The following is a 144,179-nucleotide window of genomic DNA, read 5'->3' on the forward strand; positions in this document are numbered from 1 at the left end:
TTTCCAATAAAATTAAATAGATCTTGGGTTTTTCAAAAGACTTCTTACCCTCTGTGTATTTGGGTATTCCTTTCTTCATGATTTCAAATAAATCTTTGTATTGTCTTCAATTATTTAGTGTATTCAGAGTCGAATTGCTTCTTGGAAAGTTAGATGGTTGTCACTAGTGGGAAGAATTTTGTTGATCAAATCAGTTTTAGCTGTAATCCCTAACTACTTTATTGTTGTCCTTAAGATCCCACCCAAAGTATTAGCTATAATTCATAAATTGATCAAAGGTTTCCTATGGTCGAGTGATATGGATGAGTCCCAAAAGATTCCACTCATCTCTTTGCAAGATATGTCACACACTCCTAATGTCGGAGGGGCAAGAGTCCATGATCTTTCCTATAGAAATTAAACATTTGATGGGAAATTGATTTGGCACATGTTTTCTAAGTCTCAATCCACATGGTGCAAAATTATGTAGCAAAAATATCTAGATAACAATGATCCTTCTAGAATCTTAACGATTTCTAATCCTCCAAAAAGCTCGATTAATTGGGACTTCATGATAGCTTCACGCAAAATCATAGTTGAGTATATTTCATGGAAAGTCAATAATGGACTAAGTATTAATTTTTGGAATGATTCCTAGAATGGTCAAATTCCCCTATCTAAGAGTGGGATTTCTTTGAACATTATTCAAGTTGTTGAAACCCTTTGGGGGACCCAGTTGAATCAAATACGTGGAATATGTTTCTAAATTTTCAAAGAAAATAGTTTGGAAAGATTCAAATATTCTACCTCTTTCATCCTAGGAAATTAATCAATTTCAAAATTTATTCAGTTCAAGGCAAGTCTACTTCTCTGAAATCCAAGATTAGATTTTTTGGGCTCCAGCTAAGGATGGTAATTATTCAGTGAAAGAGGGGTACAAAATTTTGCAACAAAACGGTTTGAATAAATCTACTTCCAGAGCTTTTTCATGTTGTTGGAATCTGGTAGTTCTTCCTAAAGCAGGTTGTTTCTCATGGCTGGCGCTAAAACACAGGATTTTAACTAGTTTTAGATTGAATAGACTACAACTTGCTTCGACATTTAAATGTGTTCTTTGTGGGGAACAGGATGAAACTGTGGATCATTTGTTTGTTACATGTTCATTTTCTTACCAATGCTAGTGCTTTATTTTGAGTAAGCTTAAGTATTGTACTCCCTTGCCAAATAATCTCTGGGATCTCTTTCAAGCCTGGTCAGTTCTCTACCAAAAATCATTGTTTGTAAACCTCTGGAAATGTATCCCAGCCTTGTTAGTTTGGGCTATTTGGTGGGGAAAAAAAAGTGCATTTTCAGAAAGGAATTCCTTCCATTAGAATTTTTTTTGAATGGTATTGAAAGATCTATCTCGGAAGTGACTAATTCTAGCTTGAAAATGATTAAATTTAATCCAATTGTAACCCATTGGGATTCTCAAATTGTCCAAGAATGGAAATTACTATTTATTCCTAATGGGTGGAAAATAATTCCTTCACTAGCACTTATCTTACCCCGGAAGAATATTTGGAGAACCCCATCATTTGGTCTTTGGAAACTGAATTTTGATGGAGCCTTTAGAGGAAATCCAGGTCCTTCGGGTTTAGGGGCATGTACTAGAAATTCTTCTAGAGAGGTTGTAGCAATCATAGTATCCACTTTGCCTATTGACACAAATAACATTGTTGAGGCTCACACCTTGTTGGTTGGGCTTTATTAGCTAAGGCAGGCTGTTTCAATAGGCTATATATAAAAAGGGACTCATCAGTTATTATTGATGCTTATATACATAGGCACATCATTTCTTGGAAACTCAAATATGTATTGAATCAAATTTGGAGACTCCTTGATGATTGTTCGGATGTTTTCATTTCACATATTTATCGAGAAGGGAATAAAGTTGCAGATTTTTTATCAAATTTGGGTTATGATGGGGTTACTGTTTCTACTTTTCATTCTCTACCTTTTATTGAGCAACATAAGGCTTTAAAAAAATTTATTCATGATGACATGGAAGCCTCTACTAGTAGTAATGTTTAAAGTGTCGAGCTTAGCAGGTAAAATTTGAATGTTGAGGTAAATTCCAAGTGCCGAGTTGAGCCAGTTTATTAAGATGCCGAGAAAAATTGCTTTGGTGCCAAGCTATTTAGGGACCAGGTACTGAGTTCTTCAGGTGCCAAGTGTTTCAGAAATGTCGAGTTAATAGGAGATTTTTAGGTGTCGAGTAGGCATAAAGGTAATAGGTGCTGAGTCACTCTACTTAGTTCTGAGTGCCGAGTAACTAAGCCTTAAATCAAATGTCAAACTCATCAGTTATTATTGATGTTGAGGTAAATTCCAAGTGCCGAGTTGAGCCAATTTATTAAGATGCCAAACAAAATTGCTTTGGTGCTGAGTTATTCAGGCAACAGGTACCGAGTTCTTCAAGTGCTGAGTGTTTCAGAATTGCCAAGTTAATAGGAGATTTTCAGGTGCCGAGTAGGCATAAAGGTAATCGGTGCTGAGTTACTCTACTTAGTACTAAGTGCCAAGTAACTAAGTCTTAAATTAGATGTCAAGTTATTTAAGGTGCCAAATTTATTAGGTGTCAAATTGTGTAGTAGAAAGGAGTGCCCAGGTTAGTAAGGTTGGTCAAGTGCCAAGTTGAATAAGTTATTCTCTGGTGCCAAGTAAAGCAAAGGAGGTTTTCAAGTGCCGAGTTATCCTATCATCTTAAAGTGAATTTATAATGACACGACTTTGAAAGTACAATCTGTATGCTCCAAATCTTTTATTCCCTAACGATATTCAATTTTGAAGTCTTATCTTTTGATTGCCTCATGTGAATAAATCTAAGTCATTAAGGAGTATCATCTTTAGTACCATTTCCAAGCATGATAAGGAAAAAATTGGTGATAGTCTACATGGAAAATGACAAGTTGCACTATAATTATTTATTGAAGTTGCCTATATGTATCTTTCATTGCACACTTTCACAAACATCCTGCAAATGCTTAATTAGGAAAATTTATTTTGTGAGCTAAGATTGTGCTTCATGATGAATTGCGGGTGGGATATTGCTTTGGCTTGCGAAATGTGTCATAAACAACATCGTACCTTCATGCCAAAAAAAATTCGTATTTGGTTGCTGCTAGCATTAGAGGAAACTATGTTACCTAGTCATGTTACGAATGAGGTGATGAACCAAATGCTCATAATGCATTCACAAACGATCACAACAACTATCTGGCATATCATTGGTGAAGAGCTTCTCTGTCCATCGGTACATGTGTTTTTCTATCCTTCTTAGGTCATATCTATATTTCTATCCAATGCCATGGATTTTTTGCAATCTTCGGATAGGCTTCAAGCCTTGGCCCGAAAGGTAATCCTGCCACATTTTCTAGTGGATAATAAATTGACTATGGCTATGCAAAAGTATGATTTGTGGAATGGTATGGATTTAGTTGGTGGTCTTTTTTCACATTCTCAACTTCTGCAAAAACATGAATTTTATGTTGTTGTTGAGGCTATGAAGAAATATATAGATACTTGCAATTTCATTTATCTAAAACATACTCTTCCATCTAATCCAAGATTGATGGGTGTGCAATTGGTGGAAAGAATTAAGTTAGTGGGTCTAGCCATGATTGAATTGCAAAAGGATTCTAATGTTTCAAAATCCATACAGCCGAATGCACCATCAGTAAATCTACAACCAATTGAATAGATTTTTTGGGATTCAATTGGTGCAATTAATTCTAATTGGCTTGTAGATAGTTTAGAATTTTGATTTGGCTTGGGAATTCTTTTTGATGGACTTGGATTTTCTAGTCGTGGTCTAGTATCTATTTTGGCAAGATTGAAAGGCAGTGTTTCTAAAGGTCCCTTTCAAGATATGTCATCATCAACTGGTGTTATCTTTTGTATGTTGTAGCTCTATGTCTAAGTACTTCATGCCAAAGCTATTGTATCTAAATTTTGTAGAAGTTTAGATTTGGTTATCTTCAGGGGTATACTGTTGGGTGATAACCCTTTGTAATTGCTTGCTCATAATATCTAAATATATGTAAACATTAGGGATGATGCTAGGTTTTCTTCATTGATTCTTTCCCAGTTGACCTCGTTGAATCAAATTAATAAATATTATAGTGGCTAGCCACTTTGCCTAAAAAAAAAAACAAAAAATAATGGGGGCCACATAAAGTGGTACTATTTATTCCAAAAAATATAACACAGTATAAAGTGTGGCCCCCCTAAAATTTTAACTTTTTTTTGGAAATTCTTTAATCACTTTGGTCAAAAGTTACCTAACACTATGTAGTTTATACCAAATTTTATGGGTAATTTTATAATGTGTATTTTTTTTTATGAATTTTTTAATTAGACACATCCCAAAAATGTGAAATATCTATGTGCTTCCCCTAGAAAAGATTGAAAACTAATCTAAAATCAAAACTTCTTTTTTTTCAAAGTGTGTAGAATGGAGTCTAGTTTCTAAAAAACTAAGTTGTTGCAAAATTCAATGAACAAGCTAAAATCTACAACCCAATTAGTACATGTTAGTTTTTGACAAAAATTGGACATACATTCAAATTATAGTTGAAAGGCTTGAATCAGTTCAAATAAAAAATAAATTATATGGTTATATAGCTAACACAGAGACCTACAATGTCATGTAACCTAACTTTATCGAAGCTCAACCACAACGAAACTTGAAGGAGAGCACACAAGAAAAATCAATCATTTTTATTATGTTTGCAATAAAACATGTCTTAGACTAGTTTATAGACTCCAAACCTTTGGGTTGGATCCCCAAGGAAAAGCCATGCCTTAGGTTTGGTAGAATGCAAAGCTTTAAATAAAACGTGCACCCTTTAGTATGTATGTGCTATTTAAAGCTTTTTGAAATTTGAGTCTTAATAGCGTGTGCGCGCTTTAGTGCACACACACTATTAAGACTTAAGTAGTGCATAGAGAGGGAAGGAGAGAGGCAGAGTGAGAGCGAGAGAGAGAGAGAGAGAGAGAGAGAGAGAGGGGAGGGGAGGATGGGTGTGTGTGAGAGAGAGAGAAAGTAGGGGATGGGAGAGAGAGATTAAGAGTAGGGGATGGGGGAGAGAGAGAGAGAGGGAGAGAGAGAGAGAGAGAGAGAGAGAGAGAGAGAGAGAGAGAGGGAGGGAGAGGGAGGGAGGGAGGGAGGGAGAGAGAAGGAAGTGGGAGAGGGAGAGTGAGAGCAAGAGAGAGAGAGAGAGAGAGAGAGAGAGAGAGAGAGAGAGATGAGGATGGGAGTGTCTATGTGAGAGAGTAGGTCATGGGAGAGAGTGTGAGAGTGTGAGAGAGAGTAGGGGTGGCAAAGGGAGAAAGTAGGGGATGGAAGAGGGGAGAGAGAGGGTAGGGGATGGGAGAGAGTGGAAGTGAGAGAGAGAGAGAGAGAGAGAGTAGGGGTGGAAAAAAGAGTACGGGATGGGAGAGAGAGATTGAGAGTAGGGGATGGGGTTGAGAGAGAGAGAGAGAGAGAGTAGGTAGTGGGAGAGGGAGTGGGAGAGGGGGAGAGAGAGTGGGGATGGGAGTGTGTGTAAGAGAGAGAGAGAGAGTAGGGGATGGGAGAGAGTAGAGAGGGAGAGAGAGAGTGACAGAGAGAGAGTAGGTGGTGGGAGAGGGAGTGGGAGAGGGAGAGAGGGGGAGATGGGAGTGTGTGTGAGATATCTAGAGAGTAGGGGATGGGAGAAGAGAGAGAGACAGGGGATGGGAGTGTGTGTGTCTATGAAAGAGAGAGAGTAGCGGATAGGAGAGGGGAGAGAGACAAAGTAGGGGATGGGAGAGAGAGTGACAGAGAGAGTAGGTGGTGGGAGAGGGAGTGGGAGAGGGAGAGAGAGAGAGAGAGGGGGATGGGAGTGTGTGTAAGAGAGAGAGTAGGGGACAAGAGAGAGAGTAGGGGGTGGCATAGAGAGTATAGGATGGGAGAGAGTGCGAGTAGTAGATGGGAGAGAGAGAGTAGGTAGTGGGAGAGGGAGAGCGAGAAAGAGGAGGATGAGAGTGTGTGAGTGAAAGAGAGAGAGAGAGAGAGAGAGAGAGAGTAGGGGATGGGAGAGGAGAGAGAGAGGGGGAATGGGAGTGTGTATGTGAAAGAGAGAGTAGGGGATGGGAGAGGGGAGAGAGTATAGCCCAAGAGAGAGAGTAGGGGATGGAAAAGAGAGAGAGAGAGAGAGAGAGAGAGAGAGAGAGAGAGAGAGAGAGAGAGTATGTAGTGGGAGAGAGAGAGAGAGGGGGGATGGGAATATGTGTAAGAGAGAGAGAGGGTAGGGGATGGGAGAGAGTGTGAGAGTGTGAGAGAGAGTAGGGGGCAGTAGAGAGAGAGTAGAGAAGGAGAGAGTGAATGAGTGAGAGAGAGAGAGACAGTGAGTGAGAGAGTGGCAGAGAGAGTAGGTAGTGGGAGAGGGAGAGGGAGTAGGAGAGGGAGAGTGAGTGACAGAGAGAGTAGGGGATGGGAGAGGAGAGAGAGAGAAAGAGAGGCAGAATGGGTGCGTGTGTGTGTGTGTGTGAAAGAGAGAGAGAGAGAGAGAGAGAGAGAGAGAGAGAGAGTAGGGAATGGTAGAGAGAGTAGGCAGTGGGAGAGGGAGTGGGAGAGGGGGAGAGAGAGGGGGATGGGAGTGTGTGTAAGAGAGAGAGTGTGAGAGTGTATGAGAGAGAGAGAGTAGGGGTGGAAGAGAGAGAGAGAGAGTAGGGGATGGGAGAGAGAGAGAGAGAGAGTAGAGAGGGAGAGAGTGAGAGAGAGATAGTAGGAGGTGGGAGAGGGAGTGGGAGAGGGAGAGAGAGGGGGGGATGGGAGTGTGTGTGTGTGTGTGTGTGTGTGTGAAAGAGAGAGAGTAGGGGATGGGAGAGAGAGTAGGCAATGATAGAGGGAGTAGGAGAGGGAGAGAGAGAGGAGGGATGGGAATGTGTGTAAGAGAGAGAATGTGAGAGTGTGAGAGAGTAGGGGTGGCAGAGAGAGAGTATGGGATGGGAAATAGAGAGTGAGAGTAGGGGATGGGAGAGAGTGTGAGAGAGAGTAGGGGTGGTAGAGAGAGAGAGTAGAGGATGGGAGAGAGAAAGTGTGTGAGAGTAGGGGATGGGAGAGAGAGAGTAGAGAGAGAGAGAGAGAGAGTAGGTGATGGGAGAGGGAGTGGGAGAGGGGGGATGGAGTGTGTGTGAGATATCTAGAGAGTAGGGGATGGGAGAGGGGTTGGGAGTGTGTGTGTGTGTGTGTGTGTGAAAGAGAGAGTAGGGGATGGGAGAGGGGAGAGAGGGTAGCCCGAGAGAGAGAGAGAGAGAGTAGCAGATGGGAGAGAGAGTGTGTGTGAGAGAGTAGGTGGTGGGAGAGGGAGAGGGAGAGGGAGAGAGAGGGGGGATGGGAGTGTGTGTAAGAGAGAGAGTAGGGAATGGGAGAGAGTGTGAAAGTAAGAGAGAGAGAGAGAGTAGGGGGTGGCAGAGAGAGAGAATGAGATGGAAGAGAGAGTGAGAGTAGGGGATGGGAGAGAGATAGTAGGCAGTGGGAGAGGGAGTGGGAGAGGGAGAGTGAGAGAGAGAGAAGAGGATTAGAGTGTGTGAGTGAGAGAGAGAGTAGGGGATGGGAGAGGGGGGAGAGAGAGAGAGTAGCCTAAGAGAGAGAGAGAGGGGGATGGGAGTGTGTTTGTGAGAGAGTAGGAGATGGGAGAGGAGAGAGGGTGAGAGAGAGTAGGGGATGGGAGAGAGAGAGAGTAGACAGTGGGAGAGGGAGATTGAGAGAGAGAGAGAGTAGGGGATGGAGAGAGAGAGAGTAGGCGGTGGGAGAGGGAGAGTGAGAGAGAGAGAGTAGGGGATGGAAGAGGAGAGAGAGTAGGGAGAGAGAGAGTAGGGGATGGGAGAGGGGAGAGAGAGTAGGGGATGGGAGAGAGAGAGAGTAGGCAGTAGGAGAGGGGGAGAGAGAGGGGGGATGGGAGTGTGTGTGAGAGAGAGTAGGGGATTGGAGAGGAGAGAGGGTGAAAGAGTAGGGGATGGGAGAGAGAGAGTAGGTAGTGGGAGAGGGAGAGCGAGAGAGATAAGGGGATGGGAGAGGAGAGAGAGAGAGAAAGAGAGTAGGGGATGGGAGAGGAGAGAGAGACTGAGAGAGAGTAGGGGATGAGAGAGGAGAGAGAGTGAGAGAGTAGGGGATGGGAGAGAGAGTGAGAGAGAGTAAGTGGTGGGAGAGCGAGTAGGAGAGGGAGAGCAAGAGAGAGAGTAGGGGATGGGAGAGGAGAGAGAGTAGGGGATGGGAGAGGAGATAGATTAGGGGATGTGAGAGGAGAGAGAGTGAAAGAGAGTAGGGGATGGGAGAGAGAGTGAGAGAGAGTAGGTGGTGGGAGAGGGAGAGCAAGAGAGAGAGCAGGGGATGGGAGAGAAAAAAGAGCAAGGGAGAGTAGGGGATGGGAGAGGAGAGAGAGTAGGGGATGGGGATGGTGGGATAGGGAGAGATTATTTTTCATATAGTGTGTATGCACTATACTGTGTATGTGCTTTATAGTACATACGCACTATATGAAAACACCAAAAAACGGTCTTAAATCAAGTTTGGGTCTTTGCTGATCCATATTCTTCTTTTTTTCTATTGTGTATTCTATTTTTCTAATAAAAAACATGGTTTTCAAGTTGTTGGAAGTTAGCAAACACTATTTGAAGGCTTTTTGAACATTCTTTCATTCTATTTGAAGCTAGCAAACACCAAATTCAATCATTGGATATATTATTTGAAGGATTTTTGAATATTTTTTCTATAGAAAAGGTTATTACAGTCCTTTTTAAATATTCTTTGTTGGTATATAGAGACAAATTTGATTATAATTTGATGTGTTGTTTAATATATAGTGAATTCATTGAAATTTGTATGTTTGAATGAATTGATTATTTGGAAATGGTTAGAAATTTGGCAAGTTATTTAATATATATTGTGTATTCATTGAAATAATTGTAACTTTTATATGTATTTGAATGATTTGTAATTTACAAATTGTAAGTAATTCAAATGTTTAAATAATTTGACATATAGAAATCATCATCATGCCAAGGAAGAAACCAAAAGCTCAAACAAAGGAAGAGAGGGAGAGAGATTTGGCAATTAAAAGAGATAAAATGAAACTACTACATGAACAAAGAAAATTGCAAGGCAATAATGAAGAATTGGCTTTCAAAGAGGAACAAGAACTATCGATACAAAGAAACAAAGAGGAAGAATTGGAATTTCAAAGAGAATGAATGAGACTATTATGCTCAAGAAGACAATTGAATTGTGAAGTTACACCATCTTCCAATGTTGGAGTCATATCATCCTCTCATGTTGAAGAGATGCTAATTTGTAGATCTGACGATGTACACACTCCATCATGTCATGTTGAAGGCACAACATCAACATATCAAGGAGGTGATATTCCATCTTTTGCATCTTATTGCCAAGGCACATCATCTTCGATTCAAGGTACGCAAAACACTCAACCTTATGTTGATGTTCAAAATGTTGAAGGAATAGAAGATATTATAACACCTAGAATTCGTTTTAGAAGACCAAAATATTTGATTGATATTGATACTAACATTTTGAAATTAATGCCTGACAAGATTAGCAAATGTACTTGTCAAAGAAAAGTTAATCATATGTGGAGATTATTCTTTGAAGAATTAAATATTACAAGTCAATGCCAATTATTTGTTGAAATGATGAAGAATTTTAAATTTAGGCCTATCATGAAAATTCTTGGGCTAAGAATGATTGATGATGCAAATGAAAAAAGCATTGTAAAGAATCTAATGAGTGCTTATGACAAAGTGGGTTATAAATCACACACCAAAGATAGTAATATCACAAGACAAGTACTTGCATTGACAATAGTAAGTACCCAAATGAAGAAAGCTCATCTCATGAGAAATACAAGTAAAATATTAAAAATTGGTAGAGGTACTCTAAGGAGATCCATGCTAAGGTGTGAGAGATTGGAAGATCCAACAAAAAATGAGTTATGGACATTTTAGCAATAGACTACCATGAAAGGATAAAGAAATTAGTGAACCTTTGAAATCATTGATCAAAGATTTTTGGAAAAATAACACGCATGTTTCTCCTAATCAAAGAGATGTTGTAAGAAGGAGGATTGGTGACCAAAATCACGATCCACATGCGAAACATTTTTTGCGCTCAACTTAGACACAATTTTTAGTGAAATTTATTGGTATGTATCCTCAAATTTGAATAAGTCAAAAGATTTGTTGAGATGGGTAAACCTTTTTATGTGAAGAAAATCACACACGCACAACTTGTTGTTGTAGGAGACATATTGAATTTGTTGGTTTAAATAAGTATTTACTATTTACACTTTACTTAAGTTTACTTAGGTTAATGCATTATTTAATTATTTATTTAGGTGAGACACTTAGGAGTTTGTGTACTCTTATAGAAGTGTGCAACTCTAATTATGTACATGGTGTCTATAACATGGGAGTTTGCATCATTCACTGAGTTGTCATGTTGACAATATAGTTATCCACACTCTTAATTTAGGACATGTTGTCTACACCACTGATTTGCATGCTACACCATTGTAGTCTTATCCTCACATCATCGCACTTAATTTCGTGCTTAATGGAGGATAACCCATATCTAGTGGACATGTGCCTAGTTGTATGACTTATCATGATGTTGACTTCTATGCATTCTAGAAGCTCTCCTGAGGCCTTTTAATACAGGCTCTCCTAGTGTACTCTTGATATGGCATATTGAATGAATATCATCATTCTTATAGAGTTTTCTAACCATTTTGATGTTTTAAGGCATATATGTGTGTTTTCGCATTCTAAGTTTGTTTTGCAGTATTGTGACATGAATGAGCCACCAAGATCTTCAAGGGAATTCATTTCCAAAATTTTATGTGAAATAGGGGACTATTACAATTTTACAAGATTTCATGCTTGGATGGTACATGCATATTTTGTAGTTATTTGCAACTTTTATCAACTTGTAAACATATGGATAGTACACATGCAATTGAAAATGAAATAGGAGATTATGAAAAATATAAGACAGTGACATATGCTTTAAAAGATGGGAAACAAAGTAAAAGATGTGATTTAGTCATTGAAAAGATTCTAGTGTATGAGTTCATGAAGATTTTTTGTGAAAAGATTATTTACAAGTATGCAATTCATACACATAGAGCTTGATGGCTAGATTTTTAATTCAAGTTGTGTGAGGATATATTTCCATTGGATACCATTGTTTTAGTTGTAGACTTTGTAGAGAACTACACACTACAACCACAAAATGAGGTGCAAGAAAAGTATTATACTTCTTAACAGGTTTCCATAATCATTCACATAACATTCATGCATTCACCTACAAGTACAGAGAATGACAGGAAGATTTTGAGGGAGTACCATTTTCACATCAGTGATGATCAATCACATTCTACAGAGTTTGTACATGGTTGTTTTCAACTATTTTATGGAGATTTGGCTAACAGGGGCATACCATATTGTCAGCACATTATTTGGTCAAACAATTGCGCATCTTAATTCAAGAATGCATGGATGTTCTATTGGTTGATCAGGATGCACATGTTGTGTAGAATTCAATATATGTGGAATTTCACAGAGGTTGCTCATGGAAAGGGAGAGCACAATGGTGCAGGTGCATGCATCAAAAGAGCCTTAGCTTGTGAAGAACTAAAGTACAAAGATGGAGCAATATTGACAGATGCAAAATCCATCATCTAGTGGTGTAACGCTTCAATGGGTCCAAGTAAGGAAGGTGAGTCTACAGTTCATAGATTTTTTTGGTTAATAGATAATACTAGCATTGCACCATATGAGGATTGTTGCACACTAACAAGATCAAGTGAGTTGCACTATTTTAGAAGCTATGATGTAGGTTCATGGAGTATCCACCCACACAAAATGGCATGCTATTGTCCATTATGTGCAAAGGAAAATTGGGATGACTGTGAGTCAACTAAATGGGTGGACAAATGAGATATACAAGTTTTGGACCAAACTAACACCTATCGTCCCCCACAAGCACTGGAAATGGTAGAGATGTATTCATCTATTGACTTTGACCGCTTCTCTGATCTAGTGCAACCTGGTAATATATATATTTATATATCTTTGTAATTTGAATATGTAACTTTATAACTTTTACCTAAGTATTTTATGAATTAATGACCACATTTTGTACATTTATCATTGTAGGCCATGTTTTTGTTGTTATTGCACCTAAAGATAATTAAGAAGGGAGAGATTATTATTTGTGTCATTGTGTCCAAGCCAAATGAAAAATTGGATCAATCGGTTATAGATGGTGAAGGTTTAGAGTACCATATTGGTGTGGTGGTTGTAACCGACACATGGCTTAGATGATATTCTATGAAGAACCCTAACTTGTGGTTATTCAAGGGTTGGCAAATAGAGAGGATGATTCTTCATTATTAGAACCTTGTTGTTACATCAAATGTCCACTTTATAAAATATGGTGGAAAACCACATAATAAGACTCTTTGGAAAGTTCACGAGTCAGACCATGAGGCAATACTTGAGACATTAAAATGTAGAGAAAATCTAGTTGGTTCATTAGAGTGATGCAGGGTCACCTTGAATCATTGATGCAAGTGGCAAGGTACTAAAAATAAAGGTTGGGAGAGTACAACCCACAAGGACACATAAACAAAGTTTGAAAGCCCAAAGAAGGCCCAAAACCCCACACTTGCACCTTGACAACAATAAAGGCTTAACATATGAAACCTACTCTAGAAATGGAACCATGACAATAGACTTAAGGCATGTTTTTTTTACATTAGTAGGGGCATATGGACTGAATTTGAAGGACTCAAACTGAGAAAAAGTCATAGTTCCTTCATTAACCTCTTGGATTCCTAGTAGCCCAAGAAGAAAGCTTATGGCTTGCAACTTAGTAAATATTGAATGGAAGCAAAAACTAACCACCAAGACACCTCCTACTCTTGATATACTATCAGATTCCAAAGTGCTGACATTCCATACACAAAAATGTTGCATTAACCAATGGGGACAACAATTAAGGCTAAAGGGCTGATTAGGCCACTATTACAAAGGAATTACTATTTAGACATGTTCTAGAACCACCAAACCAATTGGACATGTTGAGGAATGTTTTGAATATCCTAAATCCCAAGTTTTAGACATTGGAAATGAGTTTTAAGGTCTCAAGCGTTGATTGTAGCAAAACATTGAGTTCGTGCATATATGCTACATGCACCTAGGGCATCATCTTTCTCCCTTATACCTAAATTTCTACAACTAAAACCAAAAAAATATCAAAGAGCATTCAAAATACAAGGAATCCACCAAAGGCCATAAAATTCTTATAGTGGAATCACAAGTTATAATGTGATTTCCACCAAAACCCTTGAAACCCTTAAAATTCAGGTTGTCAGCACTAAATATGAGTAACTTGAGTTATACAAGATTTCAAGACCTCAAACTAGTGCATTAGAAAGGTAACTCAGATATGCATCCAACCATACCAATCTTTGACACCTATTTGTCTGTACAAGTCTATACCATGCATAAAAATAGCCCAAAATGTAGCAAAATAGGTTATATTTTATTGATTTCAAAGAAAAATCTTACATTATACCTTCCACCCACCTAAAAGGGCTATATGAAGGTCTTCCCCAACTAATCCAACCAAATTTGAAAGGTTGTGACCATTGGGGGAATGATCGCAAACATTTTTTCTTAGTTATACAAAAAGTTGCAAAGTTGCACAACAACTTTTGCAACTTTTATTGCATTTTTTCATTTTTGTGCCTAAAAGGCATTTTAAATATGTAAATGAGTCATAATTGACTCAATACAACTATTAGACCCTAGATGACAAGCACATGCATTCAAAATACAAAAATTGTGCCCTTGTGACCTCATTGAGGAGCAACGGGCTTATAAAACACCCAATATTGCTAATTGACCACACAAAAGGGTTAATGGAAAATCTAGGAATCTAAAATCATGACCTTATTAAAAACATGGAAAGAAAACTAGAAAGAGGTCATAAATGACCCAAAAAACTTGATTAAATGATTTCATAAGAGAGGTGCTCCTGCACCAATTGTAGGGCCCTCACCTTTTCATTTTTGTTGTGTTATGGTCCAAGTGAGCCTTGTGAGTAGAATAAGTGTCATTGGACCTAGGTGTGGTAGTTAGGGCATTGGATGCCATTTAATGTCCTTAGAAGAGTCACTATTTTGGCCTAAAAATCAAGGCATACATTGTCATAGTGCAATAAGTAAACTAAGGGATTAGTCGTTAGCTTAGGGAAGGGTCCCTAGCATGGAATTGCTAAGGGATAGCCTAAATGACAAGTTAGAAGTGTTAAGACTTGAGAAAGAAAGAAAAATCCAAAAGGTGCTATATTGCAATTTTGTAATTTTTGTAAAATGTTGATTTTGCAAGAAATTGTGGATTTGCCTTCTAAAAATTGAAGTAGGCCGATGCAAACCATAAGGATGAAGGGGAAAGACCTAGGAGGAGATATAAAGACTTTCCAAATCCTAAAATGAGAGAATTTAATATCATTCTGTATGGTTAGCATGATATTTGAAGGCAAAATGATGTAGCAAACTAGGGTGGTGGGCTCAATATACAGTAAGTTTTAGAAATTTTAGTGGTTTAGGCATCTAGGCATATCAAAAATCTAAATGCTCCAAGGAAATGACCTTATCCTTTGATTGACTTTTTGACCCTGATTGTGTATTCCATCCTCCAGATTTCCCTTGAGGTTTATGAAGGTCCTCATGATCTTTATCTTTGGCTTGAATGTCTGAGGTGCTCCTGCACCACAAAATTACTTAGTTTTTGAGTTTTAAGGCATTTTTGACATTTTTTTTGTAGATTTTACTAGTTTCCATGGTAGATTTGGTCGTTTAGAACAATTTTGTTTTAGGAAGTTTGGTTTGATTGTCTTTTTGTTCATAGTTGCTCAAAAAGTTGCTTGACAACTTTTGAGCAACTTCTTAAAAAGTTTTTAAACTTTCAAAAACTTTTCCCCAAAGGTCTAGTTGGTTCAAACCAACCTTATAACCATTGGGGAGAACCTATATTATCCCTTATAGGTGGGTGATAGGTATGATGTACTTATTTTGGCAAGAAATAAATAAAATAACCTATTTTTCTTACAATTTTTTTTTGTTTTAGAGCATTGTATGGATTGGTACAAATGTTGGGACATGTGCCAATGACCCCAAGAGTTAGAGGGGTGAGTTACCTTTCATTTTCACTTGGTTTCATGTTTTGAACCTTTGTAGTGTGCAAGTTATTCAAGTTTTGCTAAAGTTGCCTAGAAATCAACATTAAACCAAGGGTTTCACCTAGGGCCTTGTTGTTTTGGCACTTTCCACCATGGGAAATTGATGCCCCTTAGTAGAATGCAAGCTCTATTAGTGTACTTCATGGTTTTTTAGGTTTTATAGATGGCCAAGAAAGGAATGAATTTTTTCGCCATGCCCTAGGTATATGGCTCCATACATGCACCATTCAACATTTCACCATGCAGTCACTATAACTTTTGCTCTAGAGTGATCCAAGGTCTATAACTTTGGATTTGGACTTGTCTCACATGCCCCTAGATGTTCCAATAATTTTTTTGCAGATTGGAACGTGTGAAAGGGTACATGTAGTGTAACTGCAACCTAATTAGGCCTATCAACACTTTCCAAATGTTGTTACAGCAGTGGCTTCTATTCTCTTGCAATATGTGAGGTTTACATATGTTTTATATGTCCTAGAAGGGTGTTTGAATTTGACTTTAAACTGTGTCTTCATATGGGGTTTTTCCATATTATGTTCAATTTACAATTTGAAGGGCCACTAGCCTTTTCAATGGCAAACTGTTGTAACTATATATCAGTGCTATTTGGACACAATAGAATCATTTTATCTTCTATATATAGACCTTAATAGGTCTAAGGTGTGTTTGTATTCCATTCCATGGTTATTGTTCTTTTTCCATTCATGTTTAGAGGTATGTTCCTGGTGCAAAGCACCAAGGCAGTTGGTCTATATTTTGATTTTATTATTATTTTTACCTACTTAGGCTAGCATAAACAACCCTTGGATGAGAAGTCCATGGTTGTAAAAGAAAGACACCATTAGGAAAATTTAGGATTTTTAATGTTTTTGTCAAGAAATCCTAGGATTAGTTGTTTTTAGTTGGTTTTAGCTATATTGGGACCTTTTCCAAGTCCTAGAAGTGGAATCAAGTGAAAAATGTAAAAATTGCACTTTTTGTGCAAAGTTGCATTGTTGAAAGTTGTAAAAGTTTCTCAAATTTGCAACTTAGTGGAAAAAGGGTTATAACTATTAAAATCTTGGTTGTAACCATTAAAATAGAAATGGGAGATATACATATCTCATTTGTGAAGTCTAGAGGGCATTAATATATGGATTGGAAGAAGTTGCAAAGAAAGAAATTCAATTTTGGAGTCATCTTTATTGTTGTTTGCATGCTGCATGAAATGTATGAAATTTTAGACCATATGTGATGGATTTTTTTGATAGATCTTTGAAGCAGCTTTCTTTTACTTCTGGTATCATTTTTCTACGTGTTTTCTAACTCAAGTTATTGCATTTTTAATGAAACTAGGTTTTTAGGACAACGTTTTGGTGCGACAACAAAAATGGGCCTCTAACTACAATTTTCTTGGTTGATATTTCATGGCCACTTGGGAAATGGTAGTTAGTAGGGTCTTTTTTAAGATTCCAGGGTTCAAGACTAGAGGATGTGTTTTGTGATTTTTCCAATTAAGCCCTAGGTCAAGTACCATGAAGGATTTGACCTCTTATAGCGTGTTGATTTGTGAATGACAGGAGTTTGGAAATTGGTGAACGGATAAGCATTTGGAAATAAGTAATTTTAGTGTTGTCAAACCTTCCTAATCATTGAGTTCATTTCCACCACCCCATTTCCTACTGGTTTCTTTGTAAACCAATCATCTATTTGACTGGGACATGTTTAAGAACTGACATTCTCCATTTAAACTAAATTCTTCATTTAAAGGTGGCAATGAGATTTTTGTTGTTCTGTTAAGATCATTAATACATTTCAATGAGAACTTTGAGGGATAATGCCCTGCTTGAGTATCCTGGCTTCCCAATTCTTGTAAATGCAAGCCCATTGATGAATAGACATTTCTAATTGGAACATCTATGGTGTTGGAATGAAGTGCATGACCAGATTCTTTGCCTACTAATGAACCAATTTGAGGCTTCACTTCGCATTGCTCCATGAACAATTCTATAGCACTTGTTACTTCTCTATTTGAAAATTTTGTGTCTATGTACATGTGCACTCTTTCCCAATAGCTGTAGGTTTTGTCTCTTCATCCTAAGTAACTGGCATACCTCAAATGGCACTAAGATAACCATTTTCTTCTTAAATTTCCTTTTCTCTCAGATTAATCTCTCTATTAAGTAGGTTTTCTATATCTTCCTTTGTATATTTAATAGATGTAGTTGTAATTCCTCTGTATATTAAAATTTCCTCCATACGAATGAGGAGGCACAGGGAGTGAGGTCAACTGTTGGTCACTGTATTAAAAAGGTAGTTCTTGGCCATGTCACTGATGGCAATCATTTCAATCGTATTTTCAAAATCAATACCTCATTTTTCTTGAAAGATTAATGTATATTGTTTTCAATGTCTTTGAAATATTTGTAATTGGCTTTCAATATTCATGGGAAACTAAGGTATTTGGTTACCTAATAGGTCCTAGGAATCTTAACTAGGGTCATAAAATAGTCCTAGATGGACCCATTTGACCTAAATATGTAAAGAGCAAAAATTGCTCAAAAGTTGCAATGTTGCTCAAAAAGTTGCTTGAGCAACTTTTACAATTTTGGCAAAAAAGTTGCAAATGGAAGTTTAGGAATTTGTAACTATCCATGCTCAGGTATATGAGCATGGGAAATATTTTTTTGAAGGTTAGAAGGTTTCTAGTCAGATTTGCATTTTTAAGCAACTTTTACAATTTTGCATAAAAAGTGCAACTAATGCAAATTTCACTAGATTTCACTTCTAGGACTTGGAAAAGGTTCCAAACTATTAAAAAATAACTAAAAACACCTAATCCTAGGCTATCTTGACCAAAAACTTAAAAAGACCCAATTTGGCCTAATTAGCAACTTTTGCTCATATTTTGCACAAAGTGGCCTAGGCATACACATCTTGCTCATATCTCTCTCACCGTTTGTCATGGGATCAAACTATCTATTCTGTTAGCTCTAGGTGGCTAGATAAACCCTAGCCCCAAGCTTGTCCCATCATGTTGAGTACTCAAACATTTTCAAGCACGATGAACTGAAACATCCCTAAGAGTCACTAAATGTCATAGGGCAGAGATTTTTGATGGGGCATATCTCAAATCTCGTGCGAGGTATGGATGCGATTATAGGTGCTATAAGACCATTTTGTAGAGACCTACAATAACCTCTCTCACTTTTTGGAGATCTTACTCCATTTTTATTTTTCGATGCCATCTCAAGTGATGCTGAAACTTGTAATGTTGGCCAGTACAAAGTTGCCAACTACCAAATCTCCCTCACCATTCATTGTGGGATCAAACTTTCTATTATGTTAGGTCTAAGTGGTTAGATAAACCCTAGCCCCAAGCTCATCCCATCTTGTTGAGTGCTCGAACATTCTCGGGCATGCCAAACTGAAATGTCCCTAAGAGTCACTAAATGACATAGGGAAACGATCTTTGATGGGCATATCTCAAAGCTTGTGCGGGGTATGGATGCAATTTTTGGTGATATAGGACCATGTTATAGAGACCTACAATAATCTCTTTCTCTTTTTGGAGATCTTACTCAATTTTGATTTTGTGATGCCATCTTAGGTGATGCTGAAACTCGTAGTGTTGGCTAGTACAAAGTTGTCAAATGAAAAATCTCCCTCACCATTCATCGTGGGATAAAACTATCCATTACATTAGCTTCAAGTGGCCAAGTAAACCCTAGCCCCAAGCTCCTCCTATCCCATTGAGCACTTGAACATTATTGGGCACACCAAACTAAAATGTCTGTAAGAGTCACTAAATTCCATAGGGTAGCAATCTTTGATGAGGCATATCTCAAAGCGCATACAAGGTATGTATGCAATTCTAGGTGTTATAGGACTATGTTGTAGAGACTTACAATAACCTTTCTCACTTTTTGGAGATCTTATTTTGTTTTGATTTTGCGATGCCATCTCAGGTGATGCTACAACTTGTAGTGTTGGCGAGTACAAAGTTGTCAACTACCAAATCTCCCTCACTGTTCATTGTGGGATTGAACTATCTATTCTGTTAGCTTCAAGTGGCCAGGTAAACCCTAGGCCCAAGCTCATCCTATCCCATTGAGCACTCAAATGTTCTTAGGCATGCTAAATCGAAATGTCCCTAAGAGTCACTAAATGCCATAGGGCAGTGATCTTTGACAGGGCATATCTTAGAGCTCGTGCAACTTATGGATGTGATTCTAGGTGCTATAAGACCATGTTGTAGAGACCTACAAATTAAAAAATCTCTTTCTTTTTTGATATCTTACTCTATTTTAATTTTGCAATGCCATCTCGGGTGATGTTGAAACTCATAATGTCGGCCAGTACAAAGTTGCCAACTACCAAAATCCCTAACCATTCATCATGGAGTCAAACTATCCATTCCATTAGCTCTGGGTGGCTGGGTAAACCCTAGCCCCAAGCTCATACCATCCTGTTAAGTGCTCAAACATTTTTGGGCACACCGAATTGAAACATCCCTAAGAGTGACTAAATTCCATAGGGTAGTGATCTTTGATGGGGCATATCTTGAAGCTCGTGCAAGATATGGATGTGATTCTAGGTGTTATAGGACCATGTTGTAGAGACCTACAATAACCTCTCTCTTTTTGGAGATCTTACTCTATTTTCATTTTGTGATGTCATCTCGGGTGATGCTAAAACTCGTATTGTTGGCAAGTACAAAGTTGCCAACTGCAAAATCTCCCTCACCATTCATCGTGGGATCGAATTGTCTATTCCACTAACTGTAGGTGGTTAGGTAGACCCTAGCCCTAAACTCATCCCATCTCATTAAGCGCTCAAACATTCTCAAGCATGCCGAACCAAAACATCCCTAAGAGTCACTAAATGCCATAGGGCAGCAATCTTTGATGAGGCATATCTTAGAACTCATGTGGGACCATGTTCAAGAGACCTACAATAACCTCTCTCTTTTTGGAGATCTTACTCTGTTTTGATTTTGCGATGTTATCTCGGGTGATGCTGAAACTCGTAGTGTTGGCCAGTACAAAGTTGTCAACTGCCAAATCTCCCTCACTGTTCATCAAGGGATTGAACTATCTATTTTTTTAGCTATGGGTGGTTGAGTAAACCCTAGCCCCAAGCTTGTCCCATCCTGTTGAGTTCTTGAACATTCTCGGGCATGTCGAACCAAAATGTCCCTAAGAGTCACTAAATGCTATACGGTAGCGATCTTTGATGGAGTGTATCTCAGAGCTTGCATGAGGTATGGATGTAATTTTGGGTGCTATAGGATCGTGTTGCAAAGGCCTACAATAATCTCTCTCACTTTTTGGAGATCTTACTCCATTTTGATTTTGTGAAGCCATCTTAGGTGATGTTGAAACTCATAGTGTTGGCCAGTACAAAGTTGCCAACTACCAAATCTCCCTCACCGTTCATCGTGGGATCAAACTGTCTACTCTATTAGCTTTGAGTGGCTAGGTAAACCCTAGCCCCAAGCTCGTCCCATCCTGTTGAGCACTCAAATGTAGGTACACTAAACTGAAATGTCCCTAAGAGTCACTAAATGCCATAGAGCAATGATCTTTAACAGGGCATATCTCAGAGCTCATGCGAGGTATGGATACTATTCTAGGTGCTATAGGAATGTGTTGCAAAGACCTACAATAAACTCTCTCTCTCTTTTTAGAGATCTTAATTTGTTTTAATTTTACAATGCCATCTCAAGTGATGTTGAAACTTGTAGTGTTGGCTAGTACAAAGTTGTCAACTACCAAATCTCCCTCACTGTTCATTGTGGGATCGAACTGTCTATTTTGTTAGCTCTGAGTAGCTAGGTAAACACTAGTCCCAACCTCCTCCTATCCTATTAAGCACTCAAAAATTCTTGAGCTTGCCAAACCAAATTGTCCCTAAGACTCACTAAATGTTATAGGGTAGCAATCTTTGATGGGGCATATCTCAGAGCTTGTGCGAGGTATGGATATGATTCTAGGTGCTATAGGACCATGTTGGAGAGACCTACAATATTATCTCTCTCCTTTTTGTGATCTTACTCTTTTGATTTTGCAATGCCATCTCGGGTGATGCTGAAACTTGTAGTGTTGGCCAGTACAAAGTTGCCAACTACCAAATCTCTCTCACCTTTCATTGTGGGATCTAACTGTCTATTTCATTAGATCTAGATGGCTAGGTAAACACTAGCCCCAAGCTCTCCTATCTTGTTGAGCACTCAAATGTTCTCTGACATGCTGAATTGAATTGTCCCTAAGAGTCACTAAATGCCATAGGGTAGGGTTCTTTGACTGTGGCAATTGGATATGTAATCTCATCCAATGATGGAGACTCATCATAGAAGGTAAAGGGGTGATCATACACATCATTTTGAACATGTTTTTTTTATGGTAATAAGGTAATCCTTGTTTGTAAGGTCAAGGAACTTGAGGTCACCTATAAACCCAAATTGCCTTAGTCCTAACGATTTTTCTTTTTTTGTTGTTTTTGTTAATAAGTTGACATAGCTTATTTTGAGAGTCGTTACACCTTATATAGCTACATGTTATCATTGAATGGAGTTAGAAGAAGATGTTAATGATTTTCTTGGTTGTCTTAATAGTCATTTCATGGGTTTGAAACATAACCACTTCCCTTTGTGAAGAGTTGTCTGAAAATCAGCAAATTACATGTTGTTGCAAAGAAAATATAGTCATAGGATGTTGGAAGATTGTTTTCACTCATAGGATGTTGAATAATCTCTTGGAAGGATGGAATAGATGACAGACTAAAGTTTGTGAGATAGTTATTAGGTGTTCCTTGAAGTGGCTAAGATGTTAGTTTGAAGCGAGAAGTTGATTATGATCCATTTCTCAAATTTGCTTATTTTTCCCTTAGTGCTTCCCAAGTCTTGAATAGGGAAAGTGATTGTGATGTTGGGTAGAAGTTTGTTCAATATTTTAACCAAGTTGGAAATATTCTTTAAAGACATTTACAAAGGTGGGAAAGGTAGTTTGCCTTAAAAGTGTTCTTGTAGGGAATCCACTAGCTTATGGTGTGAGCACTCTATATCATTTTGGATGTAATTTACATTAAAATAAAATACATGAATTGTACTTAAAATGTAAACAATAAAAATAAGATATATATTATGATAACCAATAATGTCATACATGAACAAACATATAATATACAAGGTTGCATGGGGATGGGGGTACTTGGGGTACTTAGGGTACGAGTACGAGTATAGCTACTTTTTATAATCGGGGACGAGGGTACTTTGGTATGTCAAACTTTATTTTTAATTATACTTTTATATTTATAGAAAACCTAAATTTATGAGTCATGACAATGATTTTTCAAATCAAGAACAGTGATAAAGTTTGCAAATGTAATGTATTGTTTTCAATTTCAGATTTGTTATATGTTTGTAATAATAATTTATGGTAAATGTTTAGATGCATAACATAGAAGGAAAACTTTAAAAATGAACAAGAAGATCATAAATCATATGACAATGACATATTGCAAACAATAAATTTCTAGCTTTAATAGTGATAAAGTATATTGTTGATCAATATTATATCAAAGTTTCAAACTAATTAGGTATTGAATTAAGCTCGATAAACAAATAACAGAGGAGGAAAACTTTAAACATGAACAAGATTATAAATCATATGATGATGACATATTGGAAATGATAAACTTATGCTTGAACAATGATAAAATTTATTGTTAATCAATATTCTATCAAAGTTTTGAACTAATTAGGTATTGAATTAAGCTTGATAAAGAACGAGTTGATACACAAACAAAAAACCAAAAAAAAAAATTCAGAAATCTCAATCAAGGTCCTTAGCTATGATGCTCTCCACCAAGTACCCAATACTTGGGATACATATAACTGGTACCTGGGTACATGGGTACGAGTACCAGGGGTGTGGGTACAAGTACCCATGCAACCTTGATAATATATTATGATAATATGATAACCAATAATGTCGTACATGAACAAACATATCATATATTAACCAAAAATATCATAAGTCTAATAATGTCATGCATCAAATATATGTCATACATCAAATATAAAATGTCATATATACATCAAATGTATATCGAATATGTCCACTAACATAAAATCCAATGTATATGTCCACTAATTCCTATACATGTGTGTCTATCAACTATATCTTCTCCTTCCCATGAGGGGAAGGAAACAAATCCATATAGGTCTTTGGTTGTCATGTGGAGGGAGATGATGGGGATGATGGGGTCTTCCTCACATGTCCGCTCGTCCTCTTGTTTAGTCTCTTCTCTAACTCAAGCTGATACAAACAAGGTAGATATGAATCAATAATTATGATACATTAAAATCAAATATATGAACACACAAAATTAATTATTTTCTTACTACCATCAAATAGTCACTCTGTACATCCACCTCAAAGGCTCACGGATGATCGGGTGTAACAAGGCCCTACAACAACTCAATAAATATAATCACTTACAAATAACATTAGAAATTTTGACACTAACTATTGTAAACAAAAACTAAGACCAAGAAAAAAATTTCATACCTCAGTCAATGGCTCTGAACTAGCTATCGTTGTAGCAACTCCATGATCGATGGACTGTCGAAGATGAGGAGGTGTCTCAAATGTCAAGATCTGCATGTCATACAATACAAGTTACATGTAACATGAAACATGAAACAAATATAATCAAATGAATTAAATTAACATGACACAAATGTACCTCTACAAAGCTCATATCACGCCTAGGCTCAAAGTCATTAGTGAATGTCGATGTTCTAGTAGAGAACTGATGCACATGCATAATTTTTTTTGTCAATCCTTCATATGATCACTTAATAAATATATGTATTAATTTAAATGATTAAATTGATATATACCCTTGGACTCATCGACGGGACAAAAAATGGGGCCAAGGGATCTCTACTAGGGCTACCAACACTCTTACCCTGAATTTTGAACAATGTCAATACATGCTAACTAATTATTCATTCACTATACATACAAAATGTGATCAAATTAGTTTATTATAATTTTAATTTACCTATGTGTCAATGCCAAATGTCTAACTTAGGAACTGATCAATGACTAGCCCATCATCCATACTATCTCCAACATGACTGCCAAATGTACATAAGGATCCACATGATGTGCACATGTGATTGTGACACACAGAAGAATCCTCCTCAACTAATGGACTTGTGTAATGAATGAGGGTTTATGTTAAAGCATTAATAGTCCCTAGAGTGTTGGTCTCTACATGTTCCTTCACAACTAAAGGAATAATCACATGCTCACCTTGTGGCTTGATAGCAGGTGCCCTAACTACATTAGGGTCATGACATGCCCCCAGCCTCTCAAATGATGACCCCCCACCTCTATCCATAGATTATAATATATCAAAATAATTGGGGATCTCCCCAAAGACAAATTCTCAATACAATTTCTTTAAGAAATACATTGGAACTTCATGATTATTATAGGGAGGGGCATCAAAGACCATCCACCATCTATCCCAAAAATTATTTCTAATACCGTCATGTATGCACCAATTGATGGGGAACCTTTTAGTTGTCTCTCTAACAATATTTTGTTCACCAGGCTTTTTAAACAATGCACAAATGCTACCTTTTTCTATTTTTCATTTTTTTTACATCTTGATATGATAATTTGTTTGCATAATATCTTCTTTATTCATCCCTCTTAACATGTCAAATATCCAACTGACCACTAACATAAGCTACATGGGTCATAATGGACTCGAGAGAGGATGCCAAATATGCTCTCATTGGATTGGTTTGTCCACAAGATTTCAACCTACCAATGAGTGCTTCTAATTCATTTCCCCCTCTTTCTATTTCATTTATTATGTTGTCTTGTGTGCCATGAGGAGGTCTTCCAATTGATGCAGGTTGCAAAAATTCTTGCTCTTGTTGTGGAGGGTTTTTGTTTGGATCTTGTGGGGGGTTTTGGTTTTGATCTTGTTGGGGATTTGGCGGTTCATTATTCACATTTCCTAATAAAAAACCAAATGCAATCTAAATAAATAAACAAATTTAAAGCAAAATTTTAAAAAAACTACAAAATAATGCAAAAATAAGAGTAGAAACCATATGACGTGATCTCGATCTTGAACTTCAACGACAAGGAGGCATTTTGAGGAGGTGGCTGGTGAAAGTCTTTAATTTCTTCAACTCGCATATGTGCTATGAGGAGGAAATCTTTGCAAAATGAAATGGGTTGTGGTTTTGTAGCCCATTTATAAATTTTTTTAGTTTTTAAAAGTGCGTACGCGCTACAGTGCATGTGCACTTTTAAAAACTAAAAAAAATGGGGTGTCATGCTTTTGGCACCACAACTTGGTGCACACACCCAAATATATAAACTAAAATAACATGAAAAGAAAATGCATCTAAAACATGTAATAAAAAACATACACACACTTGACACAAGATATGATTACCCAGAAGCCCTCCAAATGAGAAGGTAAAACTAGGTTGGGGATGACACCCACAAATCTTTACTCCTGTAGTAATAAAGTGTAGCCAATTAAGGTTAAAATAGTTTGACCATGAAACATGATCTGCCCTGTGAAAGGCCTGCCCTACTAAAAGCTTATAGAGACTATTAAGTCCCAGCTTGTTAGAGGATTTTAACACCCTGTTAAAAGTGTGCCTAATTAAAGGACTTTAGGTCATTCACTTGGAATGCCACCCTATTAAAGGATTTTGTACAGCCTATTAGGACTACTTTGCCTAGGAGATTTAACTGAAATCACCGATTAAAATGTCTCAACATAGATCTTGTGAATGGCACTTACTTGCATGATTAAAGATCAAATCTACACAATGTCCTTCTTGATCCTTTATGATCTAATATATAAATATTGTATCCTCTATCCTCTATTCTACACTTAACTGATTCTATAATTCACTCACACTGCTAAGTCACCCTAAATGCTTTGTGAACAATTTGATCATTTACCCCTTGTTACATTGTTTCTCGTTCTCTACTACTTAAAAAATTTAGGGCTTTGTCTTCTGTATAAAGACTTTGGTGGATTAGGGTTAGGTATGAATCTACGGCTAAGATTAATTCATATTACTACTTAAACCTTCCTATTTTTTGATTGGTTGCATGTAATTGCATAGGGAATTTGCATGTAGATTCGTCCTTATCTTCAAAAGATCGAGATCTATCTTTAAGTTGGCTTGGAAATGGTTTACATAGTTGTTTGTGCTATTACAAACAAATTTGTCCAATCTGTGTTACTCGGCATATGAAGTTACTAATGCTTGGCATATTTTGTATTTCTACTTCTAATTTAACATCTAAACTACTCGGCATCAACTATCTTACTCAACACTTGAATCACTTGAGATGGTCTATCTGCTTAGCACTTGAATAACTCGGCACATGAGTGACTCAACACTCATTACAACTTGGCATGGTCTATTATTTACGTGTTGTACTTGCATGTATTACTAGTTCGACATGAACTAAGTAAATGACTTAAGTGTGTTGACACTCACTTGTCAAAACTAATATGATATCAACAATCTCCCCCTTTGGCATGAGTGTCAAAAACACTTGAATATACATAATTAATCTAATCTTCTTAAGTATAACATATCCATGACTCGGCTTATATACAATGCTTCAAAATTTCAAAATTTTGCAATAACTTATATATCTCAAAATTTATAACTCCCCCTGAGTTAATATGTTTGTTCTGTATCCAAAATTTGTTCTCCATTCTGAGTAGATTTGTCTCTGTCGATACTCTTTGACTTCAATGCACTTGTACTTCTGTATGTTGTTATGTTCTTTGTGATGCTTTGTTTCTATCTCTGTTATTATTATTATTATTTTGACTCCACCTTTCACTATTCTCCCCTTTTGTTTGCTTACTCCCCTTTTTTGTCTTACTCCCCCTTTGTCTCTATTCTCTTCTTACTATTCCTTGTTGTCTTACTCCTTACTATTCTCCCCCATTTTTATTCTCTTCACCTTTTTGACACTTATGTCAAATGGGCTATACACTGATAGTGTATTTGTCCAAAAAATATTTATGGACTTCCATTATTATTTTTAGAGCTACATCCCAATTGTGACATGCAACATCCAATGATTTGATTTGGATAGTTAGCTTGGCTACAAGGTGCACTAGGTCATCTTGTGTAGAAAGATTGGGGTCTTTCTTTAGTAGAGTTTCTACAAAGACTAGTTCTTTATGGAGAATTTCCATGTGTGGGGTAAGGGAGGCTTGAATATTTTTCAATTTGGCTCTTACATTAGCCTCTTCTGTTGTTAACATAGCTAACTGACTCTATGATTGAAGCAATGCATGAAAATGCTTCTCACGCTAAGCTGGGTTTTGAGGTAGTTGTGTACTTGAAATGTTTAAATTCCTCTCCAGACTCAGAATTCTATGTTTGGTCTCTTGGGTGAAGAGTGTGGGGTCACACAACTTAGTGTACAATGAGAAAATATTCTCAAGTACCTTCTTCACATCCTCAACCTTTATTGATAGTGCAACTTGAGTTAGTGTTATCTCACCAGATATCTTCTCATTCACTTTGCTCTAGAATTTCTTTTCTAACCATTCTAGAAGTTTTGCACTTGTGTCAATATCTTCATTGTTGACCTTTTCAACAAAATTTGACAATTTTTCTAATAGTGGCTTTGTTTCTTCAGGTGTAGGCAACTTGAATGCATCTAAAAAGATGTCCTTGATTTCTTGCAATGCTTGCTTTTTCCTATACTCTTTCTTGAGCATTTCTTGGTGCTTCTTCTTTTCTAAAGCTTATTGCAAAATTCCTATTTTCTCTATAGTCATTATATCATAATCATACTTAGGAATAACTATCTGTTCATCTAAAGTGATGCCACAATAGTGAATTACCTTATCCACTTTTGAAGAGCTTGAGCCTAGTGTTGAGATTTGTAGTGGTATAGCTTTTGTGCTCAGCTTATGAAGGATTTTTGTAGGAGATGTGCCAGATGTTGGTAAAGTTACCAATGCTTGAATGGGATCTTGCTCCTTTTCCTTTAGTGTATCCTTACTCTCTTTAGTTCTTCTCTTGTCAATCATAATGATTTGACTTGCACCTTGTGTTTGTGCATCAAGTTCGTCGCTTGTTGTTTGTCTCTACTCAACTAAATCAACTTTAACAGTTGTGTCAACCTTTGTAGATGTATCTACTAATTTTTGAATCAAAATTTGATCACTAGTAACTAAAGGGATGGTAGAAAGTGGTTCTTGTGTATTCACCTTGTCCCTTGTTATATCAGCTCTTACCTTTTGAAGTTCATCTATACTAACTAATACTGGATTTTCACAAAACCTTGCTTGTAGTGTAGATTGGTCTAGTATATTTTTCAAATCTTCTGCAGTTAAAGGATTGGTGTTTTGACAAGAAATAGTAGGAACATCCTTGACAATTACAATTTATGTAGTTACATTAGTGTCACGTGGAGGGCTGACACTTAGCATTTGTGCACACTTTTTTCTTCTTGCTACCGATTAGCTATAGCCATGTCACCATATTTCTTTTGTGTTTCCTCCTCAACATTATTATCTTTTTCTTTATCATCCTCCTTGTCATCATTTTCATCATGATTATTTCTACCTTCAAAGGAATCCTCTTCTCCTTTCTTAACAGTTGTCAATCCATAAATCAATTTCCACATTTGGGTGGATTTCTTTACTACATCTTCAATATTATTCTAAAGAATGTTGAAGGCTCTATACTTAGGTGCAAACCTTTCTCCATATTTCTTGTTTGCCTTTGCAATCTGCCTTTTTGTTAATTCTGGCATTATCTAGGCTAATGTTGATTCTCTAATTTTTTTTTCCAGGTTTAAGCAATAATGCTACTTTTGTTCAACAATGTCATATAGACCTTTTTGTCAAATTCAAGTGGAGTGTTCTTGAATTTTGACATCATTGCAAATACTGACTCTTCTACTAAATTCTTTTCTTCTCTTCCAAGTTTTTCAAAATCAATATTTTTCAAACCAGACAAGTCTGCATTATTTCTAACATTTTCACAGATATTTTCAAGATCAAAAAGTGGTTTGTGACTTACCAATCTGAATTGGCTTGTGTCTTCTAATTTAGTTCTTTCATCATCTAAATTAGGATGTGCAATATACTTTCTTCTCTATTTCTTCTACACTTGGCTCTTTGTTCTATAGCCTTAGTATTTTCTTTAGCCTTCTGAGTACTTGCACATGTGTTGGCTCTAGTGGTAGGGGTTGTAGGCTTGGTTGGGCTTGGCTTTGAAATTTTCTTTTCCTTGGTCTTAGCCACATGCTATTCCTTGGCCTTTATCTTCTTTGGCTCGGCATGTATTGGTGCTTCCTTGGCTTCCTCTTCCTTGGCACCTTCTATGTCTTCTTCATCCTTGTCCTCTCCCAGGCCTTGGGTTAACACAAGAGGTTCTTGGGTTTGTTCCTACTCTTCCTCTTCATCCTCTTCATCTTCTTCCTCACCTACTCCTTCACCACATTTAGCCTTAAGCTTCTTTACCATCTTGTTTTTCTTCTTCAATGTGGAGGAAATTTAAATTCCATTTCAATTTTTGACTTCATCACATCATAGTTGCCAAATGTTTTTGCACTTTTATCAATCTCTTCTACTAGGAGTGTCGTGATTGTTGTAGATGCTTCATCAACATTGATTTCATAACCAAGTGGTCTTAACCATCTGACTCTTGGTATGGAAGCCTATATGAAAGTGTAATTAGCATCAACTAGGAAACATACATCATTATAATGTTGCTCAATTAGTGAGATAGGTATCCTCATTCTTTGCTTCATTGAGTTTTTGAAGTCCTCAAAGTAACTTGTCATCAATGTTTCAAAATTTTCTCCCATCTGTTCAATGTACTTATTGATCTAAATTGCTATTGATCTATTTGTTTTCCAACTCACTCTTGGTTTTCCTAATGGCCTCTAGGTTCACCATCAATTGTTGCAATTGAAGCTTAGCTAGATCATAGGTATGATCTTTCTTCAAAATTTTGTAGCCCACATCTACTGTAATATAGGGTACACTATTCAATCTACTGGATTGATAAAATTTGTGAGAAATTATCCTAATGGAAAATTCTAGTAGAGGGTCAGTGATAGTGTTTATTTTTATTCCTCATTTATTCCTTTTAGCTCTTGTATTCTTCTCTATAACTTCTTTTGAGTCACTCTGTGGAGTCTTAGGCCAATCTAGGGTTGGGTAGCCAGTCACCCTATGAACTATTCTCTCTAAAATTTTAATCAGTCCATCTTCTAGCCACAAGGATCCATCATATATTTGGCTCAATACAATCTTTATCCATTCAATTTTGAACACTGTGAGAAAATCGAGGGCACACATCAAACCCTTCCTTTCAACTATTTTGAATTATTCCTATAGAACACCATTTTCACATAGATTGTTGTAGGCTTCTCTAATTTCCATATCACCTATTCCTCCTATCTTACAATTGTAGCATTTCTTGAAATCTTGGATCATAATCACTTTGGGCGGAATCATGGAAGGTGCATCTGAGGGGTCTAGCTTATATGCTATGTCATGGATGGATTTGAATATAGGTTGTTTGACCTAGTTACTAACTAGCTAAACATTTAAGACCTCTTTCCCTTCTACATTCTTTGAACTAGACGCCATTTGATAAACTAGGGTTTATACAAATATAAACTGTGTAGCTTGGTTTATGATAAATACCATGGAAATCTTGGAGAGATGGTGAAAAATCATCACTAAGATATTTTTGAGTGCCTTGAACAAATTTTTGAGTCACCTTCTGCTTCGCTTACTCTTGCTTGAATTCAAGATGACAAAAAACGAGTGAAAATTGACCATATACCCTTCAAAAATTTGCATTTAATGCTTGGTGCTTGTATAGCTATAAACTCGGCATCAATGCAATTTTTGATCCGCTTGACATCTATTGATAAGACCATCACTCAGAAGCTACTATAGACTTGGCAACAACCAACTTAGTCTGGTAGCTCAACATTAACTAGCATTTCACTCGACATTTATTGAAGACTTCCCATACTTGGCAACAAAATGAAAACTTGAAGATTTTAACCTTGAATTTTTCACAACATCTTGCATCTTTATTCATGCTAATCTATTCTTTTCAATGATATTTTCTTTTGGAACTGATGTATGATATAACACTTTGAGTATCAATCCCTCATACCTCTATTTGCTTAGTTTGATGAGGTGTGACCACTTGACCTATTAGGTGAAATGATCCCTACTCTATTTGATGTACTGTATCCATCTCTCTTTTTTCATGTGTTGTTCATCTCATCTCTAATTTTTTCAACATCTGCCTTACCTTTTCCTTTGTTGAATTCAAAATTGAGTGCCTTTGACCTAGTTGGACAATGCTTATTGATACGACTAGTCTTCAAACAACTAAAACATGTAGTTTGACTTAACCATATGTTGTAATTACCACTAAAGTGTGTCCTAATACAATTCTCAAGGATATGTCCATATTCTTGACAATAATGATAGCTTTTTCTTGTGTTGTAATCCCAATTATAAAAGTGTCCATGGCTTCTTTCCTTTGCTAACTTGTTTGCTGACCACGTAGATTTGAATTTGCATTCAAAGGCTCTATGTCTATATTTCTGACAATTGTAGTAGTAACCTTCATGTGCCTGATGGCCTTATTTGTTGCACTTATGACAATGAGTCATGTTCTTCGGCTTGACATGTTGATTTACATTCCTACTCATGCACACATTAGCAATATGTCCCTTTTTACCACAATTGTGACAAGTAGGTTTGGAGTTCTTACCTTTGTTATTCCTTTCTTTAGCAACTTTGGATGCTTCTTCTTCAATGCTTGTATAGCCTAATCCTGATGTATCATTGTTGGATCTAGGGGATCTTAGTAATTGCTCAAAGTACTTGATGGCTTCATTTGGCTTGTTGAAACTTTCAGCAATCTCTCTTTCTCTTCTTAAGTCATTTTATAGTTGTTCATTCTATAACTTCAATACAGTTATCTCAATGTCTTTGACATTCAACTCATGATGAGAATTCATCATCTGACTTAGGGTATCCAATTACATGTTGGAGATTCTGGTTAGCTCTATTGACTTTTCTTCTAGTCTGTTTGCTAGATTTTTTTTTGTCTTCTTCAATCATGGCCTTGTCTTCTATGGTTCACTTCTTTTGTTCAGTTACCTCACATAACATCATGGCTTGAGATTCTTGTTCTAGCTTGAGATTTTTGATCTCCTCAACTTGTACTTTTTTCTTTTCCATCAATTTGCAATTGCTGCATCAAATTCATTGGAGTCTCCATTTGCAAATAGCTTGGTGGTGTCGATCTCTTTACATTGTGTGTCATTTTCTACAATGGCAATTTCCTTTCTTCTCTTTAAGGATTTCCTTAACTCTTCTTTGGCCTCATCAAGTTGATGTAGAATGAGTTGTATCTTGATTCCTTGGTTCTCAATAATATTTCCTAGTTTTTAGACTTACATTTCAAGATCTTTTCTCTAAGCTGCAAAGCTTCTCCTATTGAGAACTTAGCTCTGATACCAATTGTTGGAATTACAAATGGAAAGGTACACTTCTGAGAAGGGGGGTGAATCATAAGTTCAAACTTTAACACATAAAACTTTCACCATTCATTAGATGCATTCAATATATAAATTGAAATAACATGAAAAGAAAATGCATCTAAAACATGTAATCAAACATACACACATAGTTGACACCATATATGATTACCTAGAAACCCTCCAAATGAGAAGGTAAAACTAGGGTGGGGATGACACCCATAAATCTTTTCTTCTATAGCAATAAAGTGTAGCCAATTAAGGTTACAATAGTTTGACCAAGAAACATGATCTACCCTATAAAAGGCCTACCTTGTTAAAAACTTACAGAGATTGTTAAGTCCCACCTTGTTAGAGGATTTTAACACCCTGTTAAAGGACTTTAGGTCATTCACTTGGAATACGACCCTGTTAAAGGATTTTGTACAACCTATTAGGACTACTCTATCTAGGAGATTTAACTAAAATCACCTGTTAAAATGTCTCAGCATAGATCTTGTGAATGGCACTTACTTGTGTGATTAAAGATCAAATCTACATAATGTCCTTCTTGATCCTTTATGATCTAATATATCAATGGTGTATCCTCTATCCTCTATTCTACACTTAACTAATTTTGCAATTCACTCACACTGCTAAGTCACCTTGAATGCTCTTTGAACAATTCGATCATTCACCCCTTAATACATTGTTTCTCATTCTCTACTACTTAAAAAGTTTAGGGCTTTGTCTTCCATATAAAGACTTTGGTGGCTTAGGGTTATGTATGAATCTACGACTGAGATTCATTCATATTGTTGCTTAAACCTTCCTATTTTCTGATTGGTTGCATGTAATTACATAGGGAATCTACATGTAGGTTCGTCCTTATCTTCAAAAGATTGAGATATAACTTTAAGTCAACTTGGAAGCAGTTTACATAGTTGTTTGTGCCATTACAAAAAAATATGTCCAATCTATGTTACTCGACATATAAAGTTACCAATGCTTAGCATATACTAGATTTCTGCTTCTGACTCAACATCTGAACTACTCAACATCAACTATCTTACTTGGCACTTGAGTCACTTGACATGGTCTGTCTACTCAACACTTGAGTAACTCGACACATGAGTGACTCGACACTCATTGCAACTCAACATGGTTTTTTATTTGCATGTTGTACTCAACATGTATTACTAGTTTGACATGAACTATGTAAATGACTTAAGTGTGTTGACACTCACTTGTCAAAACCAATCCGAGATCAACACCACTTCCTACCATTTCTTGTTTGGTTTAGAATATATGTGTTTGTACATGCATGGATTTTATGTACATTGCAGGTACTCGGTATCGACTTCCCTGAATTGCTAGGATAAGTGTTCACTATCACAGTATTTCAATGGTATAAGTGGGGAGATAACTCTAAGTGGGGAGATAACTCTTGAGTCCAAATCCTAACCTATGCCAATTGTCCTAGAAAACAGGAAAAGTATCTAAGTTAGTTTCACCCATTTGAATTTGTTAAGTGACATGAATTCGTGATTTTGACCTTGGAGATTGACTTTGTTCTTTGACTTTCAATTGAGCTTTTGTATTTGGTTTTGTGAGTTTGGTGTGATTTTCAGTTGTAATTAAATACAATTAAAAGGTTATTTAATGATTTAATTTAATAAAAAAATTATAAAGAAATTTGATATTTAATTATATTTAATTAATTCAAAAATTAATTAAATAAAAGAATTAAATTTAAAGATTTTATTAAAGTTCTAATTTTGGTGTTTTACATTTATTAAATCTAATATTAATTTATTTAGGAGTTTTATTTTAATAATAAACTATAGATAATATTATTAGTTAAATTAATAAATATTATATTAAAAATGTCTCACAAATTAAATTAAAGAGAGAAAGAAAATTAATTTAATAAAAATATTTTAAATTGCTAAATGTGTGCATGAAAATGTAAAAGATAATTAAATACCAAAAAATATTGATTAGCAAGTTCCCTTGTGAGATTGCACAATTAGAGAATTAGGGGAGAACTCTTTATTAGAGATCTAGAGCTCATTTTTCATGAATCGGGGGGGATTTGGAGAAGCGATTTTCTAGAGGACACTTTTTAGAAGGATGGGGTTTCCTCACTTTCTTCATGCGATTGCATGTTAGCATCAAATCCATGTAAGATCTCATGGTTTATTTGTGCAAGGGTTTATTGTTCTTCGAATTCCTATCTTCTCTATGTTTGTTGTGTTTCTATTTTATTTTTTTTGAATTTCTCTAGGTTGAAACCCTTGTTTGAGAAATTTTGATTTCTACTATTGAATTATGTGATTTAAATTCAAAGCCTTCAAAGCCTTCAATGCAAACTATCATACTTCATTTGAGAAACCTCTCTATACGAATATAGTATCTAAAACCCTCATTTCATTTAAATTGAGTGATTTGTAATGGATTTGTTAAATTAGGTTGTGGGTTTTTGTAAAGAAAATGAACTTTGTTTTATGGATTTCAATTATTTAATGAAGGTTTCTCTACCAGGTTTTTATTTGGAAATTTATTAAAAAAAAATTAAGTAATGCAATTATATAATAATTTGTAATTACTATGTAATTGCATTATTAAAACTGAATTTAATGGTGGGGGGCTTGTTTTTTATTTTAAAGAAAGATTAAAAATATATATAAATTAATAGTAAATGGTGGTGAGGCCACCAAACCCCCACCCACCCTCGACTCTTGTGGAGGGGTTGCATTACAGTTACGACTGCTACCGTAGCAATAGGTACTACCTTTACAACAATACACTGCTGCTGTCGTGGTAGCTTTGCCATATATGGCCGGTGGGCCTTAACGTAGAAATTTATCTATTTTATTTTTTATTTTTTTTGAGTTAATGTTATAAAATGTGAATTTAATAGCATATTTTAACATATATATTTTAAATATATTTGAATTGATTAAATTTTAAATAATTTAATAAATTTTTTAATATAGTTGTTAATTAATTTAATTAATGAAGTTTGTTAATTAATAATAATATTGTTATTCTTTTTTTTATTTTTATCAGTAAATGGCTGAAGCCTAGATTAATTATTATTATATGTTAAGCGAAGGTAGATTCGAACCCAAGACCTCCCACATGAGAGGCTCGCAAGTTACCGTTGCGTTGTAGGTTTTTGCCTAATAATATTGTTATTCTTAATATTAATTATTTTATTAAGAGATTTATAATTATTTTATTAATAATTTAAAATTAGCTATTTATTAATAGATGATTATAATCATTAATAATTTAATGATTCTTGATTTACTTTTAATAATAATTAATTATAGTCTTCAATTAATTTTTTATTAAAATATATTTATACAGTAAATTGTGAATCATGATTTGGGAAAGACGTATAATTTTGATGAACTTAGATTTTTCTCCAAACGAGTGAGTTTTAAATGTAAATGATTTTTATCACTAGGGTAATTTTATGATTCATAAACCTTAGTAGTTATCATACTTTGAGAAAATGAAAATGTGAACCCTGATTGAAATTGAAAACTTTATAAAGTCGAAAATTTAGAAATGAAAATCTGAACTCTTTTGTTTTGATAACAAATTGAACTATGAAACAATGTTTAAACAACTTTATATAAATTGGTGAATCATTTGGGATTCTAGTGAACGCGGAAGCCATAGTGGTTCTAGCAACTAGAGAAATGGAAGCTAAAACTCTGGTTGTTATTTAATCTTTGAGTTTTGAAAATGAGACTAAAAACTTGAGAATCATAAAGTGAAAACTAAATTGTGTGTTCTTGAAAGCCTAATGAGATATGAAATTTACTTTTGTATGTTTTGTATGTGATTTGTGATCTTTTGATGTCAGGCTCAGGTTGACTTAGCTTTGACCAGTCAAGATGTTTACTAGAGGCTTGGGGGTTTGTGGTGTGATGTCATGATGATGTTTTTATTATAATCTTTTATACCTGACCATGATAATGTGTCGTGTGTGTGCTATGATGAGTTTGATCATATGTTTTGATGTGCTTTCTAGTTTCTTGTGTAGAACTGAGATGAATGATGTGACTTTCCTGATACAACCTTTGACTCTTCAGTCAGTTATCTTTGAATTGCTCCCAAGTTGCTTATATAGGACTGAGGTGATTAAATGGTTTATTCTAGTGATGTCTTGTAATGACATGGATTTGGTTTATGTGTTCTTGATTTTGAATTGGTCTTGTTAGAATGATCATATTGGTGGAATCAATGATTATGATCAATATTATTCTAGTGCTTTCTAGTTGCTTTTTTAAGAACTGATGTGTGGTTTAGGGTCATTTGAGATATTTTTCTTTTTTCGAGCTTAGGGTAGGTTATCTGTATGTCATGTTGGGAAGTGGCTTGTAATGGAGATCAAAGCCCTAAAGAGGTTGATGGGTAATCCATTGTAGGCTATTTTAATAAATGATAACATTTCATTAAATGGGTATAAAATAAATTAATAAGATATTGGTACCGCAAAAAGTCGTTAGGGCATCCAGAGTATCAAAAGACTACCATAGTAACCTTAGAGTTGACTTGTTAGTATGCCTTCTCTGTACGAAAGGATACTGATGTCATATAGAGGCACTAGGTGGTCCAAAGTATTAGAAGACTATAGTGGTAACATTAGAGTTGGCTCAAAACAGAGGATGACTCTGCAAAGGACAACACCATTCCTAACCAAGGGGACCAAAGGGCACAACAACTGGAAGTGGAGGAGAACCAACTGGCCTTCGAGGCTTCTCAGGTTATGCAAGAGTTGGAGCAAAAGAGCGAGGAATAACTCTCGCCCGCTCTTTTGTTTTTCTTTGTCTTTTGGCTTTTGGTCTGGATTTAGGCCGTGGTTTTACTTATCTTTTTTCTTGGTCTTTTCTTAGAACTCTACTTTTTGGCTGGGCTTTATGCTTATTATTAGCCTTTGAACTTATACTTTTTTGGCTAGACTTTCACGCTTATTATTAGCCTTATATGTTTTAACTATTGGGTTTCAGGATCCCTGTAAAACCTGTTTATCTAATCAAAAACATTAGAGTTGGCTCATGTGATGACACTTTTCCACTTGCATAGTAGATTTCGTGTCTATGTTGCCTCTGGGATTAGTTGATACTTGTGTCTTGGTACCCTTTGAGATAGTTTTCTTTCGGCAATTCCTTGAACCTAGATGTTGGTTTTGACTTTTGAGTTTGTAATCTATTTGGGATTTGAGTTTATATCCTTAACATGGTGGGAGTGGACCTTTTTGGGTTCAAAAGGTTAGGTGGTAGTGCTTTTTCTTATACCATTGAGATCTGACCATTGGATGTTGTTGCTGGATGTGTTTGTGTAGATGTTCCTTTTTATCTAATCTTGTATTTCTATGATGGATGGTTGTGTTATTGTAATTGTATTTGATTTCATAAATCTTACGAGATGATGTAATCTATTTCATGATGTATATTATTTTAGCCTTTCATACCCTATGACTTGTATGGTGGATGATTATGCATTTTGATTTTTGCCAAGTGGCTTTTGAGATAATTGTATATTATTTAAATGGATTCATACTTATAGTTATTCTTTAATGTGGATGTGTTATATATTGGTTTTAGTATTAATTAAACTTAAATGTGATTCAACATCATGGGACCTTAAGAATTGTAATTTGTTTATGATGGTTCTTATGTATATGAGTTAATGCTTCTGATATGATTTTATCTCTTGCTATTATTTCTTCGGCTATATTATAATTGTTGTTGTATGTTATCATTTAAAAAAAAATGTTTGACAAACTTAGTTAAACTTTAGGTTAATTTCTTTTCGGTCGCCTAGTGGGACATTACAGTTGGTTGACCTTTTGAAGCTTAATCTTCAAATCTTTTTGACGAAATCTTCATTTCTTCACCATTTCTACTCCCTTATGTTTTTTTTTTCATTTCATTTCACTTTTCTTCCTATTTTGACCTAATTCTTATGCTTTACCTTTTTGGTCAAACTTAATCAAACCGAGATATATCTTCATTGCTTGGTGGTTATTCTTTGGTCATTAATCCTTTATTTGTCATCATGGAACTTTCTTTATCTCAATTTCATCAAATTTAGGTCATTTCTGCATCTCCTCTACCTCATTTTGATTTTGATCCTGAGGGTGCAGGAATACTCTATCATTTATTTTCATCTCTACAAATTGATTCAACTATATCTATTTCTTAGAAGCATTTGATTGACCTTTCCATTTTCTCTTGATATGTATCTCTCTCTATGACATATTCTTGTTGTTTCCTTTTTCTATGGATCTATCTCTCTTCTAGTATTCAGTCTCGCTACTTATCAACTATGCATTCATGATTAGCTATCTCTATGAGCTTTTTTCTTCACAATCAAATTTCTCTATCATCTTGGCTTCTTCATTATTTGAATTAATGTGTTTCCAGATCGATCACAGATTAGTGAAAGAGGGGAAAATGTAATCACCCAAAAATGATCATCTAGACTATGAGCCACCTTTCTAGCATTTTTGCTTAATTCATCCATTGCTTATTCTTGAACAAATCATCACTTTTCTATTTATTCGATTATACCCTATGGTTCAACCAATTTATCCTAAGTCTTTTATTTAATTGAAAGAACTTTCTCCCTTTTAATTAAATAAAGCCCCAAAATACCACTTATCCTAAGTGTGCACATGAAAAACATTATTCCTAATTTGAAAATATAATAAAAGGCATGTTTGTCTCGCATGAGGGGCACATTTTTCTATGTGAGAGGAATCTTTATTTTTTAAATAACTTTAATTCTCCTCCACACATCTTTTTCCTCTTAAACATATCCATTGATCTTGCTTAGGTGAGATTCTTGTGCACATGGATCACTCAAGGCTCATTCCTGACCCTTAATTTATGTCTTTCAATCCCTATTGTCCATTTTTATTTAAAAGGAGCCTCTCTCCTCACTCTCTCATCTCTTGTCCACTTGTGCTAGTGTTATGATACAAGTTTTCTTGGTGATTTTGGATCATTTACAGAACTCATCTTATATTCAATTTGCATCACTTAGTTTACTTGCTTGTAGCTTCATGGAATTCTTAGCTTAGTTTCCTTTATACTCTAGTTCAAATCACATAGCTTAATTAGGAGGCTTTGCAATAATTTAATCCTTGTTAGTTTAGCTTACATTTGTATCTCTAATTTAGCTTGAATCTTGCATTCATATCATCTTTGATTCTTTGATACTAACATACTTGCTATTGCCTTTGAATCTCTTGTTCTATGGTGCACCTTGCAAGGGTTGCAAACTAGGTTCATTTGAGAGCCATGCTCTCATAGCTCTTGCATGTCATAGATAAAGAGCTCTAAGTCACCATTCAATGTTCCTAATCTGTCAGATCCCTTGGATAGAATGTCTTAGAGAAGTATACTTGTTTTTGGTATATAATATACACATTTTCGAATAAGAAAAAATGCATTATGCTTATTAGTTGTTTGCAATCTAAACCAAAATGTTCCCAATATTACCCTCCCCTAAATAGAGGATAGAATGCTTCCAAGAAACCCTCTATTCCCTGTTTCATATTATCTTTATATTTGATTTTCCCTTATTGTAAATACTCTCACATTTCGTTCACAATTCCTCTCTCTAATTAAAAAATATACTAATAAGAAACCCTTCCATTTTTTCACATTTTCCTATCAGAATTCTAAGGTTTCTCACTCCTTAACATTTATTCCATTCTTGAAAAGTAAAATTAAATAGATTCATCCATGGAATTAACACTCTTCATCAAGTGTTTTTAACTCCAAAAGATTGCATATATAAATTTCTCCTACCTGGTTATATTGAGAAATTATTCTGCATAAAAGGATCATACCATTTACATTGGTGTGGTTTAGAAGATCCTCCAACATTCTACCTTCTATATATTTAAAATTAAGTATCAATTCCCCTTGGAAAGTACTTGCTTAGGACTCAAAAATAATCTAGCATTGAATTATTCTTCTTAGAAAGGAGGGCTAATTTACATGCTTCACTAACAAAGGAATGGGCTCTACAAAAATAGAAAATGATGTATAGAGAAAGCTAAGAGAGTTCATCAATGAATGAAAATAATTTTTTTATAAAAAATCACAAAATTGAACATTTAATTGCCAATTTTCTAGTTACAGTTTTTTGTAAAACAAATCCAATCATGGCAAGATAATACAAATTTATTAATATCCACATAGGGATTTGACTATGGAAACATCTTGGCCACCCCATCAATATAGTCTTTCACAATTTTTTTTTTTTTTGGTATTTCATTTCTTTTGCGCCTGTGAATAAACTCCACCATCATCCTTAACCTGAAAGGAAGGAATAAGACTTGTGCTTTTTGTGGGCGTGAAGTAAAAAATGGAGTCCTTATTGAATGAAGTGACCTTAGGTTGAGTATATAATTTTGTAGGGACCTCAATGAAGTACACACATCAGAGTGAAGATAACACATACAAACATAGTATATAATTATACAAAAATAAAAATCTCAAATTTATTTTTAATAAAAAAAATTGCCCACACTATAGAATAAGTGAAATAATTTGAAGCTTGTACATTTTTGAGGGTCCAACTAAAGATAGAAAGAGCTATTGAAAACTATAGTCTCTTGCCTTTGATGACTAGGACTAATAAGAAGTGGTCTAATCATAGATGACAAATTAAACTAATAGTGTAAGAGATTTATTATGTGTAACATTGTTATTAATAGTTGAGATTGACATTTAGATGACATTCCATGGTTCAAAGCATTAAGATGAGAGAGTTGACTTGACTATCAATGTGGCATATGTGAATCTCATGTCTTCAAATTGTTAATGAAATTGATTATAGACATAAATTATTCATGGACATCAAATTTATGTTGTTAATATTTATTTGATTAAACTACTTGTTTTCATATATATGTATGTGTGTATGTACGTATATGTATGTGTGTGTACATATGTGTGTGTATATGTATGTATATTTTGCATCATGTTAGATAATTGCAAAAGTGTTCCAAGTTTCAAGTTTGATTTGTTTCCACAAGGTTCAAGATACTTTTTGTAAATAACCTTTTTATAAATTTCTTCTTGTTCAAACCCATCATTTCTTACATGCTTTATCTATATTTCCACTAATGCATACTCAACATGTCTCATATCTCTTGTGTATATTGTTGATATGTCTAGTGAGTTGATACAACCAAGTTGTTGCATGTTGACTCTTGAAATTGTAAACTCATGGTTAAAACAAGTTTTTAAATTTTGATATTATAATCTTATTTGTTTTTCATGTACTAACTTTATTTCGTTCAATACAAAAAATTAAAAATTGTTCATGTACTAATATAACTGGAAGAAGATTTTGTATTTACATGAGACAATTCAAGATACATATACAAACAAGAGACACAAAGCGTCAAAGTTCCCATCAAATAGTTAGAGGAAGGAATTAATACAAATCAAAATAAAAAATGAGGAAGAGGAGTAAAAATATAACTAATTATTTTTTAATTTAATGTATAATATTTGTTGCATGAAGATTTTAAATTTTTGTAATCAAAATATTATGAAATATAATGATCGAATATCATGACAAATGATAAAAAATTATCAAATAATATAATATGTAAAGAGAGTATATTAAAATTAAATTTTTGTAATCAAAATATTATGAAATATAATGATCGAATATCATGACAAATGATAAAAAATTATCAAATAATATAATACGTAAAGAGAGTATATTAAAATTATGGGAACTTTTAACATTGACTTTGACTAAATATAAGATTTCTTAGCTTTTACTTTAGAATTAAAATTATGAATTTATAAAAGTTTTTAAAGTTTTTAAAACTAATTTTTTAACTCTTCAAATAAAATAACTTTATATGTTTAAAACAACATATAATTTTAAAAATATACTTAAATTTATGATATTTTAGTTTACACCAAATTGTGTGTGTGTGTGTGTGTGTGTGTGTGTGTGTACATACACACACACACACACACACACACACACACACACACACACACAAGTGCACACACACATATATATACATATAAATGTATACATGTGTGTATAAAATTATATACATATATGTATACATGTATATATATACATATATATGTATGTATACAGATATATGTGTGTGTAGTTGAAGTTGATGAATGCTCAACCCCCCACAGCTCCCAAGAATCACCTATCATAGAAAGAGAGAAACAAAAGCTATGGAGGCTGAAATTCCTAGACCATAGATGAGACATATTTGATGAGCAAAAAGAGAAACTGCTATTATGAAAAGTGAATCAATTATTTCAAAGAGATCAATCCTTATAAAGGAGATCAAAACCCTAAAAGGTAAAACCTAGGTTGCATGATAATAATTAATAAAAGAAATAATTATTATATGCTCAAAGTTTAGCTTAAGTAAACTAGAGACAATGAGTGAGTTAATATTTAAATCAATATGATTTAATTAATAAGAAAAAAAAAATTACTCTAACACCCCCCTTAAGATAAAATTTGTAAGTAGCTAAAAACCTAGAAACTAGCTGAAAGTAAATTTGAGTCCCAACAACAAGACTTGATGAGGTACCCAAGCACAACCAAATCTCTGAAAAGAGGACAAATAAAGAAAACCACATGGCAAAAAATCTACTCCAAAAAGAGATGGAAAGAATGGTGAAAATAACTAGTGAAGGACTAAAGAAACCTCCAAACTAGGGAATGTCCCAGAGGATAGGAACAAAGATGATAATGAAGAACATCATTGAAGCATGTGGAAGTTGCAAAGCTTTGTCAAAAGTAATAGTTGATATGAAAAACCTCCACTAAAATAGAACCTAACCAAGTAGAGAAGACTATAATTTGCATGAGTTCTCTCAAAAGACACTACTCAAATCAAGAGACACACAAAGGAAAACAATTGAACTTGAAGATACCGATGAAATGATACACCAAAGCCTGAAGAGATGATCAATCAAACATGGAAGATCAGATGCTCAAGACATGTCTCCCAGAGTGCAAAATAAAACCCCTCATTTTGATAGAAAAAATAGTTACCATTCTAGAAAAATTTACTGGTAAAACCTACAATAATGTGTCCGGCTCGAAATCAACTTTTTGATGATATCTCATTTGCAAAAATTGGATTTTGTATGTCGGATATATGAGAAAAATCATGGAGGTAGTCCCAAATAGAGTTAGAATGGCAAGAAAAGGTGAAACACCTTAGTTTTTGTGTCAACATTCCTCAATTTCCATGCCAAAGTACATTGGTTTATGTGCCAAAGTACCTTAGTTCCCATAAAAACATGCCTCAATTTCCTTACCAACTTGCCTTGATTTTTGTGTAAACACACCTTGATTTCCACACTAATATACATAGATTTTTGTACCAACTCACCTTGATTTCCATGAAAAATATCGATTTTCATGTCAAAAATCTTGATTTCTATTCCAAAATATTTATTTTTGTGTTAAAATGCACAAATTGCCTTTATTTGCATGTCAAGGCCTTGGGGAGATTTTTTTTCCCTTAATTGCAATTGTGTCCAAACTGGACATGCTTTATATGGAAATAGGGGTCTTAGGGTGCTGGGAGGTCAACAACAATGTACTTTTAGGCTCAAAATGACCTAAAAATGAGTGAACCCCCAGATTAAAAAATAATTCTGAAGAACCAAAACAGTCTGAAAAAACATATAAATAGAAGCCAATCCAAACCTCTCATAAATAAAATAGGGGCATAAAGATTTGGAGCTCTGATATGATGTTGAGGTTGATGAAAGCTCAACCTCAGAGCTCCCAAGAATCACCTACATGCAAACACTCATCATAGAAAGAGAGAAGAAAAAGCTATGGAGGCTGGAATTCTCATACCCATAGATTAGACATTTTTGATGAGCAAAAAGATAAATTGCTATTATCAAGAGTGAATCAATTATTACAAAGAGATCAATCCTTATAAAGGAGATAAAAACCCTAAAAGATAAAATCTAGGTTGCATAATTATATTTAATTAAAAAATTAATTATTATATGTCCAAATTTTAGCTTAAGTAAACTAGAGATAATAAGTGACTTATTAACTAAATCAATATGATTTAATTAATAAGGAAAAACTTTATTACTCTAACATTTAATATGTTTGCATCTGAGAATATCATCTCACAAACTATTGCTTAATTGTATCAATATTTAGTTTGTGTTATTAAAATTGAAAAATTCTTGTGTGTGTGTGTGTGTGTGTGTGTGTGTGTGTGTGTGTGTGTGTGTGTGTGTGTGTGTGTGCATTTGAGAGAATATTGAGATAGTGCTTCCTGAAAATCTGCCCCTATAACACCCCAAATATTTGACCCAATTAAATTGAAATAAAATAATTTCATTGATTTTATAAATTAAAGTTATATATACATTACAAAAATTAAAATCAACAATAAAAATACAAATACGTAAATGTCATTGGTTGAAATAAAAATGATTAATCACTACTTAAATAGAAGTGATTGCAATAGTATATTGCCTATGACAAATGCAATAAGTTTTATGTATTTCTTATATAACTTTATATATACTTCATTCTCAAACATTGCCTAATAATAGGGGCAATGCTTCCTGAAAATCTGCCCCTAAAACACCCAAAACATACGAGCCAATTAAATTAGAGTAAAATAATTTAATCATTCTAGAAATTAAAAATCACACAAATATACATTAGACAATTAAAGTTAAAATTAGAAATTAAAAAAACTTACATTTGATTGGTTGAAGTTGAAAAGATTAATCACCATTTAAGTTCAAGTGATTACAATAGTATTTAGCCTATGACAAATACAATAAAAGTGTAGTTTAACATAAAAGTGAAAATAATTAGAATAGAAAAAGAAAAAAAGAAAAATTAGTATCGATATAAATGTCATCATTACAATTAAGCTCTATTTTTTGTTATTATTGACATATGCAAGATAATTAAAAACCCATAAAACAATACATAATATTATTTTAAAATCATTTTAGATTATATGCTAGGTAATATATTTACATTTTTTAATGTTTTCATTTATAGATAATGATGATGTACTTTTAATTTATATATTTATCAATTGAATGAGGTGAATGATGGTACAAAGGGCAAGGTACAAACAGATAAGGTTCATAAAATTTTGAATACGCTTGCTGAAAATATGTATTTTTTGTTGATGAAAATTAATTTAACTCCCTACCAAAATTAGTGTGGTCCAATAGGATTCTAGAAAATTGAGCTTTATATGATCATATAACATAAATATAAATATAAGCATTTGAAGATTGTTTATTTCCTTAATGTGATTGATCAATTTAATTGAGAAAATGAATTCAATGAATGCATTAGTATCTTGCCTTTGGTAGAAACTAATAATAAACAGATTGTTGGAAATAATAAAAACAAATAAGAAGTTTATTGGGATGTTACAACTGGAGTGCTTAAAAAGGAAAGTTGCAACCATGAAACATTTCAATCTTATAATGATGTATGAAAAAAATAAAGTGAAGTTGTAGAAAAAAGAAAATCCTACATCTTACAAATAGTTAGTCTTGAAAGACCAAGCAACTATTGCCAAAGAAAGAAACAACTCTCAGTTGTCACTAAACAAGAGAAACCACTATAATTAGCATAATTGTTTGAATGTATTGATTTTTATCGATGGAGATCATGCATGTCAAGTTAGGGAAATCATTAAGGAAGATTGGAGAGTCTAAGCTCTGTTGAATTGACTTCTTATATATGAGATCTAATTCTTAAGCTGAGAAATAATACCTTCAACCTACATTGTGATAAGATCATTGCCATAATTTATATTGTTTAGAGGATGCTAAAAATGTCACTTGGGTTAGAAGATAGGAACACATGGTATGGGTTTCAAGTTCATAGGGAAGAAAGGAATGTGACAAGGCAAATAAACATCTAAAATTCCAAATGCATTTGATGACAAAAAGACAACAAGAATTGTAGATAGCATTGTGAGTAAAAGAATATCCTAGTAGAGTAACTTTCCATGACAAATGTAGGATAACTACATAATCAACTATTGCACTTTGGGTTAACTTAGCATGCTCAATTGAGTTGGACTTGAGCAAGTTACACTCGGTTGAGTCCTACTTGACCGAGTCTACTTGGCTATCATTTGGTGTCAACGTGGCAAGGGGTCCTTAGTCAAGTGTCACTCGACTGAGTACCCTAGGCCCCATAAATTGTGGCTTGGGCTCTCCTAGCCCCTCATTTGTGAGTGGGGAGAGGACTTAGGGGGCATTCAACCGAGTAAAGGTAGGTGTTTAAATATTGTTTTTTATCTAATTTTTGTAATATAATAGTTAAAAATTAGTTTTTCAATATGTACTTGATTAAATATATTAATTTTTAGTTATATTAGTTAGGTAATAGTTAGAATGTTAATTTTAATTTTGTATTAGTTAGGAAAACATGAAATTTTAAACATTGGTTGTATTAGTCAGGAAAACTTGAAATTTTAAACATTAGTCATATTAATTAGAAAAACATGAAATTTTATACTTTAGTCATATTAGTTAGGAAAACTTGAAATTTTGAACACCTTTATGTACAAAAACTATCATTATTCTACAAGACCCAACCTACTGATGCATGATGAAAACTCTCCTCTAACTATAAAAATAAAAATAAAAATAAAACCTTACAAAGACTTCCTACTTTTAAATTGGTATTTAAATTTCAATAGTATAATTAAATTTATTTATCTTGAAATTAGAAAATAAAAACTCTACATTTTGGCCCATTCATGACCTCTTGTCCTCTATGATTCCCATATAATCTCTCTATCAATTATGAACCTCTCTCTCTATCATTGGTCACTCTTGGCCATTTTCTTCTACTACACAACCCAAAGATAAACAAAATTGCTACTTCTCTCACCTTTCCACTCCTTCAATGCTTCTTCTCTCTTTTTGTTTCTTATTTAAACTACATGAATGAAAAACTTAAACACTAGAAAACATTTGAAACTTCACACTCTCTTCTCATTTTCTCTTTGTCAAGTTTTCTCTCTCCTCACTCACTTTTAGGTCTATTGTCACTCTCCTTAAGTTAGATCTTTCTCCTTGAAACTCACTTTCCTTAAGGTTTGCTCACTCTTTCTCTCCTAACTCAGCTTCCTTATGGTCTCCTCACTCTCTTTCTCCTCTTGTTTTCTATCTCTTGATTATCTCTCCTTACTTGAGTTGTCCTCACTATCTCTCTCCTTAAAAAGAAATCTCTCCTCGCTCACTTTCATCTCTCTCCTTATTCTCTCCTAGGTCAAGTTTTCTCTCTCCTCACTCTCTCTCCTTGTCTTGTCTTTGTCCTTGAAATTGTTCTCTCTCCTCACTTTATCTCTCCTTGTTCTGTCCCCTCGCTTTCTCTCTCCTCACTTTAACATTTTTATTTTATAGATTTTAAGAATGTAAATGTACAAATTTATGATTTTAAATTTTCATGTGTCATAAGGGAATATCTATACGTTTAATTTAACCGTGTTAAAATTTAAAATTAATACGTGGTTTTAATTTGTCTAGGGGGACATATTTAGTTTGTTGGTCAAGTAAATTCACATTTATAATGTCTTTAATTTTAGATTAAGTTTAATTTTAAAGATTATTTGAATGTATGCAGTTTGAAGGATGAAATTTACAAATTTATGTATACACACACACATACACGTGCATGTATTATATTGAACAATTTTACTAAATGATAATTTTATATCTATTCACATGTGCACACTGCTAGAAATAAGAAATACTGGGGTGGGGAATTAGCATTCCACGACTTTTTGCCCAACTATGGAATCATTAACCATATTATAACATGCACACATGAATATACTAAAAAGTAAACATAGAAATAAAAAAATGCAACTCATAACACCATTATTTGTTAAGTAGGAAAACCCTAGTCAAGGGAAAACCTCGATGGGGATGGTACCCATAAAATGATCCACTAATCAAAAGTATCTTGTGAAAGATATTAACCTTGTTAAGAGTCTATTACCCTTGTATAGTGTCTTAGTCCTTGTTAGAAGCCTCAACTCAATTAGGAGTTGTTACAATTACAAAATGTATGCAAGATGAGCCCACTACACAAACATGCATTTACAATGATATTTTGTACACACAAGCAATAGATACATAAACCTTTTGACAATGTTGATATCTTCTATATCTGATTTGTCCTTTGATGCTCACTATTCATATCTTTTCATACTCAGATCTTTCTCTTCTCTAACATAAAATTTACATCACAATATAATAACATAACAATCACAAAAGCATTACACAACTTCACATCCAAAACTTTGTCCTTTATACCAAGTTAATTTGTCATGTCAACCTTCAGGTCTTCACACATGTCCTAAAATACAAAATTGTACTTTTCTCACTTAGGGTTAGCTTCTAGGATGTCATCCCTAATTAGATAATTAATTATTTTTCTAAACACAATAAATCCTAAACTTAAAATACCACTTTCCTTAACTATGTCATGTTCTACCTATAGAGTACTACAACTGATAAACATTAATAACTTTATCTATATTGATCATAATGACTCATGCTCTTGCATGCAGGATCACCATGACTTGTTCTGTCTTCCCTCAAGTGCACACATGCTAATTAGCCATCTATGACCTTTGAAAACCAAAAAGGTGTCAGTGTTGACAGTTAAACTCTATGATACTTAAACAATTTTCTAAGTCTTCAAACCAGATTTGCGTCTTCATGATATGCAACTTATGATATGTTTCCATAAATGAAAACCTCAATGCATTTCCATAGTCACCTCTTATCCAAATTTACAACACACACTTTTAGTGTTTATCTAATCAATTTTCTTATGTATTTAATACTACACATATCTCATAACATCCAATGGTTCAGAGCCTAGTGTAGGTACTACTAGTGGTCAAGCATCATACACTTCATCTCAGGACCATACTCCCTAGAGTACGATGACCCATAGACATGATACTCATTACAATATTGCATGACGCTCTAGATAAGCTAGAGAGGACATTGCAAAATGTCACTATCCTCCCCAATAAGGAGAAACTATATTCTATAAGGACTAAATTTTTTAGTATGATTCAGAAGATTGAATCATACAACACTTATGATGATACATCCATTGAGACATTTCATTGGATGTTAGCTCACATAGTCATAGGATCTCTGAGATTTAGCACTATAGATGTAGCTTTTTTGACATAGATGGTTAAGATCACATTATTCCCTGATTACTTAAACATACATGTAGTAAGAGCCTATAGAGTGAAAAAGTGTCAAGATTCTCTTGTTGCCCCATTAATATATCCTAGATGGTTGACAACACATCATATGCGACCAAAAGAGGATGAGACACCTCTTTATTTTTGCAAATAATTGTATGCACAATTTTATTTGGGTTATGATGTGGATTACACAGACTATCCAAGACATGCAAGCCAGGGAAGGGTATATTTAGGGATAATTTTAGATCACCTAATCTACCACAACCCCATTATAAAAGGAATTTGGTGGGTCAAAACCTTTTGGTTCTTCCAAAAAGTTTGGAGGAATATACTGATCAAATTTATCCTTAGATGAAACACCAGGGATTCATTTCAATTGCATTTGATCAATGAGCTCTTTTCTTTTATATCTAGTTTTATTCAACTGATCTTTGAGAGTTTGATTAAAGTCTTTAAATTCCTTAAGCTTGTCTTTCAATTCCATATTTTTTGCATTGGATTTGTCAACATCTTCAAGTGCAATCAAAAGTTTTTTTCTAAACACTGTTACTTAGATCACTCATAGGGACCTTCCTCAAGCAACTAGACTTTCTTTGAGGCACAAAGCTCTAATGCCAACTATTAGGATTGAGGAACATTGAGAAGGGGGGTGGGGGTGATTCAATGTCTTGATATTTTTAAATAACTTAAACTAATTGCATATCCATAAAATAATAACAATGAATAGTAAACTACAACACCACAAAGTAAACATCTATGAACTCATGACACCATGATTTTTGTGTGGAAACCCAATTAAGGGAAAAACCATAGTGGGGATGACACCCACAAATATTACTTTGCAGAAGTAATTAACCTTGTTGAAGGTTTAATTACAATAGGGGAGAATACATAAGCATTTAACTAGCTTACAACCTAGAGCACATTGCTCAAATACAAAATGAGTGTGCTACAACTCAACTAATACAATTAAAGGGCCACAACCCCAAAGTGGAGAACAATCCAAAAATTAAATTGAAGAGTAGCATCCCTTATGCCAAAATCATTCCTAGAAAATGCAATATAATCAACTTGACCTTGATAATCTATCTCTTCACATATTCAACAAGTCAAAAACACATCATCAAGTTTGCTCTATCCATCGGTTGCCAAATCACCCACAAGTTCGATCTCTTATACTTGATCTGAAGAACAAAGACTTGAGTAAATTGGCTCTAACAAAAAATTAGATAACATGTAGAACATTGTATAAATCACCTCTCATCTTCATGGTGACCTCTACCAAAGGTATATGTGGTATGATAAGGTCAGTTCAACAAAAAATTAGTTATCAAAATGATCAAATCCTTGATTGATATGATCACTGATTGATCCAACAAGTCCTTTGTCACTGCACAAGGTAGTTCTCTGTCAACTTGATAAGCACATCATCATAATTTCCTCAAACTTCAACGCTATCACATGTGATCATAGGAGTATATACAACATGACCTCTATAATCATCTTCTAGCTACACAATACAAGATTCTTCAATATCTGAGCCTACAAATCCAAAACATGATCCAATATACTATCTTATGGTATACTCATACTTAGCTAGTTCTATCAAATAGATTTTGGTAACTCCAAAATATGTCAAATACCAAGACAATAGAATATAATTGCTATCAATGACAACATATTTGTATTAATTTTTTTCGATTAACTTAGTGACATGTCCACTAAAAACTTCATTTTATTATTATTGTTACTACTTTATATTGTATTTGTCTCATCAAATCTAATATCAATATATTTTATTTTGAAATAAGATATGAAATAATTACTTTTTGCCCTATTATTAATCTTTAATATTTTACTCTTTTAAAAATAAATATTAGAATAGAATACTATTAATTTACTCTAGTTCTAACAACTATAATGAGTATTATGTTTTTATATAAAAAGAAAATGGATCTTATGTCCTTTTGTCGTATGCTTGGTATTGTGGACTTTGGTAGAACTTTTATTTGTTCTTTCATTTTGTGCAGGCGCCTTAGCAAAGGGAACACCTAGGTAGGCTAGTCGTTATAATTGGTTTTTTCAGTAAATGTCTTTCTCAAACTTCCGTAACCAATGCAGTCCCCAAATACAGACAAAGATCTTCCAGCTCAACGCTTTCATTATCACCAAACCTTTTATCGTTGAGAAGAAACATTACGTCTCCGTTTCCTTTCTCACATTTTAAGTAATCTCGAAATCCTCCCCTATTAACTGTACCATCTCGATATAGGTTTTGTTACTAAGTTTTAACAGAGGATGGCGGCAGATAGCAGTCGACAACAAAGATGGTCTCTTCAAGGAACGACGGCTCTGGTTACAGGGGGCACCAAAGGCATAGGGTCTATCTCTTACTTCATTTACATTCTTTACTTCCGTTAGGTAATTTTTTAAATGTGTGACAATCGTGCATGATGTAATTTGAGTTCTTGTCTCTTTTGTTAACTAATGCGAGACTGATTGGCAAAATGGGAAAAAGATATAATTTCTAATTATCTAATGATCGAATGTTATGCATGAATCTTCAATCGATATAATTGATTTAATATGTGTTTTTCAAGTAATTTAAGAATGAATGGTAAAATTGTGGGAAAGTTTCTTTATAATTTGGTAATGAGGATTTCACAGTTTGCAAATACATCCCTATTTCTGATCAATGCCGCCATTTTGTTTTTTCGTTTTTTCAAATGTATGTGACAATAAATGGTCAATCGGAAGAAATGTGTTTTGTTTTAAGTAGGTAATCAAGATTCCGATTATACGATTCTGCAATCTGGTGCCTATTTCATATGAATGCTATCCTTTGGGATTTTTTCATTTTTCAAGTAATTTGAAAATGAACGGTAAATGTGGAAGGGCTAACGTTCATAAATAGCATTTAGAATTATTTATTACAAGTCTCCAAGGATATACCCATCTTATATGAATTACGTCATCTAATTTTTTTTTGTTTTCAAATAATTTTAGAATAAAGTAAGGTTGATTTTAGGAAATCGCCATTTAAGGCTGTACAGATTGAAATTACGTAGACAGTGGCTATAAGGATTGATTCCTGTCAAGCGAGTAACGTGTGTTCCAGATCTTTTGATCTACTGTCAATACATAAACATGTTTTAATGATTGATGGAGAAGATTGCTGAGGTATTTTTCTCTTTTTGAATACAGAAGCACCCAGAATTTTATTCTGAACGAGCATAAAGAAGGCTTTTGTATCATAATTAATGGTAGCCCTCTTCAAGCTGTCTTCATTCTGGATTCCTGAAACCTGAAATATTGAAAAACTCATAAACCTACAAAATGATCTTGTGCGTATTCACAAGGAATTAGGGCTGAAGGAATTGGGATCAGGGATCTTTCTCTGTGTGTGTGTATCCCTCCTCCCTTCCCTCTACTGCTCCCACTCTCTTTTCCTCAGCTGTCTTGCTCCATCCCTTCTTTTCTCCCTTCTGGATTTGAGTTGGCTGAGGAACATCCTTAACTCTAACCCACAGTGTTAATGATGTCTGAGTTAAAAGCAGCAGAAGAAAGTTTTTTGGCAGCTAGTAATGCACACCATTTACCAATGCCCACCGGGCAATTCTGGTGATGTGGGGTTCAAACTTGATTGTAGAATGAACAAGTCCGGCTTTGTGAGTGTAAGACTCCAGGTCTCACCTCTGCATATCTGATAAGTGTGTTTTCTACCCTAGTGGGTGTTAACAGAATTGGGAGTGAGGCAATTAGAAAAAATTGTTTTCAGTAAAACTCAAATCATGTTCAGCATCTTATACAATCCACAAATATTTTTTGGAAGATCAGAATAGGCAGTATGAAATATCCCTGAATAGCAAACTCAGATTTTTAGAAAGCATAAGTTTGCTAAATTACAGTATTCTAAGTTCCAAATAAATAATTTAAATTGTCATTATTGTTTTTGATTTTTCGTAACCTTGGTTTTGAGTTTTAAAGAACACCCAAAATTTAAATGATCTGTCTAAATTATATTATCCTAATATTCCACTTAGTACCCTTCTTTTTAGTGATCTTGATAACCTCAGTTTTAAATTTTTAGGAATATAAATTCAAGGGAAAAGCTTAGAACTATTGCCGCTGGTGGCAGAAAGGAAGGACTTGGAGTTGCAAGATTATTTCCTTATCTCAAGGTGTTGAACATCTATTTGGTAATTTAAAAAGTGTCTAGTGTGGTTGCTAAGCACTTGAAAGTATACTTAAGAGAGAATTTTCAAATACAAAATTGCACAAGACTATATAATGTTTTGTGCCAAGGAGAATGTCAGCTTGTTTTTCGAATTCCACAATCTGCAAGGTCATTAGAGGGCCTGTGCTATTGGTCAATGGACCAGGCTTTTGTGTTAAGTTTGAGAAAACAAGCAAGGTAGGAAACATGCACTCCTAAGTGTATGAATAAATTTGGTGATTAGAGAAACCTTTGAAGGCTTACTAGTACCATATGACATATAATGGGATTCACAACTTTGAAAATTACAAAAATGCACCAATATCCACAGGTATGAGTTGCAAGGAATAGGAACATATTTTGCAAAATGAAAGTTACCAACCTATGTATAGTTGTTTTGCCTTTTAGTTTGTCCGAATGCTAAATACAAGTGTGCTAACATAAATGGAGACAAGTTTTGAAAATAGAACAAATCAGTAATTTATTGAGGGGCAACCATTGCAAAAAGAAAACCAGATTTTAAAATAGAATTTCAAAGGCAGACAAGCAGTCTATATATAGAAGATTGGAAAAGCTGAAAATTTTGTTGTTATGTGTGAACAAATATACCTCAATTGCACCATTCTTCCTCATATTGTTTTTAAATTTTATCCTTCACACTGTTTGCCAGCAGCAAATGCAAACAAGTTTTACCAGAAGTGATCATTAATTCTTGCAGGGACTACACTTTTTCCAATGGTTTTCATGTGCACTTAAGCTGAACTTCTTTCTTAGAGCAGGGTTTACCTTCAATAAAATCATGTTTTTAAATACATAGACAACGCATAGTGTTTTGATCAATTCTCAGACATCCATATTGAAACCCTTGGCTGTTCTGTCATTTCAACTTGCCTGCAATTCAATCATATTACCAGAAAAGTTTGTAAATGGATATCAGCCCTTGAACGATGAAGATATTGATCTTGGAAGAGGGTTTTCTTCATGCATTGATGGCTGATTGTTTGCATTTTGAACTGTTTATTATCATTGGAGCAGGTTTTTAGCAGATTCTTAAGCATGTGTGCATCAATTTTGAATTTTTTCTCAATGTCCTCGATTTTAATCTTATATTAGCAAGGTTAAGATGTTCACAGTGAGCACATTTTCAGCAGCTGTTATTCAAACTTGAAGGGTGGCTAGGTTTTGGATATCTTCAACAGCAAACGTATTGCTCTTGATATTTGGCTGCAAGGTTTCAATTATGGAAAATCCATGACTTTGCTAATTGTTTTCAGGTTTGTTAAGAGTTTTCTCACTGTTTCAATAGTTCTTTCAGTTGACTAAAGTCAAGAGATCAGAATACAATGAATATCATATTAGTGTATTTGGCCAATGCCACTGTTTTTAGCAAAAGTTGCTGAGAATCTGTTGGTGTTTTAAAACTACAGATCTTAAAACAACAACAGAATACAAAACAAAGATATACCTCCCATCTTCAGCAAAACCTATTTGGATCTGGACCAACTCAACAATGCACATGGGCTTTCTACACTTTAGGCTCTGCAAGCCAAGGCGGGTTTATTTAGGGATTTCAACATTTCTTCATATTTTCACATCACACATCCCTGTAGAGCAGATTTGGTCTCTTAATCTTCTTGAAATTGAAATTAACTATTGATTTACAACAGCCAACTATAAACTCAAAAGCTATTACAATGAGTGAATGACCAACATGTAATCCATTCTCACAGAGTTTAGATAATTGATTTGATCTAAATGTGATTTATGCAACTAAATGACTATCTCGATTTGTATCTCAATTGATGATCAATGCCTTTTCCATTGTTACACAGAGTCATATCAGTAAATCTTGATCTATTCAATTGACTTGCAATTAAATATATCAGCTGTTAACCTCAATTCCCATTTTTATTCTATCCTTTCCATACACTGAGAAACCCTATCAACTCACATAAGCATTTACTTAATTGCTTGAATTAAAAGCAACAATGAATTGATATGCAACTCATCCAAGATGCACTAAACTAAATGAACTTTGTTCATTCAATCTCAAAGTTGAAACAACATGAAATTAACATAAAAATTTGGACCGACTGCAAAATAGCATTATCATTAAAATGAAATAGAAATCGGACCCTCACTCCACATCTTGGAAATCTTTTCATAGACAAGGATTGTAACAAGCTTTAGATGGGAGGACACCTGTCAAAATTTGATTCAAAAACAAATACAAAGACATCAGATACTTTTCTCTTGCAAAACATTCTTTGTACTTGGACAAAAGATAGGAAGCAATTCCAAAACTGGGAGGTGACGATTTCTCTTCAGGTGTCTCCAAGATGAGCATGTGTGCAACTTTAACAACCTGTCATAATCACTGTCTTTTCTCTATTTTGTCTCATTTTCCATTCAGCTATGATTTCTAACTGCTTCCTGTGGGAAAAGCCTTAATTTCTCCGACTGCTTCCCACACATAAATCTCTCTTTTTGTTGGCCATTCAGTGCCTCTAACTTCATCCAAACCACTAACTGCCTTATTCTACTTGTCATCTATTATGGCTCTTGACTCGGTTACAAACCGGTTCTTATCAATTTCCACTTTGAAGAGAGAATCAATCAAATCATTGAAAGCAACATTATCTATATCACCATCAAAAGTGGCTGTTACTCCTTCTAGAGCTAATATTGAGTCAAAAGAATTTGACCATTCCTACCAGTCTTTTAACTTATTGTCAGCATCCAAAATTGGTGGGATGTAAGAATCAATTCCTCCTATCAGAATCTTCATTTTACTCTGCACAATTTGCAACTTACCAGTAAAGAAACTAATTAACTCTTTTACTATCTCCACACCTTCCTTTACTGTAAAAATCTTATCAGGCAGATCAGACTTCTTTGTCATTAACAAAATTAATCTTTCAAAGAATTGAATATTATGGCCCCCATTGGTTAAAAATAGGTGACAACCATAATAGTGCTTCATTGCATATATGCTCAGCACTTTGTAGAGAAATGAAAAAGGCTATGTCCCTGTTGAGAGATCTTCTTCAAAGTGCCTATCCTATGGCCTATCATACCTTTTAAATCATTTGTTCTTATTTCACCACCTTCTTGTGGAGCCTCAACATCAATACTCATCCCTTGAGACTCAGGATCAATCTGTACTTGTTCTGTAGTCTGAGTTGTTGTCTCCTGAGTAGTCTTTGCTGGTTCATCAATCCTGATTTCTACTCTGCTGCCTTGAGCTGATCTTTTAAAGATGCCACTTCAGCTTCTAGCTCCTTAGCCTTTGACTCTAATTCATTGATTCTCTGCCCATAAACATAGCTCTTTTTGAGCTCTTCCTCATACAATTTTCTAATGTCAATATAATCATGGAAGGTCTTGGTTAGCCTGGTCTCAATTTCTTCAACCTTGGCCTCATTCATGAATGAAAAATGTTTCAAGGCCTTAGAGAATTCTGTAACAGAAGTGTTATGCATAGTCTATACTATCATATTGCCTTGAACAGTGCTTTGTATGTCCATTAGCTTTGGCTTGTTTGTTTTGGGTGCCATGCTCCACATTGTCAAGGACTTAGAGTCTATGTTGAATCCTGAGCCTCTTTGGAAACCATCAGCACCAAATACCTCATATGAAATTGCACTCTTGTTTTCTGATCTGATCCAGCATGAATGTTTGCTCAAGATCCGAACTAGGCACTAAAAGCATTCCACTCCTTTACACAGGGTCTCTAGCCTTTGTAGGAGTCATTTTCTCACTTTCAGGATCATATGCCTGCAGTTTGTCTACAAGTTCTTGAATCTTCTCCTTAGATTCACTTGGCCTGAGTTTCATGACCAACTCACTTTGTTTTACTTTGTATAAGAAACTTTTAAATTCAGCAGATTTTAAAAATTCATCATCTTCAATGAATTTTTTTGCATGGATGATCCTATCATCCAACCTGGCTGCTGTTAGTTGTAAGTCAGTCAGAGAATTCTCTACTGCTATTACTCTGTCTTGCAAATAATTTTGCCTTAAATCAGCAAAATATTGATTTTTACCGGGCATCAGTTTTAGTGTCCTCTGTTTCACCTTATTAGGTACTTGGATCACTTTTTACCTTTTGCTGCCCTTGGCTACCCATGCTACTGCTACTGGCTCCTCCTCTTCAACTTCCAAAAATACATCAAGCTTAGGGGACTCAGGGTTTACCCTCCCTTCTTCACCTATTAGCTCCTCAGGCATTTGTGCAATGATATCATCATAATTATCAATCATCTTCTTTAACCTATAGGGGTATGGGACATCTAAGTAAAAACCCTTGAAATTTGGGTTTGTCCTCTTCAATTTGTTCTCCACCCTCAGGATGTCATCATATTTTCTTAATCTTTTAGTGGTTTCCCCTTCAGCTACAATGTTTGTAATTAAATCCTCAAAGGGCAATTCCCTAGTATTAGGCAACACATAACCTTTGATCTCTTTCAAGGTATTTCTCATGAAATTTTTTGGATCATAGATTCTATATGGGGCAGTAGATTAATTATAATGCCTAAGGAATGCATGAATTTGATCTAGAGATTCTTTCCCAATCGAAAAGTCTCCTATCCTGAAACATCTACATAAAAAGGTGACCTTATGCAATTTTGGCCCTAAGTACTTCCTATCTACCATGATCAGCTGCCATATAAATTCAATGATTGCAAGCCTAGGAGGGATATATTTTGGCAATATGTGAGGTGGCTGGGAACATGCATAAATTCTCATAAGGGAAAAAGTTTGGAACAAGAAGATGTCACCCAATTGTGATCTAATCTCTTCTATTCAGGCAAGAGGGTTGTTCTTAATAAACTTTTCAAAATTTCAAGGGCCCTAAAAAATTGGGGTCTAACATTTTCATTATTACTGCACTGAAATTATTGAAAAAAGAAACAAAATCAGAGTAATGGTTGTATCTTTCCCATACCCGTGTCCATAGTTGTACTGGCAACTCTCCATTCTCATCAAATGTTTGATCAATGAAATCTGGATAGATGTATCCCACATTTTTATACAAGATAAGATGCATCAATAGTGAATAATGGTGGAATTTGAAATTCCCCAATTCTCCTCTCTGTGCTAATTCAATCTATCCTTGCATCTTCTCAATGATGTAACCCATGTAATCATACTCCACATTGTGGAAGGCATCCTACACATCCCGGGCTATAATATATATTGATCCAAACATCACGTCAGAACCATCACTTCCCACTACCTTGTGGACACCATACATAGTTTTCTGAAAGTAATTCTTGAACTTGTTCACAGGCATCATTTTCTCTACCTTAGGAAAATATCCTACCCTGTTGAGGTCAATAGGGATACAATTCATCATTGCTTTTCTAGTGTAAGCACTCACATTTCTTTCGAACTTTCCTTGAAACTCATCTATATCAACTGAGACACTAATTTGACCTTCCACTCCAAAAGATTCAATGAACGAAGCACGGTCCAGTGTGCACAGAATACTCCTATCATATCTGTGGAATGATTTGGTTGCTGGATTGTATGATTTGATTAGGGCTTTCATCAAATCAATGTCCACATATACCTTTGGGAATAGTAGCTTTGCCATATTTCTTCTCCATGGGTTGCAAATGGGGATCTTCTCAAACCTGTTGTTGTAAAAATATTTGAACAACTCGTATCCATTGACACTAGGGAAAATTGCATCTCTGTAGAATGCATACGGGTCTCTAAAATCATGATCATTTGCAGAGATGGCATTTGACGACTTTAGGAATAACTTCATCCATTCATCTGCATATTTATTCGGCCTTCTCTATCGAGTTTTTCCTCCTTTCGAGGTTGATGTTTCTACAACTTCCGTGTCTTTAGCTTGGATCTCTTCCACCTCCTTTTCTAACATCTTGTCCGCAAATAAGATCTGAAAGCTCTGCAACTTCTCAAATTCTTCGTGCTTTGTAAATGGTATTTCGCTTCAGCCTGGAAAGTGTCTTTTATGCTTTGTGTGCTTCATCAACTTCTTTGCTGCATTGATTTCTTGCATGCACGAGCTTTAATTCTTAGTATCTCTATCACCTCATGGAGTGTCGACTTAATTATCCATCTTAGCACTTTATTGTGCTTTCAAAACCTTATTGGTCGAAACCTTTTTGTCCTTTTCCAGCTCAAAGAAAGCAATAATATTTTTCATGTCATATTTAGGGCGTGCGATCTTACGCCTTTTATTTGAAATTCAAACCCCTAGTAACCTAGTAGACAAGAACAAATACCCTTGCGATCTTATGCTCAATCCCTTTTCGTATCAGCGGAGAACCCTTTTATATTCCTTATGGCCTTACGCTCATCAATTTACCATAAGATCGAAAACATCACTTGCAATGTTATTTTCAAACTGCGAACCCACGCCTGGCAGTCTACAACCATCTGCGTAACATGGACATTGTGCATTGAAAACTTTACGATCTTACACTTCAATGATACCCGTAGCATCGGGGCTTCTCTCTTGTGGGGGCTTGTCTCTTGCTGCCTTATGATCTCATGCTAACAACTATACAATCCTCCACCGTAACTTCGAGAGCTTTTCTTTTAACCTTTGTCTTAACCCTCCGACCATACACTATTTGTTACCTTTACGGTTTACTGTAACCCCAGAGGCTTTAACTTTAGCTTTACTTTAGTCTCCTTATCATACGCTTGACTCTTTATCGTGGCATCGAGACCCTTCTTATTTCATCTTCCGAACTTACGCTTCTTATTTCGTAGTTGCGGGAGTCTTTACATCTCACCTTGCGATCTTACGATCTTTCACTTTTTGTATCCTTGGGACTTAATTGACATGTGCTCAATTTTGCTACGCTTATGCGCTAGGCCCCACATCATAAGATCGTAAGCATCATATGACTTGAAACTCTACACCTTACGATCTCATGCGTGTGATCTATGTGTATGGTTGGGACTCCATAGAAACGCATTTATGCTTTGACGCTGCTCCTTTCATCGTAAGATCGTAACACCTACTGATCTTCATGAAAAACAATTACGATGCTATGCTCTCAACATGAGCGTAAGAGCAAAACCTATGTAAAATACTTCTATGCCTTTACGCTTGTGTCACATATCGTGATATTAGGAGACCCATGAATTGCTTCTTACGAACTTGCGCTAAACACCGTTATTGTAACATCGGGAGATTGAAGACCTATGAGTTACGACTCCATGCTAATGACTTTGATCGTGATATCGTAAAAAGACAAGGAAAATTTGAAAATTGATTGCGATCTCCCACTAGACACAATACCTAGGGTTAAAACCAATCCGATCATGGAATAAGAAACATTTCAATGGTTAAGCATGACACACAAGTCTTTGAACATTTGTATGATCCTAGGTTAAGGCAAAATTTTGAAATGGGATTAGGGCACAAACCAACTAGGTTAGGGTTTTTGTAGAAAACAATATATGAGAAACCCTAGTAGCACAAAACTCTTCATGACATTTTCACAATATATTTTCAGAATTTTAGCACAGTGAAAATATAGGCTATCGAAATCAACAAACGATTGTTTTGGATTTGAGTCATAAAGATTGTTGCAGAATTCCTAGAGTTTCAATATATCTTTGGAGGAATAATAATGGATAGAAAAGAGGAACTTTACCGAAAACACTACAAGAGCTAGTTGTGAATCTTTGTATTTTTTGCCTAAGAAATATATAGCTTGCGCTATTTTTAGTTCTAATTTTTGAGGAGATAAAACTTATATTGAGAAACCTCTTTGTAGTGGCTATTTATCAATCGACTATTTCTAGATGGTATTGTTGACCTTATGGTCAAATTATATGTCAGTTAGCGACTAAACATTTAATCAGATTGATTGTCTACATTGCTACCGAGCTTAACAGAGTTTGCCGAGCATCATATTCAGATAACAATGTTTGCCGAGCTTTGCAAAGTCTACCAAGCTCATCAGTGCAAACCATGGAGAAAGTAGTGTTAATCGAGCTCTGTAGTGTTAATTGAGCTTATCAGTGTCTACTGAGTTGGCAGTGTTTACGAAGCAGAATGAAGGTAGTGTTGACCAAGCTATAGTGTCAACCGAACATTTTAGTGTCTACTGAGTTCTTTAGTATTCACCAAGTCACCAAGTGCTAATCGAGTTCAAACTACTCTAGAGTGATCAGTGTGGATTGAGCAGCAGTGTCAAACGAATGCTAGAGTTTGCCAAGTTGACAATGTTGCCGAGTGTCAGGATATCACCCGAGTGTTCTTCTGAACCCAAGTTCTAGCAGTGAGCTAACTTAGTGAAAACTATTGAATTTGGTATTGTAGTCGACTTCAAAAGGTAATTAATTGGATTGGTATATATGTAATACATCTTACCATATCCAATATAGAAGCATCAGTGCAAATTAGAAGAAGGCTACAATTAGTATAAGGAAAAGCAGAGTCTTATCTATCATAGGAAGTTGATCATTGTATTTCAAAGGAATCTCATTCAACAAACCAAGTTGTAGATCAGAGATCAGCCATTGATTCATCCTAATAGGTGCATCCGTTAAATCCTCTAACAAGGTGGACTAAATTCTTTCCAAATCTCCTAATCAAGTGCATACTTCATTGTATGTTGTAAATCCTTTCACAACATGGATCTAATAGTCCTTATTGCTCCTAATAGAGAAAATCATCATTGTAAGCTTAACAGGCTAACTTTATACTGTAGTACTAAAGCTTGTGGCTATCATCTCCACCCCAGTTTTACTTTCTATTTGAAAGGTTTCTGGGTTACCAAATATTGTGTCAAGTATTATGAATGTTATATTGCTTTCAGTCTTTCATGCATGCAATTAGATCAGATTATATTGTGAAGGTTTAATTGGTGAATTAAGGTATAAGTTTTATTGGTTCCTGATTCACACCCCCCCACACCTCAGTCACCTAGTCTATACTACATTTCCAATAGGTATTCCATACGATCTATTCTTAGTTGAAAGTTATCCTTATTGAAATTCTATTTAAAGATTTTTTGATTTAGGGTTTAGGATATGTGGATGAAGTTGTAGATTAAGCTTGCTTTTTGTGCAAGCAAACTATTCATAGCTTGACAATGTTTGTTGGTTTTCGTTTCAGTTTTCATGCAAAACTTTGTAAACACCTATAAGTGCTTTTGATTCTTACAAGAAGTAATTCAATTGTAATTATTAATGGTGTCTTGTTACAAAATTGCTATTGAAACCTTTTTAATTTTCTGCTTTTGTGAGTTAAATATAGTTTGACTGTTTTCATAAGCTTTGTATGTAATAGGTGTTTTAGTGCTTGTAACTTTGAATGCAATTATTGTGTTTATCTCATAACATCTAATATATGTGTAGATAAAGGTGAATTTAAGTTTTTAGACTATCAACGACATGATTTATATTGCAGGTCTTTGTGAAGAGGGTGTACTAGCTTTGTATGCCATTCCTTTCTCTTGATTTATGGAGCCTTCTATGCTCTTTAAGTCAATCCTAGCTACTTGCGTATGTGCACTGCCTAGTCTTTGTCCTTAGATGAAAATCTTAAGTGTGGTACTTATTGAAGGGTTTTATTTTACTCAAACAACATAGAAACCTCTCTCTGAGTTGAAGTGTGTGTCAGCCTTTGCCCTAAGTGAAAATCCTCAAAATACCTTTAGTTTTGCTTTCTGTGTATGAACTCCCTAAAAACTGCATCTGTACAAATTGTGAATGGTAAATGCATGTGAAGATTAGGTTTTTAAATTAGTTTTGTCACGAATGGGGTTTCTCCTTCAAATTTGAAAAGTGGTTCTATTGCACTTTTATTCCATTTTGTGTTGCACTATTTAATGTCCTCTTTTGGGATCTACCTGAATTTAGCCTCAAAACAATAAATCCAACTCGAGATGAGAAATGCATTGTCCTTAGTAACATAAACTTGAAAATTCTAAAGTCCATTATAGGAATTATTTCTGGTTTAGGTCCTACATGCACCGTTAATCACTAGAAACCTATATTAGTACAATAAATATAAATAATCCATAATAGCATTTAATTCCACAAATCCATCATTAATGTCTGGTTCCACATCAATATCATTCTGAGCAAGCATATTCCAATTGTCAATTGTACTAGGAATTCATTAGGAATATCTTGTTAACCACAAATTTAAGGACAATTGCCATTGTATTGCGAGAACATGGGTGAATCTCCACTCCATCCATCCTTGGGTACTCAATAAGACCCTAAGCCCAAGGGCACAACACTGTGACCCATGTGTTTGGGTTTTCAACACCCTTGGCATAATGTGACATATATTTTTTGAGGACAATAGAAGCTTTATTGACTAAACCATTAGATGCCGAATGAATTACAAGCTTAGAAAGGGCACCTATTGTATCCTATATTTATTTGGCCCACCCACAACCTTCTCTAGGTGTAAGGATCATTAGATGAATAGCTTATTTTGAAGAAAGATTTTCATATTACTATCTTTATGAATGGTTGGGAAAAGGCAGTGTCTCATTCCTTGTTATTTGAAAATATGTATGAACTTGTAATTGCATTATTGATTTGCTAGATAATAGATTTTTCTGCCCAATTTTGTACTTATTTATGAAGGGTGAGAGTTACAAGTTGTGTGCCAGACCATAGGTGCTTCAATGCTGATTTCTTGACTTACACATTTTTTTGTCGGTGAATGATTCATATATCTTATTAATATTAAAAGAATAGCATTACAATATTGTGTGATCCCCAGTCTAAGGCCAAATCATGAAATTGCTTCAACTTGCACTTCACAACTTTTACAACATATACAAAAATTGTTATGTAAACTATAAGACCCTCCTAGTGCAGGAGCACCTTAGGGTAGTTACAAAACCCTAATTATATTTTGGCTTGATGACTCATATGAATCAAAGATGTAATAAGGGGCCTTAAGATGCCTCAAGTGTGTGGTATGTCTAAGAAGCTAGTGTTGAGTTTGGCACTAAATTGCCCAAAGTTGCTTTGTAAAGACCAAATGTTGCTAAAGTGGCCAAATAGGGCCTAGGAGTCAAAAGGTTGACTTGAGTTGTAGAAAGGCTTATTTTGAGCCTAGACAATCTTAGAATGTCATAACACATCTAGTTGCAACTTGGGTTGGCAATGAAACAAGTAAATTTGAAAAGTTGCAAAAGTTGTCAATGACAACTTTGCAACTTTTGCAACATATTGACAACTTTTTGCACGATTTGGAAAAACATAACCTGGTGGTTATGCCGGCCCAAGAATCAATTGGGATAGGAAGTAGGGTTGTTTTAAAGCTCTCTAGACTCATTTGGTACGGTTGGATGTGCGGAATTGAGAAGTTGAATGCAGAGATTGCCAAACTGTTATCACAATCATACATGCAATTTGGAAATTTGAGTTCTAACGGATTGAACTTCAAATCTTTTTGGTATGAATAGTTAGTTTACCTTGTTTTCCATCTCTGTACATATTGATGAGATTAGTTGTTAAGTTTTGTAGTGCTAAATAAAATTCTTTTGGTTCATTGCCAATTACTAGCCTGTATAGGGTGAATTAGAAAGAATGAATTCCTACTACATTTTCCACTGTTGAAATTGTACGGCTCTTAGAGGAATGATAATAGGAAGTGTGCACATTACTATGTTTTTGATTGGAGTCAAAAAGATGTAGTTTGCTAATTTTCATGTGATGCCCTAGGCGAGACAGTGTGCATCCCGGCTAGGTGCTGATCACATAGTTTTACTTAATACTTGCAGGGGTGAAAGCAAAGTTTCAAAATCTTGTTTGATGTAGTTAGGGCATTGCCCAAGGATAGTCCATGTTGAAAACCAATTGGATTTGAATCCATTTGCTAAGGTTTTGAAATCAATATATTCAGTTGATCCTTGAAATCCCTTAAACCCTTACAAACCCTCACTTTCCAATTAGGGTATATATGGACTGAGTCAGAAGTGGAAACCAAGAAAATCTATCTTGTAGTGAATCCAAAAGGGTATCTGCAACATTGATTTGTTTAAGGGGTTGTTTGGAAGTTTTCAAAATTAAGCCCTAAAAACCCAATTAGGAAGCCTAATTGAGGGCTAGAAGGCTGCTAGGCCTAACAAGAAGAATTGGTGAAATTGATAAGAAAATGAGCATTGGAAGGAATCAAATGGATTCTCAAGGAAGTCCAAGAAGTTGGATTGAACACCTCCACACCCCGGCAATGTCCTAATGAAATGGAGGTTATGCTAGGTTGGAGAGCTAAAATATGTTGGGAGAGATGAAGTTACAACTTTGGTGATAGGATACCTAGAGAAGCAGAGAGAAGCCTTTGTTAGGCATTAGGAAAGGTCTTGAGGACCTTGATAAGCATCAGAAAAACCTAAGTGGGATCCAAAAGGGTTTAGAGTAGTGTAGCCCAGTGATTCATACCCCCCTCCCAAACCTTGAAGTACCCATCCCCGAGATGTCCTTGCACCGGGTACTCGAGTACCCAAGCACCCCCACCTCCACCATTCTGCAACCATGCTGCCGCCAGGATGTGTACTTGAATTTTGGTTTTTGAATGTTACTATTGGGTATTGTTGCCCCACTCTTTATCTTGTACCCATTTTGCAAAGTGGAGAGTTTCTTTGTTTTAGTTTGGTTTAGGTATGTCTTAAGTCTAGTCTTTCCTCCTTAGGTGAAAAGATTCTCCATCGGGTTTCCCATCTTTCCCTTCTCTCGCATTTCACGGCCGGGTGGGTTTCTCCTTGATGTCATATGGGTAGCTTAGTACCTAATTTGATGAAGATTCTTGTGTTTCATGAAGTTGTTCGCAAAGTTGGTCTTGTTCACGACTTGTCTTTCTTTTTCCCATGAAAGAATGACACTCACGAAAAATTGAATATTGCCTTCTCCTTGGCAGGTTTTTAACCCATGAGGGTGATTCCCCGCAGTGGTTGACAAATGAAGATCATGGATCAAAATAAGAAGATAACAAGTTGTTTTATGAAAGATCTTTGTTTTCATTGCAGTATTGTACTTTGAGAAACACTTGGGATTCATCATGATGCTTGAAATCACTTTAAGCAGTAAACCTGAAGATGACTTCTCGTCAGTGGGTTTGCGACCCATGAAGTCTGTTTTTCGTTGAAAGCAATTGTGAAGGAAAGAAGCGAAGAAGTGGGCCCCCTTTCGACTTTTGCAGTCCTTTTGTGATTTTCTGAATCTAGAGAAAATGTTAACTCAAGGGTTAGAAGGTAAATAAAGCTAAAGCGGAAAATTGAAGAACGCTTTCTCCTCGGTGGGTTTTCAACCCATGAGGGCGATTTTTCGCATTCACAGAGAAATCAACTTTTTAAATAGATTGGGTTCACAAATTGCACATAAGACACATTAAGATGATAATGAAACAAGCTAATTGCAGTTGGAAAAGTGTAGTGAGCAGAATCTGGCTGGGCAAATATTTCCTTACAGAGTACTCCGTTCTTAAGTCTTCGGAATTAGATGAAAAACGGGAAGGTAAGTATGAAATAAAGAAAAGTTACCATTAGGCCAATGGAAACAGTGAAAGGACATGGAAATGTTCGTTAGAAACTCCCGCATTTACTAATCTAACGTATTTATCCTTTAATTCGTTCATGTGGCGTGGATCCTGAAAATTAATGGATGGATTGGAATTCCTATATAGAGAGAAGCATAATAGTTTTACAAATCACTGCTTTTTCTTAAACTATTATGCTGTTAAAATTGTGCAACATTTTCAAATCTTTTGTGTTGAAAATTCAATTCCTTGTGCCTAATCCAGATTCGAATTTTCAATTTATCTTATACTCTGATAGAATGGCAACTAGATTCGTCTGGTTCAATGGGCTAAATGGAATCAAGTCTACGTTGCAGAGTTTCACAGACACCTCGCTTCGTTTCTATGACATGCAAGATTTTCAAAGGAGGTTGAGGTCGGAGCCAATTCATCCTATAACCGAGAAGCTTCAAGGAAGTGGGCTAGTGGAGGCAGCTGGGTTTCTGGTGGCGGTTCAAGCTCCGGAGTTGATTGTTGAATGCATAAATCACTACAACCCAGATACTAGACAAATTCTGCTGCTTGATCATATAGTTCTAATCTCTATTGATAGGCAAACTGTAGTAAGTTGCCTCCGAGTTCCAAAACGGGAAGAGTTTTATGAGTTGACAGTAGGAGGAGCAATGTCTGAGTTCTCTCTGAAGAAAATGGTGTGGAGAAAAGAAATTATGAGATCTTGGTTTCAAAAGCCTCGAGGCACCAAGAGTAAGGTTCCTAAAACTCTATTCGGCACTGATATCAAGCCCAAGATTGTAGATATTCTAGTTCTCTTGCACAGATTGAAAGGTGAGGTGGAAGCACTTAATTTTGTTGAACAATACTTCTTTCTAGCACAAATTATCTGTTTAGATACACAGTATGTTGATTGGGCCTATGAGGTAAGTGAGCATCTGTCCAGAGCCCTTAGCGCCAAAAAATTTTACAACACCTTTTACATGTCTTCTTTCTTGATTTATATGCTAGCTTCTCTACAATTGTGGCCAAGCCTTCCTAGAATAGAGAACTTTCCTGATGATGTGAAAAGCCATGAGTTCTATCCATGTTTACAATTGTGGAATAGTTATGCAGAATATGTCAAGGACTCAAGGTTAATGACGCGTTTACGATGAGAATTTGCACGGAACTCCAAGGATGCCAGGAGAGGAGGTTCAGCCCAGAGGCAATGGCGGCTATTAGTCAGTTTGGTAGCTACTTTATCCAGTTCTCATCCTTCTCATATTTGTGTCTTGCAGCTTTCGATGGATTTCTTTTGAAGCTGCCCAGGTAGCCAAGTTATATGATCGTGCTGATAGAGATCGTGAGGTAGGCGACCTAGGTGAAGGTGCTGAGTGCAAGCTTGAAGAAGAAAGGGTATGAATTCCCTATGAAGGTTGGAGCTTACAGTTGTGAGTCTTGTTTTGATGCGAAAAATATGCTCAAAGCATTTGAGACTAAGTACAAGTTAGAGGAATTTGAGGTCATGAGACCTATGTTCGATCCGAATGGATATGCGAGAGAGGTGTTACAGATTGACAGTGTGATCAAACACATTACCACTGTTGAAGACTATTGGGTGGACTGTAAAGATGAACTTGAAAGCAAAGATCATGCTTTAGCTAGGCTTACAGTGGAGTAGATTAAAACATATGGTATCAATTTTGATGTAGAAAGCTTGGAGGATAATGGACAAAATATGTATAGCAATACATATTTAACTAAATTAAGGGGCATTCCTATCAGTTCAGAGCCTTATGTAGCAGAGCCTTATGTAGGTGCTGAGGAGGATTTAGATGTTATGATGGCCAGGATCATCAAGAGAACAGGGAAGTGGGTTGAATGGACAACCAAAAGAAGCCGGAGTAAAGGTGCAGCCACTCAAGCTTCTCTAGCAGCTGCAACGCCTACTTCATCTTAGAGTGCTACACCAGGCATGACCATAGCTTCCACTCAAGGGCTAGCTCAACCTTCAGGTGGAGGTGATCAACCTTCGGACAAGAATGTCCCCATAGCCAAGACTTGTCATGATGGTTCCCTCCCAGTCATTGGAACCTAGATTGGTGCTGAGGAAAAGAAGATGGAGGAACCAAAGGATAGCACGACCACCTCAATTCCATCCCCCCATGTTACACCAGTTCCATCACCTCATGTTTCTCCAATTCCTTCTCCCCATACTACTCTAGTTCCCTCTCCTCATCATAGTCTTGTTCCGCTAGCAAGTGCTACACTTCTGCAACCAAGTGGCTCTTCAATACAGAAAGTAGACTTAGGGGATGGAAAGAGTAGCAATAGTGAGTCTACTGAGTTGGATGAGGCAGCGAAGAAAACTCCAGAAGTAGAAAAGAGCCAGACTTCTTCTAAGCTCATATCTTGAGATCCAAAGAATCCCTTCTCTTCAACTGCTGTGACAATAATTCCAGTTAAGAAGAAGATGTTTAGTATAGAATTACTTGGGACAGCCTCCAAGGTGATAGGTACAGACTCCTGGTTGGAAGATACTCTGGAAAGGAAGAGGAAAAGAAAGGATGAAAGTATTTCTACCAAAGATACTGTATCTCTCACGGTTCATTCCGGATTTGCATTGACAAAAATAAAGAAGCAGAAAACCTTGTTTATACTTGGGCAAGATCCGGAAATAGGGCACCTGACAATGGAGACAGCCAAGCCTAACAAAGGAGGAAGGATTGAAGATATGACTGCTAATGATTTTACTTTGCACTCTGTGAACCTTGGAGAAGCTAGGCATGACACCAAAGTTGGCTTGTGGAAGTCAACCAATGAGGTGATTGAGGGACAATTAGAAAGTCTGTAGTTGTCCAAGACCAAAATGAAGGCTGAGATAGAAGAATTGAATAGATTCATCAGACAATTAGTCACTCCATTGGCAACCATCTCTGGAGTATCACTAACCCAAAATCCTACTGCTGCCGAGGTTCAAGTCCTCATCTCTCAACTCCAAGAAGATAGGCATTTTGGTCAGATTGGTAAAGAATGGATTGAGAAGCTCAAATCAAAAGGAGCCACTATTGTAGAGCAAATTGGTAATGTTATCTTAAGATTGGAAACAGAAAAAGATAACATCATATCAAATAGCAATACTCTGGTTGGAGAAAGGGTGAAGTGTGATGATTGCATCTCCCTCTTGAAGATGATCATCTAGATGAAGGCCAAGGAAGCGGTTGAAGCAAAAATCTTGCCAAAGAGAGACGAACCTCTGTTTGAGTGGCTTTAAAGCATGCAGTTTAAGACTAAGATGATCCACTCCGCAGAGAAAGGGCTTAGAGAAATAGAGGATAAGGTGAAGAAGACACAAGACGAAGGATTTGAACTTATGAGGGGATTACATACAGACTCACATACTAGCGGCCAAGGAAAAGCACTCATTGGGATCAATGTCATGAAGAACTTTTCCAAGTTTCTAAATAGTCTGTCTGATGTATCTTCTAGTAGTCAAAACAGGGTTACTGAACTCTAGGCACTCAGCGGATACATACATGTGGCCACAAAAGAACTACCAAATCAACTGAATGCTGTGAAGGAGTTGGCTAGAGAGCATTCCAAATGGCTCTTAAGGTATACCAACATACACGTGCCTAGGCATGAAGAGCTCATCTCGATCATAGTTGCTGCCAAGGCCTATAAAGCAAAAGCAGAAATGGGGAAGAAGTCGAAGTGATTCACATTTTGCCTCCTTTTTTGTTTTATTATGTAATTATTGTAATATGACAAATTGGTGCCTTGCCGTTTGTCATTTTTGAGAAGATGAACCGATTAAACTTCCATTTTAATGACCATCTTGAAATTGTATATGTATGAGATTGAAAGATTAATAAAAGGTCGGCGAATTTTTGGTGTGAAGTACTTTTTGTTGCAGAGACAATTGAATGGTATTTGATATCAATTATTTTCTGTTCCAGTTTCTGTTAGATTCAGTCTTATGTTTTCTCTTTTGTTTGAGTTGAAATGAGGAAAGAACAGAGTTTCACTTCCTTGTTTTGAAGCAACGAATGAATGTGATAGGTAGTGTCATTGTTCATTCAAAGAGAAATCCCTTCAGCATTCTCCGTTTGTTAATCATAGTTCAGATTCAGATTAATTTAGCTCCATACTAGTTATTACTCAGTTAAGCTTCGTGAATTCGTAAGATGTGTGGATTCATAAACTTGGTTAGATATTCGGAAATTTTTATTTGCCTGAGTTAGATTCTATTTAGGTCTAGCTTGGTTTTACCTCTTATGTTCTTAGGTCAAGAACATACCCCGAATTAGTTTAGGAGAAAAACATAATTCATTGCAAATCTATTTTAGGGAGTTGTACCTACCAATTCAGAGAAAAGCCAATTCAGCCATAAGTGGCTTTTCAACTGTTTGTAACCAGATATTGTTCCAAGTTTGGGCATTTGAGAGTTATAATTAAAAAGAACAAATCTATTTACCAAAAGGTATGTAATATGTTACTATGTTGAATATCAATGGTGCTAATTCATGTTGCAATTTCACTATGTTCAAGTATTTTAATTTGGTATGTTCTAGTGAACTACTGAAACATCATTTCATAACTAGCATTTCAAGTTCTATATGTATACTATACAACACCCCTCTCTGGCCTGTCCTCCCTTGGCCGTTCTGAAAATGAGGCCCATTTTCCTCGCGTCCTGGAAACTCGTCCTGCCGTCCTGCCGTCTTGAAGTACCCCCCTACTGGTGTAACATTGGTTTAGAGTAATGAAGCTCTAGGTGATACCTATCACCTCTTACTAATGGTAACCATAGAGACAAAATATGTAACCCTACTAGACCCTTGTACATTCCTATACATTGTGCATGTATAGTCCATATTGACAATATATTACATTATTACTGTATCAAAAGTATGCAGAAAACTAAAAATCACATCTGCACCCTATTCATTTCGTTGCTTTCTCCATTGGGCTGTTGCAACAATAGTCTTTTGGTCCAACCTTTACCCATTTGCCGCCCTTCTTCTTAGACTCTGCCTCCATCTTTGCCTGCTCTATTTCACATGTTTGTAGGAAGTCCTTGAGTGCTTCCCATCCAATTTGTGTCTTCAGCTTGTGCTCTTTCTTGTTGCTTGATGCACTCCACAACAGAAAAGGCTGTGGCAGTGGCTCCAACTTTCCCTAGCTTCCTCCAGATGCCATATTGGGCATGATGGCTGACACCAGGTTCCACCATGGCCAACACTGGTTTAATGGCAAAGCACCACTCCTTGCGCACACATTCCTGCATTAGCCATATGGCTTTGTCTTTGCTATCCAACTCCATGAAGGCTGGGGCGATATCAATGTTTCAAGTGCATGAGTTCTCCCAAAAGTATGTTGATTATCTATGAAAAAAGTGGCTCATCCAACTTGAGAACACCTTCAAACATTTCTTAGATATGTGGCCAAGGAAGGATAATTGCTACTTCTGGGTAATGAGGGTAAAATTGGCTTCCATTTCACTCAGCTCTCCACCACCTTCTTGCACAAAGCCTTCCTACAGAATTTGAAACTGAATGCATCAACTTCTTTGTCGCTGGTGTTTTAAACTTCTTTTTGCACACTTGCCATGTGCTCTACCCTTTTTCATTTCATTAATTTCTTCTCCCTTTGGTGGCGTACGGGGAGATTGGGCCCAAGATCTTGGTAATTGTCTGCCGGCTCCCTGTATTGATTTGCAATTATTGAAACAATAGATATTGAAAGGATGTCTGCCATTGCATTGCCACCTTGTCTGATGTGAGTGATCCTGTAATCATCAATTGTGGAAAGTAGAATTTTAATAGTTTTTTCTAAATCTGCTTAAATTCTAAGCCAGTACTTCATCCAGGTGGACTCTAGACATTGATAATTTTATGGCCAATTTACTTCACACAAGGGGGCTTGAGCTTCCACTTCATTATTCATTCCGTCTTTCAGCTTCTTTGCTTTATGAGCCAGAATGTTGCCATTCCAATCCCTTGCTACAAAGCCTGTATCCAATGGCCCTACTTTACCTTTTGACACCCCACCAAAATTCAATTTGATCTACAGCTTATTCCAGCTTTTCCCAAGCGACACCCTAACATTCTTTAACATTTGGATCCACCTAGAAAGGCCCATTAACAGGCCTTGACTTACACATGTTGTTCCCAAGAAATAAGACAATTAATTTTCTGTGGCCTCTTTAGCTCTCACAAGACACATCCGTGCTATTGTTGACGAATAGGCTCAAGAGCTTCATTTTCTCAAGCAAGCTCTTGAAAAGATTCTATCTTAAATATCAGAAAAACAATGCTATTCCAGTTTATTGTTGTAAACATTATTATGCTTAATTAAATATCTATGTTTAATATTCACTGATTATACCTGTATCTGGATATGGCATATGTACAGTTTGAAGGCTTATGAAATAGTATGAATGTAAAATTTGATTTCCAGCAATGCAAGTATGTGAAATGAAATTAAGAAAGAAAGAAATAGAAAAGGAGTCTTATGCATTAGAGAAACAGGCACAGCTCTCTTCTTGAACATACAACTTTTCTTTGTGCTACTGTTGGAGGGGCAGACATTTCTGCTTTGTATTTTCTATATTTTTAGCTAGATTAAAAACTCTGCAAGCACCTACAGGACTTGTGAGTTGAATTTGGGTCCTGAGTGATCTGCAGAAAAACTCAGGAGTTATTGCGAAAAATTGCCATGATTCTAGGTGAAAAAAGTCATTAAAAATTCGTGAGTGAGGGTTTGGCTCACACAATTTTATGTATTGTTACTAAGTAACATTATGTCTTAGACCTACATTTTATTTCAAGTTCTAAACAATCACATTATCTTCATCTGTATTGGCTTATGTATCCATATACCTTAGATATATTTCATTTCTTTTTTACCTTGTTTTCTTCTCAATAGAAGTTTTTATCCATCCTTGTATCTTTCTTTGCCAATTTTTGTCTTTGATATTGCAATTGATTGTTAACATGAAGATGGGTCACCATTTCTGCAGGAAAGCTGTTGTTGAGGAACTCGCTGGTTTTGGAGCTTCTGTTTATACATGTGCTCGTACTGAAAAGGATCTTAATGACCGTTTGACTGAGTGGAAAGATGCAGGATTGAATGTTGACGGTTCACCTTGTGACTTGTCATCACGCACAGCACGCGAGGCTCTCATGGAAAAAGTTTCTGCATTTTGCAATGGGAAGCTTAATATATTGGTATGTTTGAGGAGATACTAAGTACTCTTTTCCAGTATTTGGATCTGTGATCGAACAGGTTAAATAATTTTTGGTCCATGTGTACTTTGTTTCCTAGTTTCTCCTAGATATTTCTTGCATGCTTACTTGTTATCTTTTTGCATGAGCATGGGATTGCCACTTTGCATGAAAAGTCCACTTAATTTTAATATTTTATGATGGTATAGTGCTAGATGAGAACAAAAAGTTCAATGCAAACTGTGCATATTTATCTCTTTTCTTATATTTTAGTATGATTTAGTAAGATTTGGGCACATCAGCAGGGCTGGGTGCACGCCTTGTGCGCATCCAGCTTGCATCCGGGAGCATCTGTGGGCGGGAAAGCAATAAGTAAAGTAAAACTTAATAAGCAACCATGTATTTTTTAATTTTTTCACTCAACCCTAAAATGACCTTTTATGAGACCTTCCAAAATAAAAGAATATCATTTTATCTCTTATTTTGCTCTCAATATATTTTCTCTTTTTGGCATTTTGAAGGGAGCTGATTCTTTTCAAAGGAGATCAATTGTGGAGTGCCAAATAGCTTCCACAAAAGGTGGTTTAAGTGCCTTTTGATGAATTTTTTTAAGTTTTTGATGGAGTTTTTCAAGTTCGTGAATAAGTTTTTCTAGCATTTTTTTTTCCCATTATTTTAAGAGATTCAAAATTCATTGGGTGTGGAGGGAAGTCTAAAATTCAAAATTGATAAAGGTTTTCCTTTATGAAGTCATACCACGATAATTTCAGAAATTCCTAGAGGTGGGGGATTTATTTGGAAGTGTAATTTTTGTAATGTACAATATAATAGCTCTTATTACGAAGGGAAACTTCATTTTATAGGCCCTCATGGTAAAGGGATTAATATGTGTGAAGGCCCATATAAGAAAAGGTTGTCATTTGTAGAAATAATAGGATTTATAAAAGAACAAGAAGATGATGACAAATCGGTTGCAAAAGGAAACCTAAGTGCTTAAAATCCTGGAAAGAAATAAACAATGATACTAAGGTGTAGGATGTGCATCCTGTAGGCTCACACCAGGGGCAGATGCACCTATGGATGTGTGCTAGAGGTGCACGGGATGTGTGCCCAGCCCTACGGGTGTGCAGGATGCATGGTCTATGCATTTGGGCACATTAGCAGGGCTAGGTGCACACCTTGTGTGCATCTAGTTCGCATCCGAGAGCATCTGTGGGCGGGAAAGCAATAATTAAAGTAAAGTTATTAAACAACCGCATATTTTTTAATTTTTTCACTCAACCCTAAAATGACCTTTTATGAGGCCTTCCAAAATAAAAGAATATCATTTTATCTCTTATTTTGCTCTCAATATATTTACTCTTTTTGGCATTTTGAAGGGAACTAATTCTTTTCGAAGGAGATCAATTGTGGAGTGCCAAATAGCTTCCACAAATTTCAAGTTTTTGATGGAGTCTTTCAAGTTTGTGAATAAGTTTTTCTTGCATGTTTTTTTTCCATTATTTTAAGAGATTCAAAATTCATTGGGTGTGGAGGGAAGTTTAAAATTCAAGATTGATAAAGTTTCTCCTTTATGAAGTCACACCATGATAATTTCAGAAATTCCTAGAGGTGGGGATTTATTTGGAAGTGTAATTTTTTTAATGTACAATATAATAGCTCTTATTACGAAGGGAAACTTCATATTATAGGCCCTCATGGTAAAGGGATTAATATGTGTAAGGGCCCATATAAGGAAAGGTTGTCATTTGTAGAAATAACATGATTTATAAAAGAACAAGCAGATGACGACAAATCGGTTGCAAAAGGAAACCTAAGTGCTTAAAATCCTAGAAAGAAATAAACAATGATACTAAGGTGTAGGATGTGCATCCCGTAGGCTCACACCAGGGGCAGATGCACCTATGGATGTGTGCTAGATGTGCATGGGGTGTGTGCCCAGCCCTGCAGGTGTGCAGGATGCACGGTCTACGCATTTGGGCACATCAGTAGGGCTGGGTGCACGCCTTGTGCGCATCCAGCTCGCATCTGTGGGTGGGAAAACAAAAATTAAAGTAAAATTTAATAAACAACCGTGTATTTTTTTATTTTTTCACTCAACCCTAAAATGATCTTTTATGAGGCCTTCCAAAATAAAAGAATATCATTTTATCTCTTATTTTGCTCTCAATATATTTTCTCTTTTTGGCATTTTGAAGGGAACTAATTCTTTTCGAAGGAGATCAATTGTGGAGTGCCAAATAGCTTCCACAAAAGGTGGTTTAAGTGCATTTTGATGAATTTTTTTCAAGTTTTTGGAGTTTTTCAAGTTTGTGAATAAGTTTTTCTAGCATGTTTTTTTTTCCATTATTTTCAGAGATTTAAAATTCATTGGATGTGGAGGGAAGTCTAAAATTCAAAATTGATAAAGTTTCTCCTTTATGAAGTCACATCACGATACTTTCAGAAATTCCTAGAGGCGGGGGATTTATTTGGAAGTGTAATTTTTGTAATGTACAATATAATAGCTCTTATTACGAAGAGAAACTTCATTTTATAGGCCCTTATGGTAAAGGGATTAATATGTGTGAGGGCCCATATAAGAAAAGGTTGTCGTTTATAGAAATAACAGGATTTATAAAAGAACAAGAAGATGATGACAAATTGGTTGCAAAAGGAAACCTAAGTGCTTAAAATCCCGAAAAGAAATAAACAATGAAATTACCCTCTCAGACACTTGTGGCCTCTAGACATCCCTTCCTGCCTATACCCTCTATGGAAGACGGAAATGATGAAGAAATCCCAACCCACAAGAGAGTTCCATTGGAGAGGGTGTTTTAAATGGAAGCAAGGAATATTGCTGATGAAAAGATTGCACATTGCCTCTATGCTGATGGTCTTCTATTCAACTTGGTAATATCACCAAATTGAGAGGACATGGTACTAGTAGTAGATAGTGCACTTTGTGTTTTCATAAGTCTTGGGTATGAAAAGGTGTGTACCACTTTATTGCAAAGAGAAGAAATTTGTAGAGGCCCATTGGAAACCAATTAAAGACTCTTGGGTTGTAAAAAGCATATATATTGTTTCTGATGGATGGAAAGACTGCAAAAACTTTCCATTGATATATATTATTGCATTGCCTCCTAATGGGCCAATGTTTTTGAGGGCAATTGATTGTGAAGGGGAAGTCAAAGATGCAAAGTTCATTTCTAGGATTCTCTTCAACTTCACAGAGATGGTGGTAATGAAAATGTGGTCCAAGTAATTATTGACAATGTAAATATTTGTAGGTTGCAGGTACCTTGGTTGAGGCAAGATATGGGCATAGTTTTTGGACATTGTGCACTATACGCTCCCTCAATTTGGTGATGCAAGCAATGACACCCAAATATAGTGGGTGAAAGAAATATACCAAGAGGCCAAGGAGAATGTTTGTAATCCCAAGGATGTGTTTGTCAGATGCCAAGGCCTAGTGACATGTTTTGAGCAAATTTTAAGGCTAGCTAAGATGACTGTTTCATTTAGTTTGTTACTTTACAAGGTAATTGTAAATCAAGGTTTATAGTGATCAGTTCATGTTCAAATTTGATCCGATTACGCAACGAGGTTACCTAGTGGATTTTAGAGCCTAAGTTGATTGAAATCATCTTTTTACAAATTGGGGCCACTTTGGGGTCCAATATGGCTCATCAGAATTAGAGCTTCAGAATTGGAAAGAATGATTTTTGTTTAACATCAATTACAGAGTTTGAAATGATATAAATTTGCAAAGTAGCAATAAGATGGACATCTATTGTAGACAATTCACACATTTAAAAGTTTTTTGACATTGCAGACCACTACTGCTTATGAGAGGTTCAATTTATGAGTGGATGTTTTTGGATACACATATGAAGTAAAAAATACATGTGTAAGGGAGTTTTAAAGCTTTTAAACATGCAATGATCACACATTTTCAAGGGGGGGGGGGGGGAGGGGAATGATGCAGGAGTATCCTAGGTTGCATTGCTATCTTGCATATTTTCTTGTTTCTCTGTTGCTGCCGAGTTCATAGTGGTGATCGAGTTGTAGTGCCAAGCATTGCCAAGTTCCTGTTGGTGTCGAGTTCCTGTTGGTGCCGAGTTCCTGTATATGCCAAGCATTGCGGAGTGCCATTATTTGTCTTGGTCCTTCTTTGACTGAGTTGTCTGTGTGTAGTTCCAGTTTGGGCCTTTGCATGTATTTTAATGTTGGTATTTGTATCTAATAATTGTTGCTAGTTGACTTGTGGCTGTGCATGCGCTTAATGTAGGATTTAATTTTTGTGATAGGCTGACCTGTGGCTGCACAAGTATTTAAGGAGGTCTAGGATCGAGTTTTAGGAGAATGAAGAGTCAGTAGGAGTTAGATGGAAGGATGGTTTTGTCTGGAAGAATTAAAGTGCAAAGATCTATTACAATAATAGATAATCGTCTATTATTAGTTAATAGTAATCTATTGTAAATATCTAGTTAGCTTTCACTTTTTTAGCTCTTTGTTCGAATAGAATGTTTCTATTCTTTATGATTGTTTCCTAAGGAAGCATCATTTTATTCTTTTGTATATAATGACCTTTCGGTCTCTATTAATAACAAGCAAGTATTTTACCAATTACTTTCGTAATATGGTATTAGAGTCAATACTTCAAATTTTTTCAAAAAAAATTATAGTTCTTTTGAAATTATTTGTTAAATATTTTTTTGAAATTATTTGAGTTTTTTTGTTTCAAAAAAATCCGGCTAGGGTTTCCGTTCGTTTTTTGGAGAATCATCACAAAAAATCATCGAATTTGTCTGAAAATCACACCAGTCATAGATTCGGCTAGGGTTTTTCAGTGAAAATAAATCACACAATTTGTTTGCACATCGTCGAATCCCTAGTTCCTGGATGCAAAGTTTCATTTTTTTATTGCATCTCGTGTGATTTTCTTCAGTTACGATTGGACAAAATCACATCTAAACTCCACCCCTATGTGACTTTCTCCAAATCGTGACTGTTCATGTGTGCCAAACTGGTGTCTGTCCCTGTGTGTGCCGAACTTTGGTGCCGTTTTTTTGTTGATATAAGGCAGCTCGCGATTCTGCATTTTTGCGATTTTAGGGTGAAGAATATGTTCGTTGTGTGTTCATTCTTCATCGTCTGTGATGTCTTTGCACAGGAACGCCTCTTCTAGCACCAACATTGTCCATTTTTGAGCATCTTTTTACAACATTCTACCATTTTTCTGCAAATCCAAGCTTTCATGGCTGCCGACTGTGTTTTTCTGAAACCCTAATTTCTGAGCTCGAAAAAATATCTTGATTTTATATTCTTGGTGGGTTTTTTGAGAGCTCAATTGGGTCATCGTCATATTTTTCTAGGTGCCTCAATTTTCGTGCCTCAATTTTTGAGCTAGCAGATCTAGAAAATGACACCATATTCCTTTTGGGTTTTTCGAGCTCTCTTCTAGGTCACACTTGGAATTATGGCACTTGGAAGTGGCGGATCATTGTCATTTTGAATATCAGAACACCGATCAACTTGTACTGGGTGTTACAAAGTGTCTGATTGCTCCTGGTTCTAATCAGGATACATGGGATCTGAATAATTGAGAGGCGGTGATTGTTCTCAAATTATCCATGGTTGACGATCGTTATCTCAGATTCCATCCGGTAAGGCAGCTGCCGAGCTCTGGACACATCTCAAAGGTCTTCCTGAGACTTCTAACAAAAGCAGAGCCTTTTTTCTGAAAAATACTCTATTTTCTATTGTCATGGATGAGCGCACCTCGCTCTGAGCACACCTGAATCGGATTCAAGAAATCCATGATCAGTTACTTGCCATCGGTCACAAGATGGAGGAAGAGGATATTGTGGTTATCACTCTTCAGAGTTTAACAAAGTCCCATGAGCATTTTATCGAGACTCTCAACATCACATCTTCTGGTGTTGATTTGAAGTTTCCTGATCTCTGCACCCTGCTACTTTAGCAAGATTGGTGGAAACGATAGTTCGATAGCAACTCCAATTCCACCTCCACAGAACGAGCCTTTGCTGCAAAATCCTTTCAAAGGATAAAGGCAAGTTTCAGCAACCATCTCAGCAGAAGTCTTCTGCTCCAGCATCAGATGGTTCCTGAAAGAACATTTAATGCAACTACTACCACAAGTTTGGACACATGAAGGTTTAATTTCAGAAATGCTTAGCTGCACAATCTAAGCAATCAGGTTCGCAACCCAAAGCGAATAGTGTAGAGCACACTGAACAGACAGAGTCTACCTTTTACGCCTTCATGGCTAAAAGACCTGTAGATCATGTGAAGTCATCTACCTGGTACATTGATTTAGGTGCCTCTCGTCATTTCACTCACCATAGAGATTGGTTTACTGACTACTAGCCTTATTTAGATTGTTATTTTTGGTGGCGGAGAATAGTACATGGTTGTCGGCAAAGGGAACATTCAAATTTAGTTTGCTGGAAGGAATCTCATATTCCTTGATGTGTACTACATTCCAGGGATGGAACTAAATCTACTCTCAGTCAGTCAGTTGCTGCGACATTCTCCACACTTGGATGTCACCTTCAGTTCACATCAGTGCACCATCATTGATCAAGTGACTCAGTCTACTGTTGCAGTGGGTCTTGAGGATCATGGTCTTTTCAGACTTACTGATTCTGGTGATTCTCAAGACTTAGCTATGGCTGCTCAGTGGTTTTAAGTTAGCACACTTTGGCATCAACGATATGGGTAGTTAAATGTGCATTATCTCTCATAGCTAGCTCGAGATGAGCTTGTTCTTGGATTGCCAGAGATTCAAACTCAACAGCTTGGAGTTTGTGATGCATGCCAGGCTGGGAAGCAACATCGCACACCTTTCACTAGTGGCGATTCGTGGCGAGCTTCTCAAGTACTTTAGTTTGTTCATGTCGATATTTGCGGCCCTCTAGCCACTCCTGATCTTGGGATCATGTATTTTCTGTTTGTTGATGATTTTAGTAGAAAAATGTGGGTGTATTTCCTTAAAAAGAAATCAGATGCATTTCCTATATTTCAGAAGTTTAAACCTTTAGTTGAAAAAGAGTATGGGAAATCTATTATTACTCTTAGATAAGACAATGGGGGGAATTTTGCTTTGATGTTTTCTCCAGCTTCTTGGATGCACATGGCATCAAATGCCAATTAACCACACCCCACACGCCACAACAGAACAGTGTAGTTGAACATTGAAATAGGACAATCACTGAGATGGCTCGATCCATGCTTGAACACAAACATGTTCCGAAGAAGTTTTGGGCAGAAGCAGTTAACACTGCAGTTTATCTGTTGAACCAGTCACCCACAGTGGCGGTCAAAGGTAAAACTACGGAAGAGGCCTGGTCAGGTTGCAAGCCTAGAATCAGGCACTTGAAGGCTTTTGGCTCCCTTGCTTTTGTTTGGATCCTTGATGCATCACGCACCATGTTGGATGCCAAGAGTCAGAAACTCATACTTGTTGGATACAACAGTCTTCACAAAGCCCACTGACTGATCGATGTTGAGACATGTCATCTCATCTACAGTCGTGATGTAGTCTTTGATGAGTAGCGAGGACCTTTCATGCCTATTTCTCTTGTTCCTGATCCAGCAGACCAGCCTATGAAGGCTCGTGATTTGGGAGTTCGGCTTCCATTAGGTCCAGTTGATGGGAGGGCTCCAGTAGCTCTTGCAGCTCCAATTATACTAGTGATACCTGTACGAACACCTCCGGCTTCTTCTGCAGGATCACCTCACTTTATAGATGCTTCACTTGAATTTGTTCTAGATTCTTCTGATGAGGAACGTGACCATCACACATCTCCTAATACTAATGTTGGTCATTGTCCTATCCATCTTAAGTGGTGGGCTAAGACACTTGCTGATCTTTGTGATGATGAGCTCATGGATGGGAGAATCTGCTCGGAAAAAGAGAAAAACTACAGACTCTGTTAACTTTTCTCTCATGGCCAACATTCACAGTGTGTTTGAACCTCAAACATATTCCGAGGCTGAAGGCATTCAAGAGTGGGAACTAGCCATGACATCTGAACACCAAAGCCTGCTAAAGAACAACACCTGGGTCCTTTCTGATCTCCCACCAGGGAAGAAACCCATTGGCTGCAAATGGGTTTACAAAATCAAATACAATCGGATGGTACATTGGATAAGTGCAAATCTCGTTTGGTGGTGAAGGGCTTTTCTTAGTGTTAGGGCATTGATTATGAGGAGACCTTTGCTCCTACTGCAAAGATGAGCACCATCAAATTAGTCCTAGCCATGACAACACAATTTGGCTGGAAGGTCCATCAGATGGATGTCAAGAGTGCTTTCCTGAATGGTGATCTCCATGAAGAGGTCTACATGATGCAACCTTCTAGTTTCAAGGTTGCTGGTAAAGACCATCAGGTTCTCAGATTGATAAAAACTCTCTATGGCTTGAAGCATCCCCCCCTCGGCATGGTACATAAAAATTGATAAGTACCTCAGTGATCAAGGCTTCAAGAGTTCTTTAGACTCAAATCTGTACATCAAGACTACTGATAGTGACATCATCCTTTTGGTTATTTATGTGGATGATTTGATCATCATTGGCAGTTCGACATCTTTGATTCAAGAAATCAAACAAAATTTATGCTAGTGTTTTGATATGAGTGACTATGGGCTCATGCATTATTGCCTAGGTGTTGAAGTTTGGCAACAATCTTTTGGTATATTCATCTCTTAGTCCAAATATGCCAGGGCCCTGTTAGACAAATTTCGTATGCAGGATTGCAACACTGCATCTGCACCTATGGAGAAAGGTCTCAAGTTATCTGCAAAGTCCAATTCTCCTTCCGTTGATGATACTACGTACAAGCAACTATTAAGTACCCTCATCTACCTCTCTGCTACTAGATTTGATATCAGCTTCGCAGTTAGCTATATTTCACGCTTTATGGCAGCTCCTAAGGCTGATCATTGGATAATAGCAAAGCGTATGCTTCGTTATGTGAAGGGCACTTCAGATTATGGACTTCTGTACTCTCAAAGTTCTAATCCTAAACTCAATGGGTTCACAGATTTAGATTGGGCAGGCTTTGTTGATGATAAAAGTCAACTTCTGGATATGTGTTCAATTTGGGATCCGATACAGTCACATGGACCAGTTAGAAGTAGCAGGCAGTTCTCTCTCCTCTACAGAGGCGGAATACAGAGGGACTGTTAAGGCAAGATGTGAAGCTTTTTGGCTTTGTCAGATGCTTGGGGATATGCAGATGTTACCAATAGGACCGACTACTCTGTTGATAATGAAAGCGTCATCAAGTGAGCACGAAATCCAGTCTTCCATGAACGAACCAAGCATGTTCACTGTCATTACATATGATAGCTAGTTGAAGACGAGACTATAGATTTGCAGTATATTGCTACTACAGATCAAACTGCAGACATTCTCACCAAACCTCTTGGTCCTAATAAGTTTGTTAAATTCAGAGGACAGCTTGGTGTTCTAGATAGATTAAACATTAAGGTAGGGTATTACAATAATAGATAATCGTCTATTATTAGTTAATGGTAATCTATTCTAAATATCTAGTTAGCTTTAGTTAGCTTTTTTTTTTAGCTTTCTTTGTTTGAATAGAATGTTTCTATTCTATACGATCGTTTCTTAAGGAAACATCATTTCATTCTTTTGTATATAATGACCTTTCGGTCTCTATTAATAACAAGCAAGTATTTTACCAATCACTTCCGTAATAAGATCATCATTGAAGATCAAAGTTTGAATTGTATTGTTGGCCATAACCCAGAAGGCCTCACAGCCGGGCATGTATGTTGATGATTTGATGAATCAATAAGTGTTTTGCTCTTCTATCTCCTTTGGTTACTATTCTCTTTGTTGTGTTTCCGCTGTGTTTACTCTTGTAGGTGGATTTGGTAGTTGGGTGTACCCTTGACCCTAGTTTTCATTAGCCTCCCTGCATTAGGTGGTATCAGAGCTTGAGGTTCGTCTTTGCGGAGATTGGATCGTGTAGAACCCTAAGTTGATTTGGTTGTAGGGTAGCAGATCTGAGGATTTGACTTGCAACTTGCAAAGGGTTACGCTCTTGTAGGAATCTGATTGTGAAGATGGTTCGAGGTAGAGGAAATGCTGACAATGCCGTATTGGATACATTGAGACAAATTGTAGCCAGATTGGATGCTGTGGAGACAGTCTAGAGGAGAGAAGCACATCTTGATGATGGGAGTGATGATGAAGCAATAGCACAAACCCTAATCTAGAACTTGAAGAAGACCAAGATGAGGCAAGATTGTTGAGAGTATTGTCCAGGGCACATTCTAAGCCTGATGTAGAAGTTGTTCCTTATGACGGGAAATTGGACACCAATGCTGTGTTGGATTGGATCTCTAATATGGAGAAGTTCTTTGAGTATGAAAACACTCCTGATAATAAGAATTGTGAAAATTGTAGTTACTAGGTTGAAGGGTCATGCTTCACTATGGTGTGAGTATTTGCAAACTGATAGACAAAGGAGAGGAAACGAGGAGATTAGGACTTGGCTGAAAATGGTGAAGAACAAGTTCTTGTTGATTACCAAGTTAGCTTGTTGAGAAAAATGCAAAATTTGAGACAAAGAGACATGACTGTGAAGGAGTATACTGAGGAATTCTATAGATTGGATATCAGATCTAGATATGTGGATGATGATGTGGAGGAAATTGCAAGGTACATAAATGGATTGAGATTTGAGATTCAAGATGAAATAAGTTTTGTAAAATTGGAAAGTGTGGGGGAAGCATATCAATATGCCTTGAAAGCTGAGGAGATCTTGACAAAGAAGTACGAATAAAGACAAAGAGGCAGAGGTTCAAGATTCCAGAGAGACAAAAGTAGATCTTATGGAGAAGGTGGTAGATCTGACAATTCTGTGCAAGATAAGGGCAAATTTGAATGGAAGAATGATGACAAAGGCAAGACTGAGTGGAAAGATGGTGATTCTTATTGAGGAGGTACTAATTCTTATCGAGGAAGAGATAATTCTTATTTTAGAGGTGGTTTTCATGGTAATAGTTTCAGATGTGGTAAAGAAGGGCATAGATCCTTTGAAAATGGGCAAGGTAACATAAATGCTGTCGTATAAGGAGACATTGAGGGTTCACCGAGTGGACCTAAGGTTGGAGAAAATATGATGGTGAGAAGAACCATATGTAATAAGGGAAGTGACGAGGAATCTGTTCTAAAGAGAAGTCCTTTCAAGACCAGATGTAAGATGGTTGGAAAATGTTGCAAGGTGATCATTGGTAGTGGAAGTTCTACAAATTTGGCATCAGAAGAGTTGGTTACAAAGTTGTAGTTGCAGAGGCTGAAGCATCCTTAACCCTATCATGTTTCACAGCTCAAAGACGAGCATAAGATATTGATAAGTGAACAATGTATTGTGAAGTTTAAGATTGGACATTATTTTGATGTTCTTTGTGATATTATACCTATGGACTATTATCATATTCTGTTGGGTAGACCTTGGCAATATGATAGATATGCTATACATGATGAAAGATTGAATCAATATACTCTTTAGGTGAGTGGGAGAAAGCAAATATTGTTGCCTTTTTTTTGAAAGTCTAGATGAGGTTAATTGTACTACTGTGAGAATTTGCATGGTCAATGGGAAACAATTCGAAAAAGAAATGAAAAGGAACCAAGTTTGTTTTGCTATAATTCGTAAAGGACGGAGTTTTGGTAGTAATGATCGAGCAACAAAAATTGGTAATGACTGAGTAGCAAAAGCTAGTAATGACTGAGCAGTAGAAACTGGTAGAGGCCGAGTACCAACAAAAATTGAAAATTTGCTGAATGAGTATAAAGATATTGTTGCAGAAGATATATATACCTGATGGTTTACCACCAGTAAGAAGTATAAGTTATTGTATGAACCTGAATCTTGGAGCTAGTTTTTCGAATAAAGCACCATATAGATTGACACCTATAGAGAATAAAGAACTTAATAGACAAGTGTATGAGTTGTTATAGAAGGGTCTGATTAGAGAAAGCTTGAGCCCATGTGCTGTACTTGCTATATTAGCACCTAAGAAGAATGGAGAATGGAGAATGTCTATTGATTCCAGAGCTATTAACAATATCGTAGTGAAATATAAGTTTCCTATGCTGAGGATGGATGACATAATGGATTGTTTGAGTGGAGCAAAGTATTTTACCAAGATTGATTTGAAGATTGGTTATCATCAAATCAAAATCAGAGAAGGTGATGAATGGAAGACTTCTTTCAAGACAAAAGATGGTTTGTATGAATGGTTAGTAATGTCTTTTGGTTTGATTAATGCTCCTAGTACTTTCATGAGGTTGATGAATGGGGTTCTCAAGAGATTTTTGGATAAGTTTGTGATTGTTTATTTGGATGATATTTTGATATTTAGTAAGACTTAAGGAAGAATATCTTGAGCACGTTAGACAAGTATTGTAGAGATTGAAAGAGGAGACGTTGATGATTAACTTGAAAAAATGTTTTTTTAATCAATAGGAGATCATGTATTTGGGATTTGTGTTTCAGCTGATGGTTTGAGAATGGATCCTAAGAAGTTTAAAGCAACTTTGGAATGGCCTACACCTGAGAATGTGGGTGAGATAAGAATATTTCATAGTTTGGCTAGTTTTTACAGGAAGTTTATAAATAATTTCAATTCTGTTTGTAATGCTATGACTGAGACAATGAGGGGAGACAAAAAGGATTTCAAGTGGAGACATGGAGCTGATAAGAGTTTTGAGATTTTAAAACAAAAGGTTTCTGAGTTACCTATATTGGCTTTGCTTGATTTCAATAAGGTATTTAAAGTTGAATGTGATGCAATGGTAGTGCAATAGGGGCTATATTGAGTCAAGAAGGTAAACCTGTTGCTTTCTTTAGTGAGAAGTTGAGTGATGCTAAAAGGAAGTATTCTGTGTATGATCAAGAGTGTTATGCTATTGTTGAAGCCTTGAAGAAGTGGAGACATTATTTGATTGCTAAAGGAGTTTGTGTTGTATACTAATCATAAAGTTGTAGAGCATTTAGGGAGTCAACATAAATTGCAGAGTTTCACATATGTGATTAAGCATAAAAGTGGAATCACTAACTGAGTTGCTAATGCATTGAGCATAAGACGTTCTTTGTTGACCGAGATGAAAGTTGAAGTTCTTGGTTTTGATGAAATGAAAGAGTTGTATGATACTAACCTTGATTTTCTAAGGCGTAGAGAGAGTGCAGAGCACCAAATCTATTAGATCACGTGAGTAAGTATGATGAGTATTTCATTCAAGAAGGTATGTTGTTCAAAGGAATTCAATTGTGTATACCAAGAAGTTCTATGAGAGTTAATTTGGTCATGGAAAAGCATAGTGGTTGATTGGCTGGATATTTTGGAATTGATAAGACATTGAGTTTGTTGAAAGACAAGTATTATTGGCCACAAATGTATAAGGATGTTCAGAAGTTTGTAAAGAGTCGTGGAGTTTGTCAAGTTGCAAAATGAGTAAGTTAAAATACTAGTTTGTATACGCCCATTTTTGTTCCTGAGAAGCCTTTGAGTGATATTAGTATGGATTTTTTTCTCGGATTACCTAAGATAGTAAAGGGGTATGATTCCATATTTGTTGTTGTGGATAGATTTTCTAAGATGACTCATTTCATATCATGTAAGAAGACATCAGATGCAAAGCATATTGCTGAAATTTTCTTCAAAGAGATTGTTAGATTGCATGGATTACCAAGAAGTATTATTTCTGACAGAGATAGTAAGTTTGTTGATTACTTTTGGAGAACTTTGTGGGAGAAGATGGGTACTAAGTTGAAGTTTAGTGCTACATTCCATCCATAGACAGAGGTTGTGAATATAAACTTAGGTAATTTGCTGAGATGTTTGATTGGAGATAAACCATATAATTGGGAGTTGGTGTTGACACAAGCTGAATTTGTATATAATAATTTTGTGAATAGGAGTACAGGGAAAACACCTTTTGAGATTGTTACTAGAATGTAGCATAGAGGAATATTAGATATGAAGGATGTTGTTGGTGAAAAAACGAGTAGTGCTGCAGGGGAAGAATTTGCTGATTTTATGGATTCTTTGCATAAGGAAGTGAAGTTTAGGTTGGAACAAAGTAATTAGAAGTATAAGGAGAATGCTGATAAGTCTAGAAGACATCATGTTTTTGAAGTTGGTGATGAGGTGATGGTTCATTTGATGAAAGGTAGATTTCCTAGTGGAACATATAGTAAGCTAAAGATGAAGAAGTTTGGACCTTGTAAGATCTTGAGGAAGTTTGACAGTGGTAATGCTTATGAAGTTGAGTTACCTAATGATATGGATATATCTCCTATATTCAATGTTGCTGATTTGTATAAGTATCATGAGTTAGATGATGAAGTTGTATCAGATGATTATCCTAAGAAGCAGATTGAAGAGGTTGAACATGTATTGAATTAGAGAGTTGGTAAAACTTAAAAGCACAAGAAGGAAAAGATTACCATGAGTATTTGGTTAAGTGGAAGAATAGACCAGTTGAAGATGCTACATGGATTTCTCAATCTAAGTGGGATTCAGTTCAGGTTGTAACACTTGCATGATTGAGGAGAATCATTTCTTTCAACCCTGGTTGTCTGATGCAAGAGCATCCTGGGTTGCATTGCTATCCTACATACTTTCTTGTTTCTCTGTTGTTGTCGAGTTCATAGTGGTGATTGAGTTGCAGTGTCAAGCATTGCCGAGTTCCTACTATGTGCCGAGTTCCTGTTGGTGCTGAGTTCCTGTTTATGCCAAGCATTGTGGAGTGCCAGTATTTGTCTTGGTCCTTTGACCGAGTTGTTTGTGTTTGGTTCCAGTTTGGGCTGATTTTGCGCATATTTAATGTTGGTATATGTATTTAATAATTTTTGCTAGCTGACTTGTGGCTGTGCATGCATTTAATTTAGGATTTTATTTTTGTGATAGGTCGACCTGTGGCTGCACAAGTATTTAAGGAGTTCTAGGATCGAGTTTTAGGAGAATGAAGAGTTAGTAGGAGTTAGATGGAATGATAGTTTTGTTTGGAAGAATTAAAATGCCAAGATCATCATTGAAGATCAAAATTTGAATTGTATTGTTGGCTGTAACTTGGAAGGCCTCACAGCTAGGCACGTATGTTGATGATTTGATGAATCAATAAATGTTTTGCTCTTCTATCTCCTTTGGTTATTGTTCTCCGTGTTGTGTTACTGCTATGTTTACTCTTGTAGGTGGCTTTGGTAACTCGGTGTGCCTTTGGCCCTAGTTTCCATCAGCCTCCATGCGTCAGGAGATTTCGAATGAAATGCAAGGCTTGAGCTTTTCAAATGGAAAAAGTAGAGGCCCACGGTGACAAATGTAAACACCTTTAAAGGCAAGGCATATCGGCTTTATGAACTGTGTTTAATTGTGGTTCTTGCGGATTTGACAAGGGACTTGGAGATAGTTTTAAATAGGGTGGCCTTCTTTGCTATAGGCGACACTATCTTTGTGGTTGTTTGCAACGAGATGCTAGAGACATTTGGCATGGGTGGTGGAATTGCTAGTTTATAAAATGTAAGAGGGCTTCAATATTTCGACGAATAATGCCTGCATAAATAATCCACACGTGGAGGAATCAATGTTTTAGTAGGAGAGTGCAGGTTTGAAATGGGAATGGTTGACGATGTTTTGTAATAATTTTTTTTCAAGATGGAAGTACATTTGCAGAGTTTGATTTGTTGAGAGTGATTTGGTGCCAATTTGCAAAGCGGATGGGGGAGATTGCAAAGAATGCCGATGCTAGCATGGTGGGTTTGCAGATCACTAGAGACAAATGAAATCGATACCATTCCACTGAGAGAGAGGCTTGCAAATTTTTATATGTGAACAACCACACATTGAAATGTTTAATGTGTCTGGGCTTTTGGTTGGATCATGTCCGTGTGAGGCTGGGAGGATTGATTTGACATGTGATTAAGAGGCCAATTCAAGGGTAGACTTGGATAATTTTGACCAATCATGATTATGTGGATGCTGACTTAGCGGTGATCAGGTAGTGATGTGGTGATTCAATGACTAATAGGAAGGTGCCACGTGGTACACCTTACAAGGCAAGTCTCGGGTCCCAGATGCCACATGGTGGAAGTTCGTGATCCCACCATCTAGGTGGTAAAGGCCGAGTCAGATTGCGGGAAGATGATGGGCCAACATGTGGGAAGTGCAAATCGAGGTGGTTGGTGGGACTAGGGCGACACGTGGTGGGATTTCGTGATCCCACCATCAGAGTTAGTAGAGTCGTCATGTCACTGTAGGATCATGATGTGTTGCCACATGGCAAGGGCAGCTAAGAGGTGTTGACAAGATAGAGTGCAGAGGTGGCATTAATAGGGCACCTAAATAGTGGAGAGGTGGATCTGAGAGCAAATCAGAGGTCACCATGTGGTAGTCAAAGGAGAGTTGACTAAGTTGACCAAGTTTGAGCAAGGACCAAATATGGGTGGGATCCTAGAAAATTTAGGGTGGTAATAGTTTGAAATATTTAATGAAGAGATTGCATAATATAATGTATAGGACTAAAGTGGAATAATACAAGGTGAATGTAAAGTGCACAAAATTAAAAGGGAAGTGTAATATGCAACGTATAAGGAATGTAATGAAATGGAATAATGCAAAAACCTATGCTCCATGGAGTTTCCAGGATGGGGACGTTTTAGGGGACGAGGACGTGTTTCCGGTACGGGTACGGGTTGAAGCCAAAATTTAGGGGACAAGACCTCAAGGGACGGCTATAAAATATAGGGGATTTTTAATTTTTTTAATATAGAGTATTAGAGACATAATTCAAATATGCATATCAGAACATTGAGCATAGTATAGGCTATCATACATGGAAATTGAAAACTATCAAGATTCAAATCAAAATGACATACAATTATCCCAATATCGCATACAATTAGCAAAAATGCCGAAACGCTCCAAGTATCAATGTATCATCATGATGCATGAAATCAAAATGACATAATGAAATTATGAAAGTAAATACTAGAACTAGAAGTGTAGATGTCCATCTCCATAAGAATCAAAAGCAATAATGTATCCAAGTATCTGCATAGTGGAAAGCCAAATATATGGTTGTCCTCTACTAATCTAAGATTCTAGATCTATATCTAAATCAAGATCAGCATCAGTCTCTTCCTCTGAATCACTGACAGGGGTAGGCAGAGGGTCCTCATCCAATGGAACGCCAAGCAGCCCTGGAGGTGTGTCATCCTCATCAATTTGCAATGCATCCTCCGGATTAACATCCCAATGTAGTGCTGGAGTTTGTCAATACTCAAGACTCTATCGCTCCTCTAGTCGGAACACACTGTGAACAACCACAAGCTTCTCCGATTGTCTAGAGGTAAGGTTGTTCCTCTTGACTGATTGGATGAAGCTATATGTAGACCAATTCCTCTTTGCAATAGAGGAACTTGCAACCTGTGAGAGAAGACGGGTGGCAAGAGCTTTTAGCTTAGGTGCAACTCTACCATGACATGTCCACCATCCAATCGGGTCCCTTTGAGCTAATATATCTCTATCAGTTCTTGCCTCTGGTCTACCAAATGTTGGACCACGAAGATTGGCAAAGTTAAGCCATTGCCCCCGAATTTTTGTAGCATCCTCTGCATTATACATTTTTGAAAGGGCCTTGAAGAAGCCCTCCTTCACCTACATTCAACAAACAAAAATTTAGAAGTTAGAATTTAGAAAGCTTAGTTTACAAATAAAATCAAGATTTTGAAGACATTAAAATAAAAAGATCAGAAATCTTAAACATAAATTATTAAATTTAAATTACACTCACCTCCTCATCAGCAGATGGAGGCACTCTCCCAAGCCTTGGTGCATACCATTTCGGATTGACTGCATAGGCCGCCATATGAAGTGGGGTGTTCATAGTGTTCCACCTTTTCATCACAATGGGCTTAAGATGCTCGTCATAGAACTCCAAAGTAGGTTCCTTGTCTTTAATAGCTTGCTTGATCTGCCCAAGCATGCTATCAAAGGTCTCATAATTCTCTCCAAGGCTAGGAGAGTCAGTATCAGCATATCTAATGACTTGCACAACAGGGTCAATGAAGGAGCGAATGTATCTGCAAATGAAAGAAAATTACAAGTGAGAAACATCATCAATTTTTAAAAATCAGCAAGTGCCTAAATCAGAAATATTTTTATTAAATCAGCAATAACAATTATGATATCACTTATTTAAGTTTCTTACTTCATTGTGGTCCACCAGTTCTCATCTAGGATTCTTCATTTCACAAGTCTTCCATCCGGAGTGCTTGATTCATGCCATCTATTCCACTCTGCATTGACCACCATGGATTGTAAGGCCTCTTGGACCTCAAGCATCCTCTCCAATAAAATGAAGTAGCTAGCATATCTAGTGTCCACGGACTTGAGGAATTCTTTTTTGGAAAATGTCCTAAATAGTGCAAGAGATGTGTGATGATTGCAAATAAACATTTGCACATCTCTAGCCTCGGACACCATAGCCTTTATCCAATCAATTTTTTCAAAGTCTTTCAAGGTGTTATTCAATGCATGTACACAACATGAGGTCCAAAATATTTGTCTATAGGTGCTCTCTACCATCAATCCAGCTGATTTACACACCCGGGTTGAATCAGTCACTACTTGCACAAAATTTGAAGCCCCTAGCTCTTCTATAGCATCCTTCAAAATCTGAAATTGGAAGGATGCATCCTTCCTTTTTCCTGAACAATCAATGGCTCTAAGAAAATAGGCCCCTGCTGTACTAGTGACAATAAGATTGACGAGTGACCAATGTTTGATATTGGTCCACCCATCCATGATGATGGAGCATCCATCAGTCATCCATGTTTGTCTCATATCCTCCATCAAAATGTTTACTTTTGAGTACTCTTTATCAAAGACAGTGGTGCATAATTCAGTCTCTTCTGGTGGTATAAATTAGGGATCAGCAGCATATATATCTTTGCACATTTGTTTATAGAATGAGGAACGAGAAACATGACATGGTATGCCATGAGCAAAAAGAAATCTGCCAATGGATTGTTCAGCTCTCTCTTTTGCTTGTATGTTAAATAAATGAGCCACAATGGTATCTCTCTTGGCCTTTCCCTTCCCTTTACTAGTATCGTTAGTGAGAGTGAATGAGGGAGTGAATGTGGGTGTGGGTGTGGGTGTAGTAGTTGTTGGACCCCCTGCTTTCAAAAACTCCCCTTCCACATGCAACCTATTGGCCTCAAGTTTTTCTTCAGTTGTAATTTTTTTGCGACCTTTCACATCTTGCCCACCTATCCATACAAGATGACAATACATTCTTGTGTAACTCCCAAAATACTATTTCTTACATATATGGCAATCTCATTCCCTACTACCCTCCGATTTTTTTTTCTTATTTTGTCTACTTTTGTGGCAAATTGTAGGAGAGGTTTCTTAGGGTTGAATGTGCCTTTGGCATAATTTTGTAGGACTTTGGAAGGGCACTTAAATGGATTAGGCATTGGATCTAGGCATTGGATCTTCCATAGGGACATCTATATTAGGCCGGGCTGAAGAATCATCCATGGCTGCCCTAGGTCTTTTTCTTGGTCTTTGTAAATGTGACACTTTAGTTTCTTGCATGGCAACATCCATGCTATCACTACTTCCCTCACTCTCACTGCTGCTCATCTTTTTGCCTTTGGATTTTACAATGTATTATACTGCTGCAAGTTATGGAAAATAAAACATTTCAATGTTCCATTCAACATGGCCTCTCTATGTCATGAAAAAAATGAAAAATGGCAACAAACGACAATAAAGCTTGAATGAAACAAAAAAAGAAGACAAAAAAAAAGCCTGGAATGAAGAAGAATGAAGGCAAAACCTCCTCTTACACCACCAAAATGCACTCCTCTCTTGCTGCTGTTGTTTCTCCTCTTCCTCTTCTCAACTAACAAATAGCTCCAAATGAAAAAAAGACTCCAATCTTTTGTGTTTTAAAGACAAAATAGGGTTTGTGTCTTTTAGCATTCCCCAACATCCATGTGGGGCCCACACCAATAGGAGAGCAAATTAAAAAATATTAAATTTTTTTATTTTGAAGCATCATGTCCGCTGCCGCCGTCTGGGAAAAAGGGGACAGGAAACTGTATCGGGGACGGGCGAGGGACGGGAATGGGCTCCCCAATACGGAAATCCGTACCCTTGTCCCCTGGCAACTTGGAAACGGAGTTTCGGGGATGGTACCCGAAATCGCTGATTGCGACACAGCATTGGGGACGGGAAAATGAAGTCCCCACGTCCCCGTTTCGTACCCGGTACAGGTGTTTACCGCATAGGGTAAGAAGTTCAACACAAGTATAACACGATTCAATTCCGAACAGGTACTTTATTCATGTATGCACTTGCAGATTACAATGACTACAATGATCTTCGATTACAATGATGATTCCAAAGTCCATCTCGGACATGTACATATACCTGTCCGAAGGGGTAACTCAAGCGTCACGCGCCCGTTCAGATACTACTCTACCCGTCGGCTACATTATACATTTTACCGACAACATCATCCCCCCCCCCCAAAAGAAAGGTCGTCTCCGGACGACAATTACAAAATATCTGAGATAAATTAACAACAAAATACATTAATTGACTAACTACAACAAGATAGATCTTATTTTGTCGCATCACTTTCACATTCATCCTATGCCTGCACCAAACTAGTCTCCAACCCACGTTGCATCTGTAGCCTCTGCTAACACAATACTATCTCCTTAGCTGACCTTGATAGCCACCTGTGTTGCTTTCTCTGTTTCCAACTCCTGGTTACACTGAGCCAAGTGTCGCCATACTGCCTTCAACTGGATGATTAGCTCCTCCCGAGCTCTCTATGCATCCACCAAGACAGCCTCATGCCCAACACCTACTCCAAGTGCCTCCTCTAACACACAAACACTCATGCCTACAGCAATAGCTCTAGGTCTCATCAACTGGTCATACTTCTCATGATTGATATCCGCAACGACTGGGGGTCTAGGGGGCAACTCGACCCAGGTGCGCTCCAAATTAGCACTTCGCAACTCATACAGAAATGCACGGAACACACCATTCTTGTCATTTTCTATCGATTCCAGACTCTTTCTGGCAACCACTAATGCTTCCCCTTCCCTTTGGCATCATCTGCTACTCATTCCGAACAACTTGAATCTGTCGTCTTTTTTTTTTTTTGTTTTTTTGTTTTTTTAGCTCTTCCACTTCCTCTTTCTTGCAAACTTATTTTGTGAATTGGCTATAGCAATTCCTCTTCCTTTCTTGATACCCTTCATCTCTGGCTATTCTTTTCCTTGCAGCTTTATTCTGGTCACTACTTAGTACGATGGCGTTTTTGTGTCTAGAGACCGTACGGTCTTTTTGACTTTTCCCTCAATCCGTACGGACAAGCCGCATGGTCTTCTTACGCTATCCCTTATGTTTTGGGCCGTACGGACATCGATGATTCTCTGTATTTCGACTTGCCTTATGCTCGTACGGTCTTCCTTTGCACCCTTTGCTATTCCACCGTACGGTATGGTCTTTTCCACTTGGGGTCGTACCGTCTATCTTCCGTACGGTACGGTATGTTCTAGTACGGTTTAACAAAACTCAATGCCATACAGTCATCTAGTGACCGTACGGTCATGTCAAATTTTAAGCTTGCTTTATTATTTCCAACATAACTTCGTTTGAGGCCGTACGGTCATCTGGGGGCCGTACGGTCATCAAAACTCTTATTTAATGAGCTCTCCCTGCCACATACGCTTGTCTATCCATTGTCCGTACGACAACTTGTTCAGTCGTACCTCTGTTCCCTGTTAGCCGTACGGTCTATAATACCTGACGTCCTTGGTCGTACTGTCTTCTTGTGCTGGTCATACGGTACTAACATTCTTGGTCGTACGGTCTTCTTGTGCTGGTCGTACGGTACTGACATTCTTGGTCATACGGTCTTCTTGTGCTGGCCGTACGGTCTATAATATCTGATGTCCTACTTCCTCTGGCCATACAGGTCTTAGCCTATTCTTGTTATGTTCTTTGCCTGATCTGCTCCTTAAGTCCTTATATCTCAGTGTCAATACAGTCTTCTTGATTTCCATTCCCAAGATGCCGTACAGTCTTTTTAACTCCTGCACAATATATCCCTCAAGGCCCGTACAACATCTGTTATACATTTTTCTTTACTTTATTACTTCACAGTGGCACTCAAAATTTATGTTTAACTCTTATTTTACATATGTACAGTATTTACATATATACAATATTTACAGTTGTTCTTTTCTCAGTTGTTCGTCCATGGAGGTGCATTATTTCTTTTATGGTAGACTTTTAATTTCGAACCATTTACTGCATTGGTTGCTACTTCCTTCCTATTGAGTGTCCATAACTTAATTGTCCCGTTATATCCAACTTCCTGTATCTTGTATGGTTCGACCCATTTGACTTTGAACTTCCTAAGTCTGATTCCATTCTGTCTGTTATACTTCAGTACTAACTGGCCGGGTTGAAGATTGTTTAATTTTAAACGCTTGTGACGCCATACCTTCCACCTTTTTTGTGCCTTCAATACTAGGTTCCAATCATTTCCTACAAGAATGTTCTTCGGATTTTCTTCATTACCCAAGTTTATTGTTTTCACCATCGGCTCTTCATACTTCATCGGTTTATCTTTATTGGACGTATGGGTAGGAGTTTCATCCACCTGCGCTTCCCCCTCCTTGAGTTCACTGTACTCCTTTGGAAATTCATGGCCTTCTTTTCCCTCCGCGACACTCAAAATATTGCAACTCGGAAAGACCTCATAATCTTCCATTTGCCAATGCAATAGTCCATTCACGGAGTCCAAGTCGTCATCAGTTGAGCCTCCTTCTAGTCTCAATACCCCTTCATCATCTGGTTCCATCCTTCTTTTCCCTTCGTCATCACTCTCGCCATTGCCTTCTGAGTCCAACGACGCGGCTTCTTCTCCTACCATCTGTGTATGCAAATCGATTATAAATCTCCTACCTCCCTTCTTCATTGACAGGGTGTTCCTTTTCCAATCATGCTTTACCTTAGCCTGCACCAACCACCCTTGTCCTAGGATGGCATCATACCCTCTTCTCTTTAATGGAATGACTACAAAATCTAACAAAAATGGTTGTGTCCCAATTGTTACCGGCTGCACCATCAGAGTGCCGAAGGGTTTTATTCCATATTGATCTGCTGTAAGTAACTGAAAGGTGGGTGGCCATAGTGTTGGTTGTCTTAGTTTTTTCCAGATATCTTCCGGCATCACATTCACTCCCGATCCTCCATCTACTAGTGTATCTGTTAACACCGTACCCAGAATGCCCATCTCCACTACTGTTGGGTGTTTGCCTGTTGTTAGTGCTAGTAACATCGGATCTGTTGCTGCCGCCGAGGTTGTTTCCTTGCTATTCTTTGTTTCCTCTTGGCCATCCTGTGCTTCTTCCATTACTCTCGGGAATGGTGTCATATTTATAATGGCCGTACGCAGCTGTGGCATGGTAATAAGAAGATCATTTAATTTAACTGGTACCTCCATTTGCATTATCTGTTTCACCATACTTTGTTCTGTCAAGTTTCTTTTCGGAGTTACAGTAGTGTCTTTTATTTGTGATTTCTCTGCTATCATCTGCTTTTCTATCTCCGCTCGGGCTTTCTGTAACCTCTCCTTTTCTTCTTCCGCATTCGGATATTTTGCCTTCCTCTCCTGTTCCCGCGTGATCGCCAACACGTTTTCATGACATGTTTCAATACTTAATAAATTTACACCTTGCTTTGGACATTTTGAATCTTCATGGTCACCTGGACCACACCATCTGCACAGTAGTTGCGGCGTCTCTTTCGTAGTACAGTCCCTCGCGAAGTGACCTCAAAGATTACATGCTCGACATTGTATCATCGGTCGTCCACTCGCATCATATTGTATTCTACTCTGGCCTCCATTGTTATTGTTATTGTTTCCACCCCATCCGCGTCTATTATTATTTCGATAGCCACCTGAAGTTGCATCATTGCCCTCGTTATTGCTATTGTTCGACGCTTCCTGCGTGAGTAACACCTGTTGGTGTCCCTTTGCTTTCAAGTTAAATGGGCACTTTTTCAGGGAATGCCCCGCCACCTGGCAGATGTCACAAAATTGCTTCTTCGGGCATGAACCCTTCGTATGGCCTTCCTCCTTGCAATTTGTACACCACAGTTCTCCTTTTATTGTATTTGGATTCTTTTTCAAATTTTTGAATTCTTTCATCATCCGTAGCATGTCTTTCTGTAGCGCTTTCACCTTCTTGTTTGATTCCTCATCGCTACTACTACTCTCCGAGGATGAATCATCTGAATCAGAGGACTTATGTTTTTTCTTCTTACTCGTCTTCTGTTCACTTTCCAAATCCATGGCACGAGTGTATGCATCGGTGTATGATGACGGTGGTACAATCTTCATTTTCTTTTTAAGAGCCGGCCGTACCCCCTCCACGAACCACCGTTTTTTCAACCCATCCGTTGGTTGACTCTCCATCTTTCCGATCAATTCCTTCAGTCGCCTGGCATAGGTTCGGATTGTCTCATTCTTTCCTTGTTTGGTGCTGTAGATTTCTACCACTATTTCATTATCATCTCGGAGTAATTTGAATTTTGCAATAAATTCTTTTTTAACATTCTCCCATGTATTAAGTTTCTGAGGACTAGTGTCAGAAAACCAGTCTATCGCCACACCCCTTAGGGTCGCTGGAAATTGTCTTACCTAATCATCCTCATCTGTCACACCATTTGCCATCCATATGGTTTCACACGTTTTACAATGTCTGATAGGGTCTGTTGAACCATCACCGTGAAACTTGGGTAACTTTTCTTTAGGGCCAGCCATCGTTACTTGTCTTGGATTCTGAGGTACTTGTGTACTCGCGCTGTTCTGTGTTCTTGCGTTGTTTTGTGCTCCTGCGCTGTTCTGGACTTCCGCGCTGTTCTGTACAACAGTCTTGTTCCCAACAACCGCGTTGTCTGGTGACAAGTCTTCAAGTGATGTTCTATTCTCCGCCTGTATCCGTTCGTCCGGTATATCAGGAACGAAGAGATCCCTCCACGCTCATGCTCCCTCGGCACTCCGAGCCGTGCGAGTTGCTTCCCTTCCGTTCGGACACTCTCCCCTCAGAGTATACAGGTTAAGGAATTCTTCCCTTGTTTCCTCCACCAAATTTAAGTGTTGTCGAGTTTTTTCCAGCAATTCCTCAGCACTCCTTAGCCTACTCGGTGAGTGCACTCCCTCCGTCTGTGCCTCTTCACCCCTTCGGTGCCCCTCGGCAATCTGCTGAAGTCTCTGTTTGCGTTTTGCTTGCTGTGTTAAAATTAAAATTTCTTTTGCTGTACTTAGTTCATTCTTATCTTCCACCTTATTCCGATCTTTGTTTGACAAATTCGGCATCAATCTTCATATCATTCCTTCGTTCCAGGTACGTCTGGCAACGGCGCCAAATGTTTACCGCATAGGGTAAGAAGTTCAACACAAGTATAACACCATTCAATTCCGAACAGGTACTTTATTCATGTATGCACTTGCAGATTACAATGACTACAATGATCTCCGATTACAATGATGATTCCAAAGTCCATCTCGGACGTGTACATATACCTTTCCGAAGGGGTGACTCAAGTGTCACGCGCCCATTTCGGATACTACTCTACCCGTCGGCTACATTATACATTTTACCGACAACAACGGGTACGAGGGTAAAAACCCAGGGGACGCGTCCCTGTGGAGCATAGGCAAAAACGAAAGATATAGGCAATACAAGGAAAAGTAAAGCAAAAGTATTGTACTCATTTTATTAAAAAAGCTGGCAAAGTGAAATGTTATGCACAAAACAGAGGAGGAAAAGGCTACAAAGAAGAGGAAAATACATGTGTTGCTATGGAGGAAGTTTGTAGTTGTTTTTGCAAATCTATTTTGTGGATTGTCTTCAGTTGTTACCAGGGATCTCGAGGATGTATTTGCAAGTGACAGGGACAAATTTGGAGGGGATTTTATCCATGTTTTTCATGCTGCTGCAGGACATTTTGGCAGTTTTTTTCCAAGTTTTAGCCAAAGCCATCTTCTCAGTGGGTGGTTACAGCATGTGTGTAATGGGGCCAATATTGTGGTTTTCTCTTCATTTCTAACATTTCAAATTGGAGAGAAATGAGACAAAATTATTTAAGGAGAGATGAGAAAGGTGGGTTTTTCAACAGCTTGGAAGGAGATTGAAGATGGACAAATGACAAGGTCAGATCAAATCCAGGATTCTTCTTCCTATTTATTCTATTCTTCTCACTTGTTGTGGTGTTCCAACTTCTTTGTTTTGGCTGATTGCTTTCTTGGTTTCAGTAGCAAGTTTTCTGGTTGTGGTTAGTATTGTGAATCTTCCATAGAGCAAATTAATGATTCTGGGTTAAGTTTTTTTGCTGCTGTTGTGTTTTTAGTTGCATTTATGTTATATGACAGAGATAGCATATACTTTTCATCGAAATATAAAACTGTTTCACATGTCTCCATTGTGCAAACTAGTCAAGTTTTAAGAAGAATAAAGCGAAGTGTTATTCTCCTCAGTGCCTTGTTGTGAGATATGTGATTTTCTTTCATGCTTTGATCTAATGGATCAATTAAATGCTTGATAGAAGTAGCAGATTAATTAGGTGTGTGCAAGGATTTGATAAGTAGGCTGGGTTGGGATTGCTGTTAAAAATGTAGTAATGCAACATTTCTTAGATCATTTGTTATTAATAAATTCTGTTATATAATATTATGTTTCTAATGAATCCAAGGCTCAATAGGACGATGCACCGATCTCAATTAATTGTGTGGCTTTGCATATGTTTTGCTGCCTATGTTCCTTTGCTTCTTGCTGCAAATATTGTTTAAAGCACAAAATATCATTTACTTTTTTGCAAGTTTGTTGTCTTGCCCTATCTCATGCCCCATGCAGATCGATATTCAATTGATAACTAGCCATTATCTAGTATCTCCCAGTCATGTTTGGTGTCATATGAGATTTATTTGTTTGTGCAATGCCATTTGTGAGTCTTTAACTTGTGTATTGAAGGACATTGAGGTCTACCCGCTTTGGTTTTACAGAGCCTAAAGTGCAGAAGGATTTTTTAACCCTTGTCAGTTGGTCCAATCCTCTTAGGAATTTTATAATTGGAGTTGGCTTCTCCTTAAAATTTGTTGAAGAGTGTACTAGTAGCTACTTTGTTGTGTAAACCTGTCAAATCAGGAACCAATAGGTAGTGTGACAAAGGGTGTGAAAAATATATTTGTAGCCAAAGAGTCCTAGAAGAAAGTTCAAGGCAATTATTAGGATGCATCAAAGAATTTGAAGAACATCATATGACATAATTGTGATAAGATGGGACATATGAAGAAGCATTGAAGAAAATGGTTGGCTGTAGAAAACTCCAACCAGGGAGGGTTGTTGCAAAAGGCACATATTGCAAACCATTGAGAGGAGTTTACCTTTGCATTCATGGCCACAAGACTAGCAGATCACTACGAGTCATTTGTGTGGTACATAGATTGAGGAGCATAATGTCATTTCACCAACAATCAATATTGGTTCACTAAGTACGATGCTTGCTTTGATTTAGTGATCTTTTATAGAGGTGAGGAATACATGATTTTTGATAGAGAGAATGTGCAAATATCTTCAAGAGATATAAAGTTACTTTTTTCTCAATGTATGGTATGTATTGTGAATGGAGCTTGACTTTAAATAAGTTAGATGATGCAACATAGTCCTAATGTAGATGCCATTTTCAATGAATACCAATGCTATATAATGGACAGACAAAGAGGCCAAGAAGACTATTGCTTTTGGTATAAACCATCATGGATTATAGAGTAGTCGACATTGGACAAATTAAGGAGTGTACACTTATAATCAAGAGTGCATCCACTATAAGTACACTTTGGGATCAGCGGTATGGACACAAAAATTTATCCCATCTCTCACAATTGGCTTGAGCAAATTTGGTAGATGGATATCTTGATATCTAGCAACAAATAGAGGGTGTTTGCAAAGCTTGCTAGGTAGTGAAGCAGCATGTAACTTCTATTGATGACAAACAAGCTTGGAGAGACAAAAGTCTCCTACAGTTGGTTCATGGCATCATGCAGATATTTGTGGACCAATGGACATGAAGTCCATCATAACTCATTTTTGTTTGGTAATGATTTTATTAGGAAAATGTGGGCATGCTTTTAGAATAAAAAATCATACTTGTTCAATGCAATGAATTCCAAAAGTTCAAAGCATCAGTAGAAAAAAGGGCGAGATTGTGACATAACTATTCATAGATCTAATAATAAAGGAGAATCATGTTCAAAATGATTCAATTAGTATTGTATTAGACACGGTTTAAAAAGAGACAATACTACATGCTACACTCCACAACAAAATGGAGTAGTTGAGAGGCAGAACTGTACCATCATGAAGATGGACTATTGTATGATGGATAATAGAAATTCTTTTGAGAGATTTTGGGCTAAGGCTGTATATAAATCAATCTATTTGTTAAACAAATCTCAAACATTAGGCATGGAAGCACATGACCCCAAATGCAGCATGGTCTAGTAAGAAACCTAAAATAATTTACCTTGAGGTCTTTGATTCCATTTCATATTTCTGTACTCCAGATGAAAAGACAACCAAGTTAAAGACTATGAGTAAAATGCTAATGCTTACAAGGTACAATGACAATCACAAGGTTTACGGATTGGTTGATCTTAATACTAACTGCTTGCCTTTAAGTAGAGGTGTTGTGATTGATATAGAAGCTAGACCTTTTCGCGGTCCTCTAATATTCAAGATTATTGACTAAGAATTTGTTGAGGCTAATGATTCAAGTATTTAGCTTTTGGGTAGGGCCGGTAATAGATTGAGATTCCATTGATGATAACCTACATCAACATTTAGATTTACACAGCCCAACTCATGGTGATAACATTGATTTGGATGTATAGAAAGAGACCAAAGTGACATGAAAACACCATTAGCAATGTTTGAGCAAGTGAAATGGGCGAAAGCTAATCATTGATAGGCATGAGCAACAAGAACACTGTTAGCTTTGCTCTAGCAGCCAATATGCAGAATTAATGAGCCACAAGTATATGAGGAAACAAAACAGACTTGATAGAAAAGGGTATTGGCACCCAAACATAATAGTCTCATGAAGATAAGAATTGATATCTTTATATCTTCCAGCAAAAACAAAATCCATTGGCTACAAATGGGTGTATAAGGCATGTGGTACATTAGACAAATACAAAGCTCAATTGGTTGTAAAAGGTTCTCACAGAAAGAGAGCATTGATTTTAAAGAGACCGTGGCTCTTACAGAAAAGACAAGCACCATCTGGTTAGTCCTAGCCATGTTAGCTCAGTTGGGCTGGGGAGTAAAGATCAAGGTAAAGCTGAAGTCTAAAGTTATTTACAGACAAGGTAGGGCTAGAGGAAGGAAATAGATGACATCATCCTTGAACAAAAAGGGAAAAACATGTAGAAAAGAGCTTTTGTTTAGTATGGCTCAGAACACAACCTACTTGGGTACTTTAACTCTCAAAGGATATTTTGGTGTGACAACACATCACTTTGCAGATTTTTCAGTGTTAGTTGCTGTTTAATAAAGGACCATGTATTTTCTGTCTTGGGGTTAGTTTCCTTTGGAGTGACTTATGGGAATTGATGCAGCACTCTACAATGACATGGTTAATCATAATGTTTGTTTCTTTTTCCAAAATTAATGTCTAGACTCTATACATTGAGCATGAAAGTTCATAGTTGTAGAAGCTCAAGTGGGTTGAGGTTGTCACTTGTGAGTTTAAATGTCTTATTAGTTATTATTTATGGAACAAGTATAGAGACTGCCGATTTAAATAGGCATGCAGATCTTGAAGGTCAAGAGCCTTTTATGCAAATCAGAGGACCAAAACTAATCAGGACCAAAACTAATCATTCATACCCCTTCTGTGCTTTCACTACTGTGATACTTACTAGTCATGCAATTCAAAAATAGGCAATAATAGTAATATATTCCAGGTTTTGGGTTGTTGCCATTGTGAATATGAAGCAGGATTGGACAGATAGTAAAGATCAAACAAATATTTGTGAAACTAACCCCAAGAAGCTTTAGCCTAGCACAAGCTTATTAAACCAATAAACTAACAAAACCAAATGTTGCCTTGTTGCCTGCAAATAAAATAGGGCTATTTTACAATAAGCATGTTGGTTGTGATTATGTTGACACCAAAACAAAACTTTCCATGAAAACTATCTTGATTTTGAACAAGATATCATAACAGAAAAAATCTGAACTAATGGAAAAATGCAATGCTCGTGCATAATTTCACTCTATTTAATATATAGAAAAATGAGTTCAAAGATTTTCATTCTTTTGTAAAACAAAATAAGAAGTGCATGACTATGAGCAGGGTAGTCTGCTTGTGAATACATTGTCTATGAAAAGTAGCTGTTTTCATAAATTAAAATTTGCACCTGTTTTATTTGTTTGGTTTGTGATATAAGACTAATATATACATGGTTTTTCCATATCTGTGCCCTCTATTGCAGATAAATAATGTTGGGACAAACAAAAGGAAGCCCACTGTAGATTATACAGCTGAGGATTACTCCTTTTATATGTCCACCAACTTTGAGTCAGCTTATCATTTGTCTCAATTATTGCATCCTTTACTGAAAGCATCAGGAAATGGAAGCATTGTGTTTATTTCTTCTGTTGCTGGTGTTGTAGCCATTCAATCTGGTACCATTTATGCAGCATGCAAGGGTAATTTGCTTTCCCATAAATTCACAAGTTTTGATTTTTATATTACAATTGGAACCCATTTCTGATAGTGACAAGAATGGATAAAATTGTGTTTTCTCTTTTCATTGAATGCTAAATTTGGGATGGATAATTTCATTTATCTGGTGTTGATTAAACTACAGCGGCGATTAATCAAATTGCAAAAAATCTTGCATGTGAATGGGCAAGTGACAAGATACGTGTTAATTCGGTGTCACCGTGGTATACCAAGACTCCGCTTGTTGAAAAGGTTTTAATCTACACCCGTCCCTCTTCCCCCCTCAATTACCCAAAGTGCATATTCAAGTGCTTTGATGAAATATGTTCACCATGGAATCTTATCTATTTCTGTCAAAACATCTTGCACAAGTGTCTGTGAAGTTATATTTTGCATCATGCATATGGTATGTTGTACTACAGAGCACAGATGATACTACAAAGATAATTGGTACTTGCTTGGATGTAAAAAACTGTTATATTCATTTTACTCTTTCTATTAATTTTGGATGGTGACGATCTCTCAGTTTGTAACCGATTCTTGAATACTTGTATGATTTTATCTAAGTCTGCTGGAGCAGAATACTTATATTATTATATACACGCTAAAACGTTTCAAACATTGTATTTCATGTTAATATTATCAGTGAAAATACTAGTGGCTGTGGAATTTGTGCTTTGGGGTTCAGTTTTTTTTTTTCCCTTTTTCCAAATAAGATCTAGAAAGTGAATATTTTGCTTATCGTAAATGGAAAGGTACTACATTTAACGCAAAAAAAGATATTGAAAATTTGAAGTGGTAAAAGTTTTCGCGACTTCAAATTATTACCCGCATTAGTTAAATAGCATTTTTCCTATGCAAATAACAGCGTCATCCATGTAAATAATTACGCCTTCCAGTGAAAAATAAAGTTATAAATTTGAACATTCATTAGATGGTATATGGCATTCCTTGTGGTTCCAATGAAGTGCGATTTTGTTGCAAGATCTTTTGTTATATTTTTAAAATGGTCATATTAATGTCCAATCCCAATAGATTTTAGTTGCAGTGGTTTTTTCTCCCACCTGAAAATTTTCAATTTTTGTGCAGCTATTGGAAGATGAAGAATTTGTGGAAGACATCCTCAAACAGACTCCCTTGAATCGTATGGCCGAGCCTCAAGAAGTTTCCTCTCTTGTAGCTTTTCTTTGCCTACCAGCTGCTTCATATATTACTGGTCAGGTTATCTCCGTCGATGGAGGGATGACTGCAAATGGCTTCTACCCAAAATGAGAAAGATGAATCTGTTTCATGCAGTTACTTTCTTGGTCTGAGTCATACGGGCAATTTATGCTATTTGTTATGACGAATTGCCGTGCATTGTTATACACATTAGAGCAGGGGCTGGATTTTATGCATTGTTGAAGAAATTTATCATTTCTGTACAATTTTAACTATTTATTCATGTGTTTGGTTTGTTATCTTTACATGAGCAAGGTGTTCGATGGGTTTTCTCTTGAATTACATCTTAATGAATAATGTGTGAGATGAGAAGGATTTGGAATGTATAAGCAATTTTTTCTCTTTACTACCAACTTCTTAGTCTCATTAGAACTCTAAAATGGGGCCTTAATGTCAGTTTCATGGTGTTGAGTTTCTCTTGTGATTCATGATGGCCCAATTCTCGATAAATCTTCATTACAACACATATCATTATTGCGCATCTCAGCTGTGATATTTTGAATTAATACCGACAAAGCCAATACTGGCGATGAGTAAATATGATGCAAATAAAAATTGAATTTGAACCTCAACAAATATGTGGATGCTCTGAAGGAAATACACTAATAAAGACATTACTTGTTAAAAAAACTATACACGAGTACTAATTTTAAAGAGTTTGTGACATTAAATTGTTGAATTGTGATATTGGGTACAAAAGGTCTAAAGCAGTTATTCTTGCACAATCAATTGCTATCACTTTGTGACTCAAAACAAGTTTCATATGATGCCATATTTGGTCTATATCCTTTCTAGGAAACAATTTTAAGCAAGTTATGATCATGTTGGTAAATGCAATGGCCAAGTTGTCTTTGATTTGTACCCTAATTTATAATTTAATATAGATCTTAGTATAGATCAACTTACTCTGGAGAATTGTTTTGGGAGATTACTATATGGCTTGATCGGTACATCTAATTCTTAATTTAGAGTTTGATAGCTCCCATAGCTTGTCAGAATATGCTAATGAGAGGGTTGTGATGATAGAACTTGAGTGATAACTTGTTGAGGTGCTCTAACTTCTTACTAACAAGTTAAGAGCTCACTTTTTGAGTCCAAGTAGCTTCAACTTATGCAAATGTATCACAATGATGATATTTGGCAAGGATGGGAGGAGAAATATGGTAGAAACATAAGCGGAAGTATGTATATGTGCTTTTGGGCAAATGATGATGGTGACTTTAATGTGAGGATAAGTGTCTCAAAAGCAAAATACCAAAATATATTCACATGTATGAAGCACTCTAGGTAACTCTCCATGTTCTTAAGGGACATGCACCTCCTTAATTACAAACTTTTCGAGGGACATGCTCCTATTTAATCACAACCTTCCCTAAGCTACCAACCTCTTCATCTAGTTTGGGGATTTGGACAAGTTAGTAATCAAAGAGAGATAACATGTGCTTGCATGGGTAGTGGAGCTGAGCTGGCTTCGGCCTTGGGTTTGCTTCCCAGTGATCTTGAGTTCAACTCCAAAGCTTAGATTCACCCAATGAACTTGTTGAAACAAAAGCTTGCACCCTTTTTTAAAGTCTTACCTAAAGGTAGCCTCGTATAACATGGAAACAATCTCGAAAGTGTGGGACTTTGTGACTTGAGATTGAATCTTCGGAGAAGGCTAGTTCCTTACTATCAAGATGCACCTAGCTATTTCTTGGAAGGAAAAGGGGAAAGGAGAACATAAATTTTAAAATACTGAAGGGAAAAATGGTGATGCACCAAATAGGTTGTTGATCTACTTCTTTCCAAAAACTGCACTGAAATTCAATATACTTCACAAGACAACATTATATGTATTCTTTCAATCTTAACACCATAGAAAAGCCAAGAAATAACATAACCATGCAAGGAATACACAGATTCACTTAACAAATTAGTTAATTATAATAAACATATACATAAGGTGCTATGATTGTCAAATACATCTAGGAAAAGAGGCATTCAAGATTGCACAATTTTAACTGGCTAAGAATGGATGAGATAGTAGCAATTTTTATTGAATAAGAGGCAAAATCATTTATAGAGGATAAATCTACAAAGTTTAGAAAAGAGAGATCATGAGAACAACAACAAAACTTGCCTTTATAGGGTGCAGGCATAACTCGGATACAACCTTGAGTTCAAACTCCAACAATAATTACAGAGTACAATAAATGAATATCAGAGTGAAATCTGACCTTGAAATCAACTTGCTGTAGTGAAGTGACAGGAAGGGCCAAAGAAAGGATTTGGCAGTTGAAAGGATCATCATTATTACAAAACCATTAAATAGGCATGGAAGGGGATCATCATTGGCATTACAAAGCCCAAAGAGCCACTTTTGCATTAAATGAATAGTCTTGGTAATGTGCCATGGCCACAACAAATCCATTCGTGCTGCTATCAGAAAATGAGGGATGGGATAACACGCAATGTTAACCCACGAAAATTACAGAGTTGACCCATGTGGGATAAATCAGATTTTCCCAGAACATGATGGCCGTAGATGTAGATCTCTTTGTTTGAATTGGATGGCTCAGATGTTGCAAGGAAGTCCCCAATGCATGATTAAAACACAACCCTCAATCAAGATTTTCTTTATATCAAATGTATGGCTGGGATGAAGCAAGGAATCTCCCAAAGATGCATCTAAATTTGATGCCCATCGCATTTTTGTAAAAGGCCCAAGGAATGGTTTGAAAATATGAGAGCCATTAGATCAAAAGCATCCCAACAAGACAAAAATCCACCACTTGGCACTAATTCATTTGTTAACACATTTACCAATATGTGGTTGAAGAAGCAACATGTAATTTCATGATTTTGCAGTACCAAAAAAGTCACTTCTTGAAATAGCAAAAATGGTTAACATGAGATGTTAACCTTTGTAGATACATGCGTTAACCTACAACTCAACACATGAAGACGAAACAAGCCAACTTGGTCAATGAATAAACTGAATTAGCTCGACACATGAAGAAACCAAGCCAACTCGGCTTATGAAGAGATTGGATTAACACTAAAGTTAACACCAACCACATCGCATGTTAATTCACATCAAAGAAATTAGCCCATTGAAGATCTCTCAAATCAGTTATCAATGATGGGTTGAATGGGGGCAAAAATGGCCAACATTGTTGGCGATTCATAGGGGATGCTTGCCTGCTAAACATAGACCAGTGGCCTTAAGCAATCCATTGGGCACAAAGTCACCAGCAAGAAACTACGTGTTATCCCACCTGCAACTTCACAAAATCTGTAACTAGCGAAAAAAAAAACTTTGGGGAACTCTTAAAGCTCAAAACAACTCCAAGCGAGAAAATTGTGCTGGTGCACTTATTGGAAAGCAAGACAACTATTCTAATATGATGTAATGCCCCGCCTGGAGATCCTTGGAAACAAGGATTCAAATCAAGCCAACATATTTTTTTTTTACAAGTATGAATGCACAAGACAACATCATACAGGGATCACAAAGATCGCAACAGAAGACTTCAACACAATCCCGACAACCAACGAATCTCCGAACGCCACTACCCAACTGACACACCCAAACAAAAGCCAACAACCACCACAACAAGATGAGGGCACAAGAAAAGACCACTCATCAACGAAACACCAAGCTGGGGTAAAATGCAGAATCCTGAAATTTGGCTAAGCTTGAAATCCTGAAGCCCTGAAAATTGGCTAAGTCTGGATTTCTGAAGCCCTGAAATTTTCTAGAATCCATAACTTATCTCTGAGAGGTCTGAAACCTATCTCAAACGATTTGTCGCATATATTAAAATATATCTTAAGTATAAGGAATCAACTTATACTTAAACGATATATTTTAAACCCCGAAGGACTACAATAGAAACCCAAAAATTGAATTTCAAAAGAAACCTCCTGAATTCAAAATGCAACAACATAGGCTTGAAGAACGCCCAAAAGGGTATCCAGATCAACTCTCAAAAAGATCGGATCACGAAGAAAAGTGCCCGCTGATGGCACGTGCAGGTTTTTCACAAAAATCGTGCGACACTTTTTACTAAGGGAGGGCGACACTTCTCCCTTACTGCGTGCGACACTTCTCAAGAAGGTGTGCGATACTGGAAAAGTATCGCGCGACATTTCTCATAAAGCTGTGCGACACTCTTCCAGTGTCCTACGACATTTATCCAGTAATGCGTGCGACACTTTATAGTATCGTACGACATTCTTTCTATGGGCGTGCGATACTTTATCACTGTCGCACAATGCTGAACATTTGTCGCCCATAGAAAGTAAAAACACTTCCAGAACTCAAAAACGGGGAAAAATTGACAAAAGAACCTCCACACCGGGGAGTACCAGATCCACAAAGGCTCGAGGAATGAACACTCGAGCGCAAGAACAACACAGAAAGGAGAACATCTATCCATCTAAACTACAACAGCAAAGAACACACTGAAATAAACATCGCAATAAACATCGTAGAGAACAAAAGTAACATCGCAATGTATAGAAATACATCTCAGGAACAAAACAACCAAACTAAGTACGTGGTTCCTCCCAACCGTCAATAGCATCATAAGACCATCGGGGGTCCTAGCCATCCCCCACGCGTAACATCCCAAGCCACCGACCAGATCGTCGGTACTGTCGTAATAGGGACATCACTACTAAAAATATGCAACAATATAAGCATAAGGAAATCTAACATGCTAATAGAAAAGCATAAGATAATCCTACAGTAGGTAACATCACCTATCACATGCTAAACATTAATAAGCAACAGATATAATACTAAATCAAATAACATCATCTAATCACATGCTAAACATCATAATAAGGGAATGCGTCAAATAAAATAACATCATCTAAACATGATATACAAGCATCCCAATGAAACCATAAATCACAAGAAAGCATACTCCGGAACTCGAAGTACCAAGTGAAAACATCCAACAACAGTCGCACTAGGACAAAGATCGTCTTTGTACACCGATCCCTAGCAGTGGTAAAGGTAGCTACGCCTCCCAACCACGTGGAACTTGTAGGTCCACACCTGCCGTGCTGATGGAGATAATGAACCAACCACAAACACACAAAACAACAACCAAGGTTAACACTCACGCCAGACAGTATGATGACTGAACCAAGAACCTAAGACAATGCAAGGAGTAAAGGTCCTGGTCAGACACTCAATAGGCTACTATGTAGGGGCTGACATCATGGAGAGTCGCTTGGCATCGACAAGCCCAAGCTCGGATCGTGCGTTTCAACTCCTCAATGGAGGGCTCAGCACACACAATTTATTATCTTAAGTTTTATTATCAGTCACACATTTTCTTTAATTATCACTTATTTAAAACTTCCTCTGCCAACCCTATGGGACTAAGGTCACCAGGCTGCGAGATAGAAGCCCCCTCCATATGCTACCCTACCCTACCCAAGCTCATCCTACAACAAGTGCCCGTGGGCATGCATACTCCCATCCCAACCCCAATGATTATAACTTTCGACAAATCCACGGAAGATCGGGCCTTGCAAGTCACCCAACAAATGTACGCGTACGTACTCGTGTGTGGCGCACCACCATCACGAAGATCATAACACAAGGACAGGAATGAGAACACAATGCAAAGAAAACACCCAACTAAAAGCAACACGGGAAGGACAGATTCTACACGAATCCCAAAGCCAATAAAATCATACATCATGAAATCACTCAACCGGCCCCAATCCGAGAGTATGGATTCTACACGAATCCCAATGATGTAACAAGACCAAACATCATGAACTCACTCAACCGGTCTCAATCCGAGAGTATGGATTCTATACGAATCCTAGCATTCACGAAACAAAAGCAAAGGTCAAAAGGACACCATATCAGGTATAAAATCACTCAACCGAACACAATGTCGGGAGTACGGATGCATCACGCATTTCAATGCAACATAAAAGTGCAATAGTGGTCTAACTGATATCCAAACGGATCATCCAGGTCCACGAACCACAATGTGCCAAGAAAACTCGAGAAAACAGGGCGGCATGCAAAATGAGGTAAAAATCCCAAATTTTGGGAAAACTTCAAAATTAAAACCCATTTGGCCTTTGGGTTCAAAAACCCCAAAAATCCAAAAATAAATGAAATCGGACACCATATGCAAAAATGACTAGCATAACGGCGTACAATCTCAAACCCTCATCCCAAAAAATAGGGAAATGTTCATACCCGCCCAACTGGGTAGAACTAACATATATAAACGGAGGGGAACACTAGTTCTCAGCCTCCAAACAAACGGCTACCAAAAATAGAAGTAGAAACGAAGCAGAAACAATAAAACGGGAAAACCCTACCTCACAGCCAAAAGGGCAAAATGGGAATTTGAACCATAAAATAGATATCTCGCAAAAGTAGCTGAAAATCACAGCAATCCAAGGTTTCCTCGAGTTAGATCCAACGAGCCCAACCTCGCAACGATCCCACGCCCGTAGCTCCCACAACGAACAAAACAGTAAATCCTCATGAAGAGGATTTTGGGTTTTACTCTCCAACTTTCCAATTTGAAAGTGAGAAGTGAGGAATTAAATTCCTTTTTGGATATTTATTCACTTTTTGGGTGAATAATCGATTAGGGCATTTAACCAGCCAATCCAGTTAAACCCCAAATCGACCCAAATGAAAACAGGCTATTCCTATAAATAGGAATTCATCTATGGCAAAGCTACCAGAAATTAAAATAAAATAATTAAAAAGCCCGAAAACCCAAAAACACATAAATCTCCTTAACAACTTTCGCGACAAAGCGAAACTCTAAACGCACAGACACGCTTACTGGTCTAATCACATAATGGAAATGAGTTCGGATTTAATAATCACCGAAAGGTTTAAATTAAAAATTTAATAAAGGATACATTGACCATACAAGGACGACATTGGTAAAATATGAAAGGCTGAATCACTAACTCCATGTGCCACTGCCAGGGATATAAATCCTGCACACTAAACAACACAATCAAGTGCAATTGCATATAATAACATAGCCGAAGCAATAAATGCATTAAATCACCTAATTTAACCATTTATTTAATTATATTAAAATAATCTATTTACATCACTCACGTTCGCATAAAGCATAACAACTTAGGAATGAAGTAAATAACCATAGCACTAAATTCATCACATAGCAAAATCAGAGGTATGTCCAAATACCAGATAATCAGATAACATCATAAAACACATTGTCATCTCAAAATGGCATCACCATGCAATATGATTAACTGAACAACATAGTAGTCTAAAATCCATGATACTGGAATCAAAGAGTAACATTTGACCCTCAGGTCATCTCAAATGTAAGTCATCACATAAGAACAGATATCTCTCAGATCAAAATAAAACAAGGTAAATGTCCGCAGCACATAACCAAATAATCCAACAAGAACAATCCATTCTAATTACTTAAGCATTTAATAATGATTGATTACTCTTCATTAAAAAGGCATTTAAAACATAAAAACAACCATAGTCATAACCACGACTAACCATTGCTACAGGAACCTAGTCCCATGTAGCATGGTAATAGTACACAGTGCAATCTCTGCACACATCTCAAGGTAATCACGGAACAACCTCATGATACCACATCGATCCTGGTAACCACTGGCACAAACCTCAGTGAACCAAAAATCACATCATAATCTCAAAGATCAGACAAAAGCATAATCAACACAATTGATAAAGAAACATAAATCCAAACACCTCAACGGTGCAGACCACTCAGGTTCACAATCATGATCCATCACAACAAAAGATCAGCAAGGGTGCATCCATCAGGACGACTTACAAAAGTCAAATGGGAGAGGCACTACATATGTACAAAAGCCTTTATCCTCCTCTAAAAGCAAGGTTTAAGGTGAATTCCATTGACTGGGATTGGGAAAACTTCACCATCAGGCCTAGATAGCTGAAAAGCGTTGGCCTCTTTGTAGTTGGTGATAATATATGGGCCACTCCACATAACATCAAATTTGGAGTGTTTACCTGGCTTGGCTCTATCAGTATCCCACTTGAGAACAAGGTCTCATTCCTTAAATATTCTTGCTATAGCCTTCTTGTCAAAGCTTCTTTTGACCTGCAGCTGATGTACCTCAAGTGCATGTATAGCTTGCTATCTTTTTTCCTCTAGTTCCATTATTTTAGGCAGCCTGACTTTCATAACATCATCTTCAGCTAGCTCCAATTGATGAGCTAGTTCAAGAGAGGGAAACTCAAGCGAAATAGGAAGCCTTGCTTCCCTTCCATATAGCAGAAAGGGTGACTTCCCAATTGCTCTCTTGGGTGTGATTCTGTCGGTCCAAAGGGCAGTCTTCAACTTAGCATGCCAACACCTATATTTGTCTTCAATTGTCCTCTTCATTGTTCTGATGAGGTTCTTATTATAGGTTTCTGCCAAGCCATTCCCTTGGGGATAATAATTTGAGGAAGTACTCAAATATATTCCATATTCTAGAGCCCAAGAGCATATATGAGCTCCACCAAAATATTTGGCATTATTTGATATGATGTTTGAAGGGATGCCAAATCTGGTTACTATTCCATCAAGGAACTCAAGCACTGAAACCTCTGTTGCTTCTCTCAAAGCGACTACTTTTGTCCATCTTGTGGAATAATCCATGGCTGCCAAGATCCATTTGTGACCAACACTAGAGGGTGGGTTTATTGGACCAATAAAATCCAAACCTCATTGAGCAAAGGGTTGGTCTACTTGGATGGGATGGAGAGGAAGGGTGGCCAATCTTTGCTTTTTTGAGAAGAAAGCACATTTCTCACATTTCCTCACATGTTTGTGACAATCATTGAAAAGAGTTGGCCAATAATAACCGGCCCTCATTATCTTCATTGTTGTAACCCTAGCTAAGAAATGACCACCAATAGACCTATCATGGAACTCTTTTAATAGCTTGCTGATCTGATCCATTTTGATACACCTCAATAGGACTCCATTAGAATCCTTCTTGAATAGTATTCCATCTACCAAGACATAAGGGATATACTGCAATTTGAATTGTCTTCTCTTAGCTCTATTTAGGCCATGTGGATATCTTCCCTCTACCAAGAAAGTAGTCATGTCATGCAACCAATCATTTTGATTTTTATTCTTTGTTGGTTGCTCATCATGTATTAAGAGGGCAACCTCCTCGGGTATCTCAAAAGAGGAGACCATTTTCTCACACAATCCTTTGCCTCTCACAAGTTTGGTGATTATGATATCAATGTCATATTCCATGACTTTTGTGATCCACCCAACTCTCTTTTCATTGATGTCTTTGTTCAACAGGAACTCCTTTACACTTGCATGTGGAACCAAGAGCTGAACCTTGTTATGAGACAAAAGATGTCTGAATGTTTTGAGAGCCCTTACAACAACAAGGACTTTCTTCTCTACATAGTTGTATCTTCCTTCATAATCCTTAAGTCCCTCACTAAAGAAAGCAATGGGATGCTCCAAATTCTCATCATTCAGCTGTGTTAGATCAATTGATAGACTTGACTCTCCTCCAAGGGAGTAAAGGATGAAGTCTCTATCAAACTTGGGATTGACAAGAGTGGGAGCTGATGCAATTGATTTCTTGATCTCTTCAAAACTAGCTTTCCCATCTTTGGTCCAAGTGAACACCAAGTTCTTCTTCAACATAGCTGTGAGAAGCTTCACCATGGAGGCAAGATCAGGGATGAACTTTCTTACGAAGTTGATCCTGCTAAGAAAGCTATGCTTCCTTTCTTATGACTGGGAAATGGGAGAGATAGAATTGTTTCTACTCACTCTAGATCTATTTTTAGCCCATTTGTTGACACAATATATCCTGGGAGCTTTCCTTGGTCAGTGGAAAACACACACTTCTTGGGATTTAGGGACACACCATACTCTCTGCATCTTTCAAATACCTATCTCAAGTGATCACAATGATCTACTACATGTTTTGAGAAGATAATTATATCATCAACATAGACTAGTACAAAATTTTCTAGCACACTCTTCAAGGCCATCTCCATTGCCTTCTGAAATGTGGCACCTGCATTGGTTAGTCCAAATGACATCTTACAATAAGCATAGGTACCCCATTTGGTAGTGAATGCTATCTTATATCTGTCTAACTCTTGGACTAACACTTGATTATAGCCTAAAAAACCATCTAGGAAAGAAAACCACTTTGAGCCACTAACCTTGGATAGAATTTGTTCCATAGAAGGAAGGGAATGGTGATCTTTAAGAGAAGCCCCATTAAGGTCCCTAAAATCTACACACAGTCTGATTTCTCCATTCTTATTTCTAACAGGAACAAGATGGCTAACCATAAAGAGTGCTTAATAGGAAAAATGATATTGGCTTCTATAATTTTGGATAGTTCTTTTTTCATTAAGGGTTCAATCTTTGGGTTGACTGGCCTCTACTTTTGTCTAATAGGCTTTGCATCATGGTTTAAATCTATGGTATGCTGAAATAAACTTGGGTCAAAAGCCGTTAAGTCTTCATATGTCCAAGCAATAACATTATTTAATTCTTGACATAAATTAATGAAAACTTCTTGTTCAGCACTAGTGCATACCTTTCCCAAGTTAAGAGTCCTTCCATCAGCAACAATGACAGGTGTGTAGTCATCTCTCTTTGCGGGCAGGTTTGAACCTTTGCCTCTTGCTTGATCATCAGAGTTGAAAATGCCTTCTAAGGTGACTAGACCTTTAGGCAATTTGTTGGAGTTTAGGTTCATAATCTTGTCCCTATACTTACTTTGTAGCTTGGAATGATTTCTACCAGAGAACTCTACTTCATTTTGCAAGAAATTACAATTTGTGAATCAGAAACAAATACTTGCCAATTTGTGCAATTGTCTGGGACAACATGCCTTACAAAAATTCTGATTTGTTGCTTCTTTTCATCAACAAAATTGTCTGGTATATCATAATGAGCACCAATAGCTGTAAGCCTGTTAGCATGTTTGTTTTTATTTCTTGTGACACTCTGAATATTGATAGCCTGAAAGCATTCTAGTAGATCCCAAACTCTATGTTTGTATGATTTGAGACGTTTGTTCTTTGTGACATTCTAATTTTTGATTTGATTAACAACCAACTCACTATCACCAAATACCTTTAAAATCTTGATGCCTTGCCTTTGTGCTTGTTGAAGACCTTGGGTCAGAGCTTCATATTCTACCACATTATTAGTGCAGCTAAATTGGAGTCTATATGAAAAGTAGTATTTTTCCAAATTAGGTGAAACTAACATTACACTAGCAACTGAACCATTTTTGTTTCTTGAGCCATCAAAGAACATACTCCACAATCCATTCACACCTTCTTCTATTTTCATGAGATTGGGCATAGGAGCATTCTCCTCAAACATGCAATATGTTCCAAGACCTGTCTCCACACACTCCTGCATTGGATCAAATTGATAAGCAACAACCCACTCATCCAAAAGGTAATTAGGCACCTCTTCTAAGGAAGTATCATGTTCAAGAATATGCATTCCTCATCTTCCTCTCGAATTGTGCAATCCATGTTTATGGGGTTGGGAGTATAAGTTTCTATATGATTAAGGGCTAAAGGCTCTACTCTTAGGGAGGCTTTTATCTCGTATCTTGTCTCAAAGAACATATAGGACCAATTTGAGGCAATAATACCACCTATCTATGTAGTGAAGTCCCTAGAAAGGTAGATGAAAAAATATGGATCAACCTTAACTACTGATATGTCTAGTGTGACAGTACAACCAAGGCATGCATGTAATGCCATTTTTGCATGTTTTAGGATTCCTACTATCTTAACAGAGCTACCATCCAACTAAAGTACATCCCTAACCATTAGTTCATACTTAATATCAAGGAGGTCAGCTATTCACTTAGGCATTACAAAACTACTAGCTCCAAAATCAATCATGCAATTATGAACTAGTTTGTACCCTATAATCAAAGAGACATAAAAGGGTAGAGGTTTATTTTTCTTACTTGTATCTCCTTCCTTTGCTAGTTGTACCAAACTCATTGCATCATTCATGGTAGCTAGTTTGGTTTGTACTCTGACAATCTTTAATTCTTGTTGTAGAAATTCTAATTGAGATGGTATTGCAAGAACATCCCACATAGGGACACTGGTATTGGTCCTTTTCATTTGATCTACAATGTTAAGAGGGGTGTATGCTGACTTGGATGGAACCTTGGTGACCACAGGGTCTAGTATATGAATGGGAGCAGGATGTGGCTCTTTAGTCTAGTTCTTGTTGTTTTGATTTTGCATTGGAGCAACAACATTGTGTGGTACATTTGCACTTATGGCATGCGGGGTAGCCTTTGCAGCCTGATTTGATGAAGAGGATGGAGTGTCCTCTACAAATCTCCTTTTTCTTCTAGTATTATGAGCTATGGCATCATAGTTATCATGGTTGAGACAACAATGTTCCTCTGGCTGATGGTTCATGAAAGAACAATCACCTTGTTGTTGTAGATGAGAAGCATCAGTAGATTGGGTAGCATTCTATTGCTATCCTATTTTTTGATCCTATGTAGTTGCTACTAGGAAAGCTTCTACCTTCTAGCACATTAATGAACCATATGAATGATTACAAGAAGGAAAAAGTCCTATTCTTGAGCCAAATTGTTTTGAGGGACCCTATTGAGGTTTGTATTTGCATTTGTAGCAGAGGTATTACCATTAGGCCTATTTTGATTATGTGGAGCATAACCTTGATTTTGATTTGGAGGCCTATCTATAGGATTTTGATTTGGAGGCCTATCTATAGGATTTTGATAATGAGGCTTAAGAGGCCTACCACCCTGAGCTTGTTGTCTCTCCAAAGTCACCAATTTGTTGTTCATTTTTTGCACCACTATAGTATGCTTATCAAACCTTTATCTATATTTTGCATCATAGCCTACATCAATCCCATTTGAAGATGTGGAAGTCAAAGGAGCAGCAATAAGACATTGACATATCATAGTTGGGATGGAAGCAATTAAAGGCTGATGTGTAGACATGTCAAGAAATAGTGGCATCGAAGGCCTTGGAGCTAGTTCCCCACTTTGGATCAAAGTATTTTCTACCATTATGGAAAATTCATATGTAGCTGGTAGAGTATGTCCTCCCAAGGTCTGTAATGTGGTAACAATTATGTGATTGAAAGCTTTAAGAGAATACAAGAAAGCATTACTAGGGAGAGGTTTTGCTGTAGCAAGAATTATATCCCATGTTTTATGAAATCTATAGTTAAAATTCAGTCATGCACTCATGGGGTTATCTTTTAATTGTAGTTAGTTGCTCCAAAAGTGATAGATGATCACTCTTATCTTCAAAATGCTTATACAATATTTCTCCTAGCTCATCCCAATTATTAATGGAGTTATGTAGCAACCCTCTATACCATTGTAAAGATTTTCCCTAAAATGATGAGGCTAAGAGTCTAACAACAACATCATCCTTAGTGATACCATGAATATTACAAACATTTTAAATCTCTTGAATGTGCTCTAAGGGAGAAATAGAAGTTTCACCAATAAACTCTGGTATACTTTTAAGAGCAGACACTGGGATATCATGTATTTGAGCTAGAATAAGGGGAATCCACCGTTGAAGTTGGCAAAAGCGTGCACCCTAGGTTGGGCCATGTGAAAAAGTGATCTATTCAAATGGAAAGATGGTACCCTAGGCTATGATCTATCAATAGGAGGAGTATAAAAAGATCTTGTGGGTGTATGTATTTCTTCTGTACTCCTAACTAGTGCTAGAGAAAGTCTATTCTTTTTTCTTCTAGGATTTGAAAATGAAAGCTCACAATATTGAAATGTACCTCTAGAAGATGCCCTTGTTTGAGCTTTGGTCATGAATCTCAACAATTCTAGTCTTGAAACCAAGATGTAGATATAGAGTCACCAAGTGTTTGAATGTGAGCATCTTGAAGGCTGAAATGCTAAAAACAACACTATTTTCTTAGCATAGAAGTTGAAGTCCTTATTTTGACACCAACAAACTAGTTGACTTCATAGTAAGCTTGAATGCAGTCCCATTGGCCGTGCTAAAAATTGTTGACACAAAAGCTTGCACCCTTGCCTAAAGTCTTACCTAAAGGTAGCCTTGTGTAACATGGAAACAATCTCAAAATTGTGGGACTTTGCGACTTGAGATTGAATCTTCGGAAAAGGCCGGTTCCTTACTATCAAGATGCACCTAGCTATTTCTTGGAAGGAAAAAGGGAAAGGAGAACAAAAATTTAAAATACTAAAGGGAAAAATGGTGATGCACCAAATAGGTTGTTGATCTACTTTTTAGTAACTTCACTAAAATCCAATATACTTGACAAGACATATCATTATTTGTATTCTTTCGATCTTAACACCATAGAAAAGCCAAGAAATAACATAACCATACAAGGAATACACATATTCACTTAATAGATTAGTTAATTATAATGAACATATATATAAGGTGCTATGATTGTCAAATACATCCATGAAATGAGGCATCCAAGATTGCACAATTTTAATTGGCTGAGAATGGATGAGACAATAGCGATTTCTATTGAATAAGAGGCAAAAGCATTTACTGAGGATAAATCTAAAAAAGTTCAAAAAAGAGAGATCCCGAGAACAACAACAAAACTTTCCTTTATAGGGTGTAGGCATAACCCAGATACAACCTTGAGTTCAAACTCCAACAATAATTACAAAGTACAATAAATGAATATCAGAGTGAAATCTGACCTTGAAATCAACTTGTTGTAGTGAAGTGACAGGAAGGGTCAAAGAAAGGATTTGGTGGCTGAAAAGATCATCATTGGCATTACAAAGCCCAAAGAGCCACTTTTGAATTAAATGAATAGTCCTAATAATGTTCCATGGCTGCAAAAAATCCATTCGTGCTGCTATCAAAAAATGTGGGATGGGATAACATGTAATGTTAACCCGCCGTGAAAATTATAGAGTTGACCCATGTGGGATAAATTGGATCTACCCAAAAAATGATGGCCATAGATGTAGATCTCTTTGTTTGAATTGGATTGCTCAAATGTTGCAAGGAAGTCCCCAATGCATGATCAAAACACAACCCTCAATCAAGATTTTCTTTATGTAAAATGGACAGTTGTGATGAAGCAAGGAATCTCCCAAAGATGCATCTAAATCTGACAGTCATCTCATCTTCATAAAAAGCCTAAGGAATGTTGCAAAAATATGAGAGCCAATAGATCAAAAGCATCCCAAGATGACAAAGATCCACCACTTGGCACTAATTCATTTGTCTTCACATTTCGCAATACATAGTTGAAGAAGCAACATGCAATTTTGTGATTTTGCAAAAGCAAAAAAAGTCACTTCTCGAAATAGTGAAAATGGTTAACACAAGATGTTAACCCTAAGTATATGCGCATTAACCCATAAATCATCACATGAAGAATAAACAAGCCAACTTGGTCAATGAATAAATTGAATTAGCTCGGCACATGAATAAAATGAGCCAACTCGGCTTATGAAGAGACTAGGTTAACACAAAAGTTAACACCAACCAAATCACATGTTAATCCACATTAAAGAAATTAGCCCATTGAAGATCTCTCAGATTGGTTATCAATGATGGGCTAAATGGGAGCAAAAATGACCAACAAAACTTGGCTAGTAACTGGCTTGGTACATCATCAAAGGATTAGTCTTGCCTCAGTTCAACACTTTTTAACCCCAGCTTGGCAAGAAGAAAGACCACGACAATGTTGGTTGGACTTTGCAATGGCTAGTAGGAATACTACTAGTGGAAAAAATGTTAGATCACATATTAGTGAGAGAAAAGGAGTCAAAGAATGTGTGAGAAAATTTGGAATAATCAAGTTTATGCATGCCATCCATAAACCCATTTTCAACAAAGTACTTGTCCAAAGCATCCTGCAAATGATTCTCAAAGTTGAATGAAATATTTTTCTTCATTTTTTTCTCCTTTTTCTCTCTCTTTAATCTTGCAATGATCATAAACTAGCATACCTATATTTTAAAAATATATATATAATACATTAGGAGACATAAAATTTTGTAATAGTTAACATTCATCAAATAATTTGTATATAATAATAATATTAATTACCATGATTTTGTTTACACACACACACACACACATCTATATACATATATACATATATACACATATATACATATACACACACACACACACATATATACATGTACATATATATATATATATATATATATATATGTATGTATGTATGTATATGTACATATATATATGTATATATACATACATATATGGATATATGTATATATATACACATACATATATACATATACATATATACATATACATACATACATACATACATACATACATACATACATACATATATATGTACATGTACACACACACACACATATCTATATACATATATACACATATATACATATACATACACACACACATATATATACATGTACATATATATATGTATATATACATACATATATGGATTTATGTATATATATACACATACATATATACATATACATACATACATATATATGTACATGTACATACATATATGTACACACACACACACACACACACACACACACACATGCCATACTTCATCCTATAACATGATTTACTACAATACCTAAACATAATTCAGTACAACCCAAATCTAAAATGTAAAACCTTAACTGTAATTTCCCTTATTGAGAACTATATTCGTGTGTTAAAATAAAGCTTTAAATAACATTGTGTTGTAAGAACTTGGAAGACAATAAGTAGTATGTATATGACTCCTTTTTGAAAGATTAAATTCTATTTGGAAGTGCAATTTTTTTTAGATTACCCTTTGGTACCATGTGGTTGGACAAAAGATTAAACTTCAAGCCAAAATACATGAAGCTCTCGAGCCGATCTCTACCATCAATATCATCATTTACTTGAAATGCACTCACCATATTTGTTTATTTGTTGTTATATCCAACCAACAAAAAAACAAAGTTTCATGTTCCCTTTTTTTAATTAATGATTTTAGTGAATACAACTACATATATTCACTCATGAACATTGATTCCTTGATCTTATAATAGAAGAAATAAAAATCATAAAACTATTTCGCTAATATAATTGCAATTATTTCACAAAGTTTACATATTAAACATAATAGAATCAATTCTAAAGGAAATCCTAAGATTGCAAGTGCTAGATCTATTTAAAGATATCATAAAGGTTATCAAATTGAACATACTACCACAAACTTAGGAGCTGTTGTCACAAAAGTTTGTACCCTTGTTTAGGTGATGGTTAGTGACATAAACAACCTCATGAAACATGAAAACAATCTCTCAATGTGGGACTTGATCTATGAAATTTAATCTCTGCAAAAGGCCAACTTCCTTTACAATTAGGATGCATCTAACAAATTATTGACTTGAGGGGAAAAGAAGAGGATAACTAAAATTAAAGTAGGTGATGCACCAAACCCAATGTCTTGATATTTCCTAGCCTATAATGATGCAAGAGCATCCTAGGTGTAAGAGAAATCTTGAATCACCCCAAAATATTTTTGATTTGTCTTTCAATATTGGCTATTTTAGTGTAGAGTTTCTATTTCTAGAAGCTTACAATTTTTAGTAAGTTGGTCATTTGAGCTCAAAATGTTCTCATTTCTTTGCCGGTGGCTCTTTTAGATATATTACCCCACTAGTAAAGTTTCATTGCAATATCAAGTCTATTAGTAAAGTTATTAATTTTTTTTGGTATTGGTAGGTATGGTATAAACACTTTTAAACTCAATTTTGAAGACTTTGGAGGCTTTGAAAAGGGGTCAAACCTTGACCAACTAGAGTCTTCACAGGTTGAGCATTGTAGAGAAGTTTGTGACAATTTCAAAATGGGGATATAATAATCAATTAGAGAAATTAGTGATAAGTTATGGTCTTTGAAAGTTGCACGCCCTAAAATGGGCAAACATGAAATTCCTTCAAAATTTCTTATGAGTTTCAAAATTTTTTGGTGCCTACTCTAATGTAATAAAATATGAACAATAATAACATTTTAGGATTCGTCGGCCTAAGGGTCTCGGGTAAATTTTTATAGAACCTTCTTGGGTAGTGGAAAATTGTCTATATAGAGAAGACCTATAGGTTGTCTAGGATAATTTTGGGATGTTAGTGGTGTCTCTATCATATAGGATATTGTAAGGAAAATGTCCATGTGGCTTTGCATGTTTTATTTTAAAAATTTGTAATTAAATACTTTTGGAGATAGTAAGAAGCCAATTTTTTATTCTTGCAACTAGCTGGTACTTCTCTATTTCTATTATGTGGTTGTGTAATTAAGGGGAGTACCCTTCATCAAGTGGTATTAGAGCAAGAGTTTCTAAATGTGTGGAAAGATCATTGATTGTGAGGCATTTTGCACTAGCATTATGGTTGTGGGTTTGATCGATAAGCACAAAAATACCCCCACAAAGGAACCATGGTGGAAGAGCTAGAGGTGTGATAGAAGAGGATTCTAGAACCCTCTAGGGATAAGTGCAAGTATTGCAAAAATAGTTTCGTAGAGGAATGCATATTGCTATAAGAGATTAAAGAAGTGAGAATGAATTTGAAGAAGGGAATGTTGAGCATGAAGGAGAAGAAAATACAAAACTTGGGAAGTATAGGTTTTAGAGTCATTTCTAGCATTGGAAAAAGACCCAAGATTGATATCCCCTTGTTTTTAGGAAATCTTAACCCAAAGGAGTTGATCGGTTGGATCAATGATCTAGAAGAAAATTTTGAGTAGGAAGAAATCAAAGATGCTAAGAAGGTCAAATTTGCATAGGCCAAGCTGAAAGGGCATGCAAACATTTGGTGGTAGAAGATTCAACTAGAACAAATTAGAAGATGAAAGAAAAAAATCACAAGATGAGATTAAATGGTGGAGAAACTAAAGAGATAATTCATTCCTATTGGTTATGAACTAGATTTGCTAAAGAAAATACAAAGTTTGAAGAAAATGGAAAGATTTGTTTAGGAGTATACAAAAGAATTCTATTGAGTCCTCATCAAAATAGGCCATGTGGAACCTGACAAGGAGAAAGGTTCCCATTGAGGCCAAGTATTAAGGAGTTGAGTTTAGTTAGAATGTCTAGTATTGAAGAGGTACACTAGTCCTCCTTAAGGGTGGAAGAAAAATTGAACAAAAAGTTTAAAAGAAAGGTGGAAGAGGTCATGGTGAAAGATCCAATGGACAATCTTATGGGGGTTGAAATGAGGATCAGAAAAAGAGTGATGAGGCCAAAGTAGTCCTAATTAGAGGGTAAATAATTTCAACAATTTTCATGATAAAAACAATAGAGATCATAGAGGAAGAAGAAGAGGTGAAGGACTAGGAAGAGGAGGTTTCTGTGGGACATGTTTCCATTTCAATGAAGGACATAGAGCTCATGAGTGTCCTCAACATAAGAAGAACCAACAAAAGACCTTAGGGAAATGCATGAGTGCCACATGTAGATGAAGATGCTGAAAGAGGAGAAGTTTTGGTTATCAAAAGAGACTCAAGTCCCGAGTGATGAGAATGAACCTAAAAAAAGGAAGAATTTGTTTTGCACCAGGTGTAAATTTAATGGTAAGGTATGCAATGTCATTATTGATAGTGACAACACATATAATCTTGTTTTTGAGGAAATAGTTAATAGGTTGAAGTTAGAAAGAAAAAAACTCCCGAATCCCTATTGAATTTCTTGGTTCTAGAAGGATTATAAGGCTTTGGTTAGTGAATAGTTTCTAGAAAATTTCAAAGTCGTAACTACCATGATGAGGTATAGTGTGATATTATGCCCATGGACATTTGTCATTTTCTATTAGGGAAGCCATGACAGTATGATCATTGTGTAGTACATGATGGGTTTGTAAAAACCTATTCTTTGACAAACGATAGAGTTCAACACAAACTAAATCCATTAAAGGAAAATAAGGAGAAGGTATGTGGTAATGCCAAAATATATTTAGTCGATGGAAGAAATTTTCTAGAAGGTATGCGACATAAGCATATGTCTTTTCTTTAATTCAGTAGTTGGCAAAATTAAAGATGTACCTAAAAAAGTTGTAGATTTGTTGGATGAGTTTTAGGATATTATATTTGATAATGTGCCTGATGTATTGCCACCAGTGAGAAAGATTAGTCATCAGATAGGTTTGATTCTAGGAGCTAACTTGCAAAATAAGATATCTCATTGAATGATTCTAGTAGAAATTGAATAATTGAATAGGCAAGTACATGAATTGTTAAAAAAGAGGTTGATTCATGAGATTTTGAGTCAATGTGGTGTACTAGAAGTATTGGCAACAAATAAAAATGGATAATGGTGGATGTGAACTGATTCTCAAGCCATCAACAAGATCAATATCAAGTGCATATATTCCTTGACAAGGATGGATGGTATTATGGACTATTTGAGTAGATTTGGGTATTTCACAAAGATAAGTCTAAAAAGTGGATATCAAAAAATATGGATAAAAGAAGGAGATGAATATAACACAACCTTCAAGACAAAGGAGTGATTTTATGAGTGGTTACTCATACCTCTTGGGCTAGCCAATGTACCAAGCACATTTATGTAACTCATGAATGAGGTATTGAAAGAATCTATGGGTAAACTTGTCATTGTTTATTTGGATTATATTTTGATTTTTAGTAAGACATTGAAGGATATTAGAGTAAATAATTAATTAATTATTAATTATTTATTCTATTTACTTAAGCTTAGGTAAATGCATTTTATTTATTAGTTGTAGTCTAGGAGTTTGTTATAAGTTGTTGACAATATGGGAGTTTGTTCTCTCCTAAGTAATACTTATCCTCTCACGTTGTTCGAGGAATTTCCACTTAATGTGGATGTATGCTTAATTGTCACACTTATCTCCTAGCATCTTCTAGCTTGTTCTAGGAGATTCTTTGAGGCCTTATAAGCAGTCTCTCCCTCATTGTATCTTCATAACAATAACAACAAGACATTTAGCATATTGTAAATACATATTTTCTTGTGTTTGCATATTCTCTTTCTCATGTCCGTTTAGGGTTTTCCCCTTGCTCCACACTCTTCTCTCCTTGGCTTCTCTTTGATAGGTTTTCGCATGCAGGTGATCTTGGGCATCTTCAGAGTTGGATTTCATCAACTCCAACATGGTATCAAATCCTCCCTGCTGCTTCTTGTTCGAAGGATTTTTTTGAAGTTGCGATTCGGAGACTCAAACCCTAGTTTGTTTGTGATTTTTTCGTCAATCGGGAGGAAGAGCATTTTTTTTCAATATTTGGAGAAAAAGAAGAAAGAGGATTTGACATAATAGATCTAATATTTTTTGGTCTTTTTTCTTTATTTTTTGGAGGTGCAATGGTAGCGATTCAAAAAAAAAAACTACAGCAGTGATTTTCAAACAACAATATTTCCCTCATACGGACTCATTTTTTCGAGCAATTTTTTTTTGTTTTGGGGTAGGATTTCATGATCTACACATTGCTATAGGTGGTTTGAGATCTCTGTTCCTATTTTTTTCTACAACTCACAATTCTCAATTTTTGCCACTTCAAATGCTTAGTACGGTCTCATTTGGACACATAATCAGGTTCTATTTTTTTTGAAAGTGTATTTTTTTTGTCTACTTTCCACATTTGCAATTAGATTATAGGTTCTATGGACAAAAATATTACTTTCAAAAATAGGCCCTAAATTGGCTATTATAATCGCACTAAGTAAAGAGTGCCCAATTTATACATTGTGGGGGGGGGGGAGCATTTTCTTTTCTATAATTTACTTTAGAATAAGACCCTTCTACTTCTGTCTTCTTCTTTCTCTCAATGGAAAATCCATCTATGACCTGTCTCACACCACACAACAATCACACCTGGAAGGAACAAATGACACAACTTCTCATGTCAAGGGGCTTATGGTCTTGTCTGTATAAGAATCAACCTATTCTTACATGAGCTTTTGAGGTTCTTCAACATAGGAACAAAATGGATGAGGTCATGGGATTGATTGCACTAAACATTTCAAACAATCTACTATTTCACTTGGATCGTTTGACTACTCCACAAGCTTATTGGCTCAAATTTTAGGCTTTGTTTGGCCAAGTAAATGAGTTCCAGACACTTCAGCTAGATGCAAAGTTGACTTCTTTGACACCTGATAGCTTTCCCACGATTGAGGACTTCTTGATGAAATTCAAATCTTTGTGTACACTTTTGTAGGGATGTGGGAAAACCAAGACAAATGATGAGTGTATCTTTTTGATACTCTCAAAGTTTAGGGGATAGTATCAGATCTTCTCTTCCACTTTCTACTCCACTATGGATGTCTTGGGTGATAGACATAGGATGCCTTCTTTTGAGACATTTTGTGATTGGTTAACTCGTGAACAATCCAAGATCAATCCGATGGATTCACTTTCAGGTTCACAGTCACAGGCATTGCTTACACAGGAGCAGAGGTCAAAGCAAATATTAGATCCCTCTTCTACTGGTTCATCATATTCTAAGAAGAAGGAGAAAAAGAAGACTAAGACTCCTACCTATTCCTATTGTGGGAAAGGATCTCATGATGAGGCACAATATTTTCAAAAGAGATTTGATGGCTATGAGAAACAAATTGTAGATTTGCAAGCTCTTCTTCAGAAAAGCATTATTTCTTCTTCATCCTCTTCTACCTCACAGGGGTCTACTTTTCAATATTCTTCCACATCTTTTCCATCTACATCAAATCTTAGAAAGGTTCATGCATTACAGGCTTCCATTTCATCTCCTTCATAGGTTCCTTGGATATTGGATTCATGTGCTTCTCACCATATGACATCTTCTCAAGGTGTCTTCTCTACTCTTGAGGCTTCTCCTATTCCTCATATTCTCATGTGGAATAACACTACACTACCAGTCTATGAGAAAGGTTCAGTTCACATCTAGGATGGTATATTCAATGATGTATTTTATGTTCCATCTTTGTCCACCAACCTTCTCTCAATTTCTCAGATTACACGTAGTGGATCAAGGAAGACAGTTGAGTTCACCGCTGATTCAATCTTCATTCGAGATCATGCAATAGGAGGTCTTATTGCTATAGGGGCCATTTATCCTTCCACACATCTCTAGACCTTCTCACACTTTACTCCACCATCTCCATTTTTGGAGCAAACTTATTCTCTTTTGCAGGAACATCATGTGGTGCAATCAGGATACTTGAACCTTTGTATTGTTCTGGAGATCCCTATTTTGACTTCCACACCACATCTAGTTGAGGGCTTTTCTCCTCTGTAGGATTCTTCTTCTACTCTACCTAATCCTCCAACTTCATTCATTGAGACTCCAAGTACACTTGTTGCGAATACTACAGTGGACATTCATGACAATGTCATCACACTTGCCTTGGGGATTCTATTTCAAGATCCTCATCCTTTTTCTTTTGGGCATCAGCTAGGCCTTCCAATTTCCCCTCTCATTAAGGGGTTTCCTTGTTATGTGCCTTTGTTTCTTCCACATTGGAGTTTCATTGGTTTAATCATTTCTATAGGAGCTCCATCATTCTAGGGGGGCTAGTTGTACTTATGGTTTTAAGAGAGTCTCTTGAAACATTTCTAGTGGAAGTTGTCCTTGGTGGGTCTTGTTGAGGCCTTCCTTCCTTCCTTCCTTTATTTTTCAGCATGTTTGTACTTACCTCTTTTTGGGGGAGGGTTTTTCTCACGTGATTTTCTCTCTATCCCCATTTATAGAGGTTGCATCTTCTTGCATTGTACATGGGTACCTAACATGGCCTTGTTGCCGAGACCCATTCTACATTTTCATCTTAGTTTTGTGAGATTAAGACATTCCCCTAAGTTGCACTTAAGGGGGGGTGTTAGAGTAAATAATTAATCAATTATTAATTATTTATTCTATTTACTTAAGCTTACTTAGGTAAATGTATTTTATTTATTAGTTGTAGTCTAGGAGTTTGTTATAAGTTGTTGACAATACGAGAGTTTGTTCTCTCCTAAGTCATACTTATCCTCTTACGTTGTTTGAGGACTTTCCACTTAATGTGGATATATGCTTAGTTGTCACACTTATCTCCTAGCATCTTCTAGCTTGTTCTAGGAGATTCCTTGAGGCCTTATAAGTGGTCTCTCCCTCATTGTATTTTCACAATAATAACAACAAGACATTTAGCATATTGTAAATATATATTTTCTTGTGTTTGCATATTCTCTCTCTCATGTTCATTTAGGATTTTTCCCTTGCTTCATGCTCTTCTCTCCTTGGCTTCTCTTTGATAAGTTTTCACATGCAGGTGATCTTGGGCGTCTTTGGAGTTGGATTTCATCAACTCCAACAAAGGAGAATACAATACATATTCTTTGAGTGTTTGAGAGGATATGAGTAGAAAAATGATTGATTAATCTAAAGAAGTTCAATTTTGTGAAGGAGTTTGTGCATCTAAGATTTGTAGTCTTAGTAAATGACCTAAAAATTATGGTGATAAATACTTTATTCTGTTTGTTGATTATTTCTCAAGAATGAGCATTTCTTTATTTGTTAAGGAAAAATATAATGCATTTCAAAATTTTAAGTGGCATCTTGCTAGAGTTGAGAAGGAAATAGTTAAGATTATATAATGTTTAGGATCAAACATAGGTGGTGAATTCATTTCAAATGAGTTTGACACATTTTTCAATGACAAGGAATCAAGAGGCAAACGAGTGCACCAAGGACACCACCACAAAATGGTATAATAGAGAGAAGGAAAAGATCAATTCTAAACTATAGAAGAACATTGTTGATGGAGAAGGATGTTTCACAAAAGTACTGGAGAGAGGTTGTTAGTACTGCAGTTTACACTCTGAACTGAGTTCAAGTGAAGAAAGGAAGAAACAAAATTCCTTTTGAACTTTGGAATGGATATGCACCAAATGTGAATTATTTTAAAGTCTTCGAAAAACTTGATGTAAAAAGTGATGAAAGCATATTTCTAGGTTATTCCACTAAGTGAAAAAATTATAAGTATTTGAATTCTAACACTAACAAAATTGTAGAAATTGAAAATGTTAAAGTTGATGAATTTGTAGAGAAAAATGAAAAAGAATGTATGAAAGAACTAGATGATAATATAAAATTTGTCTATATATATCAAGGTGAACCTAACACATTACTTGAACCAAAGAAGGTGGTTGTCAAGCATTAGCAACGAGGCACGATTGAGGTTCTATAGAAGAGAACTATTGAGCAACATAAGTTTTTCGAGCATTAGGCTATATTAGCTGAGTCATAGACTGTGACTGCCAAACAATGGACACATAAAGTTGAGTTGCAACTAGTAGTAATAGAAGATGTTTGTAAGCATGCTTTCAGCACTCAAGAAAAGTTCCCCATAAGAAGAATCTCTGGTATTTTTTATTGCTAATGATGCTATTGTAAATCTTGGTTTGTAAAGAAGTTCAGTGGTTCAAGTTCAAAGTTCAGGTTCTATTGCAGAAGTTCAAGGTTCAAAGTTTGAATTTCAAAATGATAGTCTTGGTGTGGGGAAATATCTCCAAATTTAACCATTGGATTTCTCTCCATTTTGGATATGTTGTCGAGAGACAAATTTTCCAATTTCTCATTGGAGCGATTGGAAAATTTTTATTAGATGTAAAAGTTTTTAATGTTTTAGTAAAATCCTATCAAAATAAATGGATAACCTGAAGTTCATATTGAACTTGAACCTTGAACTACTAAGCTCAAGTCCACTATTTCAAAATGTGGTGGTTCAAACTTGCAAGTAGCCCATTGGTTCAATTTCTAAGCAGAAACTAGTTCAAATGGTTAGTTCAATTGTTTAAATAGTTTATAATCACCAAGGTTCAAGGTGAAAAGTTTTCATAATGAACTTGAACCTTGAACCACGAAGTTCAAGTTCAAATTTCAAGTTCGTAGGTTCAAACTGTCCAATTTTTAACAACAACAACCTGTAACTATAGATTTTCTATAAGTGAATAAATGGGTCTCAGTGCGGGCATCATAACTTCTAATCCAATTGTTGGATTGAGATAAATTTTAGATATGTGTGGCCAAACCTAATTTTCCAAATCCTATCAAATGGAGTTGTGAGATTCATTCTGGATCAAAATTTATGGGCGTCCAACTATAACATTGTCAAAATTATGCATAAGAATTACAAAATGATGACATAAATATTAGTCTTGATGCAGGGGATATATCTCTCAATCCCACTATTGGATCAATCTAAGTTTTGGATGTGTTTGAAGAAACCTAATCCTCTATCTCCTCTCCAAATAGTTTGGCAAGATTTCATAGGGATTAAAAGTTATGTACAATTGAGTGAGACACTATAAAAATTGTCGATAACAGTCATAAAATGATGACAACACATCATCTCCAACAAGTGTCACCTGTCCAAGAGCCCATGTGCATGTTTTTTGGCAAGAATATGAGTCTTTAGTTATTTATAACTCTAATATTTGTAAAACATTAAGCCCAACAGGTGGTAATGAGATATAGTGTGCAACTAAAGAAGTTAATACAAAAATGCTGAAGGAGTTATTTCAAGAAGCGGTTACCAAAACTGACACACATCAAAGAAATATTATTTATTGTGAGGGCTTTTCACAAAAAGTGGGAGGTTCTTCTTTTCTTCAAGTCATAGGGCTACAGGGGGAAGAATTATAGTCTTATTGAAATAGAAGGAAATAGGAGATTTGTTTTATGTTTTTGTATTTTTTAATTGTAATGATAGGGTACTGAATGATTGTGTGGTCATTTTGTTTTATTCAACAATAAAGAAGAGTCTATATAACAGATTGTATGGTCTGTATGTTTAATTTTTTGATTAATGATTAATCGTATGGTTTCCTTTTTTATGTTCTAGATATCTTCTTCCATTACAATATCAAGTATATTTTGCATGTAATTGTATGGTTGGTACACACATGTTTTGCAAAATCCAACATTTAACTTCTCTTATTTTTTCTATCATGAGAAGGGTTTGATAAACATTCTTAAGGTTGTTTGTTGATCTTTCTCTTTATGTTTAATCCATAAATCTGATAATCACACTCATTTCATGTTTATGTGTGGGTGTTAATTTAACCTTTGTGTCTTTAGATTAAAGACATAATATGCATTTAATTCATTGTAAATCTAAAGAAGGGAGCTAAGACTTCATAATAAAACTTAGAGAGTACTTGCACATACAACTGCAAGTGAATCAAGTGTTAGTTACATTTGCATTCTCATTTGGGCATTCAAGAGTTGATTGTGAAGTTGTTTTTGAGAGGAGACATATGTTTACTAATAGATTTTGACGACTTTGCTGGGAAAAGAAAGATAAGTCTTAGTGCTTTCTTTCTTGAATATCTAAAGATACCTCTCCAAGAATGGAGGTTGGCGACTTTGATTCTATTTGGTAAAAGAAGTCAAGTGTGTTAAGGCTTTGGTAGCAACCCAACCATAGGGGGATTAGATTGGGCCATTTTCTTTATCCCAATATTCAACCCTACCTAAAAGTTCAAGTGAATAGTTCCCCAAGTTTTCTATTGACAAAAATCAAGACCTAGAGGATAACATTAAAGCAACTACAGTCACTTGTGGGATTCTTGGTGTGTAGGAGTGTTGAGATAATGTGTGTTGCACACATTGCATAATATTGTTCTTTTATTATTTTATTTTTATTATGTAATGTTGTACCTAGATGGACGTGCAACATGTAAAGATTCCCATGGGATATACTTGATGAGTTGTATTGTAACATTGTGAAAATATTTCATGTAATTATTTAATATTGGAAAAAAAAAAGAATTAAATGCCCAATATTAAATGTGGGGTCAGTGGGTTAGGTAGCACATGGTTTTAGTACATGGTTTATGTAATACCACTAAGTGGTTTTGTGGGACTTGCTACTATATAAGTAGCCACAAGGGTAGTTGTTGTAGAAGAGAGTGAGAGTGACAAGGAGAAGACAAAAGGCAAGAGTCGAGCGGGACAAGGCTTGACAGGTTAGCCAAGGGAGCATTTGTGAAGGTTGGAAGCATGGCATGGGATGTGTGGATTCATGCTTGTTCACATAGTTTGCTCCATTGTGGCTATGGCCATGAAGGCTTCCATGGTTGTATGGCAATGGTATTTTTTGCTGAATAATACATGGTGATGGATGCTTTTGGAGGCTGGGTTTTTCCCTCAATGAGGTCCCAGGGTATATCTTGTGTCACAATTTTGTGGGTATGTTATCTATTCTCTTGCATGTGGATTTTTAATTCCATGTTTATTTCAGATTTATTATGGGTTATGTGGAAATGGTTATTATTTCTTTATTGCCAAGTTTCCTTACAAGTGGTATTAGAGCTATGGTTTAATTATTGTAACCCTAGATTGAATCCATGGGAATGCATGAGAGGATAAAAGAAAGGGCAAGATATATGAATGATTTATTGCAGGTCTGAGGGTTTTGGATTTGCTGTTATGATGAGATGTTAAAAGATTTGGGCATGTGAAATTTTTTGGACAAAAAGATTTTTTGGATGATTTTAAATGAGGGTTTTGGGGGGTAGCTTGCATAAATGACCTCCTGGGTAAAAAAAGACCTCACCATTGGATCCGGGTCGACATTTCCATAAATTTTGATATATAATATGCCCTAGTTTGGCCATGTTCAGAGGAAATGAAAGAGTTTTTTGGTTTTAGCCCATGGTGGCCGTCAAATTTAATCCCGTTGAAATTTTCGTCACTGAAAAAAATTAAAAATGAAAAATCGTACTGAAAATGGTAAAAAGTCTGTCTTAGTAAAACGACCATAACTTTCTCTCAGAATATCAGATTTCAGAGTTCTTATAGGCGTTGGAAAGCTAATTCAGAGCACTACAAGATGGTATAGGTTTGGTTCTATGATTTTGAAAAATTTTCAGGTTTTAAGAGCCCTAAAGACAGATGTTCTTTATTTTGAGCACGGATTAGGGCATAACTTGGGCATACGGAGTCGAAGTTTGGACTTCAAGTAGTCAAAGGAAAGCTCTTGGAGAGCTCTACACATTGGTTTAGATTTGGTGCAGGTTTGGCATGATTTATTTGTTGATAAATTTATCTCAATGGTTTATGGTATATATTTTGACTATGGTAACATTGTGAGTTTATGGCATTGGAGATTTAAGATTTGATGTCATTGTATACTCAGTTCATATTTTAGATTGGTCTCATGATGATATGGTTATCAGTGTTTGGTTTGGATATGCATGATGATTTGTTGGATCTAAAAGTTGTGCAGTGTTGTAAGCGGTCTATACTTACAGGTTGCATTTATAGCTTGGTTATGGGTTGTCTTTGCCCATTGATCTTTCATTATTGATGCATATTCAAATTGGTGGCTTGGATTTGGGTTGTCTATGCCCTAAGTCACATGATTTTATCTTCATGTAGAAGGGATGAGATGTTGTTACCAGGGACAGTCATGGTAGAGGATTGTGGTTGACCATGTTGATAGGTTGGACATACTGAGAGCCAGATGCTCGGTTCATGGATGTGATCATGGTGTCATGGATTTTGGTATGACATGATTAGATATACAAGTACATCCTTGATGTTCATTAGCTTGGATTTCTGATATAGTTATGGTGGTATATCTTCTTGGTTGAGGATCATGGGTATTTGGTTTCTTTTGAGGAGCTCATGATGTGCACTTTGAGTTCTTTGATGATTTGATGCCTTGGTTGATTCTCATGGTTAGAGGATGGTTTTTCATCATTATGTCATGGATAGCTTGGATACACAGTTTAGTGGGAGCTTGTGATAGTGATGTGGTGACAGTGCAGGATTAGTTACTGGTTTGGTTTGGATCTTCAAGTAGGAGATGGATGTTATGATGCCACAGGTGACTTGGTACCATAGTTGAGTGGGAGTTTTTGGCATTGATATATTTATTGAGTGTTTGTAGATGTTAAAGGTTTTTCTTAGATCTTGTTGCTGTAGAAGCGTCTTTGACATTTGCATGGTGCACTTGTTATCTTCATGGTGTATGAAGATGGTTAGATCTTGAGGACTCATGGAGTTCTTGGTTATCTTCATGGTATGTGGAGATGGTTCTTCCTAGTATGTGGAGATGGTTTTCTTCATGGTGTGTGGAGATGGTTGCATCTTGAGGACTCACAGGGTTCTTGGCAAAGGTGTGGTTTATATTTTTTATTTGGCATGTTATCCTTGGTATGAGGATGGTTTCTTCATTATGTCATGGTATACTCTTGATACATGTTTAGAGTTGTGACATGTTATAGTGTGTTCATGTGGAGCATGTTATCTCTTTAGTTGAGATGGTAAGATCATGTTGCCATGTTTATGTTCCTGAGGCCATGGTTGGAACTTTGACATTGATCTTGGTTTAGTTTCTTGGTATTGAGTACACTGATCATAAGCTGGATACTTCATGATATTGCTATGTTGCATTTGGAGTTGGCATGGATTGATTGGTTACAGGTGCTCATGGGTACTTAGAGACGGTGGTGACGCTGATTTCTCTTGGGTTAGAGAAGTATTTGTTGGGATGGTTGATGGTTTCAGCAGGAAGTACGAGAGGTAGTCACTTGATATGGACTTGAGAGGAGATTGTTCTTAGATGAGTCTTGGTTGGAGACTTGGGTATCTTTATAAGAATTCTCATTCCCCACTCTTGGTCTACTCGACGGTTTGCTACTTGAGAGGTATAGCCATTGTTTCTCTCAGTTGAATTATATTTATGCTTGTCTTTCATGGATATGGATCTTGAGCTATGGTACATGAGTTAGTTTTGGAGGGTTCATTTGAGAGATGGTTTAGCATTGGTTATCTCCATGTGCATATGTTGTTATGCTGGTTGAGTTTGGGAGATGGTTTTATATTGGGCATTTTCCTTGGATTAGGAATGGTTATTCCTTGGTTTAGGAATGGTTTTATTGAGTTTGATCTTCTTGTGAGAGGCTTACATCCATGATGAGTTATATGGTATGGTTTGGGTGTTGTTGAGGCTTCTTGTTGGGGTTTTATGGAGAAGATCATACTTGCACAGTTTACATCTAGAGGTGTGTGTAGAAGGACATGATACAAGTTATGATTTGCATGGTTTCTCTAATCTTGGTTATCTTCCTGGATGTTTAGTTTTGCCTACATTAGATTTGAGATTGGTTAGAGATTGTGATCACTCGTTTGTGCTCATGTATGTCATGTGAGAGATGACATGGTTATTTCTTTCTCTTTCCTCTGTTGGTTGTGGAGAATTTGGGAGACTATTGGAGACTTGTTATGAGAGTTGTTTTTTTCAGGATATTGGATTATGTATTGTGGATGTCCTTGATACTACATGGATTCACTTCGTTTAGATGTGTTGAGTGGATTGGTTATAGATTTGACATTATCTTTTGCAGTGGGAGCTTCTTGGTATATATGTGGCAGGTATTGCTCTTGAGGCTTGTGATTGCAGGTTGCAGATTGGATATGTCGATGATATAAGATTCACTTGTTATACTTTTTGAGGTATGGATAGTTGGATGGGTTGGCACTTTGCTGTGGGTGCTATTTCAGCTATGGATATTTTGACAACTACGGATACATGTGATTACCTTTTGGATCAAGTTTTTGTGCTTGGAATTTTAGTTGGTACAAAATTTTGTAATGCAACAGGTTGGGTGGTTTTCTTTTTGGATGGATTCTATGTATGTCCAGTGGGAGTGGCATAATAGGAGGTGAGATCATTCATGTTCGAGATGCTAGATACTTTGATTTTGTTGCGGGTACCAAGAAGGAGCACTTGGTGTATTTTGATCCATGATGGTGGATGTGCTGGGAGGGATTGTTCCCTTGCTCATTTATGTGGCTACAGATTGACCCTATGCAATGTATACAACAAGTGGGAGATTGTTGAGATAATGGGTGTTGCACACATTGCATAATATTGTTATTTTATTATTTTATTTTTATTATGTAATGTTGTACCTAGATGGACGTGCAACATGTAAAGATTCCCATGGGATATACTTGATGAGTTGTATTGTAACATTGTGAAAATATTTCATGCAATTATTTAATATTGAAAAAAAAAGAATTAAATGTCCAATATTAAATGTGGGGTCAGTGGGTTAGGTAGCACATGGTTTTAGCACATGGTTTATGTAATACCACTAAGTGGTTTTGTGGGACTTGCTACTATATAAGCAGTCACAAGGGTAGTTGTTGTAGAAGAGAGTGAGAGTGACAATGAGAAGACAAAAGGCAAGAGTCGAGTGGGACAAGGCTTGACAGGTTAGCCAAGGGAGCATTTGTGAAAGTTGGAAGCATGGCATGGGATGTATGGATTCATACTTGTTCACATAGTTTGCTCAGTTGTGGCTATGACCATGAAGGCTTCCATGGTTGTATGGTAATGGTATTTTTTCTTGAATAATACATGGTGATGGATGCTTTTGGAGGCTGGGTTTTTCCCTCAATGAGGGTTTCCCAGGGTATATCTTGTGTCACAATTTTGTGGGTATGTTATCTATTCTCTTGCATGTGGATTTTTAATTTCATGTTTATTTCAGATTTATCATGGGTTATGTGGAAATGGTTATTATTTCTTTATTGCCAAGTTTCGTTACAAGGAGGAGAACATCTTTGTAATATTATTTGTTGAAAGCCTCACCGGAAGTGCAAACAATTGGTTCCAAAACTTGTTAGATAGTTACATCATTTGCTTGAAGAATCGTGAGGTAAAATTTCTACAGAGGTTTATGCCTGCAATTGACGTTGGTAAGATCTTATTTAATTTATTTCAAATCAAGATGGAAGAAGGGGATACCATGAGGGATTTCATTGATAGATTCAATAGAACTATTAGTAGGATTCCTCTAGCTAGTCAACCAACTGAAAACAATCAATTGTGTGTATTCATTGTTGCCATGCAAATTGAAGTTAGATTCTTACTTTTGCGACTAAAAATACAAAGGTTGAAAGATGTACAAAGGGAGGATGTTAACTTGGATGAGGATATGATCATCAATAGGTTAAGATGTACTAAAACCTCACAGGAAAAAAATGCACTTACGAACAACAACATTATCTAAAGGTGAAGCCTGCTCAAAATAAGCTTATTCTCAGAAAGGAAAAATCAACAACCCCTGTTCTTTTTTTTAGAATTTGAAAATTTTTAGTGCAGAGGATTTGCTAATATCTCCTGCTATGAAAAATAGTACCAATGATGTGAGTAAAATATATCATCTACATGTTGAGTGCGATGATGCAGATTTTCAAGAGCCCACATTTGCTGAAAATGATTCCTTTAATATAGTGGAAGGTTCATGCTTGCATGCTGAAAATAATAATGAGCACATTCCTCAATCATATGATCCAACAACTTGCTTTGCCACGTTTCACATCGAAGGAGAAATGACAGTGACCAAGTACATAAAAGCCTCTCGAAGGTTGTCTCATTTCTAGAGCTTGAATATTTTCAATTTGAAATTTCTAACATTGTTTTAGTTACTAGTGATAATAAACAAGAACATGAAGATTCTTTAAAATATTTTTCTTTTTCAGAGTTGGAATTTTAGATTTGATACTTCTAACATATATTCAGCCAATGAATTTGATCAAGGAAGTGTAATGGATTAGAAAGACCAAGAAATGCATAAGGGTAGCCGTGCTAAAATAGAAAGTTTATTACATGTTGATTATGAATGTTTTCAGTTTGGTCACATAGAAACTAATGAAGAATTGCTACAACCCAAGGCATTCAAAGATCTTGAAAATTTTGAAATGTTTGTTAAATAAAATTATTTTATCCCCATACTGAAATCTTGCACATAATATGAGTATGAAGTGTTAAAGTTTGATCATGAACATGGGTTGATTGAAACCATTCCTATGTTGGAGTCATTTTTCTTTGAGATAGATGTGAGCCAACTCATTCAAAGTAATCACAAAGTATTGTAGCCAAAATTCTATAGAGCAGAATGGTTGTTTCGATCTGACATACTTATTTAAAATCTTTTTCAAAACATGGTGGACATATCCTTACTCATATTTGTTATAGAACGATTGCTTGGAATGATACATTCCATTTTTCAACCCCTTTTTTGCATCGACACATATTTTTCTCAACTAATTAAAGGCTTTCCATGAGCAACAATGTGCTTCATTCAAGGTATGGGTCATTTCCCTTATCCTTTGTACGTAAGGTTTTGTTGCGCTTAGGAGTAGCTTTTTTTTGGTGGTGTTAGTTTAATTGTTTTATTTTTTCCCCTTTCTTTTCCCCTCTCCACAAGTAGTCCCTTTGATCTATGTTGTTCCCCATGACTCTATCTCCCAATGGGTAAGGCACTAGTCTTTTACTAGATATTATTGGATTCTTCATGTCCATTGTGGGACACATCCCCAATCAGAGACAACTATAAGCATGCTTTCAAAACTCAAATTTTTAAACTTCAAAATTCCCCATAAGAAGAATCTCTAGTGGTTTTTATTGCTAATGATGTTGTTGTAAATATTGGTTTGTAAAGAAGTTTAGTGGTTCAAGTTCAAAGTTAAAAGTTAAAAGTTTTGGTTTAGTTGTAGAAGTTCAAGGTTCAAAGTTTTAATTTCAAGATGACAGTCTTGGTGTGGGGGGAATATCTCCAAATTCAACTCTTGGAGTTCTCTCCATTTTGGATATGTTGTTCCGAGACAAATTTTCCAACTTCTCATTAGAGCAATTGAAATTTTTTTATCAGATGTAAAAGTTTTTAATGTTTTAGTACAAGCCTATTAAAACAAACAAATAGCCTGAAGTTAATATTGAACTTGAACCTTGAATTAATAAGTTCAAGTTCACTATTTTGAAATGTGGTGGTTTAGAGTTGCAAGCAACCCAGTGGTTCAATTTATGAGGATAAACTAGTTCAAATGGTTCAACTAGTTCAAGTGTTTAAATAGTTTAGAATCATCAAGGTCTAGGTTGGAAAGTTGTAATATTGAACTTGAACCTTGAACCACCAAGTTCAAGTGAAAAGTTCAAGTTTGCATGTTCAAACTATCCAGTTTTTAATAGCAACAACCTGTAACTACAAATTTTCTATAATTGAAGAAATGGATCTTAGTGTGGGTGTCATAAATTTTAATCCAATTGTTTTATTGAGCTAAATTTTGGATATGTATGGCCAAACCTAATTTTCCAAATCCTCTACAAATGAAATTGTGAGATTCATTCTAGATCAAAAGTTATGGGCATCTAACTACAACACTATCAAAATTATCCATAACAGTTACAAAATGATGACATGAATATTAGTCTAGGTGTGGGGGATATATCTCCTAATTCCATTGTTTAATCAATTGAATTTTTGGATATGTTTGAAGAAACCTAATCCTCTAAATCATCTCTAAACAGTTTGGCAATATTCCATACATATTAAAAGTTATGTATGACTAAGTGAGACACTATCAAAACTATCAATAATAGTCATAAGATGATGACAACACATCATCTGCAATAAGTTTCACCTATCCAAGAGTACATGTGCATGTTTAACTCCAATTTTTGTAAAATATTAAGCCCAATATGCGGTAAAGAGATATAGTGTGCAATTAAAGGAGAAGTTAATACAAAAATGTTGAAGGAGTTGTTTCAAGAAGTAGTTACCAAAATTGACTCTTCCTCCATTATGATATCAAGTATATGCTGTGTGTAATCATATGGTTGGCACACACATGTTTTGAAAAGTCCAATATTTAACTTCTCTTATTTTTCCTATCATAAGAAGGGTTTGATAAAAATTCTTAAGGTTGTTTTGTTGATCTTTCTCTTTAGGTTTAATCCATAAATCTGATAATCACACTCATTTCATCTTTATGTGTGGGTATTAATAACCATCATGTCTTTAGGTTAAAAACATAATCTACATTTAATTCATTGTAAATCTAAAGAAGGGATTTGAGCCTTCATAATAAAACTCAAAGAGTACTTGCGCATATAAATACAAGTGACTCAATTGTTAGTTACATTTGTCTTCTCATTTGGGAATTCAAGAGTCGATTATGAAGTTGGTTTCGAGAGGAAAAAATTGTTTACTAATAATGTTGAATATGAAGAATCTAGTGAATAATAGCAAGAAGAAACAAATATGTAAAACTCTATTGGAAAAGTATGTGAGAAGACATCATGCACCAGAACAAATTATTGGAGATAAATATTCAAGAGTCATGACAAGAAGAAGAGTGAAGAGTGACACATGCTTATTATGTGAATTTGAACCTAAATCTATCAAAGATTCTTTGGAGAATGAAGATTGGATCAAGAAAATGAATGAAGAAATTGAGAAGAATAAAACATAGACATTGGTACCAAGGCCTAAAAAAATTAATGTGATTGGTACTAAGTGGGTTTTTAGAAATAAGCTGAATGAGAAAGGTGAAGTCACAAAGAACAAAGTAAGATTGGTGTGTAAGGGATATGCACAAGATGAAGGGGTTGACTATGATGAAACTTTTACCCTAGTTGCAAGGTTGGAAGGAGTGAGAATTTTTCTTACATATGCTTCTTACAAAGGATTCAAAGTGTGCCAAATGGATGTAAAATGTGCATTTTTGAATGGAATTCTGGAGGAAGAAGTCTATATTGAACAACTTGAAGGATTTTTTGATCCAAAATAAAAGCAATATGGTATGTAGGTTACACAAAGCTTTATATGAATTGAAGAAAGCCCCTAGACATGGTATGAAAGGTTACACAATTATTTGGTAAAAAATGGTTTTGCAAGAACTTATGACAAGGGAAATTTGTATTTGAAAAGTGAAGTCAAAAAAAGATATTGCTAGCTAAATTTTTTGTTGATGACATCATATTTGGAGGAAAGGACTCATTGAGTATATCATTTGTTGATCAAATGAAAAATAAGTTTGAAATGTCAATGTTTGGAGAGATTAAATTCTTTGTTGATTTTCAAGTTTATCAGATGAAATAAGGTATTTTCATTACTCAATCA

At 36.2% G+C, this 144,179-nt stretch overlaps 1 protein-coding gene across 2 annotated transcripts; it reads left to right on the top strand.

Annotated features, from left to right (window-relative positions):
- The first annotated feature begins 52,449 nt into the window (after positions 1 to 52,449).
- On the top strand, positions 52,450 to 107,458 carry LOC149544229 (tropinone reductase homolog At5g06060-like). 2 transcript variants are annotated; one of them, XM_089798744.1, is made up of 5 exons: positions 52,450 to 52,575; positions 74,909 to 75,116; positions 105,760 to 105,976; positions 106,138 to 106,244; positions 107,082 to 107,458. In XM_089798744.1, the coding sequence occupies exons 1-5, from the start codon at positions 52,493 to 52,495 to the stop codon at positions 107,262 to 107,264; spliced, it is 798 nt and encodes a 265-aa protein (XP_089654870.1). In that variant the 5' UTR covers positions 52,450 to 52,492; the 3' UTR covers positions 107,265 to 107,458. The 2 variants fall into 2 exon arrangements, with proteins under 2 accessions (XP_089654870.1, XP_089654871.1); XM_089798745.1 differs by having other exon boundaries at positions 52,450 to 52,568.
- Positions 107,459 to 144,179: the final 36,721 nt, after the last annotated feature.

This window comes from Cupressus sempervirens, chromosome 8, assembly GCF_028749045.1.
Source record: "Cupressus sempervirens isolate cs-2001-9-10 chromosome 8, ASM2874904v1, whole genome shotgun sequence".
NCBI lineage: Eukaryota > Viridiplantae > Streptophyta > Pinopsida > Cupressales > Cupressaceae > Cupressus > Cupressus sempervirens.

Excerpts from the sequence above, each read along its gene's own strand:
- LOC149544229 (XM_089798744.1), top strand. The coding sequence starts at position 52,493 with ATGGCGGCAGATAGCAGTCGACAACAAAGATGGTCTCTTCAAGGAACG. Across the intron at positions 75,117-105,759 it reads ATGGGAAGCTTAATATATTG|ATAAATAATGTTGGGACAAA; the intron begins GTATGTTTGAGG and ends CCTCTATTGCAG. Across the intron at positions 106,245-107,081 it reads AGACTCCGCTTGTTGAAAAG|CTATTGGAAGATGAAGAATT; the intron begins GTTTTAATCTAC and ends ATTTTTGTGCAG.